Raw genomic sequence first — 114,631 nt, 5'->3', positions numbered from 1 at the left:
TGTGTACTCTCACTTATAACCTGCTGTTTAATCAGCGTTCTTTAATGTTTTTTAACAAATGGAGACTCTCACTCAGCCGGTACTTAAGTAGGCTAATCAATAAGGTTATGATTAATGTGAACGCTAGCACTAGCTGAGTCAACGTTTGGAAATAACTGAACGTGGATAGTTCAGATTTTTTGAAGTAGGTTTGTAGTTTATGTGAACATTGCTGTTTTTGTGAATGGAGTCTGGTGGTTTGGTGGTTTTGGCAGCTTCAAATATGAAAGTGTAGGAAAACTGAACCGTAATGTCTGCTGCAGAGCAGAAGGTGGCACCAAAGCTGAAATAAACATTTCCTTTCTGCTGGTTTGACATTTAATTTCTTTTTTTTCTTTTCAGCTGCATTCTTCCAGGACTGCATATCTGAACAGGACTTGGATGAGATGAACATTGAAATCATTCGTAACACACTTTACAAGGTAAAGCATAATATAGTTATGATCAAAGTAATAATTAACATACTTGATTATGTTTGTTAAAAGAAGAGAATCTAAGAAAATAGGCAGAAGATTAAAATGATAAGAGATCTTGAAATAAGGGATACTGACGATTGAAAATATTTTTTTTGTATATTATACATCAAAATACTTTTTATATTCTAATTTGATAATACATTTTAAAGAACTGCAAGGATTTTCTTCATGTATTTGTGTATTTATTGGTTGCCTGCATTAACATTTTGACCCATCTCCTCTCAGGCTTACCTGGAGGCTTTCTACAAGTTCTGCTCCAACCTCGGAGGAACCACGGCTGACACCATGTGTCCTATTCTGGAGGTGAGTCTCTGCTCTGTGTATAGACTGAAAACAGAAACCAAATTGCATACAAACATAGGGATGCCCTCTGAAACTCTGTTCCAAACGGTAACCGGGTAATGACAAGCCGAATATTGAGAAGCCCCGGAGGTAACGGTTTTGTTATCGGTACTTTAGAATTAGGGAGGTAACGTTATCGATGCCATACAACCATTAAGAGTATTCAGAAGGACCCAAACCCATAAGAAGAATCAATATGATCACTAGTATCAATAAAATCCTAACACACGTTCAGCTGGTGGAGGAAGTCTGGCTGATTTTAAATATCTGAAGTTCAAAGAAGCTAAGGAGCAGAGTTTATCTGATGCTCGGGCTCACGTAACCCTCTGAACCCGGAGCGATTGGGGCACTTTTACTCTCTGTGGCCTTGAGTTTCACTGAGACGGCACCTCTGTGGAAGCAGAGCAACCATGGGTAGAAGTAGAGAGAACTCATGAATGTCTTTAGTGCAAAAATAGCACAGTTATAATGCCATCATTCATAAAAAAAAGAGTCAATCATAATTCCTAGTTGCGCCGAGGAGCTCGGGTTTTAATGTTCTGTACAGAATCTTGTTTGACTAAGCGGTTTTATTTGGGGCAAGATTTTTAATGAGAAATGTAGAATAGTTTTTTTATTTCATGAAATATCCCAATTTTAAGCTTAGCTTAGGTTGGGTTTCTGACGTAAGAATTCTTCACACATGATGTGTTTAAGGACCGTCTGAAAGAAAACATGCTTTTCCATTATGACCTGATTACTGACCTTTTAAGGAGGACCAGACAATCTCTTTTCATCTTCTCTATTTTTTCATTTGAAATATATCTTTTGACTGTTCTTCTTGGTGATTAAATGGTCAATAATCAGCATCATATAAACGCGCTCAGTGTTTCTGGCTGTGGGTGAAAGCGTCGCCTCCGTCCGTCACTTTGTCACTTCCTCCACTCACCTTCCCGTCTCCGCTGCAGTTCGAGGCGGACAGGAGAGCCTTCATCATCACCATCAACTCGTTCGGCACCGAGCTGTCCAAGGAGGACCGCGCCAAGCTCTTCCCCCACTGCGGCAAGCTTTACCCAGAAGGCCTTGCTCAGCTGGCCCGGGCAGACGACTACGATCAGGTCAAGATCGTCGCTGATTTCTATCCAGTAAGTTCCAGACCCACTGACGACGTATCTGTTCTTTGGACCTACCCTTCTGACTTTCTATTAAAAGTTAAAGCAAACGTTTATGTGGAGTTTTAAATAACACGTTCTGTCTTGTTTTCTCGTGTCTCTAAGTGTTCACTGTCAATATGTCTGACCTTTTCTCGTGTCTTCAGGAGTACAAGCTGCTGTTCGAAGGAGCCGGCAGCAACCCGGGCGACAAAACACTGGAGGACCGTTTCTTTGAGCACGAGGTGACACACACATGACCAGACTAACACTGCTTTGAGAAGCTACTTAGCTGCGTTGCTTTAATGAACACGGCTCAGTCACGGCTGCATCATAGTGTCAGTGTCCACCGGAGACGTTTCTTCATTATCCAGCCTTTACGTTGCTTTTTAACCTTCTGTCTTCACTCCTCCTAGCTGTGCGTATCAATGTCCGTCCTACCAGGCTGTTTAGTGTGCCAGATTTAGTATGTCACAATTCACAGTTTGCCAAAAATACCAGGATGTTCTACCACAGTCGAGTTTTTGCAGCATGCTTTTCTTGCTATTCTGACCCACAATCCTTTTGGCAGCAGATATTTATATGAGCAGGGGGGTCGAAGGTCAAGGTGCCATGTTATGATGAAGTAGTAGATGCCAATAGAATTCAAACTGGATGCAACAGTTCATACTTTGTAAGGGCAGCTTCAGTATGTACTGAAAGTAAACAAAGAATAAGATTTGGAACGCAGCTTAAATGTCCTTGTAGCTGATCTCACAGCTGTTTGTATTTCTTCTCATGATGACTTCATTTGCAGCTCAGCAGTTTGTTCACTCAGGAGGAGGTTGAACTCACTTTCCTCCTTTGCGCTCTTTCTTTTGCTTTCTCGCTTCACAAAACTACAAACCTGCAGAAGACAAAGTCAGAGACAAATTCAATTTATCAATAAAAAGAATGTAAGACTATACAGGGCTTTTACATTCAACACAGCTGGGTCCTGCAGAATCCACAGGAATATTAGTGGAACATACATTTTTATTAACCATGAACATTTTCTGAATGAGGGCAAAAACCCTGAGCTTTGTGGTGTTGCACACTCAACCTCCTCCTTCCTCCTCTTCCTCCTCCTCCTCCCTCCTTCGCAGGTGAAGCTGAACAAGCTGGCCTTCCTCAACCAGTTCCACTTCAGCGTCTTCTACGCCTACGTCAAGCTGAAGGAGCAGGAGTGCAGGAACATCGTGTGGATCGCCGAGTGCATCGCCCAGCGGCACCGCGCCAAGATCGACAACTACATCCCCATCTTTTGAGCTTCCTCTTCCTCCTCCTCCTCCTCCTCATTCCTCCCATCATCATTTCATTCATGTCTTGAGCAGTGTCCCACCTCGGTGTTAAACATTCTGACGGTTCGATGCTAAATCTCCTGCATTCTTCACTCGCAGGTGTAAATTGGTTTTTCGGCAACTTTCTTTCGGAGTTATTTCTTACAATGCAAAACACACAAACATCTTAGATGCTGTGTTTTCAGCTGTAAGAAGTCACATGAGTTCAGTCAAACAGAGGTGGTTGGTGCTTCTTTAAATCAGCTCTGCAGATAAAGGAGGCCACTCATTTGACTTTCAAACACTCACCTCTGTTTGTCTAAACGTTCTGTCGCTCGATGTGTTGTTTTTAACGGCATGCCCTGTTTACCTGACATGTCAGCTGACAAAATACAAGGAGAAGAATTTGCAATTTACTCACCGCCGTCATGCCAGAAAAGAAAAAGCTTTGACTTTATTTCCAGCGCAGCACACAACCACCATCTTTTTTGGAGATCATGTCAATCTCTAGAGCTGCAGCTTGCTCTCTGTTTTGGGGATTTATCAGCCACCAAAATGTCCAAAATCAGAACAAACCGCAGAAGTTCAGCCAGTCATGAAAACATTCCTCTGCTCATCATCAGTCCCCACCAGGCTTCATAAAACCTGTATTTATTTCTGTTTTAGTGCTATTTTTTGTCGGCATGTCTGGTCATAACTGTGGTTTACCCCCCCTCCCCCCTTAAACAAAACCTTTAAAAGTTTGAAGCGTGTGAGCCCCCGACCTGATTTGCTGTCTTAACTAGATCGTTGTTAGATATTAAAAGAATACAGCAGCTGAGCTTCCCGTCCCCGAGTTTGTGTAAATGAACGTGCTGGAATGAGGTGAAATCTTGTGAGTATACGACCGACTTAATGTTCAAACTTTACAAAGATATATAGATATTTAAAGATGACTCTATGATTTTGTTTATTCATGTTGTAAAAAAAAAAAATGTTGATTTGTTTCTGTTTCTTACTTGTGGAATGTGTACTGTAAATGTAACGAAAAAAATAAATAGAACTAACTGAAATAATGGAGGTCTGGAGAATGTTTAAAAGACGGGTTTGTGACAAATGTAGGAAAGTTGGAGATGCTAAAGACAGAAAATGACATATTTCAGAAGAATACAGGTAGAAACGTTGATGTTTGTCCTTTGAGTGCGTGGGTCAGAAATCATCACATAACCCATAACTCAAGAATTCATCTGCTAATTATGACAATTTCACACAAATGTCTAACAGGATAAAATGATTAAGTGGTGATATTATGGACAGACGTGGATGTAAACTGCAACTTGACTGGTTGGCGGAGGTGTATAACCATGAATCAGCACTTTTCAGTATCTTATTAGACGTATTGCAGTGTAAACAGGTGTGATCGATAAATGGAATGGCCCTGTTCCATTCAGGTGAATCGGGGCCCTGATGCCCTGATTGTGCATGCATTATTTTTATCAATAACACCTGTGTTTACCTGTCAGATGTAAAAAAAAAATGGCGGCTCTGAAAAAGAGCCTTTTCTAGTTGGTCGACCAATTTTTCATTTTAACAAATCCGCTTGTTTTTGAGCTTTGTCCCGGTCTTCCTCTGCAGATCGAGCTTGTTTAGTTGTCATGGAGACAGCTCCGACGTCATCGCCTGACCTTAATAGGAAACATCGTTAACAACGGGGATTTTATTTAATAAATTAAGCTAAATTCTGCTCCAGTTAGTTCAAATTCAGAATAATTATTCCATTACGTTTGTGAAACACAGTCAGACTTATTAAACTAAAATGCAGCTGCAGGATCAAATGCCTCCCTGATCAGAGAGACTCACACAGGCTGAACTCTTTAGTGCTGATTGAGTCCAATCAGGCTGCTGAGCTCCAGCTGTTGATCCGGCAGCCTGCAGGGTTCTCAGTGAATCAGAGAGCTTCTGAATGAAACACATCCAACAATGAGCTTACAGCTGAAAACCAAAGCTGGACTGTTCGGCCTGCACTGCTCTGTGGGCCTGACGGACTGGGACATGGACAAGGAGCTGAAGCTGGCCACTACCACCGACCAGTTCTACCACGGTGACTGGTTTTATTTCTCTTTACTCTGGTTTCACTGGAGGTTAAAGGATGATGGTCGTTCACTCACGTTAAATCCAAACAGCACAGAAGAAAACACTGAAGACGTTATAAATGTTAAAGTTAACTGGAGGTCAAATCAACTGATTTAAAAGTGCAGTTTTTGTCAGTCTGTATGTGTGTGTGTGTGTGTGTGTGTGTGTGTGTGTGTTAATCCATCACTGATGACAGATGACAAACTGAACGATCAATACGTGGTCCAGAGGCCGTCTGCAAGAGCCTCAAGGAGAAAAGATGAATTCATTTGGTACGATAAAACGTCAGGTGAGCTGATGCAGGATTCACCCTGTTTTCTTCAGAAAACGGATGACATTTTTGTAGTCCAACAGGGTGTCCGATGTGATTCTTCCATTGAATTTTGGATTATTACAGAAGATAATCTGTGTCAAACAAACGTTTATGATGCGTGCAGGTTTTGTTCATCAAGGTAGTCTTCACAAATGAACAACACTTATTTATTTTTTTTGAAGCCTGAATACAATCAGCAGAAGTAAAAAGCTAACGTTGGGCTATAAAGGAACTACACCACGGTCACATGACTTAACATCACCACCACGTTGAAATCACTTCAGCTTGTGTTCAACACAGACTTGCTTTCAGGCATTTAAACAAAGAAAATAACCACATTGACTTTAGGACGAGTACAGGAAGAGCAGAAATGCTGACTGTCTTCCTGGTTTAGGTCTCATTCCTGCAGCACTTCTCAATACACATTTAAATGTCATTCTATATCTACAGTACCAGTCAAAAGTTTGGACACACCTTCTCATTCAATGGTTTTTTTTATTTTAATTTTATTTTATATATATTTTTATTTTATATATATACAGTACCAGTCAAAAGTTTGGACACACCTTCTCATTCAATGGTTTTCTTTATTTTTATTTTTATTTTATATATATTTTTATTTTATATATATACAGTACCAGTCAAAAGTTTGGACACACCTTCTCATTCAAAGGTTTTTCTTTTTTTTTTTTTTTTATTCTACATTGTAGATTAATATTGAAGACATCCAAACTATGAAGGAACACATATGGAATTATGTGGTAAACAAACAAATGCTCAACAAACCAGAATATGTTTTATATTTTAGATTCTTCAGAGTAGTTGAATGAGAAGGTGTGAACAAACTTTTGACTGGTACTGTACATTAAAATGATCCTGTGTCAAAGTTTCCGTGCTTGTACAGGAATAGTTTGACATTTTGGGAAATACACACTGTTCAAGTTTAGTTGAGAAGAAATCTGATTTTGATTTTATTCTAATATGAAACTACAACCAGGAGATGGCTAGCTTAGTTTAGCAAATTGTTTTTGTGTCCGTACCAAAACCAAACAAGTCATAACGAGTTATTCTGAGATGCTGGTCAGATTAATTATTATTTGACAAAGCCCGGCAAGCATTTTCTCCCTGAATACTGTTTTTATGCTAAGCTAAGCTAACCATCTCATATCTCTCATATTCAAGATCTTCTCATCTCACTCTGGAAAAAAAGGTAAAAAAGTGTTCATGCATTTCCCAAATGTCAGGCTATCCCTTCAACAAATGCATCTCATTTATTTCCTCCATCACAAACATTCTGAAACCTGCTTCCACGTTTTCATCTGCCAGCAAGCCTTTTGTTTTTCCTCGTCCTTTCACATTCTACTTATGACAGTTTTACACAAATGTCTTGAAGGATAAAGAGACGAAGTGGTGGCACAATTTGGACAGAAATGGATGTGAACTGCAGCTGGACTGGTTGATGGAGACAAAGAACTGTGAGGTGTTAATTCTAGACACAAATCAAGGTCCAATTATTAGCTTTTTCCTGAGCTTTTACCCGCATGTTACAGCACTTTCCCCATCTTTTATGCGCTATTTTTCTTTCTCTTCCTGATGAGGAAAACATGCAAAATTTTAAAATGAATGTTTCTTCTTTTTCACTCAAAGACGAAGGTGCTTTCACTGTGCTGAAACTTAAAATATCCTCTTTTGTTTTACTTGATTTTTGCCTCCTACCAAGTAAATAACACTGAACTGTTTGATGTCGAACCTTAAATGTCTGCCTTTCTATTCTTCTGTCCTTCAGACACCTTCGTGAAGCCGAACCTGTGGCTGCTGGTGAATCCCAGCATCGCCTGCCCGATCCGGTACGGAGGAAACGCAGCAGGTCTGCAGAGAGTCTGTGAACCTGCTGAGGGAATCCAACCGGCTGCAGAGACCCAGAAACCTCTCACCACAGAGATCCACATGTCGGTCCTCCACGGTGCTGCTCTGCAGGAGGACCGGCTGCACTCCACTGACTACATGGTAGAGTTCATACTGCGGACATCAGCATCTCTCTGTTATACTGTGTCACAATCAAAGCTCATATTGTGCAACCAGTCTTAAAGGTTTCCTGTTACACCTCTAGATGCACAATGGAGCTGTTTTTTTTTTTTATGGAAAGCCTAAAGTGCCATTAAAGGCCTCTATTTTCACACGGTTTATGTTAAAAAAGCTGTTTTTTGCTTGCCTTTTTAAAGCCGCTCTACTTGTGGACTTTAAAATGCCGTTATAATATAATAACCTTCGGATTGCTTTCTCAATCAATTGTTTTGCATGTTGTGTCAGAAAATAGTTAAAAATTGAAAGTAACATCCATTAAAGGACACACATCGTGCCTTCTTCAAGTTTCATACTTGTATTTTGGGTTTCTACTAGAGCACGTCAACATGCTTTTTGTTTAAAAAACACATTTTTCATACTGTCTGTCTGAATATATGCCTGTATTCAGCCTCTGTCTGAAACCCCCAGTTTTAGCGCTTGTCGCTTTAAGCCCACTCACTAAAAAAGTCCAGTCTGCTTTTATTGACTTGCGAGAACAATATGGTGCCCTTTGCAAAGATAGTTCTCTCTCTCTCTCTCTCTTTATTTTATTTTTTTGATCTTCTAAGCACACAAATTTCTTCTCCTCTAGTTTTTCTCCAAATTACTTTATAAATGTCTCTATTTTGTATGTTCTCTTTTGACCCAGATGTCAAGAAAAACCTTGTACTTCTGCAGAAGTCCTTGTCATTTCCTCTCCCACTTATGGTAACCTGTCATGTGCTTGCGTCCTTTTCAACAAACGCTCACACAGGCAGCCTGCGTTCTGGTTCACTTCCTGCAACACGATCAGATTTTGTTCTCACTGCAATCAAAACTCAAAGGTCCACTTGGAGACGGTCTTAGAACTTCTCTTGCAAACCATCTCAGACTGGTTGTTTTGTTCTGCAAAATAGTATGATTTCTGTGTTTACAGTAATCGTTTGATTCATCAAATGTTTGCCTGTGGCAGTAACAAACCATTGTCCCCTGGATTTAAGAGATTATCTGAATTTGTAAAAAATGTACATCTGATTTGGTGTTTGCGCAGTTATAACTAGTATGAATAAGTTCTCCTCATTATGATCTGGTCTCGAGATGCATATCAAGTCAAGGCTTGTTGGACTCAACACACATGGTGTCCTCCAGGTCAAGGAAAGCAATGATGCTTTGTGGGCTCTCCTTATTTTCTCTTCTATAGCAATGCATTATGTGTGCATTAACATGTTTTTTCTTATTCAGATGTAAGCTCCAAATACAGATCCCATATTAATACCAGGCATAAAGGAGTTCTGATACTAGTTAAAAAAGATTTGATCTCTATTTTCAAAATGTAAATTATGTTTTAAAAAAAAAACATACCACTTGTACTACTACAGGATGCATTGCACTGATAATTTGTGTTTGTGTGTTATGATTGTCTTTGACTATTAGATCAACGATGAAGACGTCTCTCGTCTTACAGCGAAGAACAGACGAAAGGGAAGAACCCCGAGGGCCCGAGTAAGAACTCTGATCCAGGTTCCTCCACTGGGAGTCAGGGAACTCTATAATCAACTGTTTAAAGGCCAGAAACAACTGTTTTCTCAATTATATCACAAAGTTATCTGCCTGTTTTTAGCTGTTCTTTTCTTCCTGGTTTGAAGTGGGCGGGGCTCCTATGATGTTACCAACTATGACAATCAAATCTGATAAAACACATTTATAATACATTTTATTTATAGAGCACTTTTCAAAGTTCTCAAAGACGCTTTACAGGCATTTTAAAAACTTAAAACACAGCATTCGTCAGACATTAAAAGCAGTTCTGAAAAGGTGAGTTTTGATTTCTGATTTGAACATTAAAAGATCATTGCAGTCTCTGATGTGTTTGGGGAGAGAGTTCCAGAGTCGGCCCCATGTCCGGTGCTTGGTCCTGACTGGCAGAGACAGGAGGTTGGCATCAGAGGAGTGGAGCCGACGGGATGGAGTGTGGTGATGGAGCAGGTCTGTGGGGTAGGAGGGGGCCTGATTATGGAGGGCTTTGTGAGTGAGGAGCAGGACTTTGTATTGGATCCGTTGTGGGACGGGAAGCCAGTGGAGATTCTGGAGAACAGGGGTGATGTGAGCAGACGAGCAGCAGAGTTCTGGATGTACAGGAGTTTATTTAGGACTTTGGATGATGTGCCATAAAGAATGCTGTTGCAGTAGTCGATTCTGGAGGGGATGAAGGTATGGATCAGAGTTTCAGCAGCAGATAGGGAGAGTGATGGGCGGAGACGGGCGATGTTTTTTAGATGGAAGAAGGCAGCTCTGGTGATTTGATTGACGTGGTGTTTAAAGTAGAGGTTGCTGTCAAACATGACTCCAAGGTTGCGACAGAGTGGAGTTGTCCATGGTGAGGCAGAAGTTGTGACTGGTTTTTGTCAGGGATTTGGGACCGATGATAATAATAATAATAATGGATTTTATTTATATAGCACACTTTAAAATACAAAGAAATATCAAGGTGCTGCACAGGGTAAAACAATCACAATAATCAAATATAATAATAAAACGCTAAAAACAAACAAAAAATAAAATAAGAATTTAAATAAATGAATTAATTTAATCATAATGAAATCTAAGAATATCTATTAAAACTGAACAACCACCCAAACACAAGCAATCTAAATTACCAAGACCTTAGGGGAAGGCAGAGAGGAACAGGTGAGTTTTAAGATTTGATTTAAAAGCGGTGAGGGAGTCTAAGGCCCTGATCTTCTCCGGGAGCTTATTCCACAGGCGTGGCCCCAGTGTTGATGATCATGTCCGATTTTATCACAGTTGAGTTTAAGGAAGTTGCTTTGCATCCCTGGTTTAATGTCAGTGAGGCAGTTGGTCAGAGTGGAGTGAGTAGCAGTGGTGATGGCTTTAGTGGAGATGTAGAGCTGGACGTCATCGGCGTGGAAGTGGAGACCATGTTGATATATGATTTTTTTCCAAGAGGGAGCAGGTAGACGATGAACAAAAGAGGACCAAGCACCGAACCCTGGGGGACGCCTTGGGACAGGGGAGCGGTGGACTCCTTTTTGAGAGTTAACTTACTACTTAACGATGTTTTTGTCCAATCTTTAAAATGACTGTGAGGAACTTTTAACTGTTTCTGAATCAGTCAGTTTAGTCCTGATCCTTTATATGACCCCCATCAGTAAATGAGACCATCAGAGGGAACATGTCTGTTTCTATATAGTTATTCTTAAAGCTCGTCATCGGAACCACCGGGTCGGATTCTGGTGAAATCAGAATCTGATGCAGTAAAATTGGCGGTTTTCCAAAGGGATTCTGGTGCTCCGAAATACTACCACTTTTGGCCACAGGGAGCGCCAAAATGACATGAAAGTTCCTTGTAGTGACATCTTTCTGAAGTATATTTAAAGACAGGGGTCTTTAAATCTTTTAGAAATTATTACATTTTTCTGTAAATTTGAGCTAGAGTGGGCCGTTTGCATGCTTTCTTCTGGGTGCTATTGGGAAAAGTTTAAAATGAGCACTGTACAAGTGGATAAATGGGCATTTAAAATACATTTTCTGTCTGCTTCCAGGACAGTAAGACCCTGAAGCCAGGATGCTGGCCTCGTCCACCCGTGAACTACTGCATCCTCATCGCCTTGGCGCTCAAAAGCAGCCACACAGGGAGCCTCAAAGTCCAGCAGATATACAACTTCACCAGGTCACAGTTATGACAGTCTGGTAAAATGCACAGTCAACAGATTTATGTGAAAATTAAAGCTCCAATCTCATGTTAACAATCAATAATATCCCTCCCAGAGAGCACTTCCCCTTCTTCCAGACGGCTCCAGATGGCTGGAAGAACACCATCCGACACAACCTGTGCTTCAACAGCAGCTTCCGCAAGACCTGCAACCAGCTGTGCAGAGACGGCAAGAGGAAGTCGTGTTTCTGGCACCTGACGCTGGAAGGCCACCGCCGGCTGAAGGACGAGATCCACACGCTGACGGGGGAATCCTTCAAGCAGCTGGAGAGAAGCATGTCCCGCCCAGGTGAGTGTGACCACACGCTAATCAATCAATGCAATGATTATCTCTACCAAGAAGACGTAATTATTTTCAGCAAAGCACAGCAGCAACAGACTTAAAATAAGTACAACTCACCAAAAAAACCTCACTAAATTCAGTTGTTTTTTTTCCTTGTTTCAGATGTAATTCAGAGTTTATTTGCCCTGTGATTGCAGGTGTGAAAGGCATCCAAGAGTTAAAATCAATGCGTAATAAAACTTTATATGCAGAAGGTTTTTTTCTGTTATGCTGTGCATTCTTTATTAATTTCACATTTTGTTCTTGTAAATGTTTGGAGAGCGTTTTGATTTACTCACTACAAAAACAAAGAAGATACATGCACAATGTCATCAGTTACATTTAAACATCTCTAAATTAATAAAAATTGTGTTGATGATCAAGTGTGATTCTCTAGTAAATATGTTTATTCCATGTAGGAGTTTTATTTTATATTATGATTAATGTTAAGGGACCTTCGTCACCTGGCTTACAATAATTAAATTGTTAAATGTTAAACTCGGACGGTTTAGAAATCGGAAACAAACAGCGGTCTGTCGTCTGCTGATATACGAGCATCTTTTTCCCGATTTAAGTCTATGGGAATAAGTCTTTTTGGACCTCATGACATCAAGTGACCGATCCTGAAGCTGAAATTCCACCGTTTGGCTACTATGTGAAATTTGCTTTAAAAAATTGTTTGGTGCAAAACAAACTCATCGCTGCTCTCTGGTGGACAAACTAGAATGGCGACTGTTTCCAATATCTTTATTAGCATTTTTTTTTGTTACTTAAATTTGTCACTTAACTGCTGACATATACGCCGATATAAATATATCTGCCATGTGCTTATATCGGCTGATATGTGCTTGGCCTTACCTTAGGATTGTAAACACGATTAGTTAAAAAAATAATCATTTTGCGATGTGATGAACTTTCAGACTTTTTTTTCACACTGTGCTTTGTAACCTGGTGAATTTTATTGTCTCTTTAGTGTCTCTCTAAACTCACTCTCTCAGATATGAATGTGGTCATAATATCATGTTTTATGTTTTTATTTAATTTTAAAACGTTGAGTGAAGTGTTTATTTTCACTATCGTTACGATGTCTGGGTGTTTTTAGAACGTCTTCTTCTGATGTTGAGGACTTCTTCATGTCTAGGATATCTGGCTATTTTAGACTTCAGAATTGGCTTTATTGGCCATGTATGCGTACACCATACATGGCCAATAATTGCCTAATGTTTAGGATGTCCTGTCCTTTGGGAGGTCCTGCAATTTCAGGTGTTGTTTGGGACATCTTGACGTTTAAGGCGTCCTGGTGTGACTCCGAACACAATGATGCAGCAGTTGTATCCTCCCGCTCCTCTTTGTCTCTTGTATAAAAATCTTCCAGGTCTGTAGGTAAATCTCTGATTAATTTGCCAAAAGTCAAATGGTTTGTGTAAATAGATTCAGCGTCGGCGGGCAGATAGTTGATTCAAGTGTATCTGCTAGTCAAATGACTGCTCTGATACGTGGAACATAAAGTGGTGAGATGTTCAGCTGCCTGTTGGAGTCTCGTCCTGCAGCATCGGGGGATTCTCACAGAGCAAGAAGAGACAGAAAGAAGAGCATCAGGACAGGTAACAACACACCGACACTGAAGCTGACTGATTGTCGCTTCAAGTGTCTTTTATGATCATGAAACACTTATTTTTAGTAAGAAATGATCACAATATACACAAATATACCTCTGTATTTAATCTGCCTGAGATGTTTAAGATAAGCACGATTATATAATGTTTATATTCCAATACGATGCTCTTTGTACAACAGCTTTCTGACGATGACGATGAAGAGCTGCTTCTCTGCCTCCTTCCTCCTCCTCTTCTTCTGCGGTACAGCTTCTGGTCTGGGATCAGTGGTGTATAAACATTACGCTAACATCACCAGTCATTTCAACTGGTCTGACGCTCAAAGCTACTGCAGGAGGTGAGGGGTTTTCTTTCTATTACGAGTTAGAGATTGTAGACGGGATCATAAAATGTGATGTAATGTAACGCTGGAAATATAAAGAACCATAATCAGAATTGTTTATTGCCAAGAACGTTACACATACAAGGAATTTGGCTATAGGTGATTAATTGGTGCGTAACAGTAAATAACAACAACACACACAAATAAAATAGTACGTTAAACAAATAAGAGTATGAGAATCATCAGAGCTTTGTAGACAGAAACATCACTTATCTCATAACACAATATTTTTATGAATTGTATTTATTTAGCACTTTTCAAATTCAAGCAAAAAGCAGCCTGGTTTTCTTTGGTGATGGCTTTACCTTTATATTTAGTGCCATCATCAGGTCAAAGTCTCAGCTTGTCCAATACTTTCTTGTACTTTTCTTGCATGTAAACGTCCTTTGCTGTTTGTGTAATTTAGTTTTTAAGGCTGGAGTGTGTGTGACCTTTCACATATAAATGAATGTCTGTTAAATTCAAGCCAAACGAGTTCACGCAATGCAGATTAAGCCTGTCTTCACCAGGGAAAGCGCTCTGCAATTATAACAGCAGTATAACAGAGTTGAGGTGTCTGTGGTGACTTTCCTTCATCCATCTTGGTCTGTTCTGGTGGAATAAAAATAATGGTAATAAAAAGAAATTCACTGCCAGATGGGGGGGAGGCAAAAGTCCTGCACTCCAGCTTTAATCACTTGTATACTGGGAGATCACTTTGCAAATAAAGCTGTTTTATACATTTTTGTCCAAATAGCTCGACTTACTACAATGACTTGGCCACCATCTTTAAGAAGTCAGATGAAGACAAAATAAACCTGGGAACTTATCACGCATGGATCGGCCTGTACAGAGAACAGAACAGAACATACTGGTGGAAGTGGACTAATGGAAATAACGACTACTATCACTACTACAACAACTGGGCAGCACATGAGCCACACCCTGGCGACAACTGTGCAGTTGTCTCTTACAACAGCAAAAAGTAATGGGAAGCTGTTTTTACACCGTTTTTAAGCAGATTACGTATTTTATTTCATATTTTCTATAAATTTTCTCAAATCAGGCTTTCAGGTACCAGGAAGTTGCTTTGGTGATTAGTTGCGGAGCGTAGAATCATAGAAAATTCCGTCTTCCTTGACACGTAAAATTATCTTTTTAAATTGACAAACATAAGCGTAAGTCATGGTGCAAGTCAAAAGTGATCAAAACATTTTTTTTTTTTATTCTTTTTTTTTAGTTTAGTTTTTCAAATGTTGTTTTTGGCGCTTTGAGCACCGCAAGACGAGTTAAATCTAGTCCCGTTATGGAGAGAAGGCAGATATCTCTACGGTCAATGTCTCTAACACTTAGCAACTCGAACCATAACAATATAGTTTTATAAATGGCACTACAGGTAAAAGGAAAAATGTTTTTGATTTTGGAGTGAACTGTCCCTTTAAGAAGATAACATGCCAATAGGCAAAACACAAGTTTGTTTAACATTTTTACATTACTCTCAATATTCAGGTTGCCTGGCTCAGAGATATTAGCTTGACATTTGCACAGTTCATCTGTTTTTAGTCCCGAGGTTGTTTTTTTTGTTACATTGTTCTGTGTGACTGGCAGAGCTTTAGTATTTGCTTGTTTTCTGTGTTTCCATTCGCGTTTCTTAATGCTGCTAATGTGTTGTCAAAATGCAAACCTGTCTCCTTGCTTGTGTTTTTATTCTAATTGCATGTGTTTTTTCAAGTTGCAGCACATTAAGCTCTTTTGGCCACCAAATAGGAGGGTAGTGACTGCAGGCAGAATGATTTAGAAAATGGTCAGCAGTAGTGCAAATGTATTGTTAGTTGTAGTATATGTGTTAAATAATCAAAAGCAATGGTATGGTCCTAGAATGACTAATGCAGTCAACTGTTAACACCCTGAAATATTTTACTTCTGAGAAAGACAAATGATATTAATGCATCAAATGTTTCCTCTTTGTAACATTGTTGTTTATATTTCTCTTGAAAGGTTTTCTGGAACCGAATGTGAAAGATATTACTTCTTCTATTGTCGAAAGTCCTCTGGCGGCGGAAATCGATTTAAATTCATACCACAGTCAAAGACGTGGACTGAAGCCCAGGATTACTGCAAGAGTAAGTTCGTGGATCTGGCAGCGTTCTCAAACAGCGAACTGAGAGACGATGTCCATGAGCAGGACTTTCCCGTCTGGACTGGACTGCACAGAGAGGGTAAAGACAAACACAATTCCAACCTGCCTTATGCATTTAGTCCAGAAACTCATTCATTGGTGAGTTCTTCTCTATGATGGCACAAAATCTGTTAAGTCACCATCTCAAGTCTCAAGACTTCAGCATAGAAACATTTTCATACAAGTTAAAACCATTAACCATCCTTCCAATGCGATGAGTCCAGAAAAAGATTCTGCAAACCACAAGATATGTTAAATGTCAACGTTTCTGAACCAAAAATAAATTTCATGAATATGTTTCCTATTAGCCTTGTGTGGCGCTGGCGGAAACGCATAATGCCATGTGGTTGAGGTGGGACCATTGATTAGTTTTAGGTATCAAAACTGCTTTGTTAAATAAAAGATTTGCGGTTTGAGTTAAAATAACACATAGTTACAGGTCTTGGTCTTGTGCCTTGCTGAACTCGTAATTGTCTTGGTCCCCAGTATTGTTGGACTCTGAATTTCTTTGTTCTCGTGCTTACTGGACTCTGAATTGTCTTGGTCTCGTGCCTTGTTAGTCTCTTTATTGTCTTGGACTTGTGCCTTGTAGGACTCAGAATTGTCTCTGCCTAGTGTCTTACTGGACTTGGAATCGTCTCGGACTCTTGCATTGCTTGACTCTGAATTGTCTTGCTCTCACACTCGGCTATCCAGAGCTGGATAAGTCATTCCTGGCTGCTGATTGGCATTCAGTTTGACACAACTTTACCTGATGTTACCAATAATTAAATATGGTTTAGGGAGTATTTCTGTCCTTGATCACTATATTAGCATTAAAAAGACACTATTGCTCCATTTTCTCTGGACTCGGTCACAACGGTGCTTTTGGACTCTGGCTCGACTGGATCTGGTTCTTGGTCTTGAATACAGCCCTGATTAAGTCACTTTCTCTGACCGAATGCACAAATGTCAAACAATTAAGCTATCCGTGGTTTGCAGGAAAAACTAACAATGACATTATTTTTTGGTGAAAGAAAACTGACCAAAACAAGCAGCCATCATACAACACTTTCGTCACTTTATGACCTCAAGCCAGTCGCTTAAACGTCCCTCATAGCAAAAACATTGATGACAAAGCTAGTTGAGAAAAGTGAGAATGCACTTCTATGTGTCTACAGAGTGTGCAAAGGAGTTAAGGATGCAATATTAAACTAAATCTGCCTCTTGGAAAATGTAGAAGGGAGTAAAAACCTTTCTTTAAAGCTGAGGGTGAGATTTATAGTTGATTCAAACAGTAAACGGACACTTTCACTTTTCTGCAGGGGGAACATGGAAGTGGAGCTCAGGGTTTTCAGAGTACAGAAATTGGGCATCAAATGAGCCAAGCAACCAGGGCGACTGTGTCTCCATCTCCTCGAAGGATAAAAAGATGTCAACCCAGAACTGCTCCCACCGGTTTCCCGTCCTCACCTACTGGGACAACTTGGTCCTGGTGAAGGAGAACAAGACGTGGGAGGAGGCGCTGGAGCACTGCCGAGGCCTCCCCTCACCCACACAGCATAGCCTCCGCTACGAGCTGCTCAGCGTGCAGCCTGGGGAGGAACAGGAATACGTAGTGAACACGGTGAAGCAGGCCGACACTGAGGAGGTGGGTTCATATTCAGTGAAATGATTGGTAGGTGCTCTGTGTTTAGGGCCACAGGTTAATACATATTGCCTAATAGTTTTCTGAAATGCTATGTTTGAATATGCAAATGAGGCATTCTTATTAAATGTATGTGCTAATTTGCATACATTTCCAGTACAGAGATCTGAACATTTGATAAAGCCAGGTTAAAAATGTTTATTTCAGTGTATTGACATATTGGAGTCAAGTTTTTACAGAAGGACATTTTGGATACCTTTGTTTCACTTCTGTTTTAAGTAATAAGTGTTGTATAAATCAGGTTAGGAATGATATATGAACAAACCCCTCTGTAAAAACCTTCAGATTATAGAGAGGAATGAAACTGGAAAGTTTGGTGTATGTAAGAGCTACTGAAGTGGAGATTTCTTCAATGGTTTTCTGCCACAACAAGAGTTCACTGTTCTCTCAGAGAACCATTTTTTTTGTCCATAACCCAAGAAGTCATCTGCTAATTATAAAAGTTTCACACAAATGTCTAAAAGGATAAAATCCATCCATCAATCCATCTTTGTCTCACATCAATCATCGCTACCAGCCTGCTTCTTTTCTACATCCTGAGGATCACATGGATTTATTCTAAGCACTGATAACTGAACTCTAAGATGGTGCCTTTTTTAAAAAGCTTCTCACTTCGCACAAACGCCAAGAAAATAGTTCTCTCCGGTTTGCTTCTGTGTTGAGCGTCCTGCTGCATCTGCTCATTAGCATCGCTCACCAGCTCGGCCCATAAACTTCACATGGAGATTACATCATGCACATAAAAAACAGCTCTTCTAGGCTCTTGGAATGAACAAATATTAATTTGTAACAATTTGAAAATGAATAGTACAAAGAGTTATAATTGACCTTGTTTGCAGTTTAAAGTCCCGTCAACAGTTTTTTATAGACGTCTGTTTTATAATGATGGAGGTTTATTTGGTGAAAATGCTTCGTGCAGGTGGAGGTTGACGAGTTGTTTCCTGTCCTCAGGTGTGGGCAGGCCTCCGGTTCCTGGCCGGTGAATGGCTGTGGGTGAACGGGGCGACCATGTTGTACCCCGACCTGCCGCTCTGCCCCCCCCTTCAGCAGCACTGTGGAGCTTTAACCAAGAACAACACGGACAGCTTGTTGATCAGCGACTGCTCTGAGAAAAGGAACTTCATGTGTTATAGCACATACTGAGCAGTCAGGGTGGTCCATGTTCACACAAACACACACGACTGTGTCGGGTTTGAATACATTGTTGGAATACATATCATATTAAGAAATCACTTTAAACATGTTTAATCAAACTCTCTATTAACCCTCTGAAATGTTTTCTGTAAACTTTGACATAGACTTAGTCGTGTATCAGCTCAGTAAAAGTTGGTCATTAAAAAGCAACTTATCAACTGTGATATAGACTCTTTGTGTATCATTAAAGGAGCAATAACACATTTTGAACATGAATCATCAAACAATTATCTATGTAAAGATGTTGTGAAGTAATGTCAATGTGAGCAGAGAGTGAAGTCACTCTTCCTCTATTTCAGTTGTAAGCAGAGCTTCTCCCAGAGTTTTTGAAATAACCAGCCTGCCCTGCGTGTTTTTAGTGCATGTTAGCGTACTGGTTAGCGTACTGGTTAGCGTACTGGTTAGCCGCTGCTAACCGTTACACTCACACGGTTGTTATAGCTGATAAAAGATTTACATCTGATCTGGTGCTTTTGCATTTACAACTACTATGAATAAGTTATTGTCTCATTGTGATCTGTTAATATGCAAATCAGACAGGTGAGGCTTGTTGGACTCGACACGCTTGTTGTGTCCCAGGTAAAGATAAGCAATAATGTTTTGTGGGCTCAATTTATTTTCTCATTGGTGGAGGTGAAGTAGGTCCCCTTTAACAATTAGACATGATTATTTTACGTAAGTGTGTTGAAACCTTAAATAGGGCATTTGAACCTGTCTGATATCATTTCCATAGCAATAACATTATGTTTTTCCTTATTTAGATGTAAGCTCCAGATGCAGATCACAGATTAATACCAGGCATAAAGGAGGTCTGATGGTAGTTCAAAACGAATTTCTTTCTTTTATCTGGTCCTTTCCGTTTAGTTTTTTTTTTTTTCAAAATGTTAAGTTACAACATGCTTTTACAAAATCCAGGAGAACACCACTAATACTATTACATTGCATTGATAATTTGTGTTTTGCATTTAAAATATCTGCTTCCAGGACAGTAAGCAGATATACAACTTCACCAGGTCACAGTTATGACAGTCTGGTAAAATGCACAGTCAACAGATTTATGTGAAGATTAAAGCTCCAATCTCATGTTAACAATCAATAATATCCCTCCCAGGAAGCACTTCCCCTTCTTTCAGACTAAATACTGACTGTTTTTTTTTCTTCCTGTTTCAGATGTAATTCAGAGTTTATTTGCACTTTGATTGCAGGTGTGAAAGGCATCAAAGAGTTTAAATCAATGCGTAATAAGACTTTATATGGAGAAGGTTTCTTTCTCTGTTATGCTGTGTATTTATTCATTTCACATTTTGTTCTTGGAAATGTTTGGAGAACTTCAGATACATGCATAATGTCATCAGTTACATTTAAACATCTCTAGATAACTCAACCTGGTGGATTTTATTTTATTTTATTTTATTCTCAGATATGAATGTGGTCATAAAAACATGTTTTTGTTATTTAATTTGAGATCAGTTGAGTTTATCTATCTTTAAGACTTCCTGGTGTTAACGTCTTCATGTTTCGGATGTCCACATTTTCAAGACGCCTTTATGTTTAATGTTTAGGGTTTCTTGATTTTGAGGACGTCTAGATGTTTTAGACACCTGGATGTTCAAGACTTCCTAATGTTTAGGACTTCCTGTTGTTTGCTACGCCTTGTTGTTTGGGACATCTTGACATTTAAGGCATCCTGACGTTTAGGACTTTTGATTCTTTTTGGACGTCTTTGTCTGGTTGCTAAAGACGTCCTGACGTTCAGGGCGTCCTGATGTTGAGGATGTCTTTATATTTAAGATGTCCTCATGTTTAAGACGTTGTGATGTGACTCAAGCATAATGATGCAGCAGTTTTATCCGCCTGCTCCTCTTTGTCTCTCTTTCTTTCAGGTCTGTAGGTAAATCTCTGCTTCATTTGCCAACAGTCAAATGTTTTGTGTAAATAGCATCAGCTAGCAGATAGATAAGTAGATCTGCTAGTCAAATGACTGCTCTGACACATGAAAACTCAAAGTGGTGAGATGTTCAGCTGCCTGTTGGGGTCTCGTCCAGCAGCATCGGGGGATTCTCACAGAGCAAGAAGAGACAGAAAGACGAGCATCAGGACAGGTAACAACACACCCACACTGAAGCTGACTGAAAGTTAAGTGTCTTTTATGATCATGAAACACTTATTTTTAGTAAGAAATGATCACAATATACACAAATATACCTCTGTGTTTAATCTGCCTGAGATGTTTAAGATAAGCACGATTATATAATGTTTATATTCCAATACGATGCTCTTTGTACAACAGCTTTCTGACGATGACGATGAAGAGCTGCTTCTCTGCCTCCTTCCTCCTCCTCTTCTTCTGCGGTACAGCTTCTGGTCTGGGATCAGTGGTGTATAAACATTACTCATACATCCACCGTCATCACAACTGGTCTGACGCTCAAAGCTACTGCAGGAGGTGAGGGGATCATAAAATGTGATGTAATGTAACGCTGGAAATTATAAAGAATGAAAGAATCAGAATCAGTAGCTGTTTATTGCTAAGAACATTACACATACAATGAATTTTAGCGTCTTTGAGTACCTAGAAAAGCGCTATATAAAATTAAAGTAATATTATTATTATAATTTGGCTATAGGTGATTAATTGGTGAGTAACAGTAAATAACAGGAAAAACAAACAGTGCAATAAAAAAGACATAATTTAAAAAATCGAAATATGAAAATATACAATGAAATATGGTAAACAATTAAGAGTATGAGATAAACAGAGCTGGGTAGACAGAAACATCACTTATCTCATAACAAAATATTTTTTATAAATTGCATTTATTTAGCATTTTTCAAGTTTAAGCAAAAAGTGCTTTCCAGGTTAAAAGATTTACAGAATAAAAAATCTGAATCTGATGTAAACTACAAATAATGTGAGCACACATATCAAGCAGCACAGAGCCAAAATATTAACAGAAAGAAGTGCAAGTGCAAATATAAGAAAAGTTAATATATAACAATTTAAGATGTGGATAAGAGAAGTAAGCTGAAAAAAATGACTTAAGAAAAAAAACTACCACTTATAAAAAAAAATCTGGTGAACTCATGAGGCTGAATGCCAATAAAATAATCAACGATTCAACATTCTCATAACTTTGGTGATGGCTTTACTTTTTTATTTAGCGCCATCATCAGGTCAAACTGTCCAATACTTTGTTGTACTTTTCTTGCATGTAAACGTTGTCTGCTGTTTGTGTAATTTAGTTTTTAAAGCTGGAGTGTGTGACATTTCACATATGAATGAATGTCTGTTAAATTCAAGCCAAACGAGTTCACGCAATGCAGATTAAGCCTTCAATTCCCAGTATAACAGAGTTGAGGTGTCAATTCCTTCACCTATCTTGGTCTCTTCTGGTGGAATAAAAAAAAATGGTAATAAAAATAAATTCACTGCCAGATGGGGGGGAGACAAAAGTCCTGCACTCCAGCTTTAATCACTTGTATACTGGGAGATAACTTTGCACATAAAGCTGTTTTATACATTTTTGTCCAAATAGCTCGACTTACTACAATAACTTGGCCACCATCTTTAAGAAGTCAGATGAAGACAAAATAAACCTGGGAACTTATCACGCATGGATCGGCCTGTACAGAGTACCGTCCAGCACATGGTGGAAGTGGACAGATGGATATGTCGACGACAACAACGACTGGGCAGAACACGAGCCACACCCTGGTGGCAACTGCGCATTTGTCTCTTACAGCAGCAAAAAGTAATGGGAAGCTGTTCTTACACCGTTTTAAAGCAGATTACGTATTTTATTTCATATTCTTTATTCTCAAATCAGGTTTTTAAGTACAAGGAAGTTGCTTTGGTGATTAGTTGTACAGCGTAGAATCATAGAAAGTAAAACTTCCTTGACTTCTAAAATTATCTTTTAAATTGACAAACATATGTGTAATTCATGGTACAATTCAAATTGGATCGAAAAGTAATTTTTTCTCTTGCCATTGACAACCATAAGTATTTTTTCCCATAATAAAGTCCCATGGTGGTCCAGCAAAAAGGTTGCCTGAAGCTGACTAGTTCACCACAAAATCAGAAATGCATGTTGTTCCTCTGGCCTGAAGTATTATTTTTCAACCTAGACTGTTTTGGTGTGAGTTGTGAAATGTTTAAGATATCGTCCGTAGAGATGCCGGCCTTCTTTCCAATATAATATAACAATAGTTTGATTATTTTGAGTAACGGGGTCATCATTTCTAGAAAGAGATATTTCTGCTGATCTTTTTCAAATGTAGTTTTTGGCGCTTTGAGCACCGCAAGACGAGTTAAATCTAGTCCCGTTATGGAGAGAAGGCAGATATCTCTACGGTCAATGTCTCTAACACTTAGCACTTATCAAACCATTACGATATAGTTTTATAAATGGCACTACAGGTAAAAGGAAAGATATTCTTGTTTTTAGTGTGAACTGTCCCTTTTTAAAAAGACAAAACAAGTTTGTTTAACATTTTTACATTACTCTCAATATTCAGGTTGCCTGGCTCAGAGATATTAGCTTGACATTTGCACAGTTCATCTGTTTTTAGTCCTGAGGTTTTCTTTGTGTTGGATTGTTCTGTGTGACTGGCAGTTTTTTGGTATTTGCTTGTTTTCTGTGTTTCCATTCGCGTTTCTTAATACTGCTAATGTGTTGTCAAAATGCAAACCTGTCTCCTTGCTTGTGTTTTTATTCTAATTGCATGTGTTTTTTCAAGTTGCAGCACATTAAGCTCTTTTGGCCACCAAATAGGAGGGTAGTGACAGCAGGCAGAATGATTTAGAAAATGGTCAGCAGTAGTGCAAATGTATTGTTAGTTGTAGTATATGTGTTAAATAATCAAAAGCAATGGTATGGTCCTAGAATGACTAATGCAGTCAACTGTTAACACCCTGAAATATTTTACTTCTGAGAAAGACAAATGATATTCATGCATCAAATGTTTCCTCTTTGTAACATTGTTCTTAATATTTCTCTTTAAAGGTTGTATGGAACCAAATGTGAAAGATATTACTTCTTCTATTGTCAAAAGTCCTCTGGCGGCGGAGAAGGATTTAAATTCATACCACAGTCAAAGACGTGGACTGAAGCCCAGGATTACTGCAAGAGTAAGTTCGTGGATCTGGCAGCGTTCTCAAACAGCGAACTGAGAGACGATGTCCATGAGCAGGACTTTCCCGTCTGGACTGGACTGCACAGAGAGGGTAAAGACAAACACAATTCCAACCTGCCTTATGCATTTAGTCCAGAAACTCATTCATTGGTGAGTTCTTCTCTATGATGGCACACAATCTGTTAAGTCACCATCTCAAGTCTCAAGACTTCAGCATAGAAACATTTTCATACAAGTTAAAACCATTAACCATCCTTCCAATGCGATGAGTCCAGAAAAAAATTCTGCAAACCACAAGATATGTTAAATGTCAAGGATTCTGAAGCAAAAATACATTGTAATGAATATATATGTATATATGAATAGTCTCGTATCACGCTGGCAGAAACGCATAATGCCACGTGGTCGACGCTGTGGCAATTGGTACATTTTAGGCATCAACACTACTTCGTTAAATAAAGAAAAGGAATTGTGGTTTGAATTAAAATAACGGGACAATGTAACGCAACAACGTTACAGGTCTGGTCTCGAGAATGCACTTCTATGTGTCTACAGAGTGTGCAAAGGAGTTAAGGATGTAGAAGGGAGTAAAAACCTTTCTTTAAAGCTGAGGGTGAGATTTATAGTTGGTCCAAACAGTAAACGGACACTTTCACTTTCTCTGCAGGGGGAACATGGAAGTGGAGCTCAGGGTTTTCAGAGTACAGAAATTGGGCATCAAATGAGCCAAGCAACCAGGGCGACTGTGTCTCCATCTCCTCGAAGGATAAAAAGATGTCAACCCAGAACTGCTCCCACCGGTTTCCCGTCCTCTCCTACTGGGACAACTTGGTCCTGGTGAAGGAGAACAAGACGTGGGAGGAGGCGCTGGAGCACTGCCGAGGCCTCCCCTCACCCACACAGCATAGCCTCCGCTACGAGCTGCTCAGCGTGCAGCCTGGGGAGGAACAGGAATACGTAGTGAACACGGTGAAGCAGGCCGACACTGAGGAGGTGGGTTCATATTCAGTGAAATGTCAGAGGTGAACAATTATTAGCTTCTATATTTCACATTAAACTTCCCCAGTTAATTGCTTACATTAAGACAATCATTTTTCACAAATGCTATGTTTGAATATGCAAATGAGGCTTTTTATTAAATGTATGTGCTAATTTGCATACATTTCCAGAACAGAATTCTGAACATTTGATAAAGCCAGGTTAAAAATGATGAATGAACGAATGAATGAATGAATGTTTCATTTTGGTGACATATTAGAGTCAAAGGTTTTTCCCGATGGGAATTTTGGATATCTCTTCATTTCACTCCATAAATTAGAAAACAGCCAAGAAGAAAAACAATATTCTCCACGTTTTTAGATACAACATGTTATATAAATAAGACTATGAATGACATTTTAACAAACCCCTCTGTAAAAACCTTCAGAATATAGATAGGAATGAACCTGTAAAGTTTGGTGTATGTAAGAGCTACTGAAGTGGAGATTTCTGGATCAGAGTCTGAGAAAAAACTCATTTAATGATATGTTTTGTAAAATGACATACATTTTGAGACACTAGGGTGAATAGGCTGAAAATAATGAACTAATAGATATCACCATGAAGCTTCCCGAGCTAGTTACTGACATTAAGACAACTCTTTTTTGCATTCAAAGTTTTCTGAAATGTTATGTTTACATATGCAAAAGAGGCGTTATCTAATGGTAACATTTGGGGAATTTAGAGGAAATCTACAGACGCTAACAGACAAAGTAGTCGACTCAAAGATGAACTGATTAGAATCTGGTGGTGAGAATTCACTGTTTGCTCACAAAACAAAATTTTTTTCCATAACCCAAGAAGTCATCTGCTAAATATGACTGAAGTAGAGATTTCTGGATCTGAGAACAAACTCATTTAGAGAAATCGACCTTTAAAGATGTGTTTTGTTGAATGACATGCATTCATAATACATTACAGGTGAATAGGGTAAACATTTTTACTAATAGATATCATCATAAAACTTCCCGAGCTGATTACTTACATTAAGACAATTATTGTTTTATATATCATGTTTCTGAATGTTATGTTTAAATATGCAAAAGAGGCATTTTCTAATGGTATCATTTGGGGAAATAAGGAGAAATCTACAGACGCAAATAGACAAAGTAGTCGACTCAAAGATGAACTGATTAGAATCTGGTGGTGAGAATTCACTGTTCGCTCACAAAACACGTTTTTTGTCCATAACCCAAGAAGTCATCTGCAAATTATGACAGTTTATCACAAATGTCTAAAAGGATAAAATCCATCCATCTTTGTCTCACATCAATCATCGCTACCAGCCTGCTTCTTTTCTACATCCTGAGGATCACATGGATTTATTCTAAGCACTGATAACTGAACTCTAAGATGGTGCCTTTTTTAAAAAGCTTCTCACTTCGCACAAACGCCAAGAAAATAGTTCTCTCCAGTTTGCTTCTGTGTTGAGCGTCCTGCTGCATCTGCTCATTAGCATCGCTCACCAGCTCGGCCCATAAACTTCACATGGAGATTACATCATGCACATAAAAAACAGCTCTTCTAGGCTCTTGGAATGAACAAATATTAATTTGTAACAATTTGAAAATGAATAGTACAAAGAGTTATAATTGACCTTGTTTGCAGTTTAAAGTCCCGTCAACAGTTTTTTATAGACGTCTGTTTTATAATGATGGAGGTTTATTTGGTGAAAATGCTTCGTGCAGGTGGAGGTTGACGAGTTGTTTCCTGTCCTCAGGTGTGGGCAGGCCTCCGGTTCCTGGCCGGTGAATGGCTGTGGGTGAACGGGGCGACCATGTTGTACCCCGACCTGCCGCTCTGCCCCCCCCTTCAGCAGCACTGTGGAGCTTTAACCAAGAACAACACGGACAGCTTGTTGATCAGCGACTGCTCTGAGAAAAGGAACTTCATGTGTTATAGCACATACTGAGCAGTCAGGGTGGTTCATGTTCACACAAACACACACACAGCTTCTTCAGACGGTAGATTATACAACTGTGTAGGGTTTGAATACATTATTGGAATACATATCATATTAAAAAATAACTTTAAACATGTTTAATCAAACTCTCTATTAACCCTCTGAAATGTTTTCTGTAAACTTTGACATAGACTTAGTCGTGTATCAGCTCAGTAAAAGTTGGTCATTAAAAAGCAACTTATCAACTGTGATATAGACTCTGTGTATCATTAAAGGAGCAATAACACATTTTGAACATGAATCATCAAACTATTATCTATGTAAAGATGTTGTGAAGTAATGTCAATGTGAGCAGAGAGTGAAGTCACTCTCACTCTATTTAAAATGTATTCAGAACTTCTTGAATGTTGATAAAAACCGGCCATCCATGCGTGTTTTGAGTGCATGTTAGCGTACTGGTTAGCTGCCGCTAACCGTTACTCTCACAAGGCGGTTACAGCTGATAATGCCGTCCAATCCAGTGGCGTAGTCACGGAAGCATTGCCCTCTGGTGCCCCCTCAGGTAAACACTGTTAGCACCGTTATCCAGTTGCCACCAGCTCAGGCGTCGCCATGTTGAGAGCCGTTGGAGGCAATCGAAATGCTCCCAGGCCGTTTCTCAATACCAAGTATGATCAAGTATGGACTTGCAAACTTGCAAGTTCATACTTGGATAGTTCGACTCGGGAGTACAAACTCCCGAGGACGGGAGGACGCAGTACGGTCATTTTGCAATTGGAACAGCAGCGAACTTGATGACGTCACCAACGTCACGACGTCACCAACTCAGCTCGTCGGTCCCGCCTACTCCGGTTATCTTCAGTCATATATATTGACAATAAAACGAAATATGATATAAAACACAACCCTGCCTTTTTTCGTTTTCATTTAGAAAATATTAAAATATTAATATGTATATGTTTTGTGTTACATCTGCAACCACAACCACAGAGACACCGGAGTCAGCGGCACATCTGGAGGAGCCTAGCCGAGATCAGGCTGCTGTCAGCGGGCTACATGAGCACCACCGCCCGGTCTCCTCTCTGGTCCTCTCATATCTCCGACAAACGTCGGCGCTTTTTCAACGTCGGCGCTTTTTTCAAACAGGCTCTATCTTGATAAATTGACCGCATATTTTAAGTCTTAACAACTACATTCTCGCTTAAAAAATTTTTAAAACTAAATTCCGTTACACAACAACAGCAGTATTTAGACAGTTATAACTGACAGTTGTGAGTCGTCTCCGCCACTGTCGGCTCTTGTTTGCTGGTGAAATGCATTCTGGGATACTTGGCTGTCCAAAGTCCACACAAGTCTCCTCCGATGCATCCTCGGTATAATGGGCGGAGCGAGGACACTTCCGGGTATCTGGACCGTACTTGGCTGAATGCGAACTTGTGTATTGGAACAGTACTTGGGCCGCTAGATGACGTTTCACAAGTTCACGAGGACACAAGTACAGAGAAGTTCACATATTGAGAAACGGCCCCAATCTCGTATAATTAATCTTTTTAAATTACAAAAATCCTAAATACCTTTATTATGAAAATGTAAAATGTTTCACCTGGTTGATTTTTCAATAAATATTGTTTACCGCAGACCAAAGAGACCATTTATAGGATTTCATGTTAAAAGGTTAGGTCACCCAAATAAGCAAGGCTTCAGGGCTCTACAGGCTCAAGCATGTCGTTGCAACCAAACTCTTTTTCACTTCCCTGGAGTCAACGAGCAAGGCTGAATGAAAACAATAATATCTGGAATGTGTTAAAAGTTAGATGAATGATATGGTAGTTATTGTGATTTGGACTTTTCCGTGTCTCAACAGTTAATCCCTCCCTGTGTTTTAATGAAGCTGGCAGCTATTAAGTCATGAATGTTTCACAGATGTGTCATGTCCTCGTTATGAGTGAGATGGAAACGTTTCCAGGAGGAAAAGATGTAGAAACCCAGAACGGGACAATAGTATTGTGTGCGCGTGTGTGTGTGTGTGTGTGTGTGTGTGTGTGTGTGGGCTATAAAATACAGTATGTCTGGAACCACATGCATAATTTTTATGTCAAACTTTAAAATGAGTGATTGTTTTTCATTTCAGTGCAGTCAGTTTATAGTATTTGTAGGAATGTCGTTTTCTGTGCTTCTGGTGTGGAGAAAGAAGCTGCTCCTGAGGTGCATTAAAAAAAAAATGTCAGACTATAGCAACAGCAGGAACTCAACATTTCCAAACTAAATGTTTATCATTACTTTCCAAAACCTTATTATAATACGCAATATTATTTCTTAAGTAAAGTAGTGTTTTCCTACAAAAGTCCAGCAACACATGTTAGTTTGCGCTCATTACAACAACACAGTCTTTTCAAAATAAACTTTTTTTTTTTTTTTTTTTACAGGAAACGTAGTCAGGTTAAGGCAACAAAACAACTTAGTTAGGTTTAGTAAAAGATGTTGAAATACTTGGTTAGGTTTAATTAAGATGGTGAAATACTTAGTTTAAGGAAAAGATGGAGAAATACTTAGTTAGGTTTAGGAAAAGATCGTAAAATACTAAGTTAGGTTTCAGAAAAGATCATAAAACACTTGGTTAGGTTTAGTAAAAGATCCTTAAATACTTAGTTGGGTTTAGGAAAAGATCGTGTTTTGCATTAAAATAACTACAGAAGTGATGGTTCATAAGTACGGAAGTTATGTGACAAATATATCATCAGCTTTTTTGCATGTGAGTTCTCCTGGTTGAAAGATTGTTTTTTTTGGCTACTAGTGTTAAATGAGTTCTCAACTGATTCAGCTTTGCACTCACGGTTGACAATAAAACATAAAAGTCAAAATCAACTGGTCACAGAACCCTGACCTTTACTGCTGCCTTAGAAACACTATGTGGACCTTGTGGTTATACTGTTAGCAACAAATCAGCTATAGCTGTGTGTTCGTTTATTAGTTTTATTTAGAGATTTGGTGCAGAGAAATAAAACAGATGTGCGTCAAGCGGAGATTAAATGGATAAGAAGTTAAGCTGAAAATTGTCTCAGTAGCTGAAGGAGCTGACTCATTCTGGCCTCAACCTTTGGAAAAGCTGATGTCAGAGTTTTGTTTGTTGATGTAGGCAGATACAGACACGAGTCTACAACAGTGTGATCTAATAGAGCCGGCCATCAAGACTGGACGGCTCTGAGAGGAAACCCAAACATCTCAGTCACTACGCCATTCTTGATTTTATTTCAGAAGAAATGCAGAGCTTCTGAATTTACCAGATTGTCATCTTCATCATTTAACATCCTTTGAGGCTCCTGACGTCAGTGTGCTAACATGCATCTTAGCTAGTAAATTAGTCACAAATTGCAATCTATTGGTTTTGTGTACAGGGACACAAATTCCTCGTTTTTTTTGTGTGGCTCAGGATAAAATAATGCCAATGGAAAGTGAATTAGAAACCTTTTGCTGTTCATTATGCAGATAACTCCAGATAACATTATGCTCCTCCATGAATCACCACCTTATCGTGGTGGAGGGGTTTGTGTGCCCCAGTGATCCTGAGAGCTGTGTTGTCGGGGGCAATAGCTCCTGGTAGGGCCTCCCAAGGCAAAGTGGTCTCGGGGGAGGGGTCAGACTAAGAGCGATTCACAAAACCTCAATGAATCGGACGATGCAAGGTTGTGGCACCTCGCCCGGAAAAGGGAAACGGAGGCACCCTCCTGGAGCCAGACCCGGTAGGGGAGCTCGCCGGCAAGCGTCTGGTGGCCCGGCCCGAAAAAGCTACATCGTGCCGCCACCCTGTGGGCCCACCACCCGCAGGGATAGGCATTGGGGTCGGGTGCAGTGTGAGCTGGGCGGCAGGATGGGGCGGGAACCTGGGCTTGCTGACCCCCGGCATCACAGACTAGCTCTAGGGACGTGGAACGTCACCTCTCTGGCAGGGAAGGAACCGGAGTTAGTGCGGGAGGTGGAGCGGTACCAACTAGATATAGTTGGGCTCACCTCCACGCATAGCACTGGTTCTGGAACCAAACTCCTGGAGAGGGGCTGGACTTTTTCCTTTTCCGGAGTTGCCCAGGGTGAGAGGCGCCGGCCGGGTGTGGGGATACTCACGAGCATCCAGCTGAGCGCCGCTGTTTTGGAGTTCTCCCCGGAGAACGAGAGTCTCTGACTGTCATTTGTGCCTATGCACCAAACGGCAGTTTGGAGTACGCGGCCTTCTTGGAGTCCTTGGGTGGTGTTCTGGAAAGGGCGCTGTCTGGGGACTCCATAGTTCTTCTGGGAGACTTCAACGCTCACGTGGGTAACGATGGAGAAACCTGGAGGGGTGTGATTGGGAGGAACGGCCTGCCCGATCTGAACCCGAGTGGTGCTTTGTTGTTGGACTTCTGTGCTAGTCATGGACTGTCCATAACAAACACCATGTTTGAGCATAGGGAGGTTCATAAGTGTACTTGGTACCAGAACACCCTAGGCCAAAGGTCTATGATCGACTTTGTAGTTGTGTCATCAGACCTGCGGCCGTATGTCTTGGACACTCGGGTGAAGAGAGGAGCAGAGCTGTCAACTGATCACCACCTGGTGGTGAGTTGGATCAGGTGGCGGGGGAGGCTGACCTCAGAATCACATCCCTGCTTTTTGCCGGACAGACGTGTAGTGAGGGTGAAGACCCGGTAAACCCAAACGTGTAGTGAGTCGATCTGGGAGTTCAAGTGGATATCTCGGGATCTTATTCACGAGTGAGGGTAAAATGGAGCGGGAGATGGACAGGCGGTTCCGGTGCAGCGTCAGCAGTGATGCGGGCGTTGTATCCGGACCGTTTTTGGTGAAGAAGGAGCTGAGCCGAAAGGCAAAGCTCTCGATTTACCAGTCCATCTACGTTCCAACCCTCACCTATGGTCATGAGCTTTGGGTAGTGACCGAAAGAATGAGATCGCGAATACAAGCGGCCGAAATGAGCTTCCTTCGTAGGGTGGCTGGGCTCAGCCTTAGAGATAGGGTGAGGAGCTCAGACATCCGGAGGGAGCTCGGAGTAGAGCCGCTGCTCCTTCGCGTCGAAAGGGGCCAGCTGAGGTGGCTCGGGCATCTGATCAGGATGCCTCCTGGACGCCTCCCTTTAGAGGTTTTCCAGGCACGTCCAACTGGTAAGAGGCCCCGGGGTAGACCCAGAACACGCTGGAGAGATTATATATCTCGTCTGGCCTGGGAACGCCTCGGGGTTCCCCAGGAGGAGCTGGAAAGTGTTGCTGGGGAGAAGGACGTCTGGAGGACCCTCCTTACCTTAAGTGGAGGAAATGGATGGATGGATGCAGATAACGATAGAGCACTGTGTCAATGGGATGCTGCTGCCGTTACAAATGACAAAAATCCACCAAATGCAACGCTTGTTATGAAAAAGTGATTTCCAGGACGTGAGTTCTCACCAAAAGTATCCTCAACAGTTTTGTATGAAAAATTGACGAAAAGTTACTTTTTTTTCGTGTGTTTCCTGCAAAAGTCCAGCAACACGTGTCAATTTCTGCACGTGTTGCTGGACTTTGACATGGATATAGGCTTTTCAAAATAAACTTCCATCCTCACATGAAACAACTTGTTAAGGTTAAGGCAACAAAACTTCTTCATTTAGAAAACGGTTGTGAAATACTTAGTTAGGTTTAGGCACCAAAACAACTTAAGTTAGGGTTAGTAAAAGATGGTCGTTTGGGTTTAAATAACTTCAGAAGTGCCGTTAGTGTAGTACCCGAGTTACGTGAGAAATAAATCAACGTTGAGCGGTCTCATGGCTGAAAGTTCTCTGTTTGTTGCATCCACCTTTTCTCCCGCCTGCCCTGTTTGGGCTTTTGTGATCTTTATACTTCCTTTCTTCAAAATTACGAGGACAACATACAAGATATTGTCGCGGGATATCTACGAATTACAGTGCATTCATTTTTCATAAGTATAGCTACAAATGCTGTATCATCATAACTAACAATCAACATTTTTTTTATTTATTAGTCAAATGACAACAAGAAACACAGTTAAATGTAATTTCTACTCATATTTCTTTAGTTGAATATCTGCACAAAATTTAATGGGAATCCATCCAAAAGTTCTTAATTTACAGACTGACAAATCAACAGAAATGGTGATGAATTCCCTTAATGTCAATACAAACTATGTCCACTCAAAGAACTGCAGGACTCCTTTAGATAAATTACCCTTTTTTTGTACTTTACACCCACTTAATGTTGCAAAAAAGATCCAGTGAGTTCTTATTTTCTCCAAAGTCTTCCTGTAAGAGATTTTAATGATTAATGGCATCAATCAAAAATGTTCTCCAGAGGCAGCGTTTATTTTCCAAGCTGCAAACCATCTCCAACTAGCTCTATAACTTTCATGAGATTAGCACTTGAACGCTCCTTCCTGACGTCACTCACCTTGAATCCATTCCCTCATTGGTCTGGATGGGATCTGCTTTGTGACGGCGTCTTTATGGGACAGCTGGCAACGTTTACCTCCATGAGAGAGGAGACGGATGGGCTGTTTTGGCTCCGAAGGGAGAAGATGTTACCTTCAGGCAGGAACTTGGAAGGAAGTTCTCAAATTGTCAAGTGAACTGATTAAATAGTAACACACCTGCCAACGTAAATTGTGATTAAACATTTGATCTCACATTTAAAATGAAACTTCAGGCAACATGAAGACAAACTCAATGGAGAGAGCAGAGAAGAAGCATCTGCTCAAAAAATTGTTCAGCTACAGACAAGATATCATGTCAGTCAGCCTGTTTGCTGAATATCTACACATTGTGTGATCAGATTGTCCACAAATTGGAACACCAATGATGCTTCAGTTGAAATATTTCAACTAGAGTGAGAAATTTGAATGAGACAGTGTCATAGAAAGCTTATCTGTGAGATTCTTCCCCCGACTATCTGACGTTGTTGAATCAGAAATCGAAAAAAATAATATTGTATCCATGATCCATGGTGACCCAGAGCTCTACGATACCTCATATTTGTACAAAGATCCAACGATGTATACAAACCATGGACTGTCTGTGGTATAAACAATAATGTTGATGTCGTTATCTGGAGAACTCATACAACTCATTGTAAGGCAAGCTTGAAGAAACGTACAATGCCATGGGATTAACGTTGTGAATCGGTTATGCAGCAAAACTACTTGGTTAACGTTAGAAAAATGTTACAGTTTGAGTTAAAATACCAAAACAACATAAAATAAGTAGCGCTAATAAATAACTGCTCGTTGCAGACTTCTGTTGCAAGGATAAAATCAATGTTTACTTTTGGTTTGACACAGGACACGGACTGTAGTCTCCTGAGTGAAAGTCCTGTGTTTGTTTGACCCGTCCACCCTTAGTGGACCTTCTTATTCGCTTTACTTGTTATTATGCAACGTTGCTTTTAATAACCGTCGCTCATTTTAATGCTTCACTTACCTCTGACCAGATTTTAAAACATCCTCATTTGAAATATCCATTGTTTGCAGAAAAGTGCAATGCCAACATTTTTTCCTGGCTACTGGGCAGGGAATGGCAGACTCCACCACTAACAATTAAAACTACTAAATAGGGAGGTTATAACGGAATGTAAAAACATGGAATGGATAATACAGACAAAAGGCACCATTGTCTCAAAAACAGGCTTTATTTGCACAATGTTCAAGATTATTACTTTGCTTTTAAGGGTAGTTTTATAGATACTGTTTCAATTATTTACTGTATTTTCTGGGTTTATATTGGAATATCAAAGAGTCTATAGCATGCTGCGAACATTACCTGCAACTGAAAATGCATAATGATCATGAACTTATTACGGAGAGCAAATCCTTCATCTGACAATCAAAGAGCTGTAGCTGTGTTTGTAATTTCTTTTTAACTCTAAACTAAACTCCTCATTTTGGGGGGGGAAACACTGGAAAAAAAGTGTTGAAGGTCCGTCACCGTCAGCCTCGTGCCGAGCTGTTAGGACGGTCAGACTGCATCAAGTGCTGTGGGAGTGTTGCCGTGGCGACCCATTTTGTGGAGTGTTTGTGAGTGTTTCAGGCTCCCGAAGGATTTGGGGGGGGGGGCGATCGAGGTGTGTGTGTGTGTGTGTGTGTGTGTGTGTGTGTGTGTGTGTGTGTGTGTGTGTGTGTGTGTGTGTGTGTGTGTGTAAAAAAATCTGCGTTGGCTGGAAATGCCTGTGTGACCTAATGCACATCTGTGTGTGTTGGACTGACAGACGGAGAGAGTTTCTATAGAGAGGAAAGTTCAACTTCTGTCTTCGTGTGTTCAGAAGCAGAGGCCGTTTTATCCGAGTGTCTGTCCAAACCCTAAATGCAACAAACAAACAAACAAACAAACAAACAAACAGCAGCCTGATGCTTTGCAGATCAGCTGTTCGCCTCCAGCAGCTGCTCCTGTTCTGAGGTGTTATATCTTATTCATAACCTGCTGAACAGCAACCAGATCCAACCAAACTCATTATTCCGTCGGCTTCGTTCTCAGGCTGCTGCTCAAGTCAGTTAATCTGCTCTCATTATGATATATTTATTTTATGTTTCATTTCCTGGACCATAAAGAGAGAGACACATTCATTTACAATTGCTATGAATGTTTGACGTCAGAAATTCCATTTAAATTACTTTAAAATGAGTTTAGGTTATTACATTCATTTTTCACAGACCCTGTACAGAAAAACAATCTGACACAAGGAGAAAAAATGCATTGTGCCAGATTTAACTACCAGCCAATTTCAAATAAACACAACACCTAATTATCTTTTGTTTTTATTTTTGTTTTATTTTTTGTTTTTATTTTTGTTTTATTTTTTGTTTTTATTTTAAACCTGTCTTAAACCCTTCATTAATGGTCCTATCATGCTATCATTTCTTACTTTTTGGTTTGTTTTTTGCAGCAAAGGCCTGATGCAGATTTGTAGGATTTATATAAGCATTTAAATATATATATATTTATTTTTTTATGCCAGAGGATTTTATTTATTTTTCCTTTCTAAGGTGAATGTTTCAAGTGACGGGATACAAATAACTTTCAAAAGCAAAGTCATTTGTATCCCGTCACCTGAAACGTTGACCTTAAGTTGTTCTTTAAACAATACGTTCTCTATTATTTATCATCTTTACTGATTGATGAGACACTTTTCCTCTGCTACTGCTAGAAAACAAAACAAAACAAAACAAAAAACCTAATCAATTACTTGACCTTTTGACATTCAATGTGTTTTTAAGTAAGGTGCCCATGAGTGATTATTAGGCAGTAAATCATGTTGGTTATATTTATTGGTGAAATTAGTAAAAATGTATAAACTCTCAGGGAATACAGAGAAAATGTAAAAACTGGTCACTTTCTAAAAATATAGCGAAATGTACCTTTATGTAGAAAACAACAACAAAGAAGAGGATGAAGCTACATTTACTTTTATTGTTTCTTTGTTAAAGTGCAGTGAGAAACACTCGAGTTGATTATTTGTTCTTATCTAGGATCTGAAATACTTTGACAATCCCTGCGGAGAAATGTATGTGTTACAGTTGCTCTTATATATAAATATGAAGAAATATAAATAAAAATGAAGGACGTGTCATATTTAAATAAAGGCGTTTGTAAAATAAAATTTAGTTTATGAACATAACGCTACAATATAGTATAAATAAACAAGTATAAAAGCAGTATTAATTGTTATTAGAGTCTGTAAATGTGTTAAAATAACGTCTGCTGCTCTCCTCACAACATGAATATGTACAATACACATGCATACAATATTGTCACTGATCCACTGTTATGATATCATCTTACTTCCCCCCCTTGGGTGAGTCACATGACCCCCGTTAGGGTGAGAGAAAGGGAGGGAGAGAGGGAGGGGGGGGTCATAGCGCCTCAATGAAAACCACATGGAGGGAGGAGAGAGCTGCAACCAAACAGAGAGAGAGAAAGAGAGAGACGCACCAACAAGAGAGCAGCTGGAGGAAACGTCTAAGCCTCCAGGACCAGGACCGAGGTCAGACCCAGGACCAGAGGTTGCACACAGACCAGAACCAGGAGCAGCCCAGTCCACCATGGCCGAGTCCATCAGAAGGAAGAGCTCCAGCAGACAGCTCCTGCAGAACCTCATCAGGTGAGAGAAACATGCTTTCAACACATGCAGATGTTTTTTTAATCGTACCTGCAAGAAAAAATGGTCAATTCTTGTATTTTACTTCAGTTTTCAGCTTTTTATAAAACTTAAACTTTTGTACTCCACTACGTTTATTAGACAGATACAGTTCTTACTAAAAACCTAAGTACGCCGAGCAGTATATGATATTTGTGACAACTCTCGACCAGACTGAAGTTAAAATGTGTTTGTGTAATATTTAAATGTTATAACACAATCATTGTTTTAATGTTATAGAAGTCAGAGGGACCAGTCTGCCTGCATAACAAGTACTTTTACCTTTTGAACCAATTTTCTGACTACAAACTTTTTCTTATAAAACAAATTTTCTTCTGCATTGAAACTTGAATCTATCCGTCTGTCTGTTGAATGCAGGAGTTGATACTTTTGATGCTGTTAATACTTTCACTTTAAAGCATCTGACTGAATTGCAAATTTCCCCGCTGCGGGACTAATAAAGGATTATCTTATCTCTTATCTTATCTTAATCTTAATATTCTTATAGTATAATATATTGATACCAATTGTTCCACAACTGAAATAAACCACAAAGTAAAACAGGTTAATCTCCTCCCTTTCTAGTCATGTCTGTCATCATCACTGAGCAGGTATTATTTCATTTAGGAGGTAAAGAGAAGGAGGATGTTTTGGGGTTAATGGGGTTAAGTTTGTGGCTTTGATTGAGCCTCTTAAAGTCGGCCATGGTGGTCGTCATTCGCTCTTCTCACCTTCATCTCCACCTCCACCCAGGATCCTTCCTCTTTGTCTGAATTGAGATTTTCTGTCCCCGGTACAATAAATCAGAAGTGATAACCCAAACATTCAAGGTTCATATTCATTCTAAAGAAGAAAAGCAGAATTGTTTGCTTTTATTTGTACTTTAACTTTATTGTCCATGAAGGGAAAATTGTCTTGCAGCCAAATTAAACACAGAAAATTCAAATTTTATCAAAAAAATTGTAAATCATTCTGCATTAAATCAATATTAACCCTCAAAAGAGCTCACATAAAATAAATAACAGAATAACATAAAACCTAATCATTGGTAGTTAAAACAAAATCACCATCATCAGCCATCAATATTATATGAAAGTCTGATCGTCTTGATATCTATATATTATATAGATAAAGATACAGAGGGAAACATGACAATATTGTCTGTGCATTCAACCATATTTACCATCTTAGTTATGGAAGCCTGGGAGGAGTGAGGAAAATAAATTCTGGTTATCCATTTTCTAAGTCGGATCAAATAGTTTTCTCTCCTGTGTTAATGACTTAGGAACAGATGAAAAAAACATTTTTGGCAATTGTTTGTCAGAATAATATACCGTTTAGTTTTTTTAATACTTACCTGTAAGAAAACATGAACGCTTATAGTTCGAGTTGGAACTTGGGTTAGTTGGACTTCAGCCTCTTGTTGCCAAAATGAGTATTACATTTTGTTTGGTTTGTTTACTGAGGTAATAAATCATAAGAGATGTAGGGTAATTCTCTCATAGACTTCTATACAACCAGACTTCTTTTTGCAATCAGAGGAGTCTGGTTCTCCCAAGTAATTTGGTTTCCAGGGCTTCACAACCCCCTCTACTGAAACAAGCGTTGTCGTAGCATTTCCCTTGATATACCAAACTTAAGCTAAAGATCATATCGAACAGCATAAAAACGTCTTACTATCTTTAGTTTTTTCAAATTGTGACACTATTGATATAAACAGAATTATTAGCTTTATACTTTTGATGGAGATTTTAATCTGGAAACACCTACGTACTTTTTCTTATAAAACACATTTTCTATAGTATTGTGCTGCATTCACATTTGAGTGTATATATCTTTTTATTTGCATCACACTTTAATCCCACTAAGGTACATCGCTAACTGCAAAATCAATCACAAAAACAAGACAATTATTGTTTTTTGTAAGTATCACTTTAGAATGATGGCGAAGGCTCAGTTTCAATTGGATCACCTTTTATTCTATCTTTTTTGTCAATTTTAGTACCTATATAGTCGGAATAGTTTGGCCTGTTAATGCACTCTACTCTGATTTATCTCCTATTGAGTGTTTATTTAATATTTCCATCCCTCTCCTAGCTCCTGCTCCTCATCCTCAGTGAGGTTCTTGTTTCCTCAGTGATCGGTGGAACATTACTGTGTGACTTCACTGAAAATGACACTGAGCTCTGAGTTCAATGGCTTCTTTTATTGCTGCAACTTCCTTAATGGCCATGACATCATCTGGCTGAGTCCTGAACCCCCCCCACCTCCTACTCAACTGCACTCACAAAGAAAAAGCAGTTCCCCAGGCCTCCATTGCCTCATTGTGTAAATGGTGGAAAAAGTGATGCGTATCAGACAGATTTTCTCCATAATTTGCTCGTTTCACATTCATGCTTCACAGCGTCTAGTTAAATATCCCAGCAGACTGTGAAGGTACCTGGAAGTACAGACTGTCCTACAGAGACAATACCCTGTAACAAAAAGCAGAGCAGACAGGCCTCATCTACAACGTCTACAGTTTGTGATCTCCTACATTCAACCTTTAGATGGAGGGAAGTGATCTGCACATGTCATCTGTCATCACAGCTGGTTTCCAGATTTGTGTTATGTAGCCCCAGAAGTCCCAAAAGATGTTTTTTTTTAAACCTTTTGTGCACAAATAACGTTCTCCTAGGAAATTCTGCTAATTACGCTTTGGTGCAGCAACACCGTCTCCCGGTTTGTGAAATAGTGTTGAAAATGCTGTTGGTTTAGTCTACAGGTACCCAAAGTGTCTGTTTTGTTTCGCTTTGCTCAGAAATACTTTTTTTCTGGGACGTTACAAAACAAAAGTTTGGTTTAGGGAACAAAACTCCTTAGTTAGATTTAGGAAAAAACATCATGGGTGGGCTTAAAAATACTTTGTAGAGTTATGTTAAGGCAACAAAACCATGTAGTTAGGTTAAGCGAAATACGTTGTGAACAACAAAACCACAACAATAAAACTACAACAATAAAACTATAACAACAAAACTACAACAACAAAACTACAACAATAAAACTACAACAACAAAACTATGACAACAAAACTACGACACGGCGTCAAACTCCTCTCTCATGGTTGAAAGTCTGAAAGTGTATTTTGGGACTCTTCAACCTCCCTTCTTCCTCAATATTTAATACAATGTCACTTGAGTTGACCTTTGCATAGTCACGTGGATGCATTACATTAGTGTGATCACCCAGGAAAAGGATCCTGATTGACTTTCCACTGGCATTATTTTCATGCTGAGCGACATGAGAAATAAATTGGCGTCCATGTACACTGATCTAATAGATTGCATTATAGACCTGCTGTTAAACTGGACTGAATGATGTCTCAAGTCACTGCTGACTTTTCTGTATCAAACCAGACTATGATCTCTTATTAAAGCTTAGTACTGTGAGGTCCCTAATTTCACCATAAAAAGTTGCCAGACAGCTTAACAAACAACACTTCCTTATGATGCTCATAAAAAACAGTTTTTGAAAGTATTTGCTGTCGCAAGTTAGTACTAGATAAACTGAGTGTGCACAAGAAGTTATCAGCGTGTGTTATCTTGTTTGTACAAAATCTCTTTCTTGATAACATGTGCGAACAAGATGCTAGATCCATCTTAATAACACACGATGATTCTGTTGACCATGTGTATGACTTGTCGTTATTGGCTAAAGCATTTAAAAACATGTTATAAGGTCCTTTTTAAGGATTTCACACTTTCCCTTGTTGCGTTTCAGGCATCGATGATGACCTCATCAGACAATCAAACCTCATCCCCGTTTGATCCCCGTCCACCTAAAAATGTCTCATTGATTTACAGAAACTGAAGACGGCCTCTTGCCAATATGGCTCCCTCTTCATCTCCAGTGGGTCTGATCTCATGTAGGTCACTTTCCCACATAATAATGACCGCAGCATGTTTGACTCACAGCCGCTCGTGGCCGATGACATTAGCTCCAGACTTTTATATTTTAAGATTTTTTGTGGTGATTTCATTGGGCCAAATGTTTGATGAGCTGACTTGTTGACATGTCTGAAGAATTGATCATATTTTTGGGTCACTGCCTTTGCATTTCATAAGGATATGGTTTGCATGTTTTATGTTTTATCTCGTAATGAGAACCAACATGCTCGATGCTTTGGCCTGTTTCTCTTCCCTGGTGCTGCTGCAGCCTTTATATTTCACAATCTCTTTTTCACCAGGCCTCGTTCTGTGCAGAGTTTATATTAAAGGGGAAATGTCGTGCTCATTTTCAGGTTCATACTTGTTTTTTGGGGGTTTCTAATAGAACATGTTTACATGCTTTTATGTTCCAAAAACACTTTATTATTCTCATGCTGTTCATCTGAATATAAATGTGTTAAACGTCTGTTTGAAACGCTCCGTTTAGGCGCCTGTCTCTTTAAGAGTCCCGGTGAAACGGAAGTTAGATCGTCTTCAGCTCGACTCCCCAAAGAAGTCCAGTCTGCTCTGATTGGCTTGCGCGAAAAATATGGGGTTACTTCGCAAAAGTAGATCTCAAGCCGTGGGTGGAGATACTAAGATGGAGGGGCGTTATTATCTAACAAACGTGCATGTTACATAGGAAGAGGAGCCACTTGTTGTATCACGTTTTCTGATCTAGGTCGTCTTATTTCACAGTTTGTTTGTTGGTAGGAACTCCAGATACCCAAATGTATGAGCACTGACAGAGGGAGATACTTCTAGCTAATATGAGGCTTCAACAGTTTGTAAAATCAAGCAGGTATATCTCAAAGTTGAAGCATTTTAAGTCGAAAATTCCCTCTTTGTGTTACTGTCCATCCACTGCAGCTTCACAAGAAAACACAAAGAGGAACTTTTGCACAAAAAAGACTGTAACTTTGGAAGATATACACTTGATGTGAACTTGTAAACTTTTGAAACTATTTTTGCACCGAATGAGGACTGTAGATTTTGTCCTTTACATCGTTAATGATCCAGTTTGACAGACTTGAAAAATTGTGAACTGCAAAGGAAAATTCTCGTTCATTAGAAAGGTTTTGAAAGTGTTTAATCCGACGTAAACCACTTTATTTGGAGGTAAATCTAAAAGTGTGTAAATCTGAAATTATGATAATCCCTCATTGTGAAGGAAAACTGTGAACTACAGTAAGTGCAGAGGGTCAAAGTTGAACCAAGAAGTAAACTATGATGGATGTTCACAACAGACCGTAGTTTGGCTGACCTTCGGTGTTGGTTTAAGAAATGTATGACATTGTTCAGAGTGGCTCCAAACTCTTTGAGCCCAGAACAATTACTCCGGTGAGCACAACGATAATACGGCCAAATCTACAAAAATATGATCCAAGTTATAAAACCATAATTATCCTTTATAATAAGCAATGACACACTTTGGAAAACTTGTTTGTACCCGATCAACAGGTGCTCTCCAGAGATTTTAAGCTGATTGGCTGACTGAATATTTCCAAAGTGCTTGTTATTCCATTTTTTTGACAAGATTTTTTCCAGACCTTCATAAGTATAATGAAGTTCTAGCTGTCTCTGTCTCAATCTTCCGCCTGCTCCTCCTCCATCTCTACACCTCCTCCCTCTCCCTCTCCCTCTCCTTGTTTCTCTCCAGAGACTGGAATGAAGTGAAACAGCACAGCAGCTGGCTGGAGCTCCACCAGATGTGCTTGGACAATAAAAAAGGGTTATTGTTATCAAGTCCCTCCTTCTGGAAACATGAGAACTGAATGAGCTTTCTGTAAAAGACAAGCACAACTAGATGTTTCCTGTGATTTTTCTGTGATCTACTTACCTGAAAAATCCTCATAGATAAACTTTTCTTTAAACTGTTTTATACAGTGGTCCGGGGGAATCCTCGATTCTGATTGGCTGCAGGGTGTCCATTAAGGAAGTGATAATGCAGGACAATATGTCCCTTATCAGAAATGATTGGACTGTGTGCAGGCCATCAGACAGTTCTAGCCTCCGCGCTGTCCATTCATTTCTCATAATGGACATCTCGACATGTGTTTTGCAATCAAAAACAAGGATAAAAATAATGTGAACGTTTTTATTTAATTCTTTAATATGGCCGATTTCACATGGTTGATTCTAGAATGGATGATCTGAAGGGACACTTGCGCAAGGAACATATGACAACGAGCTACACACAGAGCAAGTGAGGTGGTGCCGTTAATGAAAGCTACGTGGTATAATGAAGAGTATTTAGAGTAAGGACGTACATTGTGGGATAGAGATAGGTCTAACAAACACTGCACTTTCACCCAGGAGACCAAAGTTCAAGTTCCGTGTGAAACCAGAAACACTTGTTACACAACGGTACGTAAGACGGTCCACTAAAGGCATTCATTTATTTAAGCTTGTTGCTTTATGTTATGATTTTAACTAAACCATGATGTTTTTTCTAGTTTTATTGCCTAAATCAAACCAGTTGACTCACAACGTTGACCACATTTCTGTAAGCCCGACATGAGGCTAATATGAAACATCCACATTAAACATATCCATGGCTTGATAAAATGTACAATGCCAAAGAAAAATCTGCCGACTGTGTTGCTTCACTATATCAGCCTGTGTTTTATACGTCCTTAAAGCTTTATGTTCTTTGAGTCTGGGGCCATTTTTTCTGGTTTGGGCCTCTTAGTTCCATTAAAAAGAAATACAGCTTCGGCATACAGTGATCATTCAGACAACACTGTGCGTCCAACTTAATGGCAATAAAGCCCTGACACCTTAAGGATGAACTTTAACGAGCCAGACCTTTGCACAGTGTTGGACCTCACTAATGCTCTGGAGGTTGATTGGGAGTAAAGTCCTTGCATCCAGGTCCAACATCTGGTTGAAAGACTGCAGTCAGAAGAGAGGAGGCTGTTATAGCAGCAGATCAATGCTCATGATTGTGCATAGATTCAGGGCAGATGTGGAATTAGAGGAGGGAAAACTAACTTTATCATTGTCATCACGCTAAACATCTATTTTCAAGTGATTAAGTAGCTCATTTATTTTCATTTTGTTCATATTCCTGGCTGTCTGGAGAAAGACATTGAGCATTATTGATCACATTAAATCTCTTAAACTCATAATGTAAAGCCAGATGTTGGTCTAACCAACAAAATGATTTTTAAAATGTCCAAAGATAGCAAATATGTCTGGATTAATTTGAAGTAATGCATGTATGAAATTACGCACAACACATTAAGTATATTTCCATTTAATGGAATCATGCAGCCCTAAAATAATGTGGGTTTTGAGCTTGCGTTAAACTAATCAGTGTCAGAATGGTCTCATCCAGCATTCGTACCTACAAAAAACCAACAATCTTTTGACTAAACCCAACTAGTAGTTTTATGGCGTAAACTTAACTAAGTATTTCACATTTTTTCCTAAACTTTACCAAGTCATTTTTATGGCTTCAATTAACTAAGTTGTTTCCTGGGAAGAGAGAAGTTTACTTTGAAAAGACCCTATGCATGTAACAAGCGGAATTTGACACGTCTTGATGGACTTCTGCAGGAAAAACGCACAAAAATGAGTTGTCTGAAGATACTTTTGCGAGTCAAATCAAAATATACAGTCAAACTTTGTGAAGCAAGATTATTTTTCTGACTTTAAAGCTTCTAACGGGAATAACAGGAAAGTGATATGTTAATACTTCTATCCCTGAGATGTTAACCTTCTCCTACATATATACACTCATGTTTTTGGAGTGTGTTAACAGCCTGTTTGGTGTCCACGTTTGTTGCAGTTTGACGGCCCAGCGGAGCCAGGAGGACGCTGAGGAGGTGGAGCGGGAGCGACGGAGGAGAGCCAGGGAGACGCAGAGAGGAGAAGGGAGCCCCTCCTGGCCGGAGCCCCCCCCACGCAACGAGCTCCCACACAACACAGAGTGAGTAGGACACACCCCCCTCCTCTGTTCAGGCCTTAGAGCTTATCATGTCTGCATGTAGATACAACAGTTCAACGTATCCTTATACAACTGTTTGTATGATATCTTGTGGAAAGTTACGACTGATTTGCGTTTTCCTACGAAAGTCCAGCAAAACGTGTCAATTTCCACGTGTATTTTGATCCATACATCCATCTTCCGTAACCTGCTTATCCAGTTAAGGGTCGCAGGGGTGCTGGAGCCGATCTCAGCTGTCAATGGGTGAAGGCAGGGTACACCTGGACAGGTCTCCAGCCTATCACAGGGCAGACATATAGAGACAGACAACCACTCACACTCACATCCACACCTACGGGCAATTTAGAGTCTTCAATGCACCTAAGCTGCATGTCTTTGGACTGTGGGAGGAAGCCGGAGAACCCGGAGAGAACCCACGCTGACACGGGGAGAACATGCAAACTCCACACAGAAGGTTGTCCAGCCCGGGAATTGAACCCGGGCCCCTCTTGCTGTGAGGCGACAGTGCTAACCACTACACCACCGTGCAGCCCCTTGATCCCATACAGTCTTTTCAAAATAAACGTCTGTCTTCAAGGATTCAAGGATCATTTATTGTCATTATGCAACACCAGGATGCACAACTAATTTCAGTTGTAGCCCATTTGTAACACAACAAAAATACAGTGCATTTTTTCATTTGCATCATAAGGAATGTAAACGGCAACAAAAAACAACAATTCTCTTGGCAGACAATATGGCCGACATGTTAACATTCAAAATTCAACATGAGGAAAACATTGTCCATCAACTTAGACTGTGTTTGAGCACCAAGCACCATGATGTAAACACAGAGTCCACCTCCTCTCCACCCACCGGAGTCCTGCTCTCTGTCCTGCAAACTCTACTTTGACTGTTTTGCGCCGGTTTTCATGCGTGGACAAGGAAACTGGAAAAACAGGAACAAAAGACCTCAACATCATTCAAAGAATAAGCAGTATTAGCATTGTACTATTTTACAAAAGTACTACTTCAGACGTCTTATACGGTCACACTGACGGCTTTTAAAAGTTTAATAAATCAACTGCAGCAGTTTGAGATTTTTGGAAATGCTGATTTGCTTTCTTGTTGAGAATTAAACTGCTTCTCCTTTCATTTCTGTAAAGTTAACACAAAGCCAGAACCAGTTGGCTTAGCTTAGCATGAAGACTGGAAGTGGGGGAAAACAGCTGGTCTTTCTACATTCACCTCTGGAGCTCACCAACTAACATTTTCTATCTTTATATATAAAAAACAAACTTGTGTTTTTCCGGGGAGTGAAACTTCCTGAACTCTCCTTCTTGTCTTTATGCTAAGCTATGCTAACCGGCTGCAGGCTGTAGTTTCATATTTATTATATAGATTCTAGAGAGCTGTGTCTCTAGCTGTCCTCAGATATCTTTGAGTCCTTCGTTTTGAGCTTTGTAGGTGGTGCGACCATTTGGTTTGTGTGAAACTGTCCTCGGTGTTTACAGCTGAGTCTGTATTACCTACAGCGCTGATCACAGGGGAAAAGATTCCAATGATTCTGCAGGTGAACGAGCTGCTGCACCTTTTCTGTTTGATCAGTCAGAGAGGTGGCGTCTCTGGGGGGGAATGTGCTCCTCACCTGAGACTGTGATGCAGCTCACTCGTTAGATACTGCACTGTTGGCTGGTTCATTCATTAGCCTCATGGTTCCTCCTGGATGGAGCTTTAATTAAACACATTAATCTACTACAACGTGCTGACTCTGAAGCTCCGACAGCAAGTGTTTGGTCAAGTTTCATTACCCAAATTATCAAGAAGAGTTGTCAAAATGTAAATCTTTCAACTCTTGGAAAAGAATGAAATAATTCATATTTTAGCTGTGATTATGTGTGGCTTCTTGCATCACATTGAACAAGTGAACATTGAACAAATTAAGCTTTTAGAGTTTCATTTATACATTTTGGTGGAAAAATAATAATTAAAATGTTTTGTATGAGTATTTTAAAGATTGAATTAGTTGCTGATGGAAGGTGTTGCAAAAACACTTAGCTTTTTACAAATTAAATGTGTTCATGTGGGAATATATTTGCTTCTCTGATGTTTCAGAAGTTATTTGTCACAACATAAAAGTATACATAAATTAATATCTGGTGTTACATCTCACCAAATATGACTGGAATTTGTTCAGCAGTTTCCGAGAAACCTGACTAAGGGACTGGAAATATCATCACATCAATTACAAAGAATCAGCAACATTACAGTCACAGCCAACAGACTGTGTGTGATAAATACCCAGTCAGCCAGAATTAAATAAAAGTTAAACACAGCTAACATTAACAAACCCCCTTGGATTTCTCTTGTCCAAAGAAACATCAGCTTTAAGGTGTTTAGTTAGTGATGAGATCCAGTCTGCTGATCTGAGCCGACCTGGAACAGGAGGCCTCATCTCTCTCTGTTTATTGTTTCCATGGGCACCGTCTCTGTTGCCATGGAGACTGAAGCTGCAGGTCTACCACCTGCCACCTGTATCAACACTCTACCATGTGAGAAAGCTTTGGGTGGCACTTGGTTTACCTGCCAGCAGCAACAGGAGACAAACTCTCACACCGTGTAGCACCAAATTTAGATTCATTACTCATCATTCAGATCTGGATTTAGCAAGTTTAGCATGTAGAAAGTTTGGGAAAACAAGATGGAGGAGATAAGGAAAACAATGGCAACGTGGCAGCAAGGCGGAAACCTCCTGTTCTGAAGAGTGAAGCCACTGCTGAAGTGTCTTAAAGCTGCATTCTCTCTCCTGTCCACCAGGGGGCGACTCCTCTGGTTGTATAGAAGTCTATGAGAAAATGACTCTACTTCTCTCTTGATTTATTCCCTCAGTAAACATTGTAAACATGAGTTTATGGTCTCAATCTCTAGTTTCAAGTCTTCTTCAATACAGCATGATGTTCATTTAGTAAATGATGCTCCATTTAGAGTCAAACAGACCATAAAGCAGGGGATGCTTTAGGGCGGGGCTACACACTGATTGACAGGTCGACACCTTATGCGCCGTCTCTACGTCACTCCTCCTCAGTCCTAATATGGTCACTCCCGTTCACTTGTTGGAAAAATCCAAGATGGCGACGGCCAAATTGCCAAACTCAAGGCTTCAAAACATCAGTCCATGAACCAATGGGTGGCGTCAAGATGACTACTCCCACTTCTTATATACAGTCTATGGTGGCACCGTGTAATATAATCAATAAAGTCTACTGTTGTCTCAATCATAACTTAAATTGATCTCAGAGAGTATGGGTGAGTCAGTAGAAACTGAATGCATGACTTTATTTTAGGAAACATGCATTTTTGACAAAATACAAGTATTTAAAGTACCAGTGCTGAATAAAGAAATGTTTTAAATCCATATTATGAAACACGTTTATGCGGCATCGATATGGTATTTTACATTTACACATATGGCTTGCATGTTCTGTTTTATAAGTGTCTGCTGAGATTCAGACTGAAGGGTTCATCCAGACTCATAAAAAGCTAGAAAGTACCTTCAATCAATCCTCTGAACCACTGACATGGTTGTATAACGTCTGCATTTCTTCAAAATAAAACTTTCATTAGCTTGACTCCACTTCTTGTGGGTTCTCCACTTGGTTCTCCTCAGGTCGGACGAGGAGCTGAAGCCCAGGTGCTGCCTGGTTCTGGAGGAGGACGAGGGCTTCAGCGACTGGAGTCACAGGCTGGAGAATCGTAGCGAGCCGGAGGTGCAGGATGACAGTAGGGCTGGGCTGAAGAGACCTTCAACACAACGGTGGAAACCAGAGACTAAGGAGGAGAAACGACAGGAGGGTGAAGAGCAGGAGGAGGTGGAGAAGGAGGAGAAGGAGGAGAAGGAGGCAGAGAGAGGCAGTCGGTCACAGGAAGCTTCAACAAGACCTCCAGAGAAGGTGAACCCTCCAACAGGTCAAAACAGAAAACACTGTGGTATTTAGACAGATAGATAGTAGAGATGTTACTCGCTTTGCTTTTGGTTTATTTTCAGATGTCCAGCAACAAAAAGGAAGTCAGGATGTCATACAGCTCAACTGTCTTCCTGTCACATGACACCAGGCCGCAGCACGCCGCGGGCCAACCAGCAGACAGGACATCCTACCTGGTGGCGGGGACGATGAGGCCACGGTGTGTTCTCCACCCTTTGTACGGTTTTATATCACTTTTCTCTTTGCTGAGTGTAAAGTGTGTTTGTATCCTAAGATCCAGACCAGTATCATGGCAGTTTGAGAAACAGTCACAAAAGGCAATCTATTGTCCAACAGACAGGCATTTCAACGAGAGGACCTGTTTTCGACACCACGTTGGGGTTTTATGGTAGTGGTTTTGTTGCCTAAACATAAATGTTGGTTTTGTTGTCTAAACATAAATGTTGGTTTTGTTGCCTAAACATAACTGTTGGTTTTGTTGCCTAAACATAAATGTTGGTTTTGTTGCCTAAACATAACTGTTGTTTTGTTGCCTAAACCGAACTGTTTACCTAGACCAAATTAAGTGGTATTGTTGCCATAAACCTTACTGTTGCTTTTGTTGCCTAAACATAAATGTTGGTTTTGTTGCCTAAACATAACTTTTGGTTTTGTTGCCTAAACATAAATGTTGGTTTTGTTGTCTAAACATAAATGTTAGTTTTGTTGCCTAAACATAAACTAAACATAACTGTTAGTTTTGTTGCCATAAACCTTACTGTTGGTTTTGTTGCCTAAACCAAACAGTTGGTTTTGGTTGCCTAAACAGTTAGTTTTTGTTGCTAAACCTAAACCGAACTGTTGGTTTTGTTGCCTAAACCTAACTGTTCGTGTCAGTTTTCCTAGACCAAATTAAGTGGTATTGTTGCCATAAACCTTACCCTAAACCAAACAGTTGGTTTTGTTGCCTAAACCTAACAGTTAGTTTTTGTTGGCTAAACCGAACAGTTGGTTTTGGTTGCCTAAACTGAACTGTTCTGGGTTTTGTTGCTTAAACGTAATTGTTGGTGGTTTGGTTGCCTAAACTTTGGTTTTAACATAACCTTGCAAATTGTGACTATTTCACGAACTGCAGTGAGACTGTGTTGCTAATTCCTCTTATCGTCTACTTTTCAACTTTATTAACCAGTTGAATCATCTCCTCCACAGCGGAGGGGCCTCCAGGGTCGATGGGGAAGTGCAGCAGGAGGAGCAGAAGAAGGAGGCCCAACAGATGCAGGCCTCCTCAAGGGGGCAGCAGAAACCCGACGGAGCCTCAGAGATGAAGACGATCAGGAGGAAGAAGAACTGAGCTTCACCCATGAAGAGAAGGAAACCCTCCACCTCATGAGGGAGGATAAACACAGGGAGGAGGAGGAGGAAGAAGAGGAGGAGGAGAAGGAAGAAGAGGAGGAGGAGGAGAAGGAGGAGGAGGAGGAGGAGAAGGAGGAGGAGGAGGAGGAGCACAGGATGCCAGACAAGGTTTGATTTACAATAATACTTCTTCTTATAATACAAATACCTCTATTGCTACTTTTACCAGTACCTTTAATTTTTACGCCGAGACCTAAAGATGACATTTGTCAGTTGGTTGGTCTTCCCACCGTCCATCATCTTAGTCTTCACCAAATTATGATTTAAACTACCATGCAGATTTGGGGTATTTTCATGGTCACCAGAGGATGTTATAAATTAAATTATAAACTGATTAGTTTGGAGATTTCACTGACGTGTTGTAATGTCGACATTTCTCGTTCACCAACGATTCAGTCCATGGCAAGGTATTTTTGAAAACTGATGAATTGTACTTTATATATTCATGGTCCCCAGAGGATGAACCCTAATGTTTTTGTCGACTAGATGATAATCTATCTCCACAATCACACAACAATTTCTTTATATACACCAGAAATAAGAAAATCTAAAGGTGAAATCTCCATAGAATTTCATGACTACATTCAAGCTCCCCAGAGGAGGAGCTGTTTTCTTTTTGCAAACATTTTAGGAATTATTTAGCGTTATCCTCAGGCTAAACTCTAAGTTCTGTTCAGAAGATTTTTCATAATTGCCATGTGATTTTTCAAGCTCATTCAGACTCCCGAGCAGATATTCCTTTTTGATAATAAAGGTGTTCTGTTTTCTTGTTAACAAAGTTTCTGTTTACCTTCAGTTATAAACCAAAACATAATGTTTAACTCTCAACAGCAAACATGTTGAATCCATTTCCTTCCTCATAAAACATTTTGTAAAGCTTACTTTTCTAAACAGGTTTTGTTTATAACCATGTTAACCAGCACTTCCCTGCCTTCTCTGATGCATTTCTTCAGGCATTACTTCCACATGTCAGTGGAACAGATCCGTATGAAACCATCAGCAGGCGGGTGTAGCGCATGCACGTGCATGTGCATCATCGTGCACGTGAATTAACAAAACAGGGACCCATTCTTTAAAAAAATAACTCCATATTAATAGCTGTCTAAGGATCTGAGGCTGCATGATTAGTAACATTAAAAAGAAAACTATTTATTAATGCCAGAACAGTTTTATTTCCAACATATTTAATCTGCTCTATCATTATTAAAATCAATATCTTATCTTATATTATTGTTGGGTCATTTTATTACATTTCATGTTTGTATCATCTTAATTATCTGATTTTATTTGCACCATCGATGTCCTGTAATGTTTTGATCCTGTTTCCAGCATGTATAGCATCTTTATTTCAGAAAAGTGCTGCAAAAGGTTTATTACATCATTATTTTTGTAGCACTGCAGGGTACCGTCATTGTCCAAATGTGCCTCCATCAGGAAAAACTTTCCATTTTTACCTTCATGATTGGATCTGTAAAATGCATGTTGTTAGTTATGTCAGACTCTTACAAAATGTTTGTGTTATGAAAAAAACATTTTAATCAGTAAGCAGTAGTGTGGTTGCATTACGCCGGCGTTTCATAAGACATTTTAATCAAACACATGCTCATAAGAAAACTCACAGCTCACAGATTTTTTGGGCTTCGAATGTGAAAGTAATAAAAAGTCAAAGAATGCAGCTCTGGCTCGTTGTGTGTAGAAAAGAGACGCGAGGTCTGATGAGAGCAGCGATGACGTAAGATGTTTTAACAAATTCCTGCTTTTAGCACCAGTGGTTTGCCAGAGTTTTATTAGTCTCTGCCACCAAATAACGCAGTGAGGGTGAGCAGTGTGAACACTTTTCTTAAAAGTTCAAACCAGAGAAAGACCAGGTTTTAAGGAAAACTGTTACTCTGATTGTAGTTTTAACAAAATAAGATATTTGTAATAATACTTTTAACTGACTTTCCTATATTTATCAGACGTTTGCTTATGACATTTTAATATTTATTGACACTTGTATGTTGGTGACCTAGGGGTCGACGGAGAGCAGGAGGAGCGAGGAGTCGAACAGAAGATCTGCAGCCTCTCTTTGCTGCAGCAGCGATGGCGAGGAGCCGTTAAACTACGGTCCCATGAGCCCCACATTCAAGGTATCTCATCAAACTACAGGGGGGGTCTGTACAATAAAGTTTTCCAGATTCAAACAGCATTCATTAAGGGACTTTGGTGGAGATTTCTGAGAGTCTCTGTCTCACTTTTGGGTCTTTGAAATAAAGTATGGATTGCCATAAAGCATCATTTTAGAGCTGCCAATTTGCATTAAACAACCTTAAACCAACCTTTGCTAAGCCCCTCCCCCCTTGGTTACAGTTGCTAGTGCCTGTCAAGCTTTAGTACGTGGCACGTCAACATGGCATTTTCACCAATAACAGTGAGATATACCAAAGGAACTTAGGGACAAACATATACAGAAACAACAACAAGGTTACGGTTAATCAATGTATTGTTGTTTTTAAAGCTAGTGTTAGTTATGAAGGGTTCATTGATAATCTCATGCAGTTTGTCTTTCCTCGTGCAGCATTTATCAGCCAAAACAGGCACTCACAATGACTCACTGATGTAGATGCAGGTGAAGTCTTCATCTGATATCTGTATTTCCCTTGATAACACATTTGGGGAGTTTTCCTCTTAAACTACATTTCCCATAAACCCGATTGTTTCCAGTTGCAATGAGGATGTTGCCACTTAGCTGTGGAATAATACCAACTTCTTCCCATTTTATGTAATGAGACAGTTTATGACCAACATGTTTGATCAATAATGTGTAAATGTAACCTTGCTTTGTCTCTTTCATGCTCCCTGCTGTTCACCCAGAAACTCCTCATTCAGTTTTACCCAGTAAGTCCTGTTCATGTTTGAGCTTAATGTCACACACAGGAGTAACGCGCTGCATGTCATTTATTCTGATCTGCTGCAGTCTGCAGTAATCTGTGTCTCTTTACAGGACGAAGTGAACAACAGAGTCTCTACAGACAGTAAATGCACGGTGAGTGTAGACCAAGGTCAAGGTCAAAGGTCAGCAGCTGCCATAAGATTAGAGACAATCAATTACATTTTACAAATCAACAATTAATTGTACTATTGCTAGCACTGTTATATTTCCAATGTGTCTTATCTGTTTAATTATTAATTAGTGCTACAACAACTAATTGAGAAATCTATTCAATTTATTGCTAAAAAAATCTTAATTGTTTTACTTGGTTTGGGTAATTCTTTTAAGAAAAAAAAGTAAAAAATAATCTGATTCCAGCTTCTTTAAAGAGAATATTTTCTGGTTTTCTTTACATTTCTGTGACATTAAACTAATTAACTGACATTTTACAGAACAATATAATAATAATAATAATAATAATAATAATAATAATAATAATAATAATAATAATAATAATAATAATAATAATAATAATAAAACTAAGGGCCTCTTCCACCAATCTTTTGGAAAACATAGCAAATTTCTGTTTACGTGAACCAGGATTACCAAGTTAACTGGAAACCTGAATAAAGTTATACCTTGGAGCAGCTCATTTTAATTAAGTCTATGTTCCAGGTTTTAGGGATTTTCTCAAACCCCCACCCTCAACCCAGAAAAGGGAACATACTGTTACTTTCTGCCAGCTTATAGAGCTGAACTACAGCTTGGTTCAATACAACATCTGTGTTACTGTTGGTCATTTCCCAAGTGTGTGTTTTAAGTGTAATTAATCAGTTTATACCATAGAATGTCTTCATTATTTCCTCAGATCATTGAGAGAACCGAGTCACTGAGGAAAAGGTGAGCATGTGTTTATTTGTAGGTGAAAAAATAAAGTGCAATAGGATTAAGAAGAACACACGTGCCTGGATAAAATGCACCTTGTTCACTTTTATTATTTTTAAAAATATGATGCTTGTGCACCAGCAGATTTCTAACAGAAATATTAATTTGCATTAATTGATTATTCTGAAGCACCAGCAACATAAAGAAGACGCTGCCACCTGTTGCTGTTTCCAAGATTGACAAGAAACTGGAGCTGTACACTCATGCTCTCGAGGTAAAACCCCACTGAGTTACACTTCTGTTTTTCAGCGGGTGTTTTCCTTTGGTAATTTGGGACCCTCATCACACCGTTTTAATCTAAACGTAAACCTGAATCTCACTGTGTTTTTCACAGGTCTCCTCAAAGGACGGCAGATCAGGGAGTCAGGCGCTGACGGACCTGACAAATCCCACCGAACCCGTCGCCTCCAAGAAGAGCCTGTTTGAGGCCGGAGAAGCCTGGAACCAAAACGCCCTCTCAGTCACACCATCTAAGGTCAATGACATCAGCCTTATAATGTGACTTTGACAGGACGATTAATAAATAACTACTCATCGTTCCTATTGGAAGTTTCATGTTGTTTTTTCTCATGGATATTTCTTCTTCCCTTGCTCAGGATGCAGATGGTTTAAAAGTGGGTGTGGCTAATCTCATCAACCAGTGGGTAAAAGGGAGTGAAGACGGGAGCAGGTGCAGCTCTCCATCCAGACCAGCGGTAAATCATGATTTTACTTTTTTAGATTTGGCAAAATTGACAAAGCATTTTTTACAATAACACTTCACCTCAACTCTCTGCTTCATGCAACCACAATCAGCCTCTTTTCATCTGCATCTAAATCATCTCAACTCAGTTTATCAGTCAGAAAGTAAAAGTCTGCCTCCTTGTGGCTGAAGCAGCATCTTCATTCAGATCCCTCAAGTATTTGATACACAGAAAAATGAAGGCGTCATCTGGAACCGAAAATGGTTTTTCAGAATGCTGCCATAGAAGAACCAATTGTTGTTCCACAAAGAACCTTTCAGGCCAAGGTTTTTTTAAAGAACCATTTCCTTGATTGTTTCTTCAAAGAACCCTACAAATCAAAAAATGGTTCTTTGAGGCAACATTTCTGGTTCTTTGAAGAAGTTAAGGAAAAAAAGGGTCTCTAAATAACCTTTGTCAAAAAAGTTCTTTATGGGCCCGAATGGTTCTTCCAAGGAATAAATGGTTCTTTGAGTAACTGATTTCTTGAAAATGAGAAAAAGCTATATATTTAAACAGCATAACAAGGTGAAAATGGTTACACACACATAAACACAAACAAATCAAATGAAAGCAAGACTCTTCTAGCTTCAAGTAAAAAAAACTAACTAAAATTTAAATTTTTAAATGTAATCTGCTGTTCTATTATTTACTGGGAGATGGTTGTAACCTTTTGGCATTAATAGGAAATATTTATTAAAAAGATAAAGAGAAGAATTTAAAAAACCTGCCAGGCTGCCAAAGTATTCTTGAAAACAGTTTGAACTCAATGGATGTTCAAAGTGGAGTTTTGGATGAATGACGGCACCTTGAAGTTAAAGGTTAAATGTCTGTGAATTTGTCGTTGATAAAGTTTTATCAACTGAATTTCAGGACAGCACTTCTGGTAAAAGATTTAAGTTTGTGGTGACGGGTCACGGCAAGTACGAGAAGGTTTCTGAGGACGACTGCAGCGAGGACACAAACTGTGGGTCAGGTGAGACGATCCACCAAGCATTCATTTATTCAATTTTTTACTTATTTGCTAATTCACTTTAACATCATCACTTGTAAAAACTTGGCTCATCTTCAGAGACATTTTACGTTTCTGTTTAGTTCTGACTTAATTTTAACTTAATTTTAACCTGCAAAACTGGCATCAAGTTTAATTTTATTAATCTAAAGAGAAGTTGAGAATATACGAAACTGATATTGTCTTGAACAATATTTATCACAAAGTTTAGTGTTTTTAAAAGATGTTTTTTAGTTTTTAAATTTGAACTCAAATGTCCAACAAACTTCATAACAAATAAATTAAAGGTACTTTATAAAGATATTCTTGATTTTTCTTATAGTCAATGAATCAAATCTAAAACCAACAAACCCCGTTCTTGTCCAAAAACTATTAAAAACACATCAGTGAGCCTTAAAAGTTAGAAAGCATTATTGTTGGGTAACTAAATACAGAATAACACAAAATATTCAACCCGTGGTGTGTTGCCTTTCTCTAGTTCTGTTGGAGCTTTATATTTTAGGTGCCAATCCTTTAAAAAAAAAGAGAAATACAAGACAAGAGCTTCACATTCAACTTTATGCATCGTTGAGAATCACACAGTAAACAAAAACATATTATAGGTCAAGCATCAGTGTAATAAATGGGGCTGTCCCCTTCCCCTAAAACAAATTCCACATTATGATGGTCATCTTGAGTTAACAGCTATTTTTAAACTCCCGAAATAGAGACAAAAAGGGTCAAAGTAATGACAACAACATGCAAACATATGCTACAGCACCAAAATCATCCAAAGCTGTGAAACATCACACCCATCATGAACTTCTTCTCCAGCTATCACTCCATTTTCAGTCTGTCTTCCTACTGCAGGCCTCTTCATCATCATTTATGTATCATTCTTCAGTATTCACTTCTGCATCCTAGTGACAATCTAAACTCAGTTACATTGTTCACGAGTCCTGGACGATCCACCGCAAGGCAAGAAATTACAATCCACCATGAGTTTATTTGCTGTTTTTGTCGAAATTTAGTTATCATATCATCACTGTTGGAAAATAATGTATCTCCAACTTTCACAGTTCACCAACAGAGAAGATATTTCACAGATAAATTGAACAGTTTTTTTTTATCTTCAAACACTCTCCTCAACTGATAGATGGGCTTGAAGCCCTAAACATCACTTACAAGATTAAAAATGGAGAGCTTTCACACAACACTGGTGATATGATGAAAGAAGAATTTGATTTTGGGTTGGGGTTGGCAAATGAATGCTGTGATGGTCTCAAACAACCCAAAAAACAATGATTAGAATTACATTTTTCTCCAAATCATGCCAGCATTCTCACTGTGAAAATGCAAACATTTTCATGTTTAAATAAGCAATGTTTACCATTTGCACCATATTAGGCTACTGTGTTAGCATGCTAACATTTGCTAATAAGTTCCAAACACAGAGTACAGCTGAGTCGGATGGGAATGTGATTATTTTTGCACGTATTTAATCATAACCAAAAGTATTTGGCTAATTAAAATGGTGAATCACAAAGTCCAAAGTCAACAGGATTCATCATCTGGGGACCATGAATGTTTGTACAAAATTTATTGGCAATCAATTCTATATATGTTGAGATAATTTAATCGAGGATAAAGTTACTTCCCTAGAGCCAATAGAAACAATAAACAAAAACATCACCTTAGCATCTATAAACCTGTACAGATCATAAACAATCATGTATACTCACAAGAAGATCTTTTAGGTATCATGTCTATATCGCCAAGCCCCAGGATGCACCAGCCTGCGTGGTTGTAGTTTCTTGCCCTGTTCAAAAGCCCAGACATCCGCTGCTTCATTTCCATCCATACCTGACTTCCACAACCCTAAATCCATTCTGACTGGACCTTCACCCTTCATCCATCTTTTTTTGTTCCTTCTTTCAAAATCCATCTGCCCTGTTGTTCCAGGAATGTAAAAGCCCTATTTATTACAGAGATTACAAACTGCCTACCAGCGGTGTACACTAAAAGCCTGTTTAGAAAAAATAGAAAAAGGACGAGCATGACAAATGAAACAATCTTCTCTCCATCAAAGTGTCTAGAGTACATGCATTCAACACTACATCTAGGTTTTCATCAAATGAAACAAGAACAATCTAACACCATAGAGTTGCACAGCAATGTTCCTTTCTTTCTTCGCATTATCTTTTGTTTCTTGTGTCAAGTCACATCCTTATTTGATTTTATTTAAAGTGCAAAGATGCCAAAACTGTATTAATGTAACTGTATTATTATTTATGACCTTAAAAAGCTATAACAGCTCACTTATAGACGTATACATCCTAAATAACCACAACTGATGAAAATATCAGAAATATAAGTACTTATTCGATGTAAGGATGAATTTTCTTTTAGTTAGTTTATCAGTAATCAATGAAACTATCAATCTTTTTTCCCCTCAAGAATAATCTACCCCCTAATTTATAAATTTATTTAATTATTTAATAAATCTGCATTCTATTTTCGTCCAAAATTCCCCCTACACTGATTATTTTTCTCTAAGGTTCCCTGACCTATCTGAGATTATTGCATCTTCTATTTTCACTCGTCATTTATCAATCCAAAACATACCTGTGTACCAGTTCAAGTTACATATCTTTAGTTTTCTTGGAACCAAATCCTCTTGCTTTCCTATTGAAGTCCTTGTGTTCGTCTTCCTGTGATTTGCGTTTTATCAGCCCCTTTTCAAACACCGCTGCTATTTTCGAGAGCGGCTTCTCTGCCGCCTCTTTCAGCTTCCTCGCATCAAAACGGGGGCTGTACAACAGAATCGGCAGGCGACTGACAAAAGAAGGAACTTCTCCTTGGTTGTCTTTAGGTTCCTTTTTCTTTTCCAATTCTTTCTTGTTGGCGTTGATCTGGTTCAGGATTCGGTCTTTGGTGGAGAACATCTGGAAGAGGAGGACGTCCCACATCTTAAGCCCGTTGGGACCGTCTTTGTTGTTAACCACTTCCTGATTAGCACATCCGTCTGCTGATGACTTATCACCACCCTGATCTGTTTTCTCATTGCTGCCACTGGAATCGACCTGAGTTTGGGCCGTCGGCTCTGGAAACGAAAGTTCCTCTGGCTCAACGACCATGTGTTTCTTGAGCCGCGTCCATCCGCTGAGCTTACCCATAAGGCCTTTTGGCTTCTTGGCTGCGTTGGCCCCAGTAGATGGACTGGATGTCTCCGCCGTCGCTGCCTTCTTGTCAGCAGTTGAAGATGCAGTTGATGTCGCTGACTTCGTGGAGGGTTCGACCGTCGGGGCTTCCGTCCTCGCAGCTGTAGTTTTGGTCCTCAGAACGTCCTTGTCTTTGAGTCCAGTTTTTGGCTGAGATGGCGGTGACGTTCCTCTGTTTGGGGATGGAGCTTTGACTGAGACTGAGGCCTGAGGCAGAGAGGCAGGAGTGGCAGAGTCAATCACAGCGGCTTTAACTATGGACGGTTTCATGACAGTATCTGTTGTTGGCTTTGCAGGGGAAATGTTCTCTACCTTTGTGGAAGGCTGAACTTTACTGGTGTGTGAGCTAATCTGGACTGGATCGTGGGAAGACTTTGATAAATCTACTTTTACAACTGGGGGTTTTGTTCCTAAAGGTCTTGATTCTACTTGCTTAGTGGAAGGTTGTGCTTTTAGAGTAGATTTAGCGGTTAAAACAGGATCGGCATATTGGGTGGGAGCGCTAGTTTCAGTGTTCAGTGAGGAGACTTTTCCTTCCTTACTGGAATTTGTTGCTAGGCTTGTTTTTATATTGTGCTTTTGGGTAATTACTTCTACCTCTGCACTGTTAGCTGGGACTGAAAGGTCCGTAGTTGTGGTTGGTTTTATGTCTGGTCTTAAGATAGTCTCTGTGATCGACTTAGCAGAGGGCTGAACTCTAATAGGCGTTTTATTTCGAAGAGGTGCAATGGGATTGTTAGCCTGGGGCTTTGTAATGACTGAAGAGGGTTTCGTTTCTGTAGTATAGTTTAAAGAGACGGGACTTTGAGGAGACTGGGGCAAGGTTGGAGTATAGCTTTGAACAGGTGCATTACGAAGTCTTGCCTCTGGTAGAGGGGAGGCTCTTGTTGAGCTCCAAGGTTTAGTTACTCTCGGAGGTATAAGTGGAGCTTTAGCATCTCTGGTGGCTTCAGCAAAAGGTTGAATATTTGTGGCAGGGTGGTTATTTAATTGAGTGTGGGAGACAGTATGTGCAGTGTGAATGTTGGTTTCTATAGATTGCTTTGTTTCAGTGACAGATTGCCTTAATTGTTTCACTCCAGTCTGAGAGCTCATCGAATTTACAGAGGTTTGACCTCCAGACAACGTGATTTGACTTGCAATGGTTTGCTGTTCTACACTGTTAGCCATGAAATAACCAGAAGTAGAGGAAGCTGTTGTCTCAGTCTTAGACATTACAGAATGTGTTGTCCTTGTAGGGGGACTTGCTACTGATCCACTGACTACGATTGGTTGAATGAAAGGGGATTGTTCTTTTTCGGTGGTGTTAGTAGTACTTTGCGGTGCAGATGTCTCAGATGACCTGTGCTCAGCAAGAACATTGGCAATCTGTTTTCCATCTGCTTTTGAGTGTGTGTAGATTATTGTTTGAGCAGCAGGGACAGAAGCAGGTTTGGCTGGTGTTGTTGCACATAGACTCTCAGGTCTGTTGAATCTCAGCTGAGGGCTTTTTGGTGTGACATGCCTCATGGTAGGGCTAGATGGCATGGGACTTTTACAAACCTGCAAAGTATTAAAAGATGCTTTAACACTCACTGCAGGGTCTGTCATCATAGCCATAATGGATTCTGTATGAGGCTTGTTGGGAACTTTAGTTTCAGCAGCAGAAATGCAGTAAATATTACTGCCCAAATTGGATTTGTTGGACTGGGCAACAAGTCTGCCGTGTTGAATAGACTCAACACGTCGTGATTGTTCAAGTGAGACAGAGTCTGATGAAGGCTTGCTGACTTTTGCCAATTCTGCAGACAGTTTAGTATCACCACTAGGCTCCTTTAGCATTGTGTTTCCTTTCAAAAGATTAGAAGCTGGTTTTGATTCAGTAATACATTTAGTTTGAATGTTTTCTGCTATAAAAGGTACACTGGGGAACTCTGGTGGTGTTTTGCCAATCAATAAACTTACTCTTCCATTGGTTAGTTGTGATTGCAATTCTGCGTTTACTGTTGAGTTGCCAAATCTATTAGTGTTGATGTTATTATAATTGGGAAGTTTAGGTTCTGTATTAACTTGGCTTGACAGTTTTGCAGGAATGTTATGAATGGTTCCAACTACTTGTGTGGACGATACTGTAGCTCTGCTTGAGTTTGTGTAGAAATGTGCTCCTTGAACAACTCTCTCTTGGCCAATGGATGATATGCTACTCTGAGTGTTTAGAGGGACATTCTCACTAGTTTTGGTGAGCTTTGGGAGCTCTTTTTTGGGGACATTGGGGGTCATATCTGAAGGGAATTTAGTGCCTGAATTGTTGGGTGATTTGGTTGCAGTGACAGAAAGGTCAGGTAGATTAGTTTCTGTGGTAGGTTTGCCCACTAAGTTAGCATTAACAGCAGGTGTATTTGGTGAACTTGATGCTTGAGAAGATTTCAAAGTGGGATTGTCTGCAGGCAAATGGATCTTGTGTCCTACTGGTTGACTATTTCCGTGAATTTTTGTTTCAGCGTGGAGCTGTTGAGTGATTTTTGTGCTTTGGACAGCTGCTGTGCTAAAATTAGACTGTGAAGAAATTACAGATGTTGTGCTGAGACTATAGTGTGCAGAACACACTGATGCTGTGACAGGCTTATGTTGCAAAACTGGTCCTGTGTTAGCGATAATTGATTCCTTGGAGGATATATTTGATAATTGGGGCTCTGTGTTTGTTTTGCCAAGTGTAAGTTTTGTATTAAGAGCCACAGGAGGCAAAATGTTCCCCATGGTTGTTTGATTGAGTACAGGTAGCCTACTCCCTGCTTTGATTTGCTGGTTAACTTCTTCACTTTGTTTATATAAAACTGCTTCAACAGCAACTTTACTGGGCGATAGTGTTTCTGAAACCAATTTGGTGGCTTGTTGTTGTCTTCCTAAGATTAATGCATAATTTATTCTGGCATTTCTTGAGAATTTGGGCTCTAAATCTGCAGCAGGAGATTGGACAACCTGGTTTTTACGGTCAGCTAGGTCTTTGACAGGCTTGGCATTGAGTTGGACATTGAGACCATTGGCTGTTGATGGACTGACTCCACCGGGTGTTTGGAAAGACTGGGCCTGAGATATCTCTATTTGTCCTGACTGTTGTTTTGCATTTGTGACATTGGATTCACCTTTTGTATGGTTTTTCTCAAGATTACCATCTTTCTCTATCCCTTTTAAACTACGCTGTGCTTCGAGATTTGGTTCTACTTTCACTAAAGGTTTGGAAGAACTCGACAGACCATTGCTATCAGTCAGGCATGGAGTCGTTTTTAGCGTTGCCTCTATAGAAAATAGTGCCACCCTTTGTGTGTTTACCTCACCTGCTTTAGACATTGGTATTGGATCCTCAGAGTATGAGGCTTTTGGTGTGGATACATCACTTGTGGATTGTTGCATTGTGTTCTGTGTCAAGCCAAAGTGAAGCTCAGGTTTGATTGTGTCCACGCTAGATGTTTTAAGTGATTGTATTCCAGTGCTTTGAGCTGCAGACTGAGTTTCCTCAAACACATCTTTGCTATGTGTGACGATCCGCTCAGCTGGAAGCTCACAATCCCTTGGAGGTTGTAAAATGTTAGCAGTAGAAACCTCCACTGAAGACAGAAGATCTTGATGTCCATTGAGTTGTTTTGTCGAATCAGACTTTGACCCATGTGATTCATTTACAGCTACCTCTGACTGTGTTTTGTTTGAAGAGGTTTCATTCACCCTGGGGGTTGCAGGGCTGTGATGGGATGCTTTAGTCCTAATCCCTCCGTAGGCAGCATACTCAGATGGAGTAAGCCCATAATACGTCGATCGTGATTTGGGCTTTGAGGTCCCTAATGACATTTGATTCTCCAATAGTGACGACAAAGACTTGCGTGCATCGCCCACAGGAGGACGATAATTGGACGACAGGGGGCTTGGACTTGGTGGTGCTTGCATTGAAATCACTGGCGTAAGGTTGAGAATTGAAGTCCTTGGTACAGTAAAAAAAAATGATGGGACTTTTGGCAAAGTAGAAGCTTCATTTTCAGAATCTTGGTTTGTTTGTAGTTTTGGGATGACTGGTTCTATTGGTGTTGGTTCAACCACAGCAGAGTCCAGTGCAGACAGACTCTCTCCGGGGTACAGATCAGTTTTGGCAAAGCTTAGATTAATTGTACTCTGTGTCTCTATCTTTTCACAATTGCTGACTTGTTTGATAGCAGTAATGTGATCAACATCAGTCGGCTTCAGCTCTTCTGGGGCAGCTGAAGGTTTACTTATACGCCTGGTTTGAATCGCTGATTTCTGTCTTGGAGCTTCGTTGGGAATTTCAGAAGCTTCTAGATCTTGGGGGACTTGAAAGCAGCAAATAAAAGTGGGTTAGGTTTGGATATTTCAATAAAGGGCGTGGACACTCGAGTTGGTGTAGAAGAGGGAGTCTTGGGTCTTCCATATTGGGACATGGACGCATTCTGTTTATGATCATGTTTCAACACTGACACTGCTGTTTTCTTTCTGTATACGTCAGAAAACGATGCTCCCTTGTAGGTTGGGTTTATCGCTGTGAGGTCCTGGATGGACTGAGGTTTAGAGATCTCATAAAACGTTGCCTTTGATGTATAAATCCTGCTTTGTAGGGCGTCAGGTTTTGTCTCTTTAACTGCTTCAACAAGGGATATTTTTGAGGCGGTTATCTCAGGGGACATCTGGCTTGGAACAAAGTTGGCGTTACTGGTAGGTCTGGCTGTCCAGGAAGACGTCTGGCTCTGAGAGTTCACCATTGAACTGCCGTTTGTCTCCCTCTGGCTGGGAACAAAAGGTTGTGTCTGAGTGTTTGGAACTGACAGCAGCGCTGGAAGGGGAGGTAAGTTTGCAACCTGAGAAGGTGCCGTTCCCGGGCAACAGTTGGGGCCGGCTGGGGATAGGGTCAAGCTGTGAGTTGATATTTTAGTGCCGGATTGCGACACAGCGACTGTTGTGACTGACCGATGAGAATTTGGTGTCATGTTTAAATTGAAAGCAGAGGGAAATGTCAGCGCTGGAAGCCGCTCAGGTGGTGATGGGGATGGTGAAACCGAAGGTGGCATCACGTCATCGAATAAAAAAGAGGAGCACTCATACAGTGGAGCCACCTGCTCTTCAGAAGTCCTGGTCTGAGCTATGTAGGACTGGGGGGGGGAGCTGCCAGTTTGGCCGTAGGGGCTGCTCCGAGGATGAGGGAATGCAGATGCAGAGTGATCGTAGAGGGATTCAAAGGGGAAACTGGACACCGAAGGGTCCTCAGTGTAGACCGAATCCGGTGTCCTTGGCGGGCTGGACTGGTCGCTGTGCTCGAGGTCTGTGCTGGCCTCGTTGACGGGCGACAAACAGGAGCGGAAGGGGACGGGCGTCTGAGAGAGGCTGCCTTTTTTCTTGCCTCTCTTCTTCTTGAGTTTCTGAAGCCTTGCGTTGTCTTTGCCTGGTTTTGGCAGTAAGGGTGGAGGATACTGCTGGGAAAGGTCAGGCTCCAGCCCGTTACTGTAGCTGACTTCCATCAGCATTTTCAGACTCCTGCAAGACAGACGAGACATGCATCAGTCTATTTATCTTCAGCCAAAAATCTACTTATATAATAACAGCAAAGCAGACACAAAACAGTGAAATTATTCATCAAAAGAGGCCTGTCATGTAAAAGCTGGGTTCATCTTGACAAACAACAAATGCTTCTAATATCATTTGTAGTCAAATTTTCCCCCAAAAGACAAAAACTGAGCCAAGATCCAACAAAATGTTTCATGAGGAGGTTACACATCACATTGCTGTTATGGCATTTGCTTTTACAGCCTAAAAATGTGATTATTAAGACATTGGAGCAGATATTTGGTTGCATGGTGTGATGTTCTCTATCACTAGGCAGTTGTTGGAAACGTGGTGTGTGGTGAGTCGGGACAGAGAGTACTTTTATAATGCCAGCCATCTCAGCAGTTGGCCAAATAATTAAGAGGTTGTTTATTTTGTTATGGATATAAAAGATATTTGATTCTGGTCATATAAGTATACAATAAGTTGTTTTTCCTCCTTTTCAGCTGGACAGTTCTACGAAGATTTGTAAAACACATGCTGGACTTTGAAGAATTTGGGGTTATGAAAACTTTGATACTGCACAAACTTTAGCCACTATTACTGCATCATTATCTGTATTTCAAGCTTTATGTTGAAAATGTACTTAAATCCTGTTGTGAAACATTTCATTTTACAAAAGGTAATGAAGCAAATTGTAAGTCTTTCTTTCTGTTTGCAGGTATTCTTTTTATCTTGTGAATGATAATCTCAACAGTAGTAAATCTTTTCTTACGATGAAATAACTTCAATTAAACACATTCCTGATGTTCCATTCCTCAATACTTCAGTTTTTAGAGAGTTTGTCTGTTTGCCTTTTTTGTCATTTACTGTGTAGGCGATCTTATCATTGCTCCTCCTGTGTTCCCAGTAAAGTGCACTCAGCTGTTTCCACACTGTACTGATTTAACCAGTCTGCAGCTGGGTTTAGAAAACTATGAGCTCTCGTGACAACGGGCTCATTAGCAGGTTTCAAAACTCTTAATTGGGTCCTGAAGATGCTGCATGGCTACAAGAAGCGTCACTAATGGAAATAGAAAGGCATGTAAAGCTGTTGCTTATGGCAAGGCTGCTTTGAAACGATGACAAACTACTTATGAAAATAGTCTCTCAAGGAGACAGTCGGATTTAAAAATGACCTCTGCAGGAAATAAAAGTAAACCCAAAGGCGGATGATTGACACCTACAGGAGGTTGACGAGGTTCATGAGGAGGAGGGGTCGCAGCATTTAGCTTATGTTCATAAGAAAGGTATCTTTAAACATGAGAAGCAGTTAATTGGGACCCAATTCACCACCATTAGCATAACAAGTAAAACAATAAGAAAGAGGTCAAAGGTCAGAAGCATAATTAACTGACAATAAAAGTAACATGCTTCTCCTGCTCCCAGGATTATGATACAGAAAGATATGATTAGTTTTCCAGTTTGAGCTGAATTTTGACATGCATAATGTATTAAAGCTTATACAAACGGTAATTTATATTCAAATGTGAATGGCATTTTAAAACTGGTTTTGTTCACTTTATATATGTTTTTTTATTATTCATTTAATAAGAATCTTCATTAGTCACTACCAATATAGAAAGTATACTCTTTCTGCGATCCGTACAAAAAGACAAAAAAAAATCACAATGCAAAAGCAAATATTAAACTAAAATCCAAAGCAAAAAAGGGAACAAAAACAAAAAACAGGCAAACTACAACCAAAAAAAACAACAATACTACTAATTACAATGATAACAAAAAACAGCAAGTCGAACAGTTAACAAAAAATTTACGTCAAAAAAGCAAATTACAAAAAACAACAATTAAAACTGCTAATGACAATAATAACAAATGACAATAAATCAGACAATAACAAAAAATACGCAAATTACAAGAAACAAATCAACAATTAAGTGGTTAATGACAATAATACCAACAAATAACAAATTGAACAAAAAACACAAGAACAAGAAAACTACAAAAAAATCAACAACAGTTAAACTGTTTATAACAACAAATAAGTAAAACTTTGAACACAAAAAAAGAAAAACAAGCCAATTACATAAAAAACAAAACAACATTAAAACTGCTGATGGCAATAATAACAAATGACAAGAACAACAAACAGAACAATAAATAAGTCAACAATAAAGCTGCTAATAAAAGAACAAAACAAACAGGTCGTTGCAACATGATCTGAATTGTTCTCTCTCTGTCTGACTATTGGACTGGATCTTTGGAGTGACACTAGAAAAGGTCCCCGGACTAATTTTAGACCGAGGGGGAAATGAGAGCAAACGCCGACCAACTGACACCGAGCACCTGCTGCCAAGGACTCAAACCACCGGCCCCAGTCTGCTGGAAATCAATCCCAGGGCCCAAAGCCTCTCGGAGCGGTGCCGACTGTGAGCTTAGCCTCGTGTTTCGCCTTTAAAATTTTATATATGTCATGTTAGCACCAGTTTGATCTGAGAGGAGCCGGATTATTACACCCAATGTGATATTTTCTGCAAGTTTAACATCTGTTTTCAGTATTTAAAGTCTAGAAGCTGCAGCTTAAAAAATACCTCCTGTGATATTTTGCCGCTGACTAGAAGTCTAAACAATGTTTGGCCGGTTTCAATCAAATGTTTAACATGAATCCCTGTCGTCAAAGTGACTCCTGCTGTCACAGTGACAAGGAGGCCAGCTGACACATGAGAAGTCCCCCTTTTAAGGCTCTGGGGTGGGATATCTGGGAGGCTTCCACTGGAGCAGCTCAAAAGAGGAAAGTATAAGATTAGCTTTGTGATAAAACTGTGCCATGACCTCAATCTATCTCGGCTTAAAGAACTCCATTAGCAATTATGCATTATTAGCATTATGAAACTTACCTGAAGGGGAAAACAGGTGCTTCTTGTGTTTTGATGGACAGACTGCAAAACAAACAATTGAATTACAATGAAAAATGGATCACAAAGGTCAAGAAAAGACTTCTAAGGATTAAAGGGCCGGTGTGCAGGGTTTGTTAATCTTTGCTAATATCAATCATGGTGCAAAATTTGTGCAGAAACATTGTAAAATCTGCTTTTGCAAGCTCTTCCTCTCACAGAAAGCAACGTCTGATATGCATCATGCGTTTAAGATTTCAGACCGTGCCCACATGCATCGATCAAATTCTACGCAGGTTTAGCGCCGCGAGCCGACGGGTCAGCGCCACGCTGCAGTTCCACCAGCTCGTCGATCAACAGGCACACTTTGAGTTTGACTGGTTTACCTTTGGGCCGAGCGGCTGTCGGGGGGGACAAACTGCTCTCTCTGCTTGTTAATCCTGGCTCAGAGTGCCACAGGGCCACTCACCCTGAAGTGAACTGAAACCTTAGGGAGCGAGCCACCGCGACCGTGGCCACTCCAAAAATAAAACCGTTCGCCTTCAGTGTGTGTGTGTGTGTGTGTGTGTGTAAAAATGTGTGTTGTGTGTGTGGGGTGTCTGTGTGTGTGTGTCTGTAAATGTGTGTTGCAAGGGGGGTAGAAGGGGGTTTCCAGGCCACCTGAGATGGCTGAGGTGCAGCCCCTACAGGCGGCCGGCGGACACCTCCACCTGAGGGGGAAGATGGTGGTCCAGCAGGGTGAAGGCCAGTATGTGAGCAGAACACAAGCCCTTTATCTGACACCAACAATGGTGGGTTCATTGTTTTTGTAACCCAGCCCAGGTGCTGTTTACAATTACAACCTCAAACACATCTTTAGCGTGGTGGAAATAATCTCTATTGGTGGCTTGTTATGTCGTTCAAAAACTGTGATAAGAAAAATAAATTATTTTCTCCCAGGTTTATTTGACTACAATCTAATAAGTAAGTGGATTGGAAATTGCCTTTTCATGAGTAGAATATGTGACCATTTGACAAGCTTCCTGTTTATTTATTGACTTTAAAGCCATTTTTTATGGCGAAGATACAACAAAATATCGGCTTTCTGTCGTTTGTAAATCAAGTGTCACTTTACCTCGTAAAGACTTTACTTCCAGTGATGATGGAGTAGGTGCTGATTTGCCTTTAGGCAAGGCATGTACACCATTAACTACACCAGACCTGGAGCCCTGGAGATCACAGACTTAGTGCTGTTGCACTAAAGCCTCCGACCACCAGAGGCAGAGTTGAGCAGCAGCATTCCATCCAGTGGCCTGTCCTCTAAACCAGTTATTCCCAAAAGACTGGGTCAGGACCAGGCAGAAACCTTGTATAGAAGTCTATGAGAAAATGACTCTACTTCTCTCTTGATTTATTCCCTCAGTAAACATTGTAAACATGAGTTTATGGTCTCAATCTCTAGTTTCAAGTCTTCTTCAATACAGCATGATGTTCATTTAGTAAATGATGCTCCATTTAGAGTCAAACAGACCATAAAGCAGGGGATGCTTTAGGGCGGGGCTTACTGTGATTGACTGTTGCTACCAGAGACGTATACAGCATCTCTTCGTCACTCCTCCTCAGTCCAATTATGGTAACTTCTGTTCACTGGTTGCAAGAAAACAAGATGGCGACGACTAAAATGCCGAACTCAAGATAGCATAAGGTGATGTGGCAGTAAAAATGGTACAGAACGATCATTTACTGACTCATCAGTTCTTCTCACGATTCATATATAAGGAATATTATTAAAGTTTGGGATGTACTTTAAACTTCCTCTTGCAGTATTGATTAAAAGAAGTTCCTGCTTGATAAACAATAAGCACATGTTTTAAAATCCAAATCTCCTTTTTGTACCAACAGTTGAAATCTGTATTAATCGATTTTGGCTTCTCTAAAATGAGCTGAAAGAGAAACAACCACCATCCAACCACCAGCTCACAGAGTTGTTACAGGACATAGCGTGTTAGCAATCAATTAGCAACATTAGCATCCATTAGGGGTCGTGTTTCTGGCAACCTTAAGAATTTTAGGTGCGATATTCGCTCTCCTTTTAGCTTTGATGTAGCGTTAGCTTTAGCTTGCATTTCATCATCTTTAGCTGCTCCATTCATTCGTGGCTACAGTTAGCACTTGGCCACCGGCTGACTAGTCTAAGCCATATAAACATTCATTCAGGTGTACGGCTTGGCCATGCATGCAGAGTTCATGGATACAAGCCAAGGCAACTGGGCTTTACAAGTTTTACAAGTTTATGCACCAGAAATTTATATTATTTCCGCGTTTGGCCGCGCACCTCAGAATATTTGTAACAAAGAGCTCACAGGAGCTTTGACTGTCACAAAATAGTTCACTAATAAAAGCTCTATTAACATATCCGAAGATTTTACACAGACCGACAATACGTTTTTAAATGCTTTGGAAACAGGAGGTCTTCAAAAATTTTTGCAGCCAAATGAATGTGTTTACAGGACATTCAACCTTTGTTTCCTCATAATGCATTTAATACTTGACTTCTTTCTTTACATGGCAAAAGCAATAAATTAGTCCATGAATATTAGATCTAAGTTTAAGATGACATTTTTTCCCGTGTAACTTAAGCTCTCTACAGCGGGGTGGTTTTCCAGTCTTTCCTTTGTTTGCCTCCAGCTAAAACAGTGACATAATCATAACGACTGCTGTGAAAGAGTCTATTCACCCTCATAGTCTGTTAAAAGCTCTCAGCTGAAACAATTACACCCTTAAATAACGGTAAAACACTGGCAGCAGTAATTTACCGTTATTTTATGGTGCAGCTACTGTAATTTAGTTTAACAGTATTTTATCGCATATTGAATTACAGTTTGTGATAGTAGAATAACTGGGTTTTAAGGTAATTTTACAGTATATACCAGCATGCTACTGTTTATTTACAAAGGGTTATAAAATCTGCTAATTTTGCATTTAACTCCCCACAACAACAAAAGAAGAGTTCATATCCAATACAATATTGTTGAAGTTTATTACTTGTCCTCAATCATTTGTATAGCTGATTTATTTATAGTACAAATAATATTAGGAACATTTGTTTTCCGATACTGAAGAGGTACTGCATGTTTAGAAGAAAAATAAATAACTACACATCCATTTTATACATGTAATTGTGAACTGCATGAACTACATGTCATTGAAAAGAAGAGAGAGAGAGAGAGAGAGAGAGAGAGAGAGAGAGAGAGAGAGAGAGAGAGAGAGAGAGAGAGAGAGAGAGAGAGAGAGGGAGAACAGTGGGAAAATATTTGACTACCTTCATCACCTCAAAGAAATACTTTGGCAAGTCCAGGACTCCCTTTGAACATCGTCACGTTACCTCTATATAGCACAAATAAACACAGTTAGGTAACTAACGTTCAAATGAGGGTGAATTAGTTCTACATGGGCCTCTCATTGAGACTAAACTGCCAACTGACCTGACTGGACACAAGACCCATCTGGTAGTGAATAAAAAAATCTACATCAAAAGTCTTCATATTTGGACTTCTATAAATGCTTTTCTAAGTTGTTTGTGTATTAAATGAATACATGGGCTTTAATGTGAAGCCACAATTAACAAGTTACCACAGGTTTCTCTGGGGAAAAAAGTGTATCTATATATATATAAATATCATATTTTACGGTGTTTACTTCCATTGTTCCAGGAGTCACATTCCAGTTGACTGATAGAGAGTGAGCATCCTGTTTACTGTCCCAGTTCTATTATTATTCAATTACTCTGTTACTGTGCGCTGACCGATTGACCGACTGCTTGATGAAGTGTCTGACACACACACACAAGCACGCACACGCACACACACGCACACTTTCCCTCCATTGTCTGGATGCCAAGCTGATGCGTAACCCCCCCCTCTCAGCCTTCCATCACCACAAATTTAGCAACAGAAGCTTCTCAGCTGCTCCTTTCCAAAACCTGAGCCTTCCTCTTCCATCCACAGTATTTCACCCATCTCCTTCTCCAGGGTCATGCCTGCCTCCCCCCGCCAACCCCCCCCCGCCCTTATCTCTTCCACACATTAACATATACACACACACACACACACACCTCACTCTCATCCCACAGCCAATAAGGGCCTGATGAGCTCAAGTATCACTATAACACAAGGACTTATTCTCTGAGCGGAGCCCTGCAGATTCTGACAGACCTTCATCTCCATCGTCCGAGGAGCTTCTCTTCCTCTCTGAGGTAAGACCACCACTGACCCAAGCTGTCACTTTCTAAACCACATGTTTCTCACTTTGTGTTTTCTCCTTTTTTTTTTTACCCAAAATCAGTTGGTTGTTTTTATTGCTTTGTGGACAAAAAGAGACTCAGGTGTTGTAAGAGAAAACTCGTATCGCCGTGGTCTCTCGGGGCCGTAACCTCAGGAGGGTTTGAAATAGACGTGGACATGTTCTGCTGCATGTCGAACATGTGTAGTTTATGTTCGGGGTGGTAAACAGTCGGCCTCGATGGGCAGGAGTCCAGTTTCCTGAGTCCAGATTGATTTAACAGGTTCATAAAAATGTCACTTTATGAAATAGAATCACGTGTTTATGTGCCTCTTTTTAAAAAAAATGAAAACGAAGGAGTAAAACGTTAACTAATCAAAGGGGTGTAATTTACTGCCAAACGTTCTGTGACATTAGAGCAGTTTGCACCTTTCCCTTTATGCGATGTTGAGGCGTTTAGCTGTGAAGCTGTCAATCGCAGCTATAAATGGATTTTACTTTTTTTGGTGGCTTTTACCTGCACGAGCCAGAATGACTTTCTTTTAATCTTAAATAGATTTTGGTCCAGTTGCACTTACATCTACTTCCAAATATTTGTTTGCCTTGGATGTGACTGTGAGATAATTCCTGGGTGTACCATGCTGGTATTTTAGAGAGGCTCAAAGATGTGCGGACATACACGCCACCAAAATCACAGCGACACAAAGTGATATTTGCTCACTTATGCAGATTTCTTTAAGTGCCTGAGATGTTATATTTATGACATTGTTTTAATGGAAAACTGGGGTTTCTTTTCGTCTTTCTGTTTGTGCAAATGTGGAATTCTTCCCGTACCTATCAACATGTGAATATCTGCACATGCACGTTCATAGATGAGCGGTTTAATCGTCCAGTTTATAGTCTAAATTCAGCCTCTCCTTCAGAATCCGGCATGTCTTTTGTTTTTTTGTCTTTTCTACAATTTATATAACAGAACCTGAAAGATTCGCCTCCTGTAACCTCTTGTCGGTTTGTTGAACTTTGCACTTTAAAACCCCCACATAGCCATCATGATGGACCTGAGAACAAGGCCGGCATCTCTTCAGGTTTTGGGATAGTGATACATAAGTTTGCTGTCAGATGTAGTACAAACATCCTTCACCAGGTCTATAAATTCATCTTGGCATTTCTCAATCTAAATCTGCTCTGGATGTGATTCTCCTCAGTGATGTCACATCTTCTGGTTTCAGCACTTCAGAGGTTTTAATTTCAGAAAGACTCTTCGCAGTATTTCGTTGTTCTCATACTGAAGAAGTGAAGTGATCGTCCACTAAATATACGGAGTGCTGAAGTGTCGGTATGTACTGAGCGGACGGCGGACACGCGGAGGTGAGGCCGCTGTCAGCTGTAAGTCGATGAAAGAGCTGGTTTTGTCACGAGGCGGATGCTGATTGGCTGTTCCTGCGCCGAGGATCCTCCCGCCGGACTCGAGCCGAGGGATTAAAGCAGCTATTTGGACAAAGTTCCTCAGCTGATGGGTAGAAATACGATCCAGAGATAATCCTCCGAGAACCCTGCAGCTGTGCTCACCGCTAAGTGTGAAGGAGTCATCCAAAGACACTTTATATATATATATATACATAAATATAAATGTATATATATCAAATATGAAGTATAGAATACACAGAGAGAAGAAATCCAACCACATTGTCTCCAACAGAGCTTTTCCTCATCCCTCTTTTGGACTTGGAAATGATGCTTCAATCATTCAGCAACACCTCGGGTGGATTAGAACGGTATTCCCCTAATATAGGACTGGAGTTCTGGCGTTTCTTTATGGACTGCAAAGCTGGTGTTGAATCCAGGAGAGAGGTCAAAGTTCAACGCAAATCAAGCCAGTTTGGCATAAAACAAAATTTGGCATAAAACAAACTTGCATTGTGAAATAAGTTTTTAGGGATATGCTGTGATTTAAGTAAAAAAAAGGTTGGTTGATGGATGGGTCCAAAAAAAATGTGAACCAAGTACTTCTGTTGCCTAAACCTCACTGACTATGTTTATTGCCTAAACCTAACAAAGTACTTTTAAAGCCTACTTCTAACCAAGTTTATTGTTGCCTACTCCTACCCAAGTACTTTAGTTGGCTAAACATAACATTAGTTGCTAAATCTCACCAAGTACTTTTGTTGCCTATAAGCATAACAAAGTACTTTAGTTGCCTTAACCTCACCAAGTACTTTGTTTCCTACTCTTAACCAAGTACTCTAGTTTCTTAAACAAAATAAAGTTATTTTGTTTTCTTTACCTAACCAAGTACTCTAGTTTCCTAAACTGAACCAAGTACTTTTGTTTCCTAAACCTAACCGAGTACTTTAGTTGCCTCGACATATCCAAGTACTTTAGTTGCTTAAACCTAACAAGGTACTTTTGAAGCCTAAACCTGATCAAGAACTTGTGTTGCCTAAGCATAACCAAGTACTTTTGTAGCCTAAAACTACCAAGGTGTTTTGTTGCCTAAACATAAATAAGTGCTTTAGTTGCCTCAACCTCTCCAAGAAAGTTTGCCTAAGCATAACCAGTACTTTTGTTGCCTAAGCATAACCAGTACTTTTGTTGCCTAAGCATAACCAGTACTTTTGTTGCCTAAGCATAACCAGTACTTTTGTTGCCTAAGCATAACCAAGTACTTTTGTTGCCTAAGCATAACCAGTACTTTTGTTGCCTAAGCATAATCAAGTACTTTTGTTGCCTAAGCATAACCAGTACTTTTGTTGCAGAAGGTCAAATGATACTGATTCATAAGTGTCAAAAATCTCCATTTACTGCTCACTGTTGAGTGAACTTCTTAAAGATAAAGATTGACAAGGGAGTGATTTTTGGCCTTGCTGTAAACAGATTTTGTTCATACTACACTCTGGAAAAGAAAAGGCCTTTCTTTGAGAGTGTTTATGGAGAGAGACAGGACATTTGTAAAAAGAGAGCAGGGGGGATTTACATGCAGCAAACCGTCCAGCCAGCTGGGATGTCTGAGGATTATCCAGGAGACAAGAGCTGTTGAATTTTTTAAGAGTTATTTTTAGTTGTTATGAGCACCACAAACTAAAAATCATCCTGAGCAAACCAAAACTAGAGAAGCCTTAAATATTCTCTAAACTGAAAGCTGAAAGTGGTGATGGTGTGAGGACTTAGACTTGATTCTCATGTGTAAAAAAAACCCTGCAAAGCAAGTAACACCTCCAAACCAGCTGAGTCAACAGTTCTGGACGAGGTGTTTGGGTCGAGTGTGAATGTGCTTCAGTGAGGAAACATTCAGTATGTGCAGCTCTCTGACCTCTGAACTGTATGTGGAAGAGGAGCTGGTCTTTCACTTAAGTGAAAGTAGCAACAATTGAAAAATATCCATGAATCAATTAACTTCCACTTATCCGGGGCCAAGATTTGTGATCTCTCCAGCGTATTCTAGAGATTACAAATCTTCTAGCAGTTAAAAAAGATACTCCATTACATGTAAAAGTCCTGCTTTCAAAAATCTTAAGTAAAAGTGCAGGAGTATGTCCAGCACAATGTACTTTAAGTATAAAAAAAAAAAAGGACAATTTATGCAAAACGACTTTATTCTGAGACTAATATGTATCATATACAGAATGTAATATGATAGTAATATAAAGTGTTTGTGATCCGTAAAAAAACAAGGATAATCTTGCAGATTATACGTTTTCCTTGAAACATTTTACTCAAACATAATTCTTAGGAGTCCGTCCAAAATTGAAAAACTCTGCCTACACTGTCCATCAACTTTGACTGTTTTTGAGCACCAAGCATCATGATGTAAACACAGAGTCCACCTCCTCTCAACCCACCGGAGTCCTGCTCTCTGTCCGCCCGTCAACTGCAGCTTGATCCAGGATGAACGATGGATCCAGGTCTCTGTGAAGATGTGGGCTCAACAGTCACCGATCTCTGACTGTTTTCAGAGAGCCAGGAGCATGCTGGGTAGTGGAGTAGCCTCGGGTCCTTAGCTTCCATCTCGTCTCTCCTCCCTCTCCTCCCTGGGGCCAATTTGTGGCGTTTGGTCCGGCAGGTCTGGCTGGTCGGTCGTCTGTTGGTGGTGATCGTCTCAAAGTCTCCAGCTCTTAATCCCCACGCTTCCTTTTCACGATGAATGTGTTCTGTCATATTCCATTAGTGATTAACACGAAAACAACAACAAATAAAGACAAACATGTAGCCACTATCAGCACAGTCTTTCTGCTGTTATTTCAAAGTTTTTTTGTTTTCTCCCTCAGGTTTGAAGTCTGCTGTCAACATGTCCGACACCGAGGAACTGTAAGTGTCAATAACAACAGACACTGATGTTGTTTTATTAGTTTAAATTTGATTAAAAAGCGCAAACTGTCGTTAAGAAGTCAGCTGTGATTTCATGTTTGACTGATTTATGAATGTCTTTCATATTTCAGGGATCAAGTAGAGGGTAAGTGACGACCACTCGTTTTGATTTATTATATATAACAAATAAAAAACATTGCTTTATTTAAAATTATCACATAAAATGCTTTAAAAATATTTGTATTTATTTCAATTTGTTTCTTTTGAGTGTGAAAAGCTTTGTGTCCACATGGACTATTATTTAATCATAATCATTCTAGAGACTACGATTTCTCAGAATATGCTATGTTTTCCTGAAATGTGCAGCTATTAATATATATTTTTTTACCATTTATTTTGAATTAATTTGGTAATAAATATTGTAAAAGTATTTCCCATATAAATGTTTTTATACTTACTTAATTTGACATTTTAAGAATGTAACTATAATTTACATAAAGGTCTGTTTAGAGAGTATTAAAATGTAATAGTTAAATGACTCCATGTTATATTTGTTTCTGTTCCACCTCATGTCTTGTTTTTCCAAAACCGAAGAGGAGGAAGGTAAAGACGACTGAATCAATTCCATATTTAATATACTTTTTTATTTTCCACTGCACTAATTTCTCAGCTGCCTGATTTCACCCTTAATTTGAAGTGTTTTGACGACGACACCTGCTCTTCGTAAAGTGAAGAACTAACATCATCACAGATTGTATTTGAGTCGTAGTAGGATTTTTACTAAATGCAAAGTGGAACTGTGATAATTTATTGTGATTTAAAAAGGTGATAACAGTTATACAGCAGAATCTCTGTTGAATACATCTGCTTCGTGCTTTATTTACCCTCGGTTGCATTAGAAATAACTAAATATCCTTTATTTATTTCTCTCGTTTGATGTTTAATTGTCTGATTAAAAAGAAATTGTAGGTGTTTTTTGCCCGGCCTACTAACACACAGCTGTCGGTCAAACACGTCCAAGTTAAGGGTGACTTTTTGTTTCTGACTGAGTGATGTTTTGAATCACATGGTTGAAAAAAGAAAAATGTGAGAGAGCTCTCTACATTTACATTTTCTCGGCATGTGACATGTTTTTACGCTGTCGTCTGTTGATGTCACATCAATGCAGCCGTCATTGACCTCATTCACACAACGGACATATTTCTAACAGTGGAGACGGAAAACTACCTGGACGACTCACATAAAACTTCAGATAGATCATATTGGCAGAAACTACGGAGAAAACTGGACGAGACTCAGTGATGATTTGATATATAAATGTTCAATTTATCATTTTAATATGTCAACTTTTGAGATTTTCATCAAAAAAGTAAAGAAAGTGCAGGACAAATTTGAGTTTTTCTCCGCACTGAATATTGCAAGCTCTTCAAAATGTAATGATGTAAACCCTTGAATCTGGAACATTTACTGACGTGAAGACGTTTTCTGGATTTTACGTATTAAGTTGTCCAGATAACTCAATAAACCTGCAAGGCATTGTTTTCCCCGAGCTGACAGCCAGATGGAGCTCTCTATCATGCTGTTTAAGGTTTCTCAACAAGACCGACCAATCTAATGAGTTTCAGGGCCAAAGTTGGTGTTAGCAAAAGATCTAAAATCCAGGAAAATATGTGTTTTCGTTTCTTGTGTAGCCTCAGAAAAAGTTTTTTTGTCTTCATCTCATTTGCAGCAGATTAAACAGCAAAAGTCATGAAAGCAGGTTTTATTTAATGCAGATCTCTCCTGTCCTTATCAACTGTAGGCTGTACTATGACTGTCTTGGCTTTTGACCTTCGCCGTCTTGGTTTCTGGCCATCGCCATCTTGGTTTTTGGCCAATTGCATTTTGGTTTTTGACCGTCACCATCTTGGTTTTTGACCGTTGCCATTTATATTTTTGACAATCACCTTCTTGGTTTTTCCCGTCTCCATCTTGTTTTTTTGGCCATCACCTTATTGTTTTTTACCTTCGTCTTCTTGGTTTTTGACCATCGCTGTCTTGGTCTTTGGCCGTTTTCATGCCATCTTGGTTTTTGACCGTCGCCATCCTGGTTTTCGATCAATTGAAACAATAAAAGTTGGAAGACGAAAAGTTGGAAGACTCCGAGACTGGACAACGCCATGGTTGCGACCTGTCACCAAATCCATCAAAACAATCGGTAGAGTAAAAACTTAAAATAGGAAAAGAAGCTTTATAAAAAAACACATCAAAACACTTAAAGACAACTACAATGTCAATAATGGGAGTCATGTTGCAGGAAAACTAACAATGAAAGTAAACAATCGTCAACTCCATTTGTTTATTCAATGATAGCAACATAAAGAGGGTACAATTAGCACCTTTTAGCTTCCATATTGTGGAAGAAAAGTACGTATTTACTGCTCTTCAGGAAGTTTCCCACATCAACAGTTAAATATGTCTTCTGTGTGAAAGGTCAACTGACTTCCTCTCATCATCATGTGTTTCTCTCTCTCTCCAGCAGCTCTGTCCCTCGCTCACCCATCCATCCATCCATCCATCCATCCATCCATCCATCCATCCATCCATCCATCCATCCATCCATCCATCCATCTCTCTCTCTCTCTCTCTCTCTCTCATAACTAAAGTAATCTCTCACTTTTTGTCATGTCTGTGGTCTTCATTAACGGCCTTCTCCTCCGACACACCCCCCCTCTGCCCGGCGGTTTTTGGTGCATGCTGCGTGCCCCGTAGCCCAGGAGGAGGTAGTAGAAGTAGAAGTAGCCCCTGAGGCGGAGGCCCAGGTGGAGCCAGAGCCCGAGGAGGTGGAGCAGGAGGAGATTCCTGAGGAGGAAGGTACGTGGACTCTCCTGCAGGACACTTCTGCTTCCGTAGGACAGACGCCGCAGAACATAACTGACACGTTACGAGTCTTTAAATGTTTTACATTTTAGTCCCTCCTGTGCTATTTCTGTTAAAATATATTTTAGAATATATCAGAATCTTTTAAATAAAATACTTTCACACTGAAGATAAGATTCCTTTTAATTGCAGCGTTAAAAAAAGAATACAATGTCAGTAAAGGTACTTGCACTCATGATTTTTATATTTTCTTTTCCAAAATAGATGTTTTGAGCAACGCCCTCTTTTCATTAGACCTTTCGTCAGGACTAGAGGAAACTAAATTTTACGGTCACAGAGTTTAAATGGTAGAGCTCGATAGTAGACGAGTCATGTCGTTGCTTTGTGATACAGCAATAGTTGCACGATATATATAGAAATTGGTTTGTTGCGCAATTGCAATGCTTTTATCACAACCTACAAACTGAAACATGCACTTTATTTAGTGGCCTATGAAATGTGTTTTATCTTTCTTAAGATTCTGTTTGAACTTTTTTTAAATTCTCTGTTACATCAAAACATTTCATAAATCTGTGTTTTACGATTCAAGCAAATTTTGTCAACAGAAAGTTTCTAATAATCTGGTGGAAATTACCATTGGAACAATTAATCAGAAAATATTCAAGATTTATTGAATATCAATGATTTTTTTATAAGAAAGTAATTAAATACAGTTACAAAACAAAACATCCCATCCTTTTGAGGCAGGCTAAGTTTAGCTGTTAGTGTGGAAATCAGTTTTTGTTTATTCGACTTAGGATCTGTCTTTTAATACGTTTACTTCACGGGTCGGCGCGGCATGACAAGGCCACTGTGTGATGCACTTTAGTCTTGTTCTTATGAAGAAGCCTAAAGTGTCTTTTGGTGTCTTCGGGCTCCTTCAAGAAATTTTGTTTTTTTAAGAGTGCACTGCAGCAAACGTTTGGGCTTTGCTTCGTTAAAAATGTCCACAGTTATCACATCAGCATCAGTGTTAGCAACACAACAAACAAAAACATTTTGTCCCGTTTCCAGCATTACGGCTCAGTGTCAGATGTGTGTTTTGAACATGTGTCTCTAAATGTGGAAAGGGAGAAGAAGAAAATCAGCTGCTTTTACATGAACTGACCCTTTAATCCTTCACCTTCTATCCATGTTTACGTCTCATTTTGGAAAACTCAGAGAGGATTATGGGTAATTTCAGTCATATAAAAGCTTGTTCTTCTTCTTCTTCTTCATCTTTCTTTCCATGAGTAGATGAAGAGTGGGACTGGCTAACTGCTCTTAAGCATTTACATTTATTCCCACTGTTCACATCTTCCATGGAAATGTTTTTGTTTTGTTTGTTAAAGTTTCTTTATGATCTGAGAAAAATTGTTTCGCACAGATGGAGTCACTGCAGAAGTCCCAGGCTTCACTATACGCTGAACTGATGCTTTGATTTCGTAGCTTCAGCAGCAAAGAGTTCGAAAAATCTGGTTTTGCTCCGAACGATTAATCTGAATTAAGCAATCGCTGATCTCTCTGGTATGGAAGATATACGATGCCTTAACGAAAACAAAATCCAACAAGGTGATGTGTCCCATTTTTAGACATATTAAGACATAAGACCTTTTAATGGTTATTTCTATAAAGTTATTCTTAAAGCTCGTAATCGGAGCCAACGGGTCGGACTGGACAGACTCTGGTGAAATCAGATGGACAGAAAAATCATGCAGGTTCACCAGAAACTCCTTCAGCTCAGACTCCAGCAGAGACCAGTCCACCGTGGACAGACCCAGCAGCAGCGTCTCCTCCTCTAGGGCAGACTGTCAGACCCTGATGCAGTAAAATTAGAGGTTTTCTAAAGGGACTCTGGTGATCGGAATCACTATCGCTTTTGTCCACAGGGGCCGCCAAAACCAACACAAAATGAAAGTTTCTTGTAGTAACTTTAACCATGTGTTTTGAACTGGTTAAAACTGGGGACTTAATCCCGGATTAAATATGTTTCCCTTGTAATGCAGTTGGGATTCAACATTTTTGGAGGAGACAGGGTTGCCTACAGTATAGAAAAATAAAAAAGATTTTTGTAAAGGCTGTTATTTAGGAAATAACTGTCACTGTTATGCAGTCGAACCGCAAAATCAAACCTCACGGATGTTAGGAAAGTGCGAGCTGCCCGCTACAGAATTAATACCTGACTTGAACATTGGACTTCTGCAGTGGCTGCCACCTTTTTATTATTGATTAAGAACATGTATTTGAATAAATGTGCTTCATAAGCTGTGCGTTGTAAAGAGGACAGCAGCGGGCTGACCGGTCCCACCACTAATGGTTTCTGTTCTGCTCTTGCTTTGGACGCTTGCTGCATGCAGACGGCTATGAAGACGAAGGTATGTTGATGTTGTCCTTCACATCTTTTCCACACATGAATAATGTCGAGTTTTGTCTCACCGAGATATGTGGAGAAACAGGGGAGTCATGTGTACAGGAGGCCCCACCGCTTATCTGTGCTTCTTCTCTTCTTTGCATGAATGCGTCCTGCCAATAGAGGATGGAGATCAAGATGGTAGTTTGTATTTCCTGCTGAGTCGCTGTCGCTCTGCCTGCGTTTTGTTCGTTTTGTTCTTCTCGTGTTGTCTGTTGTTTTGTGTTTTTTTAGTGTGAGGGTCCCAAAAAAAAAAGCTAATCACAAACTCTGCTCCCATTAAAATGTGTGTTTTTATTCATTTATTTATTTATTTCTCTACTATCAATTAACAGTAATTTACAGTCAAACTCCTTGTTGTGAAATGTGTGCGATGAAGAAACTCTTAAATAGTTTATGTGGTGGTTTACTACACACAGATGTGTCAGATTACAGTGGTTTGATTCACACACTAATGCACAACAAATTAACACACAGTAGATAGAAAAAAACAGGTAACACTGTGTACTCACAGCACTTTAAACACAAACACAGATGAGACGTTGGTCTACTGGAGGTGTGAAACAACATGGATCGTCCTTCTCATTAACCAGCAGACTTCCTTAGCCTCTGTCTCATATTCTTGTTTCTAACATTTTCTCTCTCTTATCTTTCTGTTCCTGTTTAAACCTTGATAAAAAGAGGAGAAGCCGAAGTTCAAGTGAGTAAATTTACTTTCTTCCCTCTTGTTTTCACATTGCTGGCACCTTTAAAGCTCCAGTGTGTGTCTTTGTGTTTTCGTTAGCTTAGAATGAGCCCTTCATATCTACATAGAGAGCGTCCAACCATAGACTGTATATAAGAAGTGGACGAAGTCATCATGAAATCACCCATTGGTTTGTAGACTGCTGGTGTGAAGCCTCAAGTTTGGCAATGTTTTTTTTTCTATCCAATGAACTGATTTCTACGTTTGGAATGCGGAGAAGTAACGTAAAGACCATGTATACGTCTCTGGTGTCGACCTGTCAATCAGTGTGTAGCCCCGCCCTAAAGCATCCCCTGCTTTATGGTCTGTTTGACTCTAAATGGAGCATCATTTACTAAATGAACATCATGCTGTATTGAAGAAGACTTGAAACTAGAGATTGAGACCATAAACTCATGTTTACAATGTTTACTGAGGGAATAAATGATGAGACAAATAGAGACTAATGATGCTAACGATCGTTGGCCTGTCGTGTTTTTATGTTACCTGAAGGCAGCGTTAGTTCTCCGACACGCTTGTGGAAATGTGTTAATGTGAGCCACAGTGTTGTGTTCTTACGGTGAGGATGACCTTACCATACAGCGTTCACCACGGTTTTGTGGTAGATAACCCTGAAAACGACGGGTATTTAGTTGGTTGCAATGTGCAAACTCACCACTAGATGCCACCAAATCCAACACAATGTTCCTTTAAAGTACTCGTTATAATTTGAATGTTATTTTCCTTCAACAGACCATCTGCTCCAAAGATCCCAGACGGAGAGAAAGTGGACTTTGATGTAAGTCGACTTGTTTTTGTTGGCTGATGTTTATCCAGATACATGAATACTTACATGCAGCGCTAGAATATAAACTAAATACGTTTACTCAAGTACTGCACTTAAAAATGATTAGGTACCTGTACTGTTACTTTCTTCTTCTACTCCATAATTTAATTTATCTGATAGCTTTAGTTACTTTACAAATTAAGATTAAAAATAAAAATAAAAAAACATGAAGAGCCTATAAAAGAAAAAAATTATAATTGGCAACTATTTTGATAATTGTGTAAGTAAATTTGCTGCTTTTTAATAACTATCAGGTTTTAGATTGTTAGTTGGACGAAACAATAATCTGATGATAAACCAAAATCCAGACCGGTTTTATGAGCGTTTCTTGTTCTTTTCAGAAGCCAGGTTTTTTCAGTCAGTGTGGATTTGCAGCTGGAGGCCTCTGTCCTGTTTGTTAGTGACGTCCGTCTCTTGTCCATCTCTTACAGGACATCCAGAAGAAACGTCAAAACAAAGACCTGGTCGAGCTGCAGTCGCTGATCGACGCTCACTTCGAGTGCAGGAAGAAAGAGGAGGAGGAGCTCCTCGGTCTCAAAGACAGAATTGTGAGATTTTAGCCAAACCAAAAATATGCATTAAACATGCACATGATAACATGCATTTAAATATTAAACAAAACAAAAATTAAGCTTTTTTTAGATTGGTTACTTGACATGGAAGAAAAAATTTGCAGCATTTTGATTTTTGCATTTTCAGGAGAAGCGTCGTGCCGAGCGAGCCGAGCAGCAGAGGATCCGCGCTGAGAAAGACAAAGAGCGGCAGGCCAGGAGGGAGGTACGAGTTCAAAAGCTATTTAAACAGTACTGAACTGTTTAAATAGATTCATTAAGAAGGTATTCACACTCACAAATACCCAACGGCAGTCATTTATTTCATATGTTCTGTATTTGCTCCTTATTGTTATTTTAGACTTCTTATATTTACACTCTTCACACCTTGTATTGCAACTGCTGCACAGCAATTTTCCTCTGGTTTTATCGTATCGTATCTTTTTCATATCATATCATATCTAATCTTATCTTATCTTATCATAATGTATCTTTATAGTATTCTATCTTTGTCTTATCTTACGGTATCTTTATCGTATCTTTATCGTATCTTTATCGTATCTTTATCGTATTGTATCTTATCGTAATCGTAATCGTATTGTTATTGGATCCTTATTTTAGCTTACCGTACCGTATCTTTATCTTATCTTATGATATCTTATCTTATCATATCATAATATATCTTTATCGTATTGTATCTTTGTCTTATCTTATCATATGATATCGTATCGTGTCGTATCAACTCTTATCATCGTATCCTATCTTTATCTTATGTTATCATCTCTTTTTATGGTATGGTACGGTATCTTTATCTTTATCTTATCTTATGTTAACTTAACTTAACTTACTTAACTTACTTTACTTATCGTATTGTATTGTATGGTATCTTTACCGTATCTTTATTGTCTTTTTATTGCTTATTATCTCATCTTACCTTATCTTATCTTAACGTATCTTATAACACAATATCATATAACTCAACAGCAGGCTTAAAAGCAGTGTCACACTGACCTCTTCTGGTGAAGAGTTTACAGTATGTTGCACATCTCACCACACCTGGCAGTGATGTCAGAGTGTACCGAGTACATTTCTACATCACTGCAACCAGGCGATAAATTCAAACAAATAGGTCAGCAAAGACAAACATTTTCAGATGCTGTTAAAAACTTTGCGTGGACATAACTGGCAAAAAAGGAAAAGAATAAAACCAGTAAGATTGTGATGTTTTTTAAATGAATTTCACAGGCTGAGCGTCAGAGGAAGGAGGAAGCCGACGCCCACTGGAAGGCCGAGGCTGAAGCCAAGAAGAAGATGACGCTCAGCAGCATGGGATCGGGCTACAGCAGCCACCTGCAGAAGGTAGCTCTACTTTATCATTCATAATTTCTCTGTTGTTTTGTCGTTTGCCTCAACTTCATACAAACCAGGTAGCAACATGTTTTCGTGTGTTTTTCCAGATTGAACAGAAGAGAGGCAAGAAGCAGACGGAGAGAGAGAAGAAGAAGAAGATCATGTCAGAGAGATGCAAACCCCTGAACGTCAGCGGCTACACCGAGGACAACCTGAGGTAACCCACATGAGGACGAGCCAGACGAATCACAGTCTAGATGATAAAGAAACGTTGTCACAGAGAGCATTCATCCCTGTGTTTTAAATGTATGAAGAGCAGATAAATGAAAAGTTATCAACCAAACACCTACACATCGGATGATAACAAAGTACAAATGTATTATTTTTCATTATTTTTCACCAAATACAATACGCCTCTTTTAACTCCAGGACTTTTAGATCTTCTTCAGTATCAAAGTAATTCATTGCAATGTTTCCTAATACAGCGGTTGGTTATGAAACATTACGAAAAGTTCTTTTTTGCTGCAGTGTTTAGGCAACAAAACTTTCTGGTTACGTTCAGGAAAAGATTGTGGTTTGGGTTAAGATAACTACGAAATTGACGTTACTTAAGTACGGAAGTTAACTGTCCAATAAGTCAAAGTTGATTTAAGTCATGTCTTAACCAAAATGCAATGAAGAGTAGAGAGTGAGGAGTGAGCAGGCGGTCAGTGGCAGTATAAAACAGGTGATAGAAGGTGTTTTGAGAAAGTGTGAGTCACTGCAACTACTTGAGGTTCTGGATCATGCAGCTTGAAATGTGCACCTGAAATATTATGCAGTTTGCTGAAGCAGAATGGGAGATTTAGCTGCGGACAGACACAGAGATTCACACACATGCAACCGATCGCATGATCCTCTTAGTGGAAATAGCAGAAAAATAATAATAATAATAATACAAAAAATAATAATCCATTTATATGAATGTTTTTCGATGTTGTACTTTATATATAATTTACAAATTACTAACGCTCAGAATGTTACATCTATATGTTTTTTACATCTCTGGAACACTAACACGCTTATTTATCCATTAAAACACAGATGTTTACACTGTTGATATACAGACAAACATATCCAAGCAACTTTACATAATACAAAATGTCCTAATGTTTTTTTCTTTCTGAAAGAAAAGAGAGACAAAACTAAGCAAAGGAGAAAAGGTTTCAAAGAAAATAGAGCAAAATGTTGAATCTGTCAATAAAGTGCTGGTCAGATTCTACTGTATTTTTTATGCATTGGTCTACATACAGGCTTTGGACATTTAGTGTCTTCACTCAGGTGAATAATGTTGCTGCAGAACTGTTCATTGAAATTTGGGTTTCTGTTTTTTCAGGGAAAAGGCGAAGGAGATGTGGGAGTGGCTGCACAACCTGGAGGCGATTAAATACGACCACTGCGAGAATCTCAAGAGGCAGAGATACGAGGTCAGTGAGGAAACACAAACTTCACCTTCTCCCAGAATGCATTGGGGGAAAAAGTCTCAAGAGGTCAAAAGTAGTTTAAAGAACTTTATTGACAGACCGACTCTAAAACACGCAACATGAGAGACCCTATTATCTTTAAAAAAAATGATGATGAGTTTAATCTAGTTTTTTTTGGTAACATGAACGTCAACACTTCTTTGTTACAAAGGCAAGGTTATATGGTTTTACATTTCTTTTATTTATTTTTCTTGTATGCTTTTTTTATGCTGGGAGGTCAAAAATCATATCTCTGTTTTCTCCACATTGCTATATAATGTTTACATTCAAGATGTATGAATACTGCTTTATAGTGTTTTAAAAAAAGTATCCTTTCTTTCATTATATAAATAAAAATACACTATTTGATACAGAAAGAAAAAAGGAGATTAAAAGCATCAAAAATATTTTATTTTAACTTCAGCTGTTTGGCCTTTAGTTTAGTGCTGCTGTTTGATCAAAGATGAGAAAAAAGAAGTATATCTAGCTTTTGTTTGTTCTTTTTGTGTAAATCTCTCTTTGACACTCTGTGATGGTAAACTCGAGAGTTTGACATACTGTAGATTGTGCTCATTAACTGATATTTTAATGTGTGAAAAGTTGCACGTTGCATCTTTAAAGAAGGATCTCAGAGTCCTGAGGGTGTTCAGTTGAGGCTGTTTGTCTTCCAGGTCGTCTCTCTCAGAAACCGCATCGATGAGCTGCAGAAACAGTAAGTCGCTCCACACAAACATCTGGAAAGAATTCACAGAAACTTTACAGTTCATCACATACCAGATATTTATTCTGTCACATACAGGAAAATTACTTCAAGATCCAAACTTATAAACTCTGTGTAATGTTGATATTTGAGTGAAAACACTGATAAAAAATAAGCTACATTATAATGTAATATAATCAGTGGTGGAAGAAGTATTTAGATTTTTAACTTAAGTTAAAGTAACAGTACTGCAGAGTAAAAAATGTTAGTAAAAAGTCCTGCATCAAACTCTTATTCAAGTAAAGTATAAAAGTATTAACAGTAACAAAAGTAAAAGTACTCATTAAGTAAAAGTCACATTTCAGAATAATGCATGATCAATTATTTTTTTAGTTAGTTTAAACTACTAACTAAAGCTGTCAAATAAATGTATCGATGTAAAAAGTACAATATTTCCTTCTCAAATGTAGTGGAATTGTAGTACCTTGAATTTTTTTTTGTACTTAGTTACGACTCTGAATATAGTTATTTATTTATTGTTACCAGTTATCAGTTTGTTTTGATTTAATCCTGATTATAGTTGCCTTCAGGTAGATTTAATAATATATTATTATAGATATTATTTATATATTTATTTAGATATTATTTATATATTATTATATATATTATTTATATATTATTTATATATTATTATAGATATTATTTATATATTATTTATATATTATTTATATATTATTTATATATTATTTATATAGTGTAATGTAGGTTCACTAGAGGGCAATGTAGCTGAAGAAACCTCTCCAGTAGTTGGTTTATTTCTCACCCTGTGCTTTCTTATATATGTAATTAATATATTTTAAAATATATATGCATCTATACTATTCAAATCAAAGCCACCATAAAGCATCTTTGTACACATCTGATGCTGTTTTTGCACTTTGTGCTTTGCAGCAGCAAGAAGGGAGCCGCAGCCCGCCGCAGGAAGTGAGCGGCTGCTGAGTGACGGTCGACCCGGAAAAGAGGCGCCTCTGCTCGGCTACAGCAGCGGCTCAGACCCGGTCGGCCCCGGAGCTCCGGAGCAACTGGACGTCTTAGTGTCTGATTGATGAATTTAGTAAATAAATACATTTTAAAAATGTCATCACTGAGTTTGTGTATAAAATAAATAAAGATTCAGTCAATAAAATGCCACAATTATTGATCCCCCAGTCTGCATGTCGAGGTTTGTATCAATCAATATGTTTGATTGATTTAATTGATTCTAATAAACAGCAGGTTCTTTTATTTTTACTGTTTAACAAAACTGCATCTGAAGGGAACAATATTTTCAAAACCAAGCATCACTTAAACTTAAATGTTGTTTTTATATTAAATATATATATATATATATATGTATATAGTATATAATATATATTATATTTTATATATATATATATATATTATATATATATATATATATATATATATATATGATATATATATATGTATATATTTCAAAACCAAGCATCACTTAAACTTAAATGTTGTTTTTATATTAAATATATATATATATATATATATATATATATATATATATATATAGAGAGAGAGAGAGAGAGAGAGAGAGAGAGAGAGAGATTATTATATTATTATTATTATTATATATACATTGTTGAGCCTTCACTTTATTCCATATTAAGTCTGCTTCTGAAATGTTGTGAAATCAATTTCTCAGAATTTTATTGGAAATTTAAAAATTCGGGTGAAGGTGCACTTGTAAGGCTACTTTTTTATTGCAGTATTTAAAAAAAAAAGAATAACTTATTATACTTGTTTTTTTTCTTTTAATAAAAACTTTTTTTAAATCACAAGTGTTTTGCAGAGCTCGTGAGAGTTGACCCTGAAGATTCAGGTAGATTGTGTAGATTAAGGTGAGTTTGAGAACAATATATAAATATATAAATGCACAACAGTAACATTAAATGAAGTATGAAGGAGTTTGTGGGTTGAGGTTAATCACGGTGGATTATAACGTTATCATGATGTGTTCAAATGTAATCCTGTCAAATATTACAATCTTTAATAAATACAGACTGAGATGTTTTCAGAGGGGTCAAGATAACTGCGACATAAAGGTTGTGAGGACTGGTGATACTGGGAGAGAGAGGACTGGTTATACTGGGAGAGAGAGGCAGAGAGGACTGGTTATACTGGGAGAGAGAGGCCCAGAGGACTGGCTATACTGGGAGAGAGAGGCAGAGAGGACTGGTTATACTGGGAGAGGGGAGAGAGGACTGGTTATACTGGGAGAGAGAGGCAGAGAGGACTGGTTATACTGGGAGAGAGAGGCCGAGTGGACTGGTTATATACTGGGAGAGAGAGAGGCAGAGAGGACTGGTTATACTGGGAGAGAGAGGACTGGTTATACTGGGAGAGAGAGGCAGAGAGGACTGTTATACTGGGACAGAGAGGCTGAGTGGACTGGTAATACTGGGAGAGAGAGGCAGAGAGGACTGGTTATACTGGGAGAGAGAGGCCCAGAGGACTGGTTATATACTGGGAGAGAGAGGCAGAGAGGACTGGTTATACTGGGAGAGAGAGGCTGAGTGGACTGGTTATATACTGGGAGAGAGAGGCAGAGAGGACTGGTTATACTGGGAGAGAGAGGACTGGTTATACTGGGAGAGAGAGGCAGAGTGGACTGGTTATACTGGGAGAGAGAGGACTGGTTATACTGGGAGAGAGAGGACTGGTTATACTGGGAGAGAGAGGCCCAGAGGACTGGTTATACTGGGAGAGAGAGGCAGAGAGGACTGGTTATACTGGGAGAGAGAGGCAGAGAGGGCTGGTTATACTGGGAGAGAGAGGCCCAGAGGACTGGTTATACTGGGAGAGAGAGGCAGAGAGGACTGGTTATACTGGGAGAGAGAGGACTGGTTATACTGGGAGAGAGAGGCAGAGAGGACTGGTTATACTGGGACAGAGAGGCTGAGTGGACTGGTTATATACTGGGAGAGAGAGAGGCTGGGAGAGAGAGAGGACTGGTTATACTGGGGAGAGAGAGGACTGGTTATACTGGGAGAGAGAGGCAGAGAGGACTGGTTATACTGGGACAGAGAGGCTGAGTGGACTGGTAATACTGGGAGAGAGAGGCAGAGAGGACTGGTTATACTGGGGGAGAGAGAGGCCCAGAGGACTGTTATACTGGGAGAGAGATATACTGGGAGAGAGAGGCAGAGAGGACTGGTTATACTGGGGGAGAGAGGCCGAGTGGACTGGTTATATACTGGGAGAGAGAGGCAGAGAGGACTGGTTATACTGGGAGAGAGAGGACTGGTTATACTGGGAGAGAGAGGCAGAGTGGACTGGTTATACTGGGAGAGAGAGGACTGGTTATACTGGGAGAGAGAGGACTGGTTATACTGGGAGAGAGAGGCCCAGAGGACTTGTTATACTGGGAGAGAGAGGCAGAGAGGACTGGTTATACTGGGAGAGAGAGGCAGAGAGGACTGGTTATACTGGGAGAGAGAGGCAGAGAGGACTGGTTATACTGGGAGAGAGAGGCAGAGAGGACTGGTTATACTGGGAGAGAGAGGCAGAGTGGACTGGTTATACTGGGAGTGAGGCTGAGTGGACTGGTTATACTGGGAGAGAGAGGCTGAGAGGACTGGATATACTGGGAGAGAGAGGCTGAGAGGACTGGTTATACTGGGAGAGAGAGAGGACTGGTTATACTGGGAGAGAGAGGCTGAGTGGACTGGTTATACTGGGATGGAGAGGCTGAGTGGACTGGTTATACTGGGAGAGAGAGGCAGAGAGGACTAGTTATACTGGGAGTGAGAGGCAGAGAGGACTGGTTATACTGGGAGAGAGAGGCAGAGTGGACTGGTGATACTGGGAGAGAGAGGCTGAGTGGACTGGTTATACTGGGAGAGAGAGGCAGAGAGGACTGGTTATATACTGGGACAGAGAGGCAGAGAGGACTGGTTATACTGGGAGAGAGAGGCAGAGTGGACTGGTGATACTGGGAGAGAGAGGCTGAGTGGACTGGTTATACTGGGAGTGAGAGGCTGAGTGGACTGGTTATACTGGGAGAGAGAGGCAGAGTGGACTGGATTTATTGTGCTTTTGGAATGAGCGAGTGGAGGAGTTGAACTTGGATCAGGTGGAGGAGGTGAACTTGGATCAGGTGGAGGAGGTGAACTTGGATCAGGTGGAGGAGGTGAACTTGGATCAGGTGGAGGAGGTGAACTTGGATCAGGTGGAGGAGGTGAACTTGGATCAGGTGGAGGAGGTGACCTTGGATCAGGTGGAGGAGGACTTCACTCACAGAATGAGGTCAGACTGGTGAGAACAACAACAAACCAACTGTGATGTTTGAGATTTGTCGTCTTTTCTGCCTCAGTCCTGTGTCGCTCCACAGAGGAAGGCTGTAGCTGATCATCACTTATTCTAACTGGCTGCAAATGTCTGTCTATGGAAAAGGAAGTTATAGTTGGTTTGTAAATGAGGCCTATTTGGTGTTTTTCAACTTACATATATGTTAATGCGCTTCATTTAGAAATTTAAGGTGGACTGGGTATTTTTACATTTTTAAAACAGTACTTTTAGGTCTTTTGCTGACCTAGTTTTTACTTTTTATCTAAGCACATTTTTACTTAAGCTCCAGTAAAATACCTTTAAAGTAACTTTAACTTGAGTAAAATATAATTTTACTCTTTCTATCACTGGTAATCATTTTTGGGTAAAATACTCATAAATCAAACTCAAACAGCCTGGATTCTAAATGAACATTTGCATCTGAACATCAATTTTTCATCAGAAATGTAGAAATGTTTTTTTTTACCTAGTAAGTCACTTACTAGCTTTCAGCTGCATCTCACTGCCTTCTTCATGGGGTTTGCTCAAAAAATAATGACATCTGCGTACACACAACAAGTTATGAAGACAAATCAGAAACTATTAGAGTTAATTTTGGAACAATCTATTAAAGTGATGAATTTGATTTAACTGATTTTCAGTTTAAATGTCACCGTAAAATATCCTTCAAAGTCACTTAAGTTCCACATAGTTGAAATTTTTTTGTATATCTTGGCCACATAATGTGATGAGTGAAATAATCAAACTTATCAATATATTCATATAATTTGTTTTTGCACCACCACAAATGAGAATATTCTTTTGTAAAATCATTTTTCACACATTTGCCAAATTTGGCATCAGAATCCACCATACGATTTAAGTTATCTTACTGTAAAGCTGCCTTAATCAATTAATTATATTAACTGGATTAAATGTGTATCTGAAGGAGCTCGATCATAGAGACAAACTTTATCGTTCGTCTTTCAGAGTGTTCTGGTTTTTGAACAACTTTACTTTTTTAGTTCAGTTAATATTGTACTTAAATAAACGTTAGCTGCATAAGATGTTTGGAACAAAGCATGAAAAGATCTATAAGTTTAAAAAAAAACTCATGAGCAGTTGATTCTCTTGAAGATGAAGCATTTCATTTTATAATAGAAGTTCTATCAATAAAATATCAGAGAAAGCCATCGATAGATTCTACTGAATATAAATATTTATTTATTAAAATGCCATTCACTCATAAATAATATATAGAAACATCTGACACAACAATCGCAGCATCCTTTGTGTGTGTGTGTGTGTGTGTGTGTGTGTGTGTGTGTGTGTGTGTGTGTGTGTGTGTGTGTGTGTGTGTGTGTACAAACAGCTCTTATTTACACATTTACAAAATGGTCCTCAGTTATCATTTCTGCAGCAGAAATCAGTCGTGAAAATATCCTTTTTCTTTCTCCGATGAGATAATAAAACATCTCAGCAGCATTCAGTTTGTTCAGGAGGCTGAAAACTGAAGAAACTGGACTCAAATTTCAGGAAAATAAAGTTTGTCTTTGGTGTTTTTGTGGAATATGAGTCCTGAGATCTGTCCGGTTCAGAGCGGCTCGTAGATGCTGTTTGGTTCAGCAGAGGAACTGGATCCTGCAGGGCTGCTCTGAGGCGATCCGGGGCCTCGGGGCACCACGCTGTCCCCCGGGGGGGCCACAGCTGGATTGGTGCTGATCCGCTCCACGATGCTGGACAAACAGGCCAAACTGGAAACCAGCGACGGTTTACTGCTGCTGGAATCTGTAGAGAGAGACACGGGCAACATTAGTTTATGCGCGGTTGAATAAAATGTTTTAAGTTATTGTTATTATTAATTTTATTAGAAACATGTCACATTAGGAATGAACATGAAACTGACCGTCGGTGTGTCTGCAGTACGAACTGTTGCTGTTCTCACTTCTGGAGGAACACGGGGAGATGAAATCCATCTGAAAACAGATCAATACAGTCAGATAACTAAACACTCATGATCAGTTAATTAACAACATAGATGATGAAAGTCAAATATAACTTTCATTATGATTTATGTTTAAAAACAGGTCCATTTTTGAGCTTTGTATGTATTTTCTTATCACTTAAAAAGGCAACTTATCAGGGAGTTTATTTTTTTGTTGGGATTTTAACTTGTTTTCATAACAAGAGAAGTTCAGTCTGAAATATAATCAGTTTTAATCACATCTGTGTGACTTTTCATGCAGCTAATTTCTACTCTTCATTCTATATTTTAGCATGAAATTAGCATTTTTTTAAATAAAGAAAAAAGGATCAATTTCGCTACTGTAGGAAACATACCTATATAAATACTGTTTAACAAACCAAAAACAAAATAAAGGACAAAATATATTTCACATTAAAATAATAAATTAATTAAATAACTTTAATTAAAAAACAAATTATGAAAAATGAAATGTTGCTGCATTTTAGCTAATCTGATCATGCATTTATTTCCACATTCTCTTTTAAAAAATGTTTTATAAAATAAAAATAATAAAAGTTTTATTACTCGACAGCTGACTATTTAAAATGTGGAAGAGGATCAAATGTCTTGTTTTAGTGCAAAACATTGAAAAGATTTTGGCCTAAAATGTGATTTTAAATTTGACATATTAAAAAACACTGTGTCCAAAAATAAAAAATTCCAAACATTTCCTGAAGCAACACATGAACCCCTCAGCTGTTCCTGGGACTCACCGTGCCGTCGGAGCAGTTGGAGCAGTTGGATCGGGGGCTGGAGGTGTCCGAGTCCACGCCGTAGTGCTCCAGCGGCGGGTAGAAGTTGTCGTCCCGTCCTCCCCTCAGCAGCGTCTGCAGGGACTCGATGTAGCTGATGGCGTTCCGCAGGATCTCCACTTTGGGCAGCCGCTGGTTGGGATTGGCCGCCGTGCAGCGCTTCAGGGTCTCGAAGGCGTCGTTGACCTTCCCGAGACGCCGCCGCTCACGCATCGTGGCCGCTTTCCTCCGGTCCTCGCTGGACGTCTTCCTCTTGCAGGCCTTGCACGCCCAAAGCAGGCAGCGCCCCGTCTGGTGGAGGCCTCCCGGGGCCCTCACATGCCCGTCGTCCTCCTCCTCCTCCTCCTCCTCTTCCTCTTCCTCGTCCTCCTCCTCTGCGATGGGGACGTGGTGGTGGTGGTGATGATGATGAAGATGGTCCTCTGGTTTGAGAAGGCCGGCGTGCAGCAGCCGGGTGTCCAGGTCGTCAAAAAAGTTCATGTCGCCCGTGCTGAAGCAGGGGTCATCGTAGAGGTCATCGGCCGAGGAGAGAGGGAAGGAAAGGTCGGACAGATCCATCGGGGAGTCTGAAGAACAAGAAGAAGAGGAAAAGTTCCCAGAAAAGTTTCTCAAGAGAGAGAGAGAGAGAGAGAGAGAGAGCAGAAGGTGTCTCCTGTCAGCTGAGAGTGATTAAAGGGACAGTCTGTGTAACTTCAGCTCCCTCGGCCTGGTCGGCCTTTATATAGGAGTCATGTGTGGGAGGGGCTGTGGTGTCAGTGACCAATGATCGGAGGGGTGGGTGTGTGTGTGTGTGTGTGTGTGTGTGTGTGTGTGTGTGTGTGTGTGTGTGTGTGTGTGTGTGTGTGTGTGTGTGTGTGTAGGCGGGTGTCACTGAGGTGCAACAAAAAGGAAGCAATGAAAGAGTCCATCTTAACAAATCATTCAGTCTTCTGATGTTTACAGATAAATATAAAAACTAGAACGACTCTTTGAGATTCAGTCACTGGATTCTGTTAATCAAAACTTAAAGATGTTCATTATTTTTATATATATATATATTTTTTTTTTTATTGGTGAAGCAATGTGACAACAACAAAAAAACAGCAACACATAAAAGTGACATAAACATGGAATACAGACTTAAAAAAAAAAAATAGACATTCAGACAGTAACAGAGCAGTTACGGTGACGTAGGAAGTGAAATGATAAGATTCAGTGAGTATATATAGGGTGTGTGTGTGGATGTTTGAGGCAGAAAAAGTATAAGTCCCAGTAGTCTATGAGATGTGTGGCGGAGAGACAAAAGATGTAGTGGAATTGTTGCAGTGGTGATTAGTAAGTAAAGATGTTCATTCTGCTACATGAAACAACTTGATGGACACTTTTTCTGTAGTCAAAAGTGAACTTTTCGTCACAGTTTAAAGTGATTTTTCAACCTTCATCTCTCCCTGATTGGCGTACGAATGACATGATAATTGTAACTCTGAACAACTCCTCAACAACTACACCTTTTCCATTATAATAACAGTAAATGTCAGTGTATCAGTAACATTACAGGAGCTTAGGTGTCATTATATTTATACTTTGTGAAGCACTCTCTTTGTCCGGTTACGTCAGACTGGCTGCTGTCTGACGTCCTGCTGAGGAGGTCATGATGTCACAGAGTCATCAGGCCTCTGATCTCAAAGTGTGTGTGTGTGTGTGTGTGTGTGTGTGTGTGTGTGTGTGTGTGTGTGTGTGTGTGTGTGTGTGTGTGTGTGTGTGTGTGTGTGTGTGTGTGTGTGTGTGTGTCATGGACAACAGTTTAGGACAATTAGTCCAAACAGGTGAAATGATCTCAACTCACAGACTGATTTTCATTTGTTTTTAGGTTTGTTTAAAGTGCTCGTCTGTTTTTTTGTCGCTTAAGTGTGCACTGCTGAAATCAAAATTTGAGACACTACATGCAAAAATGCACTGGTCAAATTAGAGGTTTTAGTCTATTTTCCTACCATAACAAGTCTTCTTTAAGACTAGAGGCAAGAAAACATCCAAAATACACATTCAGGTGTTTATTTCACTACTTTGTCTATTTGCGTCTGTAGATTTCTCCTAAATTCACCCGAAGTTAACATTAGATAATGCCTCATTTGCATATTTAAACATAACTTTAAAAAAACTTGTAATACATAAAATAATTGTCTTAATGTCAGTAATCAACTGGTGAAGTTTCATGTTGATATCTATTAGTTATTTTTTTTACCCTATTCACCTGTAGTGTCTTCAACATGTATGTAATTTAACTAAACATATCTTTAAAGGACGTTTTCTCTAAATGAGTTTTTTCTCAGACTCTGATCCAGAAATCTCCACTTCAGTAGCTCTTACATACACCAAACTTTACAGCTTCATTCCTCTCTATATTCTGAAGGTTAACACAGAGGGGTTTGTTCATACATCATTCATAACCTGATTTATACAACATTTTATTATGGTGAAACAAAGAGATATCCAAACTCCCCTCTGTAAAAACATTTAGAACTTTGAACCTGACTTTATCAAATGTTCACATTTCTGTTCTGGAAATGAGCAAATTAGCATATTTAACAGCTAATGCCTTGTTTGCATATTTAAATATAACATTTCAGAAATTATAAAATAATACTTTTTGAAGTCACCCACCAAGGTTTCTTTTTTCTCACATGACACAAAACTTTAAACCAAAATAAATCAGCTAATTTTAATCAAACTTTAACCCTTAACACTTTTGAAACGGATGAAAATTATTATTTCTGGCTAACTGGGGCATATTTTCAGAAATGTTATTATAAAGCACAGTCCCTGTCAAATAAAATAATAAACTAAAAAAATCTTTAATATCTGATAAAAATCTGAAGTCGTTTTTTATGAATGACGATTTTAAGAATTGGTGGGGGTATTTTGGAAAGCAAAAAGTGGTAATTTAAGATCAACACAATTTGATTCTCATATCAGATTGAACAGTTTGTTCTATTGGACATTCTTTATCTTTATTATTCCATTTGTTGTCTTGTGAATGTGTTTACTTGTAGAGGTGAGGCTTTTCACAGCCTCAGAGATGTAAAGTGTTGTTGTGGGACAGAACTCCTCTCAGCTTAATGAGAAGGCAGTGCGTTAAATTTAGCAGCTCGTGAAATCTAAGACAAGTGCCCTTCTAACGTCGGCTGGTATCATTCTGGATATCCTCCGACTCTCACAGCTCCTCGCCTCCTCGGGACGCATTCAGATAAACCAGAAGAACATGAACATGAAGCTGAGTGGAATGCTAAGATAAAGGTGTCAGACAACAGTGTTCACATTCATAAAAATAAGCAAAATAAAAACAAAAAAATAGTTACAATTTATATTTTGTTGCATAAGATGCTCCCGCAAAGTGTCCAAGAATAACATGCCATAAAATAGACTTAAACGAGGCGGCTGTTATTTGACATTTTTCATGTTGTCAACAATTCCAATGAAAAGGTCAAAACCAACAATGTGATGGTTTTGTCTCTCGATACTCTCTGACTTCCTGTCTGCGGCTCTCAGCTCTAAGTCCATTCATTCCTACTGAGGAGTAAAGCCAATGCTTCACGTCTTAAACCTGCATTCTCTCTACTGTCCATCAGGGGGCGACTCCTCTGGTTGTATAGAAGTCTATGAGAAAATGACTCTACTTCTCTCTTGATTTATTCCCTCAGTAAACATTGTAAACATGAGTTTATGGTCTCAATCTCTAGTTTCAAGTCTTCTTCAATACAGCATGATGTTCATTTAGTAAATGATGCTCCATTTAGAGTCAAACAGACCATAAAGCAGGGGATGCTTTAGGGCGGGGCTACACACTGATTGACAGGTCTCTATCATGTTGTTCTCAGATCTGGGAGTTGTCTGTGTTTTCATTTTCACAATGTGTTTTCAATTCATGAAAGTAAATTGTAACATTTTGGTCGCCTAAAAAAAGTCTTATTCAGTGTTCGGTTGTACTTAACTCCACCTTCTTGAGTCACTTCTGGTTGCAAAAAACAAGATGGCGACGGCCATAATGCTGAACTTGAGGCTTCATAACATCAGTCCACAAACCAATCAGATGTCACTGTGACTACGTCCACTTCCTATATAAAGTTTCTTACTGAAGGCTTAAAATTTCAATCTTTTAAAAAGTCTCAGTGATTTTCTTAAACAGCTGGTCACTGTCGTGCTTATCAAACAAACAGGAGGTATTAGAGCATTTGTAAGGGACTATTTTCAGTGGCGGATTAATCCGCATTTGATGCTCGAGTAAGTATTTTTGGCAGCAGGATGATGTATCGGGGATTAAATCAGAATAAACTAGTGCGTGTGTTCATGGTGATGAAGGAACAACAGTGAGGCTCGTTGGTGTGTTTTAATGGAGATATCAGGCTTTGATTCACACATCCACTGTTCCTTTGTTTTGTTTTTCAGGAGATTTGTTTGCAGATTATCATCAGACTTTTCCTTTAATTCAACTCAATAGAAAAGTCTGTTTCAGTTTAGCGGTAGAGACTCTGCGTTAATCCTAAACATCACAGTCTGCTGTCATAATCCTGCATTACAGTCGGATATTAAACCCTCTGAGGCGGTTTGTAAGGCGACCGGCGCCGGACTCGACTCCCTGCAGCTGGACCTCAGCCCGAAAAAGCATTAGAGCAAGCGGCCAATCAGAGGCCAGATGAGGGGCGAGCGAGCACAGACCAATCACAAACCAGCAGTGAAAAAACTTTCATATTTTTGAATGCTGTCAGCTGTCAGACCGTGTAAAGCCAGCTAGAAGTTAGATAAACATACAGATTTAAAACTACTGATGCTGTTCTCTTCTTTAGGCTAAAAAAAACATTTAAGACCAAGTTATTTATATTTATTTTATTAGTTTTTCCACTTTCACTTTTAAAAATGAATACATTTTATTTATAGAGCGCTTTTCAAAGTTCTCAAAGACGCTTTACAAACATTTGAAATCATCATTAAAAGCTACACACTAAAAACATGAATTGAACCTAAATCCAAGCTTATAAAATACCAAAAATCTACATTATCTACCCTTATTGTCCCAGTGTTTATTACTGTAATATGCTGTGACACTGGGGGATTTTCTGAGTGAGTCACCCATTGTTGTTGGATTATGATGCAGATTTATGGAGAAATGTTCTTCTTCTCGGTGTTGACCCTCCCTGATTCCTCGCAGTCCTATTCATATACGTGTATGAGTGAGATGCCTGGAAGAAAAACACCTCCGCACGCATACTTCTCTTTTTTTACGTCACTGTCTTTGAATCAGACTTAAAAAAAAATGTTTCTTCAGTGTTTACAGACTCTGTTAGCTTGTAGTCAAGATAATGTATCTTTAGGCTAGAATATCTTCAGCTGAGAACTAATGTATATGTGTATTTATTTAGTATTTTTGATGGATTTTTCATGGTGATATCTATGATTTCATTTTATAATTAAACAGGTGAAATGATCTCAACTCACAGACTGATTTTCATTTGTTTTTAAGTTTGTTTGAAGGGCTCGTCTGCTTTTTTGTCTCATGTAGATTTGATCTAAAACTGCTTAGTTGTATGCTGCTGAAATCACAATTAAGTTGAGAAACTACAGGCAAAATGCACTGGTCATTTTAGGGTTTTTAGTCCAATATGCTTCCATAACAAGTCTTCTTTTAGACTAGTGGAAATAAAACATCCAAAATACACGTTTAAGTGTTTTTTCTTACTTCTTTGTCTCTTTGCGTCTGTAGATTTCTCCTAAATTCACCAAAAGTTCCCATTAGATAATGCCTCATTTGCATATTCAAACATAAAATTACAGAAAACTTGTAATACAAAAAACAATCATCTTAATGTCAGTAATCAGCTGGTGAAGTTTCATGTTGATATCTATTAGTTATTTTTTTACCCTATTCACCTGTAGTGTCTTCAACATGTATGTAATTTAACTAAACATATCTTTAAAGGACGTTTTCTCTAAATGAGTTTTTTCTCAGACTCTGATCCAGAAATCTCCACTTCAGTAGCTCTTACATACACCAAACTTTACAGTTTCATTCCTATAGATCTCCAAATATTGATAAATAACACTACAGGTGAGAGGAAATATATGTACTTTAGATTTTGTGTGAACTGTCCCTTTAAGTGAATATAAGAGTATTTATGAGATTTAGTTTTGTTTTTTTAAATCTGTATCATGTATTTTTTTGTCATCCAACTCTTAAACTGTCATGTTTGTCCTGCAGAGCTACGAGACAAAGTTGAAGTCAAGACCACATAAACTGTGAACCAAGTCATGACCTACACCAGAGTCTATCAAGACCAAGACTAAACCAGGACCAGGACAGGGTGAGTCCCACACAGCATGACACACTCACCATAAAATGTGGAACATACAAACCACTGAGTCACTCCTCAAGCTGATCAGAAACGATCCACATTCCCATAAAAACACCCACAGAAAAACAACAAACATTCACTTCTTTTAAAGAGAAATGTCTTAATAAATGAATCAAAAAGGCCTTGCAGAGGTGGATTTTATGTCTGGGAATTTTCCTTTATTTTCTACGAACAATCACAGTAATGATGTTAACAAAAGAATCATTAATTACATTTTAGAGGAACTAGTGTTAATATCTGTGACTCAAATGCATTTTAACACCAGAGAAACACAAACTAGCAGAAGCATCACAGTGAAAAGATCTTTAATTAATCTCCAATTTAATGTCAATATAAAAGAAATCATGAAAATATACATTTGAATAACACTAAAATAATATTCTGCAGAGTATTGTCATCCCCCCTTACTGTCAGTCATTTTCTCAAAACTCATTTTTAAACAGAACTTTTTTGACTAAAAAGTAACAAAGATTAGAGAAACTGTATTTATTTGTTCTGCAGAAGCAGAACCGTGGTTCCTCCAGCTGGTTGTGTTATCACACACACACCGTCCGTGCTCAGTCCAGATTTCTCAGTTCGTCTGAAGCTCTTAATCCCGTTTCCGTCTGCTCGCCGTTTACAGCGAACGTCTCACGTTTCATTCAAGTGCCCTCGATGTCCCACCGGGGACTGATGCCAGATCAGTTTATAGCACCGGGTACTAGGCGAGGGTATTTCTGTTAGGCATGTAAGGGTGTGTGTGTGTGTGTGTGTGTGTGTGTGTGTGGATTAGTATTTATGGTTCATGTTATTATAAACTCTGGTGGTTTGTTAGAACGTATCATGAAAACTGGAATTGAACTTTATTGAAGTCAGGACAACCGTAACTCCAACCGTTACTCCAACATTGTTGGTCAACTTTATCTTGGAATAGTTCATCTTTAATTGCATATACATATGTACGAGTCTTTAATTGTTTTAACAGCGATAACTAATGATAACTTCTACCAATGTTATTGAATAACCCATTCATTATTTAGTCCATAGAACTTTCCAGAGTCAATTCTTTTCAATCAGCAGCGACAAGAAAAGGAACTGAAACAAAAACCAAAACCTGTAAAAGTCATTTCTGAAGCTGTATAATAATTAAACTGGTGAAATGACTTTTCTCGTGATCCACTAATCACTGCACTGAGTCCACCTTTGTCAGTAGCTGCTGTTGTTGTTCTTCCTAATGAGGACAAACAAACAAACAAACAGTAAATCTTCTCCAGAGCATCAAAGCTCTAACGAGGAAACCATGAAACCTCATTCTGGTCCGATGTGCTGAGAGCGGACATGTCGGGACACGCAGACCAGGACGGGGGGGGGGGGGGGGACAGGCTGCTGGACCTGGATGTGGTTTTTCCAGATGGATCGCAGCTCAGTTGGACCCCCACCGAACACACACACACACACACACACACACACACACACCACTGTAACCCCTCCTCAGTTTTATGACTCCTGTTAACAGTCAAAGCAAACTGACGTCGTCTGGCTGATGAGTTGTTTCTCTCTTACTGAGTTACTCAATATAGAAAAGACACGACGAGCTCTCTAAAGGCCTCGTTATGCGTCTAGCGAAGTTCTTATCACATCGTCTAATAGACTCACACAATTTCTGTAGGTTTACAAACATAAAATTCACACAATCATGTGAAAGTGTGAAAGTAGACAGCTAGAGTTTGAACTAAAGCTCTTCTCTTCTCCACTATTTCAGTCACTTTTGGTGTGAACAGCATCAAATACCTTGAGGAGAAACTGTCTCAAGGCATTCACTTTTATTTGTTCATCCTATCTCGTCACTTCTTTCTATTAAATTGAATTTGCATTTATAAAAAAAAACAGAAAACCTAAAAAGAAACACAAGAAAATGGAAAAAAAAAAGTCAAAACATTGCAAAAACTTTTTTTTTCAGTGTGGCCGAGGTGTAAAAGTTGGTAAATCAATAAAAATGAAATGTGACTGAGTACAATAAACGCAGTATATGCTCGGTGCATGCATAGTGTCTTTTCAAAATAAACTTCCGTCCTCACAGGAAGTTCGGTTCAGGCAAGAAAACAACTTATTTAAGGTTTAGGAAAAGTCCATAGTTAACATTAACTTGATTGCCTAACAACTCACACGACAAACGAGTCATGTGACTAAATATCATCATTTACTTTTATTATCTTCTGGGTGAACGTGCTGTGTTTGTTTGACCCACCCAACACCCCGTGTGGATTATATTGCTCTTTTTACTACGTCAGTTGCTCTAAACGTGTAATAATGAGGCCGGTGAGTTTACACTGGCGTTAGCTGAAAGCGCGGCGTGTCACACAGAGATGCTAACGGGCTTCTGTTCGTTTGTCAGACTCTGAGGAGCACTGACCAATCTGTGGCATTTCATGCATTGATTCTACTTTAGAGGTGAAACATTTATACATTATAGGCCTACAAACATGAAATAACATATAAGCCATATTTCAATCTGGTTTATTTTCCAGAGTTTGTAGGTTTTAATAACATCATCTCACTCTGTCTTCTTCTTCTTCTTCTTCTTCTTCTTCTTCTTCTTCTTCTTCTTCTTCTTCTTCTTCTGCAGTAGTTTAATAGCACCCAACTGGAGAATTAACATCCATCAACTATTAACGATGGAAACAAGAATTCATTTGCATTTTGTTTTGCAGATTTTCGGGAAATTTGTTTATTTATTTGTAAACATTTCAATGGAAACATGACTATTTACCGACTTTTTAATCTGCTTTTACATATTTAAGTATTAAGGTGCGTAGGAATATAAAATCTGGGTTAAAAACAGGTTCAGATCTTTCTCTGGTATTTTGTAGAAAAACAAAATAAGTTTCAAGTACAACATATTAACTGTAAAATTGCTGGAACAAACATATATGTAAAGGTGAAGAATAAACTTTACGGAGATCAGTGACCTTGTGAAAGTGTTAAGTCTTCTCTAAAAGCATGCAAAGCAGTTCTTTCTCAAGAAACGTAACCAGCTTCACCAGTCAGCTGCTGTGTGTCATAGTGATGAGAGAGAGAAGGTGGTGGTGGTGGTGGTGGAGGTGGAGGAGTCTGACAGGTGTACAGCTTCTCCGTGGACAGGCTGAGTGACGCTGCCACTGGCTGTCTGTGAATTACTACTTCCTGTTTCATGGCGAGGTGGTTGACCTCTGGACACGCTGTGATGACCGCGACTAACTGCTCTAATAGGATGAGAGTAGCCTGCTGGGACACACACACACACACACACACACACACACACACACACACACACACACACACACACACACACACACACACACACACACACACACACACACACACACACACACAATTAGCCTTCCAGGTTGAATTCATTTTGATGCTAAGCTTCCAGTGTTCTTATTCTACCGTTGCTTGGAGCAGCGTTGCCAGATTGAGCTGTTTTTCATCCAATTGGGCAACTTTTGATATAGTGGGAATCTTTTGTCAACATTTGGGAGGTTATCAAAATATTGTAAAAACGATATTACGCAGCAAGCTGTCAGTTTATGACAGATACACTGTTGTGTCCACTCACTCATATCACTGACTCATTTCATTCTCTTGAGTTTTTAGGCAGAAGGGACGACCTGCTGACCTTGGTGTTATCATGTTCATCATTGTGGATTGTGAAAGCCTTTTTTATCTTAATCCTTCATCTTTTATCTGTTATTTGATGCAGTTATGACACTCTGTAAGTATATGATGTAACCGGAGGAGTCGCCCCCTGCTGGTCATTTGGTCTTGGTATTTTATCTTATATTTGTTTACTATATTTTACCATTATCACTTGATTTTATTTATTTCATTATTTTATTTATTTTATTTATTTTATTATTTTATTTATTTTATTTATTTTATTTATTTTATTTATTTTATTTATTTTATTTATTTTATTTGTTTATTTGATTGTCACTTGTTATTTCATTTTGTTTCTTATGCACTGTCTTGCTGGCTGGTCTGTCAAAGCACTTTGTAAACCTTGTTTTTAAAAGGTGCTATATAAATAAAGTTATTATTATTATTATTATTATTATTATTATTATTATTATTATTATTAGAGAGAATGCAAGTTTTAAGACACTTCCTCTTCGGCCTGAATGTTACTCATTGACTCTATCTCTCTCTCTCTCTCTCTGTCTCTCTCTCTGCTTTGTAATGTTACTTCACTGCTCGATTTAGTTGTTACTGCAAAACCATCACCTCAGTGACTCTGCAACAAAGTCTGTAAAGTTTATACAGAAGTTAGCCAGCTATGCAACGGTAGACATAAAAATGGCCGCCGCTCTGATAGAGGGGATTTGAATTGGAATGCCCGTTCTATTTTATTCTATTTCTATGAGTAGTCCTCTCTCAGACATCTGACTAAAATGAATCAAGCTTTAGTGGAAGGACATAACTCACTTTATTTTGAATGTTCGTGGATGCTACAACTTCTATATAATAAGTCAGAAACACGCTGTTCATGTGAACTCTTTTAGGAAGGTATTAATATTACATTTATAGCTGTAATATAGTTTGTATAGTTGTATTGTTACTACACTATTTGCACCACACTTACAGTAAGTGAGCGACCAGCTGCCGTTCCCTCTGATCTGAACTCTGATCACTCATGTGTGACTCTTCAGTCACTCTGTCTGAAGCTTCTCACAGCTTTCCCCTCTCTCTTATGAAACAACGCTGCAGCCATGAATCACCGCGGCTCAGAGAAAAACCACAGAGATGTATTTCCTCACTTGGTAACACAGATTCTGATCTGATTTTGAAACTGAAGAAGTCTGACACAATATTCAAAATGAAACAGAACATATTAATATACGTGACAATTTCAGTGGTGAAAGGTAACAAAGTACATTTACTCAAATACTATAAGTATCATTTTCCACTTAAGTATTTTAATTTTCTGCACATATCAGAGGAAAATAAATAAATATATATATAATACTGTTAATCTGACAACCTTAGTTACTCTACAAATTAAGATTTCACAGAAAAACATCACATACAATATTATGTATTTTAAACGGTTAAACTACACACAATACATATTTTCAAAACCAGCATGTTTTTTACATGTTAAGGCATCGATTATAAAAATCCAATAATATACAGTATTCTGCATAATGAGTACTTTTATTTTTGATGCTTTCAGTACATTTTCTAATATTTCTGGTACTTTTACTTTCCTCCAGAGTGATATATTATTACTTTAACTATTAGACAATTCTTCCATCATTACAGAACATCACAATCATTTAGAAACTCTTGATTTACAGTTTAAGGAAGCAGCGACATCCACCTTCCTCCACTGTGGTTTCGTCTTGAGAACAGATCAGGTCCACCCCTGTCCTCACTCCTCTCAGGGGTCAAAGGTTAAATCAATTCAACCTGCTCTCTCTATCTGCTCCCGCTGTGACAAAGCCATCAGGTCACTTCCTGTAGAGGGGACAGATGTCCAGCGCTCTGTCCCGGGACGTCACCTGATGGCCGGAGGGTCTGGCCTTGTCATCAGCTGGCTCTGACGTCGGGATGTTTTTTCACTCCTCCTCCTCTTCCTCCTCCTCCTCCTCCTCCTCCTCCTCCTCCTGTTCTTCCTCCTCGGGATGTAAATCAGAGCGTCGCTGCCGTTCTGTTCAAAGTCACAGAGACAAAAGGGGTTCTGATTGAAGTGTTGACGGTGATGACGTGATTTATGAGCTTCTGCCCTGAAACAGGAAGGAGAAGTGGACTCATCAGCATGTCAGAGTCAGAAAGCTTTTTTAATTGTATTCTTTTGGCCAAAGTTTGATAAAAAAAATGACTTGCTGAAATGTTAAGAAAATACTGAATATTTAACGGTCCAACACGACAACTTTAAAATGCTATTTTTTTCGACCAACAATAAAAAAAAACGTAAATTAATCATCAAAACAACTGTTTGATTTTACTGTCAGTTGAATAATTTATGAATGAACGTGTCACTACATCACTATTTCTGGATAATTGACTAATTAACTGCTTCTTTCACAGTATATGAAATAAAAATGAATTTAATGAATCCAGAAACGTAGGTTTAAATCATTTTTTTATATTTTCAGATGCACAAATGCAGCCATAAGTTACCATTCATTCTGAAGTCTGACTCTTGCTTGTTGTGTGAATCCATCATGAACACCAAATCTGTATTGTGTTTCACCAGAGTTGCATTTAGCTGCACAGACTTTTCATTCAATCTTAAATGAAGCTGCATTAAACAACAGCAAGGAAGGAAACTTCATATTTGTTCTTCCAGTTTTGCTTATTTTAAAATGCTATAAATAAATGAATGGAAGCAAAAACCAAAAAAACAAATGGTGAGTGAGATGATTAGCTGTTATGTAAAGGTCATGTTTTTAATATACTGGCTAAAGCATTTAAAACCAGTGGTATGGTCCTTTAATATTTTACATAAATGTAGAAATGAATGCAGAGGCGAAGAATATCATGACGATCAGTTTGTAGTTCAGTTTGTAGTTCAGTTTGTAGTTCAGTTTGTAGTTCCTCCCTCAGCCGCCTCAACTTTGTGACTTGAGTTTCACTTGCACTAAAAAAACAGCAGTGTGTGTGTGTGTGTGTGTGTGTGTGTGTGTGTGTGTGTGTGTGTGTGTGTGTGTGTGTGTGTGTGTGTGTGTGTGTGTGTGTGTGTGTGTGTTTCTGCAGCTGCTTTGAGCTTGTCAGGCTAACGATCACCTTCCAGTGATGTCACCGTGAGACTTAACCCACAATGCATTTCTCCATGGCTGGCTGGGATTCTGCTGGTCAGCTCAGTGCTGAGCTGTGAAGATTTGGGGATGTGACTGGTGCTAATGGGAACCCGTACTGGGCATGATGGTGGGAAACAACACCCAGATCTTTATAGTTTATTGGTTTGTATTTACATTTTTAATCCAGAGGCAAATATGAACATTTGAGCCTTTCGCCCGTTTAGACTTTAATCACGACTTCAATACTAGTTTTTTAAGTTATAGTCTTAACTTGTCAATGATGGAGCTTCTGAAAGGCCTCATGAGTCATCTGAGGACAGATCCTGCACCCAGGGGATGTGGTTTAGCTCCTTGCCGTAACTACAAATAATGGAATATTAATATTTTTGCAAAATATGGAAAAAGAAAACTGCTTTTTTGTATTTAACTTTTGTTTTTTTTATAAAATTAAATTATATTTGTTATCTTGCACTGTTTGTAGCCTTTCCCCCCCGAAGGATCAACAGCCTTATCTTAATCTATAAAAATATATAAAATATTTGTATTCGTTGATTGTAATTTGGAGTAATAATCAAAAATTTAGATATAAAATAAATATTGTGGAGTAGAACTATATTCACTTCATGTTTTTATAAATTACAATACTTTAATTTCAGTCTGACAAAATTAAGAAGAACATCTCTTATAACTTTAATTTAAAGAAACGTTAAGTCACTATCCATCGTGTGACAAAGGTTTATCACAGATTCTCTTTCTTCTTTTTTGCACTTCGCACACAATGAAAACCTGAATGTCTCGTATATCTGGGCTAAACTTTACGTACAACATCATTGTTTTCCCTCAAATAGAATGTTTAAGGACTGTTACTTTAAGCAGGGGGAACGTGGGGTTTGGAGTTGGGGGGGGGGGGGGTTCAGCTGTTGTAGAAGGATTAGCAGAGCAAGATGACCCCCTTCACACCCCCCCACCCACTACACAGCAACACCCCACCCAACCACACACACATGAAGAGGTAAATGTTGGACTGGAGGTTTTAGGAGCTTAAATGTTTTTCTGTCTCATTCTTACTACATTCTGGGGGACTTTTGTTGTATTTTAATGTTTAAAACCTATTTGGCACTTTGTATTCTCCGAGGTCCACACGGTTCTTTAGTGTAGTATTTACGTTGATGATTGAAGTTTAACTGGAGATCAGAAGTGTTTTTCTTTAATCAGCATGTTCAGAACTGTTTGATGGTGTGTTGTAGAGAATGAAAACAGAACATGACTTCATCTGTAAAACCAGGCAGCAACAGCAGCGAGTACAACTCCAACATTATGAACATGATACTAAGCTGCAGTGGTGGAAAGGTACTAATACCACACTGTGAAAATACTCTGCCTCAAGTTATCCTGCATTCAAAACATTACTTAAGTAAAAATATGTAAGTATTATCAGCAAAACTTCCTTTAAGCACTTGAAGTAAATGTTTTACAATTATATCTGATGTTTCTGGATAATTATTACTGCTGCATTAATGTGTATGTTGCATGTTTTTAACTTGTTTAATATACAGCAATGCATTATGTTCTTTAAAATCATCACGTGTGTCCTGTGAGAACCACGTATCTCCAAGAAGAAAACAGCCCTGTTTTCAGCTTTGTGACGATGCATTTTCCAGCTGATCCAAGAGGCTTTTTAAACAGTTCATTCAGATTAAAAGAAACTAAAACAGAGATTAAACGCATCCAAACAGCAAGAAAGACTACTTACGGTGGACGAGAGGAGAGTTGTAATGGTTAAAAAACACTTGAGTTATTATGTTATTGTTACGTTTGGGACATTTTTCCAAACCAAACCAACTGGTTTTGTTCCATAAACCTAACTTTGTTAATTTATTTAAATCCCATCATGATGTTTTTTCCTAAACCAAACGTTTATTTCGTTGCCTGAAAGTTTAATATTTCCTGGAGTGTAATTTTAACACATTAAATGCTTTTGACATGTATTTTTCATGCCATACTACACTTCAGCTTTTTTAATATATTTTTTAATGGCATACAACACTAACTTTTTATTATACTTTTATGACAACCTATGCTATGACAATTTTGTGACACTGTGATACTTTTTATGACATATTTTAAGACATAATATACTAGACATTTTTATGATCATTTTTAAGACCTACTATACATCGTACTACTTTTTTTCAACTTACTATAATAAGGTATTTAAAATTTACATCATACTATACTTTATATATTTTCTCGCCATACTACTTACTTTTTATGCCATTCCTTTTTGCAAAATTCAATTCTATTACATTATTAAACCTTTTTTTTGAACATACTTAAATATGTCTGTTCTTTGACAGTTTTTTCAATGACATAATATACTATGACTTTTTTTATGAATTTGTTATGACAAACTATACTGACTTTCTTATGACTTTATGACATACTATGATAAGACTTTTTAATGACTTCTTTATGACATACAATACTATGACTTTTTTATGACTTTTTACGCCATACTAAACTATTACTTTTTAAAAAACTTTTTTATGACATACTATATTATGAAATAATAATGACACACAATATGTTGACTTTCTTGTGACTTTTTACGACATACTACACTATGACTTTTTTATGACTTTTCTCTACATACTATACTATGACTTTTTTATGATTTTTTTGACATACTATACTATGACTTTTTTTAACTTTTTTATAAAATACTATACTATGACTTTTTTATGACTTTGTAAGATATATACAATTACACTTTTTGTCGACATTTTATACTATGACCTTTCATTACATTTTTCTATTCTATATTTACAATTTTTTCCGACATACTATACTACAACTTTTAATGACATTTTTATTGTCACTCTTCACTGTAACAGCTTTATGACATTATCTGGCCATACTGTACCATGTATATTAACGACAGTTTCTTTACACACTATACTTTTGTCTTTTGTGTTAAGTGTCCAGAAGAGGTCCTGGGTGATTTGCACACCCAGGAACTTGAAGCTGCTGACCTTTTCAACCTCAGCATCACCAAAAAGGATGAAGAGCTGTCAACTCCCTTGCTGTCTCCCGTAGTCCACAATCATCTCTTTAATATTTTTGGGTTTAAGTTTCAAATCCCAACTTGTGAAGTCTCCTTCATAAGAAACTAGTGTCACACTCTTAACCAAATTTGAGAATGTTTGGCAAACAGCCTCATTGTATTGCAAGTGTGTAACATCCCATACAATTCTACCCACAGTGGATGATACAGTAGCATTAAAACATGATTTTTTTTAAATTTGCAGATGTAGCAGCAGCAGCTAGAACACAGCTCTCACACACATTTTCTCTAGGAAATGCAAACTCTTTTCAGATTGATGGCCATTTGCCTTTATTAGGTATATGACAAATAGACTGGATTGAGGAGAAGAAGAGGATGCTAAATGCAGCAAGAGCTAGCTGGAAACCCCAAATAGTAAAACACAAGGACAGCTTTATGACATTATTTTTGTGAGAGGCTTGAGAACATGCTATACCTTGACTATTTTTAAGACATGCAAAAAAGATCTGACATACCATATTTACTACATTTTAACGACATACTATAATATCACTTCCTATCATATGATACATACTATAACTTATTTTTATCCCTTTTTGGAAATGCTTTACTTCTATTGCCATTTTTTAAGACATAATATACTTTGATTGTTTATTTTACTACATTTTTACGACATATTATAATATATAAACTGCAGTTTTTTGACATACTATACTATGACGTTTTTTTCATTTTTTGATAAAAGTCATAGTATATTACATACTATATTATGACTTTTTTTACTACATTTTTACGACATACAATACAAGGAGTTTTTTGACATTGTATTTGACATACTATAACTGACCTTTTTAAGAATTCTTTTCAACATACTACACTCCGACTTTTTTTCTTTCGACATACTATACTATGACTTTTTTACTTAATTTTTACGACAAATTATTTGATGACGTTTTTGTTTTACTACATTCTTACGACATACTATACTATGACTTTTTTTAACATACTATATTATGACTTATTTTACAAATTTGTATGGATCATTTTCATGGAATAATATACTTTAATTACTTTTTGACAGACTATACTATTACTCATGACATTTTTTGTTTTATTTCTATGACATACTGAATATGCGTAATCATTTTTCATTGCCTTTTTTACCGTAGGTTTTAATGTTTTTTTATGGCATGTTATTTTATGAGATCTAATGATTTAGTATGGCCTGCTGTAATATAGCTAATATTTATGATATTTATACTGTGACCGCTACCCCTGTTCAGCTGGACAGCTCCCCACTGTTCCTGACTTCACCGCTTGGCGTCCCAGATCTTTACCCCCATCACCATCTGAGCTCTGTGTGATCTCCTCGTCTGGTCTGGGCAGCTTATCAGATATAAACTGTGTTGGCCTGGCTTGCCATGTCTGCTAAAAGAAATCCCTGGATTTTGTGGGTTCACGGTTTGGTATCGTTTTCCCAAATGCCCATGCCAACATGCTGCAGCATGTACTAGGGCCATGTGTTCAGACCAGCCAGCCAGTCTGGAGTCTGATATACGAGAGGAGGAGGAGCAGATTTACTGCTCTGACTTCCTCTGATTATCCATCGTCACACATCTGGATTCCTAGTTGATTGATACCGGACCCTCAGTCTCTGAAATTAAAGACGCAACTGCAACATTTTCATATGCTCTGAACAGCCCCAAGACATCACACAGCAAACAGTGAAGTCAGAACAAAGATTTAGATTTTAAAATGAGACTTTAACACAGCAGAATCTTAATTTAAACCAAAGACTAAGACGGAGTTTAAAGGTGCAGTGCGTAGGATTTAGCGATATCTAGCTGTGAGGTTGCAGATTGCAACATACTGAAAATTCTCCCATGTGACGAGCGTGTAGGAGAACAACGGCGGCCGGCGTGAAGAAGCAAATGTCCCTATCTAGAGTCAGTGTTTGGTTTGGCCTTTCTGGGCTCCCGTAGAAACAGCTGGCTCCGTGAAGAGGACCCGCTCCATATATGGAGATATAAACAGCTCATTCTAAGGTGACTAAAATAGAAGGATTCTCTATTTCACTTAAGAAAAACAAAACAGATACCAAAACCAAACTTTCCTTGTTAACTAACTTTCCTTTCCTGATTAGATCTGGCACTACTGATGGTAAAGTCTCTCTTCAATTAATATTTATACGTTGGACAGGATGTCTTTAGGATCTTAAACTGTTTTAAGAAATCTCTGTTTTAGAATACAGATTATTAAGCATTTCATCTGATTTATTTGAGTAATATAATAATAAATAATCTGCACAGTTATTCATACAGTCATGTTTACTATTTTACAGCTTTCACAGCTAATGATCATGTTTTTCTATTTTTTTTAATGACTCATTGCTGAAAACACGTAGAAATAAGATTATAACTTCGACATATGCAGAGATTAGAATTTTAAAGCAACATTAATTTACTTTTCACCAGTAAAGAGCAGCAACTATTCTGAAAATTGAGCCTTAACTGGTTTCTAGGTAATTTATTACACACTGTTCAAACTGCTCTTTTATATCCAGTGTATTTATATATACCCCTTACTGTTTACAATCCTTTATATTACCACTATACATAACTACATTAATCCCCACTTAACTGCTTTTTGCACTTCTGGTTGGATGCTTAACTGATTCATCTTTGTCTCACTACCTGAACTCTGCAATGACATTAATGATTTTTATTGTATTTTGATATTTTATGGAACTCTGTAGCATGACATTTTTAATGATTATGTAAAAATAATGTTTCTGATTTTAAATGGCATGCTTTTACATTAAGGTTGAGAACAAACATCTATATTAACACATTACATTGTAAAACCTATAGACTGACTTGTTTTTTTTGTCATGCCAGACTACCACTTAATAATGATTTTTTTGCCATACTATGTCATTTTCATGGCATATGAGACTGACATTGTTTAACGTCCAACAGTAGTTTGACAAAGTTTACACACAGTGATGTTACGCATTAGCCCTTGATGCCTCTGAGTTCGCCAAAAGAAGGAAGTGAAAATGTGAGCCCAATTTTCCGTTTAACAGTACCAGAATAACAGAAACTAAAATAACGTTTCCTGCTAATCGTCCCGTTATCTAAAAAACAGCGCAAACAAGTTACATTTTTCCAGGAAATATTTATTGAAAATGCAAATGTACATTTGTATGATACAAATCCTCTTTGAATGGACTGTCCAGGCAAATCATTTTTATCATTATTATTTTTATCATTTATATTTTTTCTGAAACATTCCTGCAACATAACATTATAAAACATACTTTCCACGTGGTACACTGCAGGTACAGGTGTGTGTGTTTAATATCAACCAAAACATTAAGAATTTATTCCAGAGAGAAACTTCAACACGGCGCCATGCTCTCCAAATATTTTTCTTTCTGTAATTGTCAATGAAACAAAATGAAAGTTTTGGATTCTGTTCTGTTCTTTAGTCGGGTCGGATGCTTCTCGTCTCTCTTTGTTGTCGTCCATAAATATCAGAACGGCTGTGCTCTATCAAACTCCAATAAATAAATAAAGTGCTCCACGTACGGCTGGATTTAAATCAGTTAATACACCTCTCTAGTGTTGATTATATTAAGTATACTTCACATCACTGAATATACAGTTAATTATCTTTCTAAAAGTAAAATATCTAAGAATCTGATATTGCAAATCATTTAAAAAAGTTACGTTATTTACAAAACACAAGGCACAACTTGAGGAATTCTGGGTAAGATCTCCAAAAAACGATGATGACGATGGACTGAAGCGAGTCGAGTGGCTTGTTTGCTCATTTCCTGATTATCTATATCGCAAACCCTTTTTCAAAAGTTTTTGATATACATGTATATCTTTAAATCTTTCCTGCCATGTCAGCGCAGAGACACTGCGGAGACGAGCGGAGGAATCAGTTCCCGTTCACAAACAAACTTACTTTTTCCGTTGCTGAACATTTGCATTTCACTGCAGGCCGACAGGGAGGTGGCAGTGCAGCGATGCAGTAAAGCTAAACGTCTGACCTCTCTGCAGCCTGTTTTTAAAGGTGTTCATGTATCATTTTGATATACATTAGCTATTATACTCCAAAAGACCAGACTGTGATTTGTATTTCTCACTGTGGGCAAGAAATCTAGTGGAGTTGTGACAAAACTGAAAGGAGGGTAGGAATGGAAGCTCACCATGT

At 38.9% G+C, this 114,631-nt stretch overlaps 5 protein-coding genes across 6 annotated transcripts in view; 4 read left to right on the top strand and 1 right to left on the bottom strand.

The window, feature by feature from the left end:
• LOC129099068 (V-type proton ATPase subunit d 1) overlaps nucleotides 1-4,329 on the top strand; it is a 6,968-nt gene extending 2,639 nt beyond the window's left edge. The window contains exons 4-8 of the mRNA XM_054608239.1: nucleotides 382-461; nucleotides 741-818; nucleotides 1,805-1,981; nucleotides 2,155-2,232; nucleotides 3,112-4,329. Coding sequence (XP_054464214.1) covers nucleotides 382-461; nucleotides 741-818; nucleotides 1,805-1,981; nucleotides 2,155-2,232; nucleotides 3,112-3,273 — 575 coding nt within the window. The 3' untranslated portion in view covers nucleotides 3,274-4,329. The remainder of the gene's footprint in view (nucleotides 1-381; nucleotides 462-740; nucleotides 819-1,804; nucleotides 1,982-2,154; nucleotides 2,233-3,111) is intronic.
• Nucleotides 4,330-5,140: 811 nt separating this feature from the next.
• On the top strand, nucleotides 5,141-12,119 carry foxr1 (forkhead box R1). Of its 2 annotated transcripts, XM_054608248.1 has the most exons (7): nucleotides 5,141-5,365; nucleotides 5,594-5,686; nucleotides 7,497-7,717; nucleotides 9,188-9,256; nucleotides 11,317-11,444; nucleotides 11,543-11,775; nucleotides 11,932-12,116. In XM_054608248.1, the coding sequence occupies exons 1-7, from the start codon at nucleotides 5,245-5,247 to the stop codon at nucleotides 11,958-11,960; spliced, it is 894 nt and encodes a 297-aa protein (XP_054464223.1). In that variant the 5' UTR covers nucleotides 5,141-5,244; the 3' UTR covers nucleotides 11,961-12,116. The 2 variants fall into 2 exon arrangements, with proteins under 2 accessions (XP_054464223.1, XP_054464231.1); XM_054608256.1 differs by lacking the exon at nucleotides 5,594-5,686 and having other exon boundaries at nucleotides 11,932-12,119.
• A 24,868-nt stretch (nucleotides 12,120-36,987) lies between these two features.
• On the top strand, nucleotides 36,988-56,857 carry LOC129105333 (lymphocyte-specific protein 1-like). Its single transcript, XM_054616288.1, has 11 exons — nucleotides 36,988-37,046; nucleotides 44,841-44,981; nucleotides 48,646-48,847; nucleotides 49,092-49,160; nucleotides 52,366-52,482; nucleotides 54,133-54,164; nucleotides 54,339-54,423; nucleotides 54,544-54,684; nucleotides 54,806-54,904; nucleotides 55,805-55,907; nucleotides 56,793-56,857. The coding sequence occupies exons 1-11, from the start codon at nucleotides 36,988-36,990 to the stop codon at nucleotides 56,855-56,857; spliced, it is 1,113 nt and encodes a 370-aa protein (XP_054472263.1).
• Nucleotides 56,858-76,691: 19,834 nt separating this feature from the next.
• Nucleotides 76,692-88,254, top strand: LOC129105307 (troponin T, fast skeletal muscle isoforms-like). Its single transcript, XM_054616250.1, has 12 exons — nucleotides 76,692-76,725; nucleotides 78,874-78,975; nucleotides 81,357-81,374; nucleotides 82,091-82,109; nucleotides 82,887-82,932; nucleotides 83,412-83,528; nucleotides 83,680-83,757; nucleotides 84,777-84,890; nucleotides 84,989-85,098; nucleotides 86,257-86,347; nucleotides 87,055-87,095; nucleotides 88,035-88,254. The coding sequence occupies exons 1-12, from the start codon at nucleotides 76,692-76,694 to the stop codon at nucleotides 88,069-88,071; spliced, it is 807 nt and encodes a 268-aa protein (XP_054472225.1). The 3' UTR covers nucleotides 88,072-88,254.
• Nucleotides 88,255-93,015: 4,761 nt separating this feature from the next.
• On the bottom strand, nucleotides 93,016-94,757 carry LOC129099094 (myoblast determination protein 1 homolog). Its single transcript, XM_054608265.1, has 3 exons — nucleotides 94,161-94,757; nucleotides 93,328-93,397; nucleotides 93,016-93,209 (listed from the first exon to the last, which is right to left on the bottom strand). The coding sequence occupies exons 1-3, from the start codon at nucleotides 94,755-94,757 to the stop codon at nucleotides 93,016-93,018; spliced, it is 861 nt and encodes a 286-aa protein (XP_054464240.1).
• Between the last annotated feature and the right edge of the window lie 19,874 nt (nucleotides 94,758-114,631).

This window comes from Anoplopoma fimbria, chromosome 2, assembly GCF_027596085.1.
Source record: "Anoplopoma fimbria isolate UVic2021 breed Golden Eagle Sablefish chromosome 2, Afim_UVic_2022, whole genome shotgun sequence".
NCBI classification, from domain to species: Eukaryota; Metazoa; Chordata; class Actinopteri; order Perciformes; family Anoplopomatidae; genus Anoplopoma; species Anoplopoma fimbria.
This window is presented reverse-complemented; position numbering and strand designations above follow the sequence as displayed.

What these genes read in the sequence shown, in the direction of transcription:
- foxr1 (XM_054608248.1), top strand. Translation starts at nt 5,245, where the DNA reads ATGAGCTTACAGCTGAAAACCAAAGCTGGACTGTTCGGCCTGCACTGC. An exon ending in TTGGTACGATAAAACGTCAG is followed by an intron (nt 5,687 to 7,496) that starts GTGAGCTGATGC and finishes TCTGTCCTTCAG; the next exon opens with ACACCTTCGTGAAGCCGAAC. An exon ending in GAGAAGCATGTCCCGCCCAG is followed by an intron (nt 11,776 to 11,931) that starts GTGAGTGTGACC and finishes TCCTTGTTTCAG; the next exon opens with ATGTAATTCAGAGTTTATTT.
- LOC129105333 (XM_054616288.1), top strand. Translation starts at nt 36,988, where the DNA reads ATGGCCGAGTCCATCAGAAGGAAGAGCTCCAGCAGACAGCTCCTGCAG. An exon ending in TCTCAGTCACACCATCTAAG is followed by an intron (nt 54,685 to 54,805) that starts GTCAATGACATC and finishes TCCCTTGCTCAG; the next exon opens with GATGCAGATGGTTTAAAAGT. An exon ending in GGACACAAACTGTGGGTCAG is followed by an intron (nt 55,908 to 56,792) that starts GTGAGACGATCC and finishes TTCCTACTGCAG; the next exon opens with GCCTCTTCATCATCATTTAT.
- LOC129105307 (XM_054616250.1), top strand. Translation starts at nt 76,692, where the DNA reads ATGTCTTGTTTTTCCAAAACCGAAGAGGAGGAAG. An exon ending in TCAAGAGGCAGAGATACGAG is followed by an intron (nt 86,348 to 87,054) that starts GTCAGTGAGGAA and finishes TTTGTCTTCCAG; the next exon opens with GTCGTCTCTCTCAGAAACCG. An exon ending in ATCGATGAGCTGCAGAAACA is followed by an intron (nt 87,096 to 88,034) that starts GTAAGTCGCTCC and finishes TGTGCTTTGCAG; the next exon opens with CAGCAAGAAGGGAGCCGCAG.
- LOC129099094 (XM_054608265.1), bottom strand. Translation starts at nt 94,757, where the DNA reads ATGGATCTGTCCGACCTTTCCTTCCCTCTCTCCTCGGCCGATGACCTC. An exon ending in CCAACTGCTCCGACGGCACG is followed by an intron (nt 93,398 to 94,160) that starts GTGAGTCCCAGG and finishes ATCTGTTTTCAG; the next exon opens with ATGGATTTCATCTCCCCGTG. An exon ending in GTACTGCAGACACACCGACG is followed by an intron (nt 93,210 to 93,327) that starts GTCAGTTTCATG and finishes CTCTCTCTACAG; the next exon opens with ATTCCAGCAGCAGTAAACCG.